Source organism: Petromyzon marinus, chromosome 8 (assembly GCF_048934315.1).
Source record: "Petromyzon marinus isolate PM22_M1 ecotype Great Lakes invasive population chromosome 8, UKy_Petmar_22M1.pri1.0, whole genome shotgun sequence".
NCBI lineage: Eukaryota > Metazoa > Chordata > Hyperoartia > Petromyzontiformes > Petromyzontidae > Petromyzon > Petromyzon marinus.
This window is the reverse complement of record NC_133674.1, coordinates 14,022,458-14,165,584: the sequence shown is the minus strand read 5'-3', so window position 1 is coordinate 14,165,584 and position 143,127 is coordinate 14,022,458. Positions and strand designations below refer to the sequence as shown.

The following is a 143,127-nucleotide window of genomic DNA, read 5'->3' as shown; positions in this document are numbered from 1 at the left end:
AGAATCAGTGTGATGTGTAGAATTAGTGTGGTGTGTAGAATCAGTGTGGAGTGTAGAATCAGTGTCGTGTGTAGAATCAGTGTGGTGTGTAGAATCAGTGTAGTGTGTAGAATCAGTGTGGTGTGTAGAATGAGTGCGGTGTGTAGAATCAGTTTGGTGTGTAGAATCACTGTGGTGTGTAGAATCAGTGTCATGTGTAGAATCAGTGTGGTGTGTAGAATCAGTGTCATGTATAGAAGCAGTGTGGTGTGTAGAATCAGTGTCCTGTGTAGAATCAGTGTGATGTGTATAATCAGTGTCGTGTGTAGAATCAGTGTGGTGTGTATAATCAGTGTAGTGTGTAGAATCAGTGTGATGTGTAGAATCAGTGTGGTGTGTAGAATCAGTGTGGTGTGTGAATCAGTGTGGTGTGTGAATCAGTGTGGTGTGTAGAATCAGTGTGGTGTGTAGAATCAGTGTGGTGTGTAGAATCAGTGTGATGTGTATAATCAGTGTCGTGTGTAGAATCAGTGTGGTGAGTAGAATCAGTGTGGTGTGTAGAATCAGTGTGGTGTGTAGAATCAGTGTCGTGTGTAGAATCAGTGTGGTGTGTAGAATCAGTGTGGGGTGTAGAATCAGTGTGATGTGTATAATCAGTGTAGGGTGTAGAATCAGTGTGGTGTGTATAATCAGTGTGGTGTGTAGAATCAGTGTGGTGTGTAGGATCAGTGTGGTGTGTAGAATCAATGTGGTGTGTAGAATCAGTGTGGTGTGTAGAATCAGTGTGGTGTGTAGAATCAGTGTGGTGTGTAGAATCAGTGTGGTGTGTAGAATCAGTGTGGTGTGTAGAATCAGTGTGGTGTGTAGAATCAGTGTGGTGTGTAGAATCAATGTCGTGTGTAGAATCAGTGTGGTGTGTAGAATCAGTGTCGTGTGTAGAATCAGTGTGATGTGTATAATCAGTGTCGTGTGTAGAATCAGTGTCGTGTGTAGAATCAGTGTCGTGTGTAGAATCATTGTAGTGTGTAGAATCAGTGTCGTGTGTAGAATCAGTGTAGTGTGTAGACTCAGTGTGGTGTGTAGAATCAGTGTCGTGTGTAGAATCAGTGTAGTGTGTAGAATCAGTGTGGTGTGTAGAATCAGTGTAGTGTGTAGAATCAGTGTGGTGTGTAGAATCAGTGTAGTGTGTAGAATCAGTGTGATGTGTAGAATTAGTGTGGTGTGTAGAATCAGTGTGGAGTGTAGAATCAGTGTCGTGTGTAGAATCAGTGTGGTGTGTAGAATCAGTGTAGTGTGTAGAATCAGTGTGGTGTGTAGAATGAGTGCGGTGTGTAGAATCAGTGTGGTGTGTAGAATCAGTGTGGTGTGTAGAATCAGTGTAGTGTGTAGAATCAGTGTAGTGTGTAGAATCAGTGTGGTGTGTAGAATCAGTGTGGTGTGTAGAATCAGTGTGATTTGTAGAATCAGTGCGATGTGTAGAATCAGTGTGGTGTGTACAATCAGTGTCGTGTGTAGAATCAGTGTGGTGTGTAGAATCAGTGTGATGTGTAGAATCAGTGTAGTGTGTAGAATCAGTGTCGTGTGTAGAATCAGTGTGGTGTGTAGACTCAGTGTCGTGTGTAGAATCAGTGTCGTGTGTAGAATCAGTGCGGTGTGTAGAATCAGTGTGGTGTGTAGAATCAGTGCGGTGTGTAGAATCAGTGTGGTGTGTAGAATCAGTGTGGTGTGTAGAATCAGTGTGGTGTGTAGAATTAGTGCGGTGTGTAGAATCAGTGTGGTGTGTAGAATCAGTGTCGTGTGTAGAATCAGTGTGATGTGTAGAATTAGTGTAGTGTGTAGAATCAGTGTGGTGTGTAGAATCAGTGTCGTGTGTAGAATCAGTGTGGTGTGTAGAATCAGTTTAGTGTGTAGAATCAGTGTGCTGTGTATAATCAGTGCGGTGTGTAGAATCAGTGTGGTGTGTAGAATCAGTGTGATTTGTAGAATCAGTCTGTAGTGTCTAGAATCAGTGTGGTGTGTAGAATCAGTGTAGTGTGTAGAATCAGTGTGGTGTGTAGAATCAGTGTGATGTGTAGAATCAGTGTGGTGTGTGGAATCAGTGTAGTGTATCGAATCAGACTCGTGTCTAGGATCAGTGTGGTGTATAGAATCAGGGTTGTGTGTAGAATCAGTGTGGATGTGTAGAATCAGCGTCGCCGTAGAGTCAGTGTCGTCTATAGAATCATGGTTGAGTATAAAATCATACTCGTGTGTAGAATCAGCGCCGCGTATCGAATCAGTGCGATGTATCGGACCACACCAGTGCGTTGAATCACCGCAGTGGCAATGTGCATTCCAACTTGGCTCGAGTCGCGGTGTCACCCCCGTGGACTCGCGAGCCAATTCATTATCGCAGTTAATTGAAGAGGCCGCTTGAGATGGCTCAGAACAAATGAGATTGCCATCGGGACCGAGCATTTTCGGTCCAGTTTCGCAGACTCGTCTTTTTGTTCCCTCCCTCGTGAATGATGGCCATTCATTCAAACGTTTGGCGACTCGTTAAAGTTTCCGTGTGTCTGTGAAACTCTATTTTACACATGTAATACACACCAAACTGCATGTGCGCTTTCAAGAAGTCACTCCAGTGTACTGCATTGGATTTTGTACCGACTATAAACGCACGTCAGCCGAGTGTACTTTTCCACCGGCCATTGGAATTTTGTACATCAACATTTAACATTTCTTTTGCACAGTCATCATTTTTTTTGCCCTTCCGTCAATCAATCCACTGCTGAGGGCCTTTTCACGCCCTGGCGGCCAATGGGGGTTATTTGACCATACTTCCCCCTTGTTCATGTACAGAACGGGCCTTTTGTCAGTCCACTGATGGATGAAGGCCTCCCTACGAAGTTAGTTTAAAAACAAAAATCATCCTTCACCACATTGGTCAGTGCCGGTTGGTGAAGACAGCGAGCATCGAATTATACAGCACTACAATTGTTTTTGTTGAACTGTCCTCTACTGAGGTGGCGAGATGTTAACTACCTCGCCAGGTGTGCAGGAGGCCGTGGGTTGGATCCCGACTCTGACGCCTGCTCTATATTTTGGAGTTTTCGTGTGTCTCTCTCCCCGTGGTCGTGTGGATTTTTCTCCGGGTCCTCCGGGGTTTTCACTCCAAATTTAGACATGCGTATAAGAGTAGTTGCCTCCTATAAATGTCCACACGGTAAGCCACTTCGTTGACCTATTATCTCTGATGGCCAGGTCGCTTCTGAAAACAGAGCTGTATAGCAGCTCAGTGGGGGCTTACCTGTTAAAATAAAATAGTAAATAGGGAGCCCGCAGCATGTACTGTAACACGTGTGTGTGTGTGCTGGTCACCCATTCAGGCACTATGCTGGTTCAAGCCTGCATATGTTATGAGATCTGATAAGATCAGCCGCATTCCTGATGATTTGGTCATCATTCTAAATCGTTTAATCTCACACGCTCTTTGGTGTTGCACATGGTATGTTGCCAATGGGCACGTATATCCGTTATTTGATGTATGCAAGCATTCGTACACGTTTACATTCTCTTCCGAGGTTGGCATTACGTAAAAGAGTGGGTGTGTGTGTGTGGGGGTGGGGGAAGAATTGTCAAGCAGTGTGTCACGGTCATTCTTCGATTGTAAACGCACGCCTCAAACAGATTGCGACCCATGCATGCCATTGAGCAATGTCGAACTGGTTTGGGACAAGAGCGTCACGACTCGACAAGAACGCCGAGTGCTTCTGTGACGACGAATTGTGTTTAATTGCAGCAATCACGCGACAATCATTCCTGAAGGTGGACCCCCCCCCCCATAGCCCCAGGAGCTATGAATGGAAAGTAGGAGGGGAAGAGGCGGGGTATATAGGAATGCTAAAGTGCAGAGTCTATAAAGATTTACCAACGCCACTTCCAAGTTTGGTCAACTTTTACACTTCCGATGTAGGGACACGATTATTTCAAAACTAATTTACTACTTTACAGCCCGTTGTCACTAAAAAATAATAATACAAAAATCTTCCCATGCCGTGTTGGTCATAGTGGAGTTTGTTTTGACCATATTCCTCACACTGGTTCATTGATTTTGGTGAGGGAGTTGGAGATCCATGGACCAGCGTACAAAATGAATTAGAAAATTTAATTTCGATTTAAAGCTTTCGTGACAGCAGGGATTCATCTTCTTGGTTCTTTCGGTAAAGTCACGTAGAATGGAAAAAAAATAATGAAAATTAAACATAATAAAATTATGTTTTATTTTTATTAGAAAATTAAAGTAATGTCATAAGTTCAGTATAAGACACAATCTCTAATACCGACGAATGAGCGTTCCTAATAATTCCGATAAATCTCACGAGTGGTCCAGACAACTCGTAAGCTCATAAAAAAACCCGATAACAATAAATCAAATAGCAATGTATAACAGACGTTCAAATAACACTTCCCACTGATTTTGGATAATCCACGAACCAACCCCCAATCAGATCAACCTTAAGCAACTCATACGCAGCGATCCACCAACGTGGTGTGCATGGTGTACCGGGCATCTGTTTAAGGCTGAGTCGTCCGATGCTAGTCTCATATCAGGTGCCACTACTATTTACCCTGGCTGGGAATTGAACTCGACGAAAGCTTGGGTTATGGCGCAGTGCACGACCTACCGTGCCACCCCATTAAGGTCAGTTACGCTTTTAAGATATCCGAATTTTTAAATGTTCCCAATACTAGAAGCCATATTCACAGGGTGAGCGGGAATTCAGTATAACCCTGTATCTCCACTGTCATCTGCTAACCCTGTAGCCCAACAGAAGCCTACAGCAACTGTTTGATGGGTGGTAGTAGCCCATCCAAGTACAATCCAGGCTCAACGCTGCTTAGCTTCTGAGCTCTGATAACATCAGCTACATTCCGGGTGATTTGGCTGAAGACATCTGAAGTTTATCCGCAACTAAATCTGCTTAACTTAAGGCGATCAAGTATTGTAATAGTAATAATGCACATTGGAAATGCATGATAAAATACTCTTAACAGGGGTGAAGTGGTAGTGCAGTGGATAGCTCACTGATTATGGGCCATGGCTAACATCAGTGGCAAGTAATATCTCAACCAGTCTTGGGCCTCTTCCTTTACCATCTCTGTGTGGTGAAGTATGGTGAAACAATTCCCATGACTGACACAGTGTGAGCAATTCTACATCCAACAGTAAATTGACAGAGAGTTATAAATTACGTGTTTTCCTTATTCTGTTATATACATTTCAGGGTAAAGTACTAGACCAAATAGATGCAGGTACTGTCTGTTTCGCCATGTTAGCCAGGTTCTCTTATTCGCAGTGAAATAAACAACAGGCATCTTGTCACATTGTACAGCCAACTGTGTCACGCCTGTTGTGGTTGGAGATGGCATACCAGTGCTCATTTGGATAGTGTTTATACGAAAATGTTTGCTGGAAATTACTTAGAATCTGCATAATACGGCACATTTGCTTAATGATGTTCAACTTCCTATAGTGAAGAAGTTCCCATAAACAAGATTCACATTTTTTTGTAATTAGGGAACATGGCTATTAAACAATGATCTCGCACGAGTATAAATACCAGCTCCGTGATGAACCCATTTTTTGTGACATCTCACCAAGTAGATAACGAAATTGCACGACCATTTTTATGACCTTGACTCATCACAAGGAGCCTAAGGCAATCTCATCACTGTGGAATGTGCACTTTCCATAAATTAAAATAAAACGTTGAAAAGAGAACACATTCTTTTCAAATAATTGGAGAGAGATTCAATGCAAATTAGCATGGGTTGTTTGCATGAGTATCGCCTTTCTTTTAAAAGCAATCAGCTGTCATTTTGGTGAGCTATACATATTCAGATTGGCGGTTATAATAGGCATTGCAATTCATTATGAGTATGCATACAAAGCAGTATGCTCATGAATAACATAAGCATTTTTATTATTTGTATTTCAGAACCATGTCATGTTCGCACTTTGTGGCAAACTTTGCAGATATTTAAATAACTATATTTGAACCAACTATCTCAAATGCCACTTAAAACCCTTTCTTTTATGAATACGGGTGGTGAAAATGTATGAACAGTAATTTAAGCCAAGTTACCTATCCAATGTGATTAATCCAGATGTTAACACAATGCACTGTCACCTAGCTAACCCTAACCTTTAAAACATGTAGATGCAATTCACGCAGTAGCAATAAAAGCCCATGCGAGTGCAACGTCACATGTTCCTCGCACAACATTTTCAAGTGCTCTGTACAAACATTCAAGTTTGAAATCACGAGTGTAACCACCATGAGCTGTGGGGTCAATCCACCGTTGAATGAAGGGCTCCCCAAGCAAATGACATCTCTGACGATATTCTTAGCTCTTTCGGTAAAGTCACGTTGAAGGGAAACAATAAAATAATAAAATATATGTAAAACAATAAAAATTCTCACCGAAAGAGCTAAGAATATAAATTACTGCAGTCACGAAAGCTTTAAAGCAAAATCTCTGACGATGTTGTGATGCAACAATCCACCTAACACCTTCAACAAAAAACTGACTTCATCGCTCAATCTCCCAGGGTGGACATCCTCTTGGGTACGTTTCGAGCCATACTCAACAAAAATTGTACGGCTCAAAAGTTCTGGGACTTCCAAGGCTACAGAAGATCATATGTCATGACCTTCCAAATGGACTATTGATAATTAGAACCGGTCCAGTAGTTTAAGAGGAGTGGAATACAGAGGTATATTAAAACCTGACGCAATACGTAAGTGAATTTTAGGTCAAAGGGCCTGTGAGCATGCATTGCTTGATCGAGATTACTGGCTCTCATGCGTGGGTGGGCGAGCAGGATTGTGGGGCCACCCATCAAGATGACTGGAGCACCACACTCCCCCACAGTAGGACCTCAAGTCTGACGTATTCAAGGTAGTATAAACACATTTTTGCGCGTATGCAGTGCACATTTTTTCAAAATGAAGTTGCCATTCTCTGTTTTTATATATATAAAATACTTACATATAGTCAAGTACAATGAAGAATTGCGGAGTATTTCTTAGCTATGAAGTGAACCTTTTTATTTTGTATCACTGTGCACTCGTCATCGTCAACAACGGCCATGATCTATCCACTGCTAGCTAAATATTTCTCCACATTGTTGTAATTCTTCATGGTCTTGTGATGCCACAATCCATCATGATGCTGTTCGTGAGCGAATCTCACGGCTTTATTTCCCTGGTGGTCCTCCTCACAGGTGCACACCTTCTTTGGCTGCCATTCCATCACCAGTCTTGTTCATGGGCCATCATCCTTTTCAAGAATGTGTGATGCCAACGTCCACTTACTTTTCTGAAGTAAAAATGATCTTATTCTTGGTTCTTTCGGCAAAGTCACGTAGAAGGGAAACAATAAAATAATAAAAATATAAAACAATACAATCCTCACGACGTTTCGGCTGCAACACAAGCAATCATCATCAGGTGTGAAAACCACAGCAAGAGATGCCACTGAATATGAATCCCTGCAGTCACGAAAGCTTTAAATAAAAAATGAACTTGTTCATTTGCATGAGTTACTTTATCCGCGAGTTCCTCTATTTTGACCCTGCACTTCCCAGCTTCCACCGCTCTGTGTCTCTCTGTGTACTCTTCAGCTTTGTTATATTTTATTTTATTGTTGTATGCGTTTCTGATCCGTGTCAAAGAAGCCAACATGCACTCATGGAAAACGATTCCTCTTTAGGCACATTGACATGTTGCTTTTTATTGTCATAAGGTACATTTATCTCAACCGCTTACATTCCAATCTTATCCTACTCGTATTTATATATATATTACATGACTTGATCATGTCAGATTCGCTGATGACAGTCATTATAACAAACAATGGAAATACGATTCTTGAACAACTTAAACACTACCTTAAAGTTTTGCTGAATATAAGTACGAGCAATACAAAAGTCACATACAACAAGTTTTCTAAACAACATAAAATAACTGTTATAGAGACACAACTAGGTCAATGTACATTCAGTATGTATATCTCTGGAATTTATTAAAAGTGACCAGTAATAAAATAAAGTGACTACCACGACACCGAAAAACAAGTTCTATAAGTTCTGTATATCTCAACAAATTAATTAACTAAGCTGCAATTTGTCTGCAAATGTCAGTAAATGTGTGCCAGAGATCGTTATGAACTCGGGTAAAAAATACCACTGTGTATACATATATCTGTATTCTTAGCTCTTTCGGTAAAGTCACGTTGAAGGGAAACAATAAAATAATAAAATATATATAAAACTATTATTACTGCAGCCACGAAAGCTTTAAATCAAAATACATATATCTAGTTTGCTTCGTAAAATCTCTTAAAAACTAGATGTAGGTACAACAACAACAACAGCCGCCATTCGCCAATGAGTGGCGGTGACGTCCCCACGGCGCGTGCGTGACAGGCCACGTGCACCTTGAGGCCACGTGAAGTGTCGAACACTCGCTGCTAACAGCAGGTCGCCAGGGGACAGACCCAGGTGCCCATGGGTCGACTGACTGAGATGATTGGCAGAGTTGACTAGCCGATGCACCACCTGTGCCCCCTTACTGTGCCGACTTGCTGTGTTTCATTCGCCCGGCTCGTTGTTGCTCGACACCATGCACTGACTCACCCACACATCATACACTGACTCACTCACACATCATACACTGACTCACTCACACATCATACACTGACTCACCCACACATCATACACTGACTCGCTCATCATGCGCTTATTCACTCACACACCATGCACTGACTCACTCACACATCATGCACTGACTCACTCACACATCATACACTGACTCACTCACACCATACACTGACTCACTCACACATCATACACCGACTCACTCACACATCATACAATGATTCACTCACACCATACAGTGACTCACTCACACATCATACACTGACTCACTCACACATCATACACTGACTCACTCACACCATGCACTGACTCACTCACACATCATGCACTGACTCACTCACACATCATACACTGACTCACTCACACCATACACTGACTCACTCACACATCATACACCGACTCACTCACACATCATACAATGATTCACTCACACCATACAGTGACTCACTCACACATCATACACTGACTCACTCACACATCATACACTGACTCACTCACACCATGCACTGACTCACTCACACATCATGCACTGACTCACTCACACATCATACACTGACTCACTCACATATCATACACTGACTCACTCAGACATCATACACTGACTCACTCACACATCATACACTGACTCACTCACACATCATACACTGACTCACTCACACATCATACACTGACTCACTCACACATCATACACTGACTCACTCACACATCATACACTGACTCACTCACACATCATGCACTGACTCACTCACACATCATACACTGACTCACTCACACATCATGCACTGACTCACTCACACATCATGCACTGACTCACTCACACATCATGCACTGACTCACTCACACATCATGCACTGACTCATTCACACATCATGCACTGACTCACTCACACATCATGCACTGACTCACTCACACATCATGCACTGACTCACTCACAGAGCATGCACTGACTCACTCACACCATGCACTGACTCACTCACACATCATACGCTGACTCACTCACACCATGCACTGACTCACTCACACATCATACACTGACTCACTCACACATCATGCACTGACTCACTCACACATTATGCACTGACTCACTGACACATCATGCACTGACTCACTCACACATCATACACTGACTCACTCACACATCATACACTGACTCACTCACACATCATACACTGGCTCACTCACACATCATGCACTGACTCACTCACACATCATACACTGACTCACTCACACATCATACACTGACTCACACACCATGGACTGACTCACTCACACATCATACACTGACTCACTCACACATCATGCACTGACTCACTCACACATCATGCACTGACTCACTCACACCTCATACACTGACTCACTCACACATCATGCACTGACTCACTCACACATCATACACTGACTCACTCACACATCATACACTGACTCACTCACACATTATGCACTGACTCACTCACACATCATGCACTGACTCACTCACACATCATACACTGACTCACTCACACATCATATACTGACTCACTCACACATCATACACTGACTCACTCACACATCATACACTGACTCACTCACACATCATACACTGACTCACTCACACATCATGCACTGACTCACTCACACATCATACACTGACTCAAACATCATGCACTGACTCTCTCACACATCATACACTGACTCAATCACACATCATACACTGACTCACTCACACATCATACACTGACTCACACACCATGCACTGACTCACTCACACATCATACACTGACTCACTCACACTTCATGCACTGACTCACTCACACATCATGCACTGACTCACTCACACCTCATACACTGACTCACTCACACATCATGCACTGACTCACTCACACATCATACACTGACTCACTCACACATCATACACTGACTCACTCACACCATACACTGACTCACTCACACATCATACACTGACTCACACACCATGCACTGACTCACTCACACATCATACACTGACTCACTCACACATCATGCACTGACTCACTCACACATCATGCACTGACTCACTCACACCTCATACACTGACTCACTCACACATCATGCACTGACTCACTCACACATCATACACTGACTCACTCACACATCATACACTGACTCACTCACACCATACACTGACTCACTCACACATCATACACTGACTCACACACCATGCACTGACTCACTCACACATCATACACTGACTCACTCATACATCATACACTGACTCACTCACACATCATACACTGACTCACTCACACCATGCACTGACTCACTCACACATCATGCACTGATTCACTCACACATCATACACTGACTCACTCACACATCATACACTGACTCACTCACACATCATACACTGACTCACTCACACACCATGCACTGACTCACTCACACATCATACACTGACTCACTCACATCATGCATTAACTCACTCACACATCATGCACTGACTCACTCACAAATCATACACTGACTCACTCACACATCATACACTGACTCACTCACACATCATACACTGACTCACTCACACATCATACACTGACTCACTCACACATCATACACTGACTCACTCACACATCATACACTGAATCACTCACACATCATACACTGACTCACTCACACATCATGCACTGACTCACTCACACATCATGCACTGACTCACTCACACATCATACACTGACTCACTCACACATCATCCACTGACTCACTCACACATCATGCACTGACTCACTCACACATCATACACTGACTCACTCACACATCATGCACTGACTCACTCACAAATCATATACTGACTCACTCACACATCATACACTGACTCACTCACACCATACACTGACTCACTCACACATCATACACTGACTCACACACCATGCACTGACTCACTCACACATCATACACTGACTCACTCACACATCATGCACTGACTCACTCACACATCATGCACTGACTCACTCACACCTCATACACTGACTCACTCACACATCATGCACTGACTTACTCACACATCATACACTGACTCACTCACACATCATACACTGACTCACTCACACCATACACTGACTCACTCACACATCATACACTGACTCACACACCATGCACTGACTCACTCACACATCATACACTGACTCACTCATACATCATACACTGACTCACTCACACATCATACACTGACTCACTCACACCACGCACTGACTCACTCACACATCATGCACTGATTCACTCACACATCATACACTGACTCACTCACACATCATACACTGACTCACTCACACATCATACACTGACTCACTCACACACCATGCACTGACTCACTCACACATCATACACTGACTCACTCACATCATGCATTAACTCACTCACACATCATGCACTGACTCACTCACACATCATACACTGACTCACTCACACATCATACACTGACTCACTCACACATCACACACTGACTCACTCACACATCATACACTGACTCACTCACACATCATACACTGACTCACTCACCCATCATACACTGTATCACTCACACATCATACACTGACTCACTCACACATCATGCACTGACTCACTCACACATCATGCACTGACTCACTCACACATCATACACTGACTCACTCACACATCATCCACTGACTCACTCACACATCATGCACTGACTCACTCACACATCATACACTGACTCACTCACACATAATGCACTGACTCACTCACACATCATGCACTGACTCACTCACACATCATACACTGACTCACTCACACATCATGCACTGACTCACTCACACATCATGCACTGACTTATTCACACATCATACACTGAATCACTCACACATCATACACTGACTCACTCACACATCATACACTGACTCACTCACACATCATACACTGACTCACTCACACATCATGCACTGACTCGCTCACACATCATACACTGACTCACTCACACCATGCACTGACTCACTCACACATCATGCACTGATTCACTCACACATCATACACTGACTCACTCACACATCATACACTGACTCACTCACACATCATACACTGACTCACTCACACACCATGCACTGACTCACTTACACATCATACACTGACTCACTCACATCATGCATTAACTCACTCACACATCATGCACTGACTCACTCACACATCATACACTGACTCACTCACACATCATACACTGACTCACTCACACATCATACACTGACTCACTCACACATCATACACTGACTCACTCACACATCATACACTGACTCACTCACACATCATACACTGAATCACTCACACATCATACACTGACTCACTCACACATCATGCACTGACTCACTCACACATCATGCACTGACTCACTCACACATCATACACTGACTCACTCACACATCATCCACTGACTCACTCACACATCATGCACTGACTCACTCACACATCATACACTGACTCACTCACACATCATGCACTGACTCACTCACACATCATACACTGACTCACTCACACATCATACACTGACTCACACACCATGCACTGACTCACTCACACATCATACACTGACTCACTCATACATCATACACTGACTCACTCACACATCATACACTGACTCACTCACACCATGCACTGACTCACTCACACATCATGCACTGATTCACTCACACATCATACACTGACTCACTCACACATCATACACAGACTCACTCACACATCATACACTGACTCACTCACACACCATGCACTTACTCACTCACACATCATACACTGACTCACTCACATCATGCATTAACTCACTCACACATCATGCACTGACTCACTCACACATCATACACTGACTTACTCACACATCATACACTGACTCACTCACACATCATACACTGACTCACTCACACATCATACACTGACTCACTCACACATCATACACTGACTCACTCACACATCATACACTGAATCACTCACACATCATACACTGACTCACTCACACATCATGCACTGACTCACTCACACATCATGCACTGACTCACTCACACATCATACACTGACTCACTCACACATCATCCACTGACTCACTCACACATCATGCACTGACTCACTCACACATCATACACTGACTCACTCACACATCATGCACTGACTCACTCACAAATCATACACTGACTCACTCACACATCATACACTCACTCACTCACACCATACACTGACTCACTCACACATCATACACTGACTCACACACCATGCACTGACTCACTCACACATCATACACTGACTCACTCACACATCATGCACTGACTCACTCACACATCATGCACTGACTCACTCACACCTCATACACTGACTCACTCACACATCATGCACTGACTTACTCACACATCATACACTGACTCACTCACACATCATACACTGACTCACTCACACCATACACTGACTCACTCACACATCATACCCTGACTCATACACCATGCACTGACTCACTCACACATCATACACTGACTCACTCACACCATACACTGACTCACTCACACATCATACACTGACTCACACACCATGCACTGACTCACTCACACATCATACACTGACTCACTCATACATCATACACTGACTCACTCACACATCATACAATGACTCACTCACACCACGCACTGACTCATTCACACATCATGCACTGATTCACTCACACATCATACACTGACTCACTCACACATCATACACTGACTCACTCACACATCATACACTGATTCACTCACACACCATGCACTGACTCACTCACACATCATACACTGACTCACTCACATCATGCATTAACTCACTCACACATCATGCACTGACTCACTCACACATCATACACTGACTCACTCACACATCATACACTGACTCACTCACACATCACACACTGACTCACTCACACATCATACACTGACTCACTCACACATCATACAATGACTCACTCACACATCATACACTGACTCACTCACACATCATACACTGAATCACTCACACATCATACACTGACTCACTCACACATCATGCACTGACTCACTCACACATCATGCACTGACTCACTCACACATCATACACTGACTCACTCACACATCATCCACTGACTCACTCACACATCATGCACTGACTCACTCACACATCATACACTGACTCACTCACACATCATGCACTGACTCACTCACAAATCATACACTGACTCACTCACACATCATACACTGACTCACTCACACCATACACTGACTCACTCACACATCATACACTGACTCACACACCATGCACTGACTCACTCACACATCATACACTGACTCACTCACACATCATGCACTGACTCACTCACACATCATGCACTGACTCACTCACACCTCATACACTGACTAACTCACACATCATGCACTGACTTACTCACACATCATACACTGACTCACTCACACATCATACACTGACTCACTCACACCATACACTGACTCACTCACACATCATACACTGACTCACACACCATGCACTGACTCACTCACACATCATACACTGACTCACTCATACATCATACACTGACTCACTCACACATCATACACTGACTCACTCACACCACGCACTGACTCACTCACACATCATGCACTGATTCACTCACACATCATACACTGACTCACTCACACATCATACACTGACTCACTCACACATCATACACTGACTCACTCACACACCATGCACTGACTCACTCACACATCATACACTGACTCACTCACATCATGCATTAACTCACTCACACATCATGCACTGACTCACTCACACATCATACACTGACTCACTCACACATCATACACTGACTCACTCACACATCACACACTGACTCACTCACACATCATACACTGACTCACTCACACATCATACACTGACTCACTCACCCATCATACACTGAATCACTCATACATCATACACTGACTCACTCACACATCATGCACTGACTCACTCACACATCATGCACTGACTCACTCACACATCATACACTGACTCACTCACACATCATCCAATGACTCACTCACACATCATGCACTGACTCACTCACACATCATACACTGACTCACTCACACATAATGCACTGACTCACTCACACATCATGCCCTGACTCACTCACACATCATACACTGACTCACTCACACATCATGCACTGACTCACTCACACATCATGCACTGACTCATTCACACATCATACACTCAATCACGCACACATCATACACTGACTCACTCACACATCATACACTGACTCACTCACACATCATACACTGACTCACTCACACATCATGCACTGACTCGCTCACACATCATACACTGACTCACTCACACCATGCACTGACTCACTCACACATCATGCACTGATTCACTCACACATCATACACTGACTCACTCACACATCATACACTGACTCACTCACACATCATACACTGACTCACTCACACACCATGCACTGACTCACTTACACATCATACACTGACTCACTCACATTATGCATTAACTCACTCACACATCATGCACTGACTCACTCACACATCATACACTGACTCACTCACACATCATACACTGACTCACTCACACCTCATACACTGACTCACTCACACATCATACACTGACTCACTCACACATCATACACTGACTCACTCACACATCATACACTGAATCACTAACACATCATACACTGACTCACTCACACATCATGCACTGACTCACACACACATCATGCACTGACTCACTCACACATCATACACTGACTCACTCACACATCATCCACTGACTCACTCACACATCATGCACTGACTCACTCACACATCATACACTGACTCACTCACACATCATGCACTGACTCACTCACACATCATACACTGACTCACTCACACATCATACACTGACTCACTCACACCATACACTGACTCACTCACACATCATACACTGACTCACACACCATGCACTGACTCACTCACACATCATACACTGACTCACTCACACATCATGCACTGACTCACTCACACATCATGCACTGACTCACTCACACCTCATACACTGACTCACTCACACATCATGCACTGACTTACTCACACATCATACACTGACTCACTCACACATCATACACTGACTCACTCACACATCATGCACTGATTCACTCACACATCATACACTGACTCACTCACACATCATACACTGACTCACTCACACATCATACACTGACTCACTCACACACCATGCACTGACTCACTCACACATCATACACTGACTAACTCACATCATGCATTAGCTCACTCACACATCATGCACTGACTCACTCACACATCATACACTGACTCACTCACACATCATACACTGACTCACTCACACATCATACACTGACTCACTCACACATCATACACTGACTCACTCACACATCATACACTGACTCACTCACACATCATACACTGAATCACTCACACATCATACACTGACTCACTCACACATCATGCACTGACTCACTCACACATCATGCACTGACTCACTCACACATCATACACTGACTCACTCACACATCATCCACTGACTCACTCACACATCATGCACTGACTCACTCACACATCCTACACTGACTCACTCACACATCATACACTGACTCACCCACACATCATACACTGACTCACTCACACATCATACACTGAATCACTCACACATCATACACTGACTCACTCACACATCATGCACTGACTCACTCACACATCATGCACTGACTCACTCACACATCATACACTGACTCACTCACACATCATGCCCTGACTCACTCACACATCATGCACTGACTCACTCACACCTCATACACTGACTCACTCACACATCATGCACTGACTTACTCACACATCATACACTGACTCACTCACATATCATACACTAACTCACTCACACCATACACTGACTCACTCACACATCATACACTGACTCACACACCATGCACTGACTCACTCACACATCATACACTGACTCACTCATACATCATACACTGACTCACTCACACATCATACACTGACTCACTCACACCACGCACTGATTCACTCACACATCATACACTGACTCACTCACACATCATGCACTGACTCACTCACACATCATGCACTGACTCACTCACACATCATACACTGACTCACTCACACATCATCCACTGACTCACTCACACATCATGCACTGACTCACTCACACATCCTACACTGACTCACTCACACATCATACACTGACTCACCCACACATCATGCACTGACTCACTCACACATCATACACTGACTCACTCACACATCATGCACTGACTCACTCACACATCATGCACTGACTCACTCACACATCATGCACTGACTCACTCACACCTCATACACTGACTCACTCACACATCATGCACTGACTTACTCACACATCATACACTGACTCACTCACATATCATACACTAACTCACTCACACCATACACTGACTCACTCACACATCATACACTGACTCACACACCATGCACTGACTCACTCACACATCATACACTGACTCACCCATACATCATACACTGACTCACTCACACATCATACACTGACTCACTCACACCACGCACTGACTCACTCACACATCATGCACTGATTCACTCACACATCATACACTGACTCACTCACACATCATACACTGACTCACTCACACATCATACACTGACTCACTCACACACCATGCACTGACTCACTCACACATCATACACTGACTCACTCACACCACGCACTGACTCACTCACACATCATGCACTGATTCACTCACACATCATACACTGACTCACTCACACATCATACACTGACTCACTCACACATCACACACTGACTCACTCACACATCATACACTGACTCACTCACACATCATACACTGACTCACCCACACATCATGCACTGACTCACTCACACATCATACACTGACTCACTCACACATCATGCACTGACTCACTCACACATCATGCACTGACTCACTCACACATCATGCACTGACTCACTCACACCTCATACACTGACTCACTCACACATCATGCACTGACTTACTCACACATCATACACTGACTCACTCACATATCATACACTAACTCACTCACACCATACACTGACTCACTCACACATCATACACTGACTCACACACCATGCACTGACTCACTCACACATCATACACTGACTCACTCATACATCATACACTGACTCACTCACACATCATACACTGACTCACTCACACAACGCACTGATTCACTCACACATCATACACTGACTCACTCACACATCATACACTGAATCACTCACACATCATACACTGACTCACTCACACATCATGCACTGACTCACTCACACATCATGCACTGACTCACTCACACATCATACACTGACTCACTCACACATCATCCACTGACTCACTCACACATCATGCACTGACTCACTCACACATCCTACACTGACTCACTCACACATCATACACTGACTCACCCACACATCATGCACTGACTCACTCACACATCATACACTGACTCACTCACACATCATGCACTGACTCACTCACACATCATACACTGACTCACTCACACATCATGCACTGATTCACTCACACATCATACACTGACTCACTCACACATCATACACTGACTCACTCACACATCATACACTGACTCACTCACACACCATGCACTGACTCACTCACACATCATACACTGACTAACTCACATCATGCATTAGCTCACTCACACATCATGCACTGACTCACTCACACATCATACACTGACTCACTCACACATCATACACTGACTCACTCACACATCATACACTGACTCACTCACACATCATACACTGACTCACTCACACATCCTACACTGACTCACTCACACATCATACACTGAATCACTCACACATCATACACTGACTCACTCACACATCATGCACTGACTCACTCACACATCATGCACTGACTCACTCACACATCATACACTGACTCACTCACACATCATCCACTGACTCACTCACACATCATGCACTGACTCACTCACACATCCTACACTGACTCACTCACACATCATACACTGACTCACCCACACATCATGCACTGACTCACTCACACATCATGCACTGACTCACTCACACATCATGCACTGACTCACTCACACCTCATACACTGACTCACTCACACATCATGCACTGACTTACTCACACATCATACACTGACTCACTCACATATCATACACTAACTCACTCACACCATACACTGACTCACTCACACATCATACACTGACTCACACACCATGCACTGACTCACTCACACATCATACACTGACTCACTCATACATCATACACTGACTCACTCACACATCATACACTGACTCACTCACACCACGCACTGATTCACTCACACATCATACACTGACTCAATCACACATCATGCACTGACTCACTCACACATCATGCACTGACTCACTCACACATCATACACTGACTCACTCACACATCATCCACTGACTCACTCACACATCATGCACTGACTCACTCACACATCCTACACTGACTCACTCACACATCATACACTGACTCACCCACACATCATGCACTGACTCACTCACACATCATACACTGACTCACTCACACATCATGCACTGACTCACTCACACATCATGCACTGACTCACTCACACATCATGCACTGACTCACTCACACCTCATACACTGACTCACTCACACATCATGCACTGACTTACTCACACATCATACACTGACTCACTCACATATCATACACTAACTCACTCACACCATACACTGACTCACTCACACATCATACACTGACTCACACACCATGCACTGACTCACTCACACATCATACACTGACTCACCCATACATCATACACTGACTCACTCACACATCATACACTGACTCACTCACACATCATGCACTGACTCACTCACACATCCTACACTGACTCACTCACACATCATACACTGACTCACCCACACATCATGCACTGACTCACTCACACATCATACACTGACTCACTCACACATCATGCACTGACTCACTCACACATCATGCACTGACTCACTCACACATCATGCACTGACTCACTCACACCTCATACACTGACTCACTCACACATCATGCACTGACTTACTCACACATCATACACTGACTCACTCACATATCATACACTAACTCACTCACACCATACACTGACTCACTCACACATCATACACTGACTCACACACCATGCACTGACTCACTCACACATCATACACTGACTCACCCATACATCATACACTGACTCACTCACACATCATACACTGACTCACTCACACCACGCACTGACTCACTCACACATCATGCACTGATTCACTCACACATCATACACTGACTCACTCACACATCATACACTGACTCACTCACACATCATGCACTGACTCACTCACACATCATGCACTGACTCACTCACACCTCATACACTGACTCACTCACACATCATGCACTGACTTACTCACACATGATACACTGACTCACTCACATATCATACACTAACTCACTCACACCATACACTGACTCACTCACACATCATACACTGACTCACACACCATGCACTGACTCACTCACACATCATACACTGACTCACTCATACATCATACACTGACTCACTCATACATCATACACTGACTCACTCACACCACGCACTGATTCACTCACACATCATACACTGACTCACTCACACATCATGCACTGACTCACTCACACATCATGCACTGACTCACTCACACATCATACACTGACTCACTCACACATCATCCACTGACTCACTCACACATCATGCACTGACTCACTCACACATCCTACACTGACTCACTCACACATCATACACTGACTCACCCACACATCATGCACTGACTCACTCACACATCATACACTGACTCACTCACACATCATGCACTGACTCACTCACACATCATGCACTGACTCACTCACACATCATGCACTGACTCACTCACACCTCATACACTGACTCACTCACACATCATGCACTGACTTACTCACACATCATACACTGACTCACTCACATATCATACACTAACTCACTCACACCATACACTGACTCACTCACACATCATACACTGACTCACACACCATGCACTGACTCACTCACACATCATACACTGACTCACCCATACATCATACACTGACTCACTCACACATCATACACTGACTCACTCACACCACGCACTGACTCACTCACACATCATGCACTGATTCACTCACACATCATACACTGACTCACTCACACATCATACACTGACTCACTCACACATCATACACTGACTCACTCACACACCATGCACTGACTCACTCACACATCATACACTGACTCACTCACACCACGCACTGACTCACTCACACATCATGCACTGATTCACTCACACATCATACACTGACTCACTCACACATCATACACTGACTCACTCACACATCACACACTGACTCACTCACACATCATACACTGACTCACTCACACATCATACACTGACTCACCCACACATCATGCACTGACTCACTCACACATCATACACTGACTCACTCACACATCATGCACTGACTCACTCACACATCATGCACTGACTCACTCACACATCATGCACTGACTCACTCACACCTCATACACTGACTCACTCACACATCATGCACTGACTTACTCACACATCATACACTGACTCACTCACATATCATACACTAACTCACTCACACCATACACTGACTCACTCACACATCATACACTGACTCACACACCATGCACTGACTCACTCACACATCATACACTGACTCACTCATACATCATACACTGACTCACTCACACATCATACACTGACTCACTCACACCACGCACTGATTCACTCACACATCATACACTGACTCACTCACACATCATACACTGAATCACTCACACATCATACACTGACTCACTCACACATCATGCACTGACTCACTCACACATCATGCACTGACTCACTCACACATCATACACTGACTCACTCACACATCATCCACTGACTCACTCACACATCATGCACTGACTCACTCACACATCCTACACTGACTCACTCACACATCATACACTGACTCACCCACACATCATGCACTGACTCACTCACACATCATACACTGACTCACTCACACATCATGCACTGACTCACTCACACATCATGCACTGACTCACTCACACATCATGCACTGACTCACTCACACCTCATACACTGACTCACTCACACATCATGCACTGACTTACTCACACATCATACACTGACTCACTCACATATCATACACTAACTCACTCACACCATACACTGACTCACTCACACATCATACACTGACTCACACACCATGCACTGACTCACTCACACATCATACACTGACTCACTCATACATCATACACTGACTCACTCACACATCATACACTGACTCACTCACACCACGCACTGACTCACTCACACATCATGCACTGATTCACTCACACATCATACACTGACTCACTCACACATCATACACTGACTCACTCACACATCATACACTGACTCACTCACACACCATGCACTGACTCACTCACACATCATACACTGACTCACTCACATCATGCATTAACTCACTCACACATCATGCACTGACTCACTCACACATCATACACTGACTCACTCACACATCATACACTGACTCACTCACACATCACACACTGACTCACTCACACATCATACACTGACTCACTCACACATCATACACTGACTCACTCACCTATCATACACTGAATCACTCACACATCATACACTGACTCACTCACACATCATGCACTGACTCACTCACACATCATGCACTGACTCACTCACACATCATACACTGACTCACTCACACATCATCCACTGACTCACTCACACATCATGCACTGACTCACTCACACATCATACACTGACTCACTCACACATAATGCACTGACTCACTCACACATCATGCACTGACTCACTCACACATCATACACTGACTCACTCACACATCATGCACTGACTCACTCACACATCATGCACTGACTCATTCACACATCATACACTGAATCACTCACACATCATACACTGACTCACTCACACATCATACACTGACTCACTCACACATCATACACTGACTCACTCACACACCATGCACTGACTCACTTACACATCATACACTGACTCACTCACATCATGCATTAACTCACTCACACATCATGCACTGACTCACTCACACATCATACATTGACTCACTCACACATCATACACTGACTCACTCACACATCATACACTGACTCACTCACACATCATACACTGACTCACTCACACATCATACACTGACTCACTCACACATCATACACTGAATCACTCACACATCATACACTGACTCACTCACACATCATGCACTGACTCACTCACACATCATGCACTGACTCACTCACACATCATACACTGACTAACTCACACATCATCCACTGACTCACTCACACATCATGCACTGACTCACTCACACATCATACACTGACTCACTCACACATCATGCACTGACTCACTCACACATCATACACTGACTCACTCACACATCATACACTGACTCACACACCATGCACTGTCTCACTCACACATCATACACTGACTCACTCATACATCATACACTGACTCACTCACACATCATACACTGACTCACTCACACCATGCACTGACTCACTCACACATCATGCACTGATTCACTCACACATCATACACTGACTCACTCACACATCATACACTGACTCACTCACACATCATACACTGACTCACTCACACACCATGCACTGACTCACTCACACATCATACACTGACTCACTCACATCATGCATTAACTCACTCACACATCATGCACTGACTCACTCACACATCATACACTGACTCACTCACACATCATACACTGACTCACTCACACATCATACACTGACTCACTCACACATCATACACTGACTCACTCACACATCATACACTGACTCACTCACACATCATACACTGAATCACTCACACATCATACACTGACTCACTCACACATCATGCACTGACTCACTCACACATCATGCACTGACTCACTCACACATCATACACTGACTCACTCACACATCATCCACTGACTCACTCACACATCATGCACTGACTCACTCACACATCATACACTGACTCACTCACACATCATGCACTGACTCACTCACAAATCATACACTGAATCACTCACACATCATACACTGACTCACTCACACCATACACTGACTCACTCACACATCATACACTGACTCACACACCATGCACTGACTCACTCACACATCATACACTGACTCACTCACACATCATGCACTGACTCACTCACACATCATGCACTGACTCACTCACACCTCATACACTGACTCACTCACACATCATGCACTGACTTACTCACACATCATACACTGACTCACTCACACATCATACACTGACTCACTCACACATCATCCACTGACTCACTCACACATCCTACACTGACTCACTCACACATCATACACTGACTCACCCACACATCATGCACTGACTCACTCACACATCATACACTGACTCACTCACACATCATGCACTGACTCACTCACACATCATGCACTGACTCACTCACACATCATGCACTGACTCACTCACACCTCATACACTGACTCACTCACACATCATGCACTGACTTACTCACACATCATACACTGACTCACTCACATATCATACACTAACTCACTCACACCATACACTGACTCACTCACACATCATACACTGACTCACACACCATGCACTGACTCACTCACACATCATACACTGACTCACTCATACATCATACACTGACTCACTCACACATCATACACTGACTCACTCACACCACGCACTGACTCACTCACACATCATGCACTGATTCACTCACACATCATACACTGACTCACTCACACATCATACACTGACTCACTCACACATCATACACTGACTCACTCACACACCATGCACTGACTCACTCACACATCATACACTGACTCACTCACATCATGCATTAACTCACTCACACATCATGCACTGACTCACTCACACATCATACACTGACTCACTCACACCATACACTGACTCACTCACACATCATACACTGACTCACACACCATGCACTGACTCACTCACACATCATACACTGACTCACTCACACATCATGCACTGACTCACTCACACATCATGCACTGACTCACTCACACCTCATACACTGACTCACTCACACATCATGCACTGACTTACTCACACATCATACACTGACTCACTCACACATCATACACTGACTCACTCACACATCATCCACTGACTCACTCACACATCATCCACTGACTCACTCACACATCCTACACTGACTCACTCACACATCATACACTGACTCACCCACACATCATGCACTGACTCACTCACACATCATACACTGACTCACTCACACATCATGCACTGACTCACTCACACATCATGCACTGACTCACTCACACATCATGCACTGACTCACTCACACCTCATACACTGACTCACTCACACATCATGCACTGACTTACTCACACATCATACACTGACTCACTCACATATCATACACTAACTCACTCACACCATACACTGACTCACTCACACATCATACACTGACTCACACACCATGCACTGACTCACTCACACATCATACACTGACTCACCCATACATCATACACTGACTCACTCACACATCATACACTGACTCACTCACACCACGCACTGACTCACTCACACATCATGCACTGATTCACTCACACATCATACACTGACTCACTCACACATCATACACTGACTCACTCACACATCATACACTGACTCACTCACACACCATGCACTGACTCACTCACACATCATACACTGACTCACTCACACCACGCACTGACTCACTCACACATCATGCACTGATTCACTCACACATCATACACTGACTCACTCACACATCATACACTGACTCACTCACACATCACACACTGACTCACTCACACATCATACACTGACTCACTCACACATCATACACTGACTCACCCACACATCATGCACTGACTCACTCACACATCATACACTGACTCACTCACACATCATGCACTGACTCACTCACACATCATGCACTGACTCACTCACACATCATGCACTGACTCACTCACACCTCATACACTGACTCACTCACACATCATGCACTGACTTACTCACACATCATACACTGACTCACTCACATATCATACACTAACTCACTCACACCATACACTGACTCACTCACACATCATACACTGACTCACACACCATGCACTGACTCACTCACACATCATACACTGACTCACTCATACATCATACACTGACTCACTCACACATCATACACTGACTCACTCACACCACGCACTGATTCACTCACACATCATACAATGACTCACTCACACATCATACACTGAATCACTCACACATCATACACTGACTCACTCACACATCATGCACTGACTCACTCACACATCATGCACTGACTCACTCACACATCATACACTGACTCACTCACACATCATCCACTGACTCACTCACACATCATGCACTGACTCACTCACACATCCTACACTGACTCACTCACACATCATACACTGACTCACCCACACATCATGCACTGACTCACTCACACATCATACACTGACTCACTCACACATCATGCACTGACTCACTCACACATCATGCACTGACTCACTCACACATCATGCACTGACTCACTCACACCTCATACACTGACTCACTCACACATCATGCACTGACTTACTCACACATCATACACTGACTCACTCACATATCATACACTAACTCACTCACACCATACACTGACTCACTCACACATCATACACTGACTCACACACCATGCACTGACTCACTCACACATCATACACTGACTCACTCATACATCATACACTGACTCACTCACACATCATACACTGACTCACTCACACCACGCACTGACTCACTCACACATCATGCACTGATTCACTCACACATCATACACTGACTCACTCACACATCATACACTGACTCACTCACACATCATACACTGACTCACTCACACACCATGCACTGACTCACTCACACATCATACACTGACTCACTCACATCATGCATTAACTCACTCACACATCATGCACTGACTCACTCACACATCATACACTGACTCACTCACACATCATACACTGACTCACTCACACATCACACACTGACTCACTCACACATCATACACTGACTCACTCACACATCATACACTGACTCACTCACCTATCATACACTGAATCACTCACACATCATACACTGACTCACTCACACATCATGCACTGACTCACTCACACATCATGCACTGACTCACTCACACATCATACACTGACTCACTCACACATCATCCACTGACTCACTCACACATCATGCACTGACTCACTCACACATCATACACTGACTCACTCACACATAATGCACTGACTCACTCACACATCATGCACTGACTCACTCACACATCATACACTGACTCACTCACACATCATGCACTGACTCACTCACACATCATGCACTGACTCATTCACACATCATACACTGAATCACTCACACATCATACACTGACTCACTCACACATCATACACTGACTCACTCACACATCATACACTGACTCACTCACACACCATGCACTGACTCACTTACACATCATACACTGACTCACTCACATCATGCATTAACTCACTCACACATCATGCACTGACTCACTCACACATCATACATTGACTCACTCACACATCATACACTGACTCACTCACACATCATACACTGACTCACTCACACATCATACACTGACTCACTCACACATCATACACTGACTCACTCACACATCATACACTGAATCACTCACACATCATACACTGACTCACTCACACATCATGCACTGACTCACTCACACATCATGCACTGACTCACTCACACATCATACACTGACTAACTCACACATCATCCACTGACTCACTCACACATCATGCACTGACTCACTCACACATCATACACTGACTCACTCACACATCATGCACTGACTCACTCACACATCATACACTGACTCACTCACACATCATACACTGACTCACACACCATGCACTGACTCACTCACACATCATACACTGACTCACTCATACATCATACACTGACTCACTCACACATCATACACTGACTCACTCACACCATGCACTGACTCACTCACACATCATGCACTGATTCACTCACACATCATACACTGACTCACTCACACATCATACACTGACTCACTCACACATCATACACTGACTCACTCACACACCATGCACTGACTCACTCACACATCATACACTGACTCACTCACATCATGCATTAACTCACTCACACATCATGCACTGACTCACTCACACATCATACACTGACTCACTCACACATCATACACTGACTCACTCACACATCATACACTGACTCACTCACACATCATACACTGACTCACTCACACATCATACACTGACTCACTCACACATCATACACTGAATCACTCACACATCATACACTGACTCACTCACACATCATGCACTGACTCACTCACACATCATGCACTGACTCACTCACACATCATACACTGACTCACTCACACATCATCCACTGACTCACTCACACATCATGCACTGACTCACTCACACATCATACACTGACTCACTCACACATCATGCACTGACTCACTCACAAATCATACACTGAATCACTCACACATCATACACTGACTCACTCACACCATACACTGACTCACTCACACATCATACACTGACTCACACACCATGCACTGACTCACTCACACATCATACACTGACTCACTCACACATCATGCACTGACTCACTCACACATCATGCACTGACTCACTCACACCTCATACACTGACTCACTCACACATCATGCACTGACTTACTCACACATCATACACTGACTCACTCACACATCATACACTGACTCACTCACACATCATCCACTGACTCACTCACACATCCTACACTGACTCACTCACACATCATACACTGACTCACCCACACATCATGCACTGACTCACTCACACATCATACACTGACTCACTCACACATCATGCACTGACTCACTCACACATCATGCACTGACTCACTCACACATCATGCACTGACTCACTCACACCTCATACACTGACTCACTCACACATCATGCACTGACTTACTCACACATCATACACTGACTCACTCACATATCATACACTAACTCACTCACACCATACACTGACTCACTCACACATCATACACTGACTCACACACCATGCACTGACTCACTCACACATCATACACTGACTCACTCATACATCATACACTGACTCACTCACACATCATACACTGACTCACTCACACCACGCACTGACTCACTCACACATCATGCACTGATTCACTCACACATCATACACTGACTCACTCACACATCATACACTGACTCACTCACACATCATACACTGACTCACTCACACACCATGCACTGACTCACTCACACATCATACACTGACTCACTCACATCATGCATTAACTCACTCACACATCATGCACTGACTCACTCACACATCATACACTGACTCACTCACACCATACACTGACTCACTCACACATCATACACTGACTCACACACCATGCACTGACTCACTCACACATCATACACTGACTCACTCACACATCATGCACTGACTCACTCACACATCATGCACTGACTCACTCACACCTCATACACTGACTCACTCACACATCATGCACTGACTTACTCACACATCATACTCTGACTCACTCACACATCATACACTGACTCACTCACACATCATCCACTGACTCACTCACACATCCTACACTGACTCACTCACACATCATACACTGACTCACCCACACATCATGCACTGACTCACTCACACATCATACACTGACTCACTCACACATCATGCACTGACTCACTCACACATCATGCACTGACTCACTCACACATCATGCACTGACTCACTCACACCTCATACACTGACTCACTCACACATCATGCACTGACTTACTCACACATCATACACTGACTCACTCACATATCATACACTAACTCACTCACACCATACACTGACTCACTCACACATCATACACTGACTCACACACCATGCACTGACTCACTCACACATCATACACTGACTCACTCATACATCATATACTGACTCACTCACACATCATACACTGACTCACTCACACCACGCACTGACTCACTCACACATCATGCACTGATTCACTCACACATCATACACTGACTCACTCACACATCATACACTGACTCACTCACACATCATACACTGACTCACTCACGCACCATGCACTGACTCACTCACACATCATACACTGACTCACTCACATCATGCATTAACTCACTCACACATCATGCACTGACTCACTCACACATCATACACTGACTCACTCACACATCATACACTGACTCACTCACACATCACACACTGACTCACTCACACATCATACACTGACTCACTCACACATCATACACTGACTCACTCACCTATCATACACTGAATCACTCACACATCATACACTGACTCACTCACACATCATGCACTGACTCACTCACACATCATGCACTGACTCACTCACACATCATACACTGACTCACTCATACATCATCCACTGACTCACTCACACATCATGCACTGACTCACTCACACATCATACACTGACTCACTCACACATAATGCACTGACTCACTCACACATCATGCACTGACTCACTCACACATCATACACTGACTCACTCACACATCATGCACTGACTCACTCACACATCATGCACTGACTCATTCACACATCATACACTGAATCACTCACACATCATACACTGACTCACTCACACATCATACACTGACTCACTCACACATCATACACTGACTCACTCACACACCATGCACTGACTCACTTACACATCATACACTGACTCACTCACATCATGCATTAACTCACTCACACATCATGCACTGACTCACTCACACATCATACACTGACTCACTCACACATCATACACTGACTCACTCACACATCATACACTGAATCACTCACACATCATACACTGACTCACTCACACATCATGCACTGACTCACTCACACATCATGCACTGACTCACTCACACATCATACACTGACTCACTCACACATCATCCACTGACTCACTCACACATCATGCACTGACTCACTCACACATCATACACTGACTCACTCACACATCATGCACTGACTCACTCACACATCATACACTGACTCACTCACACATCATGCACTGACTCACTCACAAATCATACACTGACTCACTCACACATCATACACTGACCCACTCACACCATACACTGACTCACTCACACATCATACACTGACTCACACACCATGCACTGACTCACTCACACATCATACACTGACTCATTCACACATCATGCACTGACTCACTCACACATCATGCACTGACTCACTCACACCTCATACACTGACTCACTCACACATCATGCACTGACTTACTCACACATCATACACTGACTCACTCACACATCATACACTGACTCACTCACACCATACACTGACTCACTCACACATCATACACTGACTCACACACCATGCACTGACTCACTCACACATCATACACTGACTCACTCATACATCATACACTGACTCACTCACACATCATACACTGACTCACTCACACCACGCACTGACTCACTCACACATCATGCACTGATTCACTCACACATCATACACTGACTCACTCACACATCATACACTGACTCACTCACACATCATACACTGACTCACTCACACACCATGCACTGACTCACTCACACATCATACACTGACTCACTCACATCATGCATTAACTCACTCACACATCATGCACTGACTCACTCACACATCATACACTGACTCACTCAGACATCATACACTGACTCACTCACACATCACACACTGACTCACTCACACATCATACACTGACTCACTCACACATCATACACTGACTCACTCACACATCATACACTGACTCACTCACACATCATACACTGAATCACTCACACATCATACACTGACTCACTCACACATCATGCACTGACTCACTCACACATCATGCACTGACTCACTCACACATCATAGACTGACTCACTCACACATCATCCACTGACTCACTCACACATCATGCACTGACTCACTCACACATCATACACTGACTCACTCACACATCATGCACTGACTCACTCACAAATCATACACTGACTCACTCACACATCATACACTGACTCACTCACACCATACACTGACTCACTCACACATCATACACTGACTCACACACCATGCACTGACTCACTCACACATCATACACTGACTCACTCACACATCATGCACTGACTCACTCACACATCATGCACTGACTCACTCACACCTCATACACTGACTCACTCACACATCATGCACTGACTTACTCACACATCATACACTGACTCACTCACACATCATACACTGACTCACTCACACCATACACTGACTCACTCACACATCATACACTGACTCACACATCATGCACTGACTCACTCACACATTATACACTGACTCACTCATACATCATACACTGACTCACTCACACATCATACACTGACTCACTCACACCACGCACTGACTCACTCACACATCATGCACTGATTCACTCACACATCATACACTGACTCACTCACACATCATACACTGACTCACTCACACATCATACACTGACTCACTCACACACCATGCACTGACTCACTCACACATCATACACTGACTCACTCACATCATGCATTAACTCACTCACACATCATGCACTGACTCACTCACACATCATACACTGACTCACTCACACATCATACACTGACTCACTCACACATCATACACTGACTCACTCACACATCATACACTGACTCACTCACCCATCATACACTGAATCACTCACACATCATACACTGACTCACTCACACATCATGCACTGACTCACTCACACATCATGCACTGACTCACTCACACATCATACACTGACTCACTCACACATCATCCACTGACTCACTCACACATCATGCACTGACTCACTCACATCATACACTGACTCACTCACACATAATGCACTGACTCACTCACACATCATGCACTGACTCACTCACACATCATACACTGACTCACTCACACATCATGCACTGACTCACTCACACATCATGCACTGACTCACTCACACATCATACACTGACTCACTCACACATCATCCACTGACTCACTCACACATCATGCACTGACTCACTCACACATCATACACTGACTCACTCACACATAATGCACTGACTCACTCACACATCATGCACTGACTCACTCACACATCATACACTGACTCACTCACACATCATGCACTGACTCACTCACACATCATGCACTGACTCATTCACACATCATACACTGAATCACTCACACATCATACACTGACTCACTCACACATCATACACTGACTCACTCACACATCATACACTGACTCACTCACACATCATGCACTGACTCGCTCACACATCATACACTGACTCACTCACACCATGCACTGACTCACTCACACATCATGCACTGATTCACTCACACATCATACACTGACTCACTCACACATCATACACTGACTCACTCACACATCATACACTGACTCACTCACACACCATGCACTGACTCACTTACACATCATACACTGACTCACTCACATCATGCATTAACTCACTCACACATCATGCACTGACTCACTCACACATCATACACTGACTCACTCACACATCATACACTGAGTCACTCACACATCATACACTGACTCACTCACACATCATACACTGACTCACTCACACATCATACACTGACTCACTCACACATCATACACTGAATCACTCACACATCATACACTGACTCACTCACACATCATGCACTGACTCACTCACACATCATGCACTGACTCACTCACACATCATACACTGAATCACTCACACATCATGCACTGACTCACTCTCACATCATACACTGACTCACTCACACATCATGCACTGACTCACTCACACATCATACACTGACTCACTCACACATCATACACTGACTCACTCACACCATACACTGACTCACTCACACATCATACACTGACTCACACACCATGCACTGACTCACTCACACATCATACACTGACTCACTCACACATCATGCACTGACTCACTCACACATCATGCACTGACTCACTCACACCTCATACACTGACTCACTCACACATCATGCACTGACTTACTCACACATCATACACTGACTCACTCACACATCATGCACTGATTCACTCACACATCATACACTGACTCACTCACACATCATACACTGACTCACTCACACATCATACACTGACTCACTCACACACCATGCACTGACTCACTCACACATCATACACTGACTCACTCACATCATGCATTAGCTCACTCACACATCATGCACTGACTCACTCACACATCATACACTGACTCACTCACACATCATACACTGACTCACTCACACATCATACACTGACTCACTCACACATCATACACTGACTCACTCACACATCATACACTGACTCACTCACACATCATACACTGAATCACTCACACATCATACACTGACTCACTCCCACATCATGCACTGACTCACTCACACATCATACACTGACTCACTCACACATCATGCACTGACTCACTCACAAATCATACACTGACTCACTCACACATCATACACTGACCCACTCACACCATACACTGACTCACTCACACATCATACACTGACTCACACACCATGCACTGACTCACTCACACATCATACACTGACTCACTCACACATCATGCACTGACTCACTCACACATCATGCACTGACTCACTCACACCTCATACACTGACTCACTCACACATCATGCGCTGACTTACTCACACATCATACACTGACTCACTCACACATCATACACTGACTCACTCACACCATACACTGACTCACTCACACATCATACACTGACTCACACACCATGCACTGACTCACTCACACATCATACACTGACTCACTCATACATCATACACTGACTCACTCACACATCATACACTGACTCACTCACACCACGCACTGACTCACTCACACATCATGCACTGATTCACTCACACATCATACACTGACTCACTCACACATCATACACTGACTCACTCACACATCATACACTGACTCACTCACACACCATGCACTGACTCACTCACACATCATACACTGACTCACTCACATCATGCATTAACTCACTCACACATCATGCACTGACTCACTCACACATCATACACTGACTCACTCACACATCATACACTGACTCACTCACACATCACACACTGACTCACTCACACATCATACACTGACTCACTCACACATCATACACTGACTCACTCACACATCATACACTGACTCACTCACACATCATACACTGAATCACTCACACATCATACACTGACTCACTCACACATCATGCACTGACTCACTCACACATCATGCACTGACTCACTCACACATCATACACTGACTCACTCACACATCATCCACTGACTCACTCACACATCATGCACTGACTCACTCACACATCATACACTGACTCACTCACACATCATGCACTGACTCACTCACAAATCATACACTGACTCACTCACACATCATACACTGACTCACTCACACCATACACTGACTCACTCACACATCATACACTGACTCACACACCATGCACTGACTCACTCACACATCATACACTGACTCACTCACACATCATGCACTGACTCACTCACACATCATGCACTGACTCACTCACACCTCATACACTGACTCACTCACACATCATGCACTGACTTACTCACACATCATACACTGACTCACTCACACATCATACACTGACTCACTCACACCATACACTGACTCACTCACACATCATACACTGACTCACACATCATGCACTGACTCACTCACACATTATACACTGACTCACTCATACATCATACACTGACTCACTCACACATCATACACTGACTCACTCACACCACGCACTGACTCACTCACACATCATGCACTGATTCACTCACACATCATACACTGACTCACTCACACATCATACACTGACTCACTCACACATCATACACTGACTCACTCACACACCATGCACTGACTCACTCACACATCATACACTGACTCACTCACATCATGCATTAACTCACTCACACATCATGTACTGACTCACTCACACATCATACACTGACTCACTCACACATCATACACTGACTCACTCACACATCATACACTGACTCACTCACACATCATACACTGACTCACTCACCCATCATACACTGAATCACTCACACATCATACACTGACTCACTCACACATCATGCACTGACTCACTCACACATCATGCACTGACTCACTCACACATCATACACTGACTCACTCACACATCATCCACTGACTCACTCACACATCATGCACTGACTCACTCACACATCATACACTGACTCACTCACACATAATGCACTGACTCACTCACACATCATGCACTGACTCACTCACACATCATACACTGACTCACTCACACATAATGCACTGACTCACTCACACATCATGCACTGACTCACTCACACATCATACACTGACTCACTCACACATCATCCACTGACTCACTCACACATCATGCACTGACTCACTCACACATCATACACTGACTCACTCACACATAATGCACTGACTCACTCACACATCATGCACTGACTCACTCACACATCATACACTGACTCACTCACACATCATGCACTGACTCACTCACACATCATGCACTGACTCATTCACACATCATACACTGAATCACTCACACATCATACACTGACTCACTCACACATCATACACTGACTCACTCACACATCATACACTGACTCACTCACACATCATGCACTGACTCGCTCACACATCATACACTGACTCACTCACACCATGCACTGACTCACTCACCCATCATACACTGAATCACTCACACATCATACACTGACTCACTCACACATCATGCACTGACTCACTCACACATCATGCACTGACTCACTCACACATCATACACTGACTCACTCACACATCATCCACTGACTCACTCACACATCATGCACTGACTCACTCACACATCATACACTGACTCACTCACACATAATGCACTGACTCACTCACACATCATGCACTGACTCACTCACACATCATACACTGACTCACTCACACATAATGCACTGACTCACTCACACATCATGCACTGACTCACTCACACATCATACACTGACTCACTCACACATCATCCACTGACTCACTCACACATCATGCACTGACTCACTCACACATCATACACTGACTCACTCACACATAATGCACTGACTCACTCACACATCATGCACTGACTCACTCACACATCATACACTGACTCACTCACACATCATGCACTGACTCACTCACACATCATGCACTGACTCATTCACACATCATACACTGAATCACTCACACATCATACACTGACTCACTCACACATCATACACTGACTCACTCACACATCATACACTGACTCACTCACACATCATGCACTGACTCGCTCACACATCATACACTGACTCACTCACACCATGCACTGACTCACTCACACATCATGCACTGATTCACTCACACATCATACACTGACTCACTCACACATCATACACTGACTCACTCACACACCATGCACTGACTCACTTACACATCATACACTGACTCACTCACATCATGCATTAACTCACTCACACATCATGCACTGACTCACTCACACATCATACACTGACTCACTCACACATCATACACTGAGTCACTCACACATCATACACTGACTCACTCACACATCATACACTGACTCACTCACACATCATACACTGACTCACTCACACATCATACACTGAATCACTCACACATCATACACTGACTCACTCACACATCATGCACTGACTCACTCACACATCATGCACTGACTCACTCACACATCATACACTGACTCACTCACACATCATCCACTGACTCACTCACACATCATGCACTGACTCACTCTCACATCATACACTGACTCACTCACACATCATGCACTGACTCACTCACACATCATACACTGACTCACTCACACATCATACACTGACTCACTCACACCATACACTGACTCACTCACACATCATACACTGACTCACACACCATGCACTGACTCACTCACACATCATACACTGACTCACTCACACATCATGCACTGACTCACTCACACATCATGCACTGACTCACTCACACCTCATACACTGACTCACTCACACATCATGCACTGACTTACTCACACATCATACACTGACTCACTCACACATCATACACTGACTCACTCACACATCATGCACTGATTCACTCAGACATCATACACTGACTCACTCACACATCATACACTGACTCACTCACACATCATACACTGACTCACTCACACACCATGCACTGACTCACTCACACATCATACACTGACTCACTCACATCATGCATTAGCTCACTCACACATCATGCACTGACTCACTCACACATCATACACTGACTCACTCACACATCATACACTGACTCACTCACACATCATACACTGACTCACTCACACATCATACACTGACTCACTCACACATCATACACTGACTCACTCACACATCATACACTGAATCACTCACACATCATACACTGACTCACTCACACATCATGCACTGACTCACTCACACATCATGCACTGACTCATTCACACATCATACACTGACTCACTCACACATCATCCACTGACTCACTCACACATCATGCACTGACTCACTCACACATCCTACACTGACTCACTCACACATCATACACTGACTCACCCACACATCATACACTGACTCACTCACACATCATACACTGACTCACTCACACATCATGCACTGACTCACTCACACATCATGCACTGACTCATTCACACATCATACACTGAATCACTCACACATCATACACTGACTCACTCACACATCATACACTGACTCACTCACACATCATACACTGACTCACTCACACATCATGCACTGACTCGCTCACACATCATACACTGACTCACTCACACCTTGCACTCCCTCACTCACACATCATACGCTGACTCACTCACACCATGCACTGACTCACTCACATATCATACACTGACTCACACCATGCACTGACTCACTCACACACCATGCACTGACTCACTCACACCATGCACTGACTCACTCACACACTATGCACTTACTCACTCACACATCATACACTGACTCACTCACACATCATACACTGACTCACTCACACATCATGCACTGACTCACTCACACATCCTACACAGACTCACTCACACATTATACACTGACTCACTCACACATCATGCACTGACTCACTCACACATCATACACTGACTCACTCACACATCATGCACTGACTCACTCACACATCATGCACTGACTCATTCACACATCATACACTGAATCACTCACACATCATACACTGACTCACTCACACATCATACACTGACTCACTCACACATCATACACTGACTCACTCACACACTATGCACTTACTCACTCACACATCATACACTGACTCACTCACACATCATACACTGACTCACTCACACATCATGCACTGACTCACTCACACATCATGCACTGACTCACTCACACATCCTACACTGACTCACTCACACATCATACACTGACTCACCCACACATCATGCACTGACTCACTCACACATCATACACTGACTCACTCACACATCATGCACTGACTCACTCACACATCATGCACTGACTCATTCACACATCATACACTGAATCACTCACACATCATACACTGACTCACTCACACATCATACACTGACTCACTCACACATCATACACTGACTCACTCACACATCATGCACTGACTCGCTCACACATCATACACTGACTCACTCACACCTTGCACTCCCTCACTCACACATCATACGCTGACTCACTCACACCATGCACTGACTCACTCACATATCATACACTGACTCACACCATGCACTGACTCACTCACACACCATGCACTGACTCACTCACACCATGCACTGACTCACTCACACACTATGCACTTACTCACTCACACATCATACACTGACTCACTCACACATCATACACTGACTCACTCACACATCATGCACTGACTCACTCACACATCCTACACAGACTCACTCACACATTATACACTGACTCACTCACACATCATGCACTGACTCACTCACACATCATACACTGACTCACTCACACATCATGCACTGACTCACTCACACATCATGCACTGACTCATTCACACATCATACACTGAATCACTCACACATCATACACTGACTCACTCACACATCATACACTGACTCACTCACACATCATACACTGACTCACTCACACATCATGCACTGACTCGCTCACACATCATACACTGACTCACTCACACCTTGCACTGACTCACTCACACATCATACGCTGACTCACTCACACCATGCACTGACTCACTCACATATCATACACTGACTCACACCATGCACTGACTCACTCACACACTATGCACTGACTCACTCACACATCATGCACTGACTCACTCACACATCATACACTGACTCACTCACACATCATGCACTGACTCACTCACACACCATGCACTGACTCACTCACACATCATACACTGACTCACTCACATCATGCATTAGCTCACTCACACATCATGCACTGACTCACTCACACATCATACACTGACTCACTCACACATCATACACTGACTCACTCACACATCATACACTGACTCACTCACACATCATACACTGACTCACTCACACATCATACACTGACTCACTCACACACCATGCACTGACTCACTCACACACCATGCATTGACTCACTCACACATCATACACTGACTCACTCACACATCATACACTGACTCACTCACACATCATACGCCGACTCACACATCATACACTCACTCACGCTGCTGCTGACTCACTCACACATCATACACTGGGAGTGTCGTGCTGCCAGCTATGGCTGCAGGTTTTTGTCATACGTGTTATGTATATCGTTTATTGTTACATTTAAAATCACAGTTCCTATGATTACTGTTGTTACTTTGTTTTTGTAGCTTTATTTTGGTGATTGGAAAACATATGGTTAATCTAAATTGTCTTATGGTTTCGATTTAAAGCTTTCGTGACTGCAATGATTCATCTTCTTTGGTTCTTTCGGTAAAGTCACGTAGAATGAGAATAAAATAATAAATTGGCCGAAACGTCGTGAGAATATTATTGTGTTATTTTATTTTATCAATTTATTATTTTATTCTCATTCTACGTGACTTTACCGAAAGAACCAAAGAAGATGTCTTATGGTTGTTGTTGTTGGCTTGTACCACATTGTGATTTTTGCACACAGCGTTTTAATAAGTTTTTTTTTTGCGTGGAATATTTGCTGATTGAATTCCAGGATGTTTCTGTTGCGCGTTGTCGCTTTGAGATGTTCTGTGTTCAAATTTTGTTTGTTGCGGTTGCACCCGACTTCAGAGCCGCATGGCTCACAGGGCTATACCTCATAAATGAAACTTGAAACAATCTAGATTTAAAGCTTTCGTGACTGCAAGGATCCATTCTCTTTGGTTCTATTCGGTAAAGTCACAATAGAACCAATAGAACCAAAGAGTATTGAAACAATCTCTTAAGTCTCAACTTATGAAGAAAGGCACGTGAAGTCTGGCAGTTTGTAAACAGACTTCGTGTAGGTATAACCCTACAACCATATCAAAGGTCACTCACGTGTGTGTGTGTAATTAGGTCCGGGTGTGTCGAATCTGGGAAGGCTAAATAAACAAAAATTATTGGTGGAACTGGTTGAAAGTTCCATTGAATTGGTCTCTTTTTAGTTTTATTGGCCACCATTCTGCCTAGACCTTGGAGCTAAAGATTTGAGAGAGTGAGATTTAAAGCTGTAATTGCAGGAAATAGACGTGTTGCCATAACAGTTTACATACAATAAACGTTGCAGTATCATTAGATGGATGTAAAATGAAATGTTCAAGGTAAAATATGTTGTCTGGCTTGGAAATATATACGCATTTAAATGAAAAAAAAATATATATACAGACATAAAACAACATACAGAAAGAGCAGTGAATGGTTTATGAATGCAGTAAAATGCACAAGGTGCAATGTGTGGCATCGATATAAAATATGAGTATGATTATATGAATATAATTATACGATATGAACATACCACCTTTTGTTGTTGCAAAAATGCATCGAATAACTTGTTTTTAAAGCAAACTACCTTTTTAAAATATAACACTCAAAGGATAGTTTAATAGAGTGGTGATCGTATTGATTTTAATTGCCGAATTAAAAAAATTCGACTTTATCTTAACTTAAATCAATACGTACAATCTCGAGACGTGCGCCTGGTAAAATACTGTACAGCCAATTATTATTTGTTTTTATGCTGCCTATTTGATTAAGGAAAGCGACCATTATTAATGTACACTTTCTAAACAGTGATATAAAAATGGTGTGCATTTTAAAGGTTGTTAACCAAAGGTGACACTTGTGAGTTATCATGCAATACCTGGAGATGGACAACACGTATTACCGGTACAGTGCCATTGCACTGTTTTTCATAATCAGTGTGTATTTAACTTTTCAAGAGAGGAACAAGTTATCACCGAAACGGAATCCGAGAAAATCATTAACATCGCTTTACACACAGGATAGGGCATTATTATAGTATGTTCACACTGCCCTATGATCCCGGCGACCTTAAATTAAATTTTTTTTTGCCATGGCTAACATCAGTGGCACGTGATAATTGAACCGGTCCTACACCCCGCTTTCTCCAACCCGCCACTGACTGACATGGTGAATTATGGTCAAACAATCCTCACGATCGAGATGGCATCGGGAGCCATCCATGCGTCAGTGGATTGATATAGGGATGTACAATAATAGGGGGTTACTCATTGGTAATGATATATAATGCGACCTTTGAAGAAGGCCCCCTTTTGTATATATGGGTCCACTTTGAATGTGAAAACCGATTGGGACACTGGTATGTCGTTGTAGATATTTGATCATGATTACATATATACATTGCACACGCGCAATTCGTTTCAGGCAACACACAAAAAACATGTAAAACAACCTTAATGCACTGTGCAAAAAAAAGCCACCGACAGTTCCTGAAGAAGTGCATTGCAGTCTTGTATTAAATCACCTTTAAAATAATGTTCAGTAAATGAGATCGACTGATAGCAGCAGCAGTGACACGGAGCTCGACAACTGTAAACCGGTTTCGTCCACTTCAGGGTGGCCCAGATGTCTTGTACCCCCCCCCCCCCCCCACATCTCATTTATTAAAACCCCATTTCATTCTCTAAAACGTAATGTGTTGTTTTCTTAAGTAAGGTTTATTTAAAACATAAATTAATATGCAGAGAAAAACATGTTAGGGGCTAATTAATTGGGATCACAAGACATCTGGAACACCCTGTACTATTAACAAAATCTGAATGCTTTGCACGCGTTTCTCTGTTGCTTAAAACGTTTGGTATTCTGGCCTGCACTTTTATTCCGTTATGATCATTTTTTTCTCGTCATTTCTAGATTTAATCGAACATATAACAATGTCCACATTTCATTTCAGTGTCATTTTATTTTGTGTTAGTTCTGACCTCGGAGATGGAATGAAACACAAATTACTTTACATAATTGCATTACAATTGCACACATTCCCCGACGACCATTAGCAAACACTGATCTTCAAGTATGGCAAGAATAAAAAGAATGTGACAGCTGGTTCTGTCCAGTTCTGTTGGATTAATCCAGGCCCATGCACGGTTGTCCTTAAAAAAAGCACACGCGCATACATGCCTGTCTGCCTGTTTCTGACCAATCATTTCACAACTTAAACTTGTTTGGCATACTTGTTCGAAGCATGAGGATGCATGCCCAGAATTATAGCTCAGCATTAAAGTAAATACCATGCGTCAGCAATGCAGTTACACGGCCAGTTTTTTTTTTACAAGGCATCATAACTAAAATAATGAGATGGAAATAAAGAAAAACATTCCACTTTATGCGGTTGTACCACAAAAATGTCGTACTTTTAAATATTTTTAACACAACTCATTGTAAATACAACACGCCGAATCACACAAATACAACACACATGCCCCAATCAATGTGTTTCCTTATTCGTGCACTGCACAGTTTGATACGAGTTCATATTACCCTTGAAGCCACGACTGCTCATCGCAATGTAAAAAATGATTCATGGAATTCTTTAATTGCATGGCAAAAAAATTATTGGAATCACTGAGAGATAGAATTGTTCCATCCCTACTCAGTTCCTGGCTTTCAGGTTTGCAGGACTGCACTAAGGGGGGCGTCCATAAATGACGTCACACACCTAGGGTGGGGGGTTAGACATTTGTGACGATGTGTGACGATGTGTGACGAGGGGGGGGTTGAGAAATGTGACGTCACATGAAAATGCGCAACTTTAAACAAATATAGACAACACGTTCTACTTAACTAAATAGACTTTTTTAATAAATGTTTTCTCCTACACCATCAGAGTGCAGCGCCGCATTAAATACGCACTACAATTACAATAGTTTAAAGCGATTTGAAGCATGTTTTTTTTGGGGGGGGGGAGGGGGGGGCAGAGCTTTGTGACGTCATATTTGAGGGGGGGGGGTCTGACTTTTTGTGACGCCGTGTGACGAAGGGGGGGCGTACTCTTTGGTTCTATTGGGTAACGTCACGTAGGTGAAAATAAAATAACAAAAAATCACGACGTTTCGGCCACAACACAAGCGGCCTTCATCAGGTGAAGGGACGAGTCTGTCTGGAGGACAGCGCTGGAGTGAGAAAAGCCACGCTCAGATCACGACCTTTAAGCTGTGTGAGAAGAAAACAAAGCGCCTTGACAAAGGAATTAGCATAACATTTAGCATTGAAATGGCTCATTGAAATAGCTAAGTTAAAGTAAACACATCCGCAGAGGCACCCCTTGACAAAGGAATTAGCCTAGAATTTAGCATTGAAATAGCTGAGTGATTAGCTTGTAACTGGTCACAGAAATAGCTATGTTAAAGTCAGAGCATATACATTCAAGGGGGGGGGGGGCGGTCAAAAATCGTCCAAAATGCGTGACGTCATATACGGACGGCCCCTAAGTCCATGCTGCATTACAAACTAAACTTGGGTTGCAGCCCCATCTATTGGCTGCTTTAATAAACAAGAGGGCTTCTCGACACTAACCGCATTCAGGGGCCGTGTGCCTGACATGTAAACTCACGCAGTTCACGGTAGCAAGGTTGCAATCTATTTCCTCGACTTAAACATTCAAGTGGTCGATTGTTCCTTGGCATTAGAACATTTATTGAAGCGTGAGCGGCATTGCCGTAGCAAGGGAGAACGTGTGTCAGCTACACATACATGAAAGTTGTATTCTTTTGAACACTCTACATGGTGGGCTGGAAAATCCTAAACACCCCTGTGTTGAAAGCTTTTATGACATAGACGTTAAGAACTATCGCAACTTCTCATCCACCTCGTAGAATACTTTTGGCTATTACGTAGGCATGCTATCATCCATTATTCCTCAATTGTAAATACTCTAATATATTGTAATCAACTCTGAAGACACTTATGCTAACATTAACAACAGTATAGGCCTGTTTCAGCAATATATATTATCATCATATTCAGATGCGTTTTATTCATTGCTGGATCTCACCATCACCATCCGTCAGTTTTGTGATTCACCTCACTCCTGCAGAGGAGTTTATCTCATCGCTCCATCTCTGCGCTGGTCTTTAAGAACTCGGGCATGATCCTTATTTTTGGATGTCATTCCTTTGCCAGTCTTGTCCGTTTGTTACAATCTCTTCGGCGACAGATTCCTGCTCAAGCCCACTTGTTTTTGTTTAATCAATGTAATGTCCCTAATCTCTGATCCATGAACTCCTCTTTCTATCTCTCAGTATATTTAAACACACACACACACACAAAGGTGTGCATTGCATTTACAAAAGCTCTCGGAAACATCCAGACCACCAGCTCAAAGGAACTGAATGTGTGGCCATGTTCTCATTTATACCCCCGACTCAAAGAGTTGAGAGATTAGGTCATTCCGACGGGTAGCAGTGAAATAAAGACACAGGTATAGACTGGTTTTGTCCTCATTAAGACTCATCAGTATAGTATATTCATCAGGGGCGGAGACACAGGGGGGGCTGGGGGACTCAGCCCCCCCTGCAATTTTTGGAAAGTCGGTAATCGGGATAACCGGATATCCGGCTGCTGCAAAATGCTGCAGGCTGCCACCTTGTGCTGCCCTGCAGGCTGCCACCTTGTGCTGCCCTGCAGGCTGCCACCTTGTGCTGCCCTGCAGGCTGCCACCTTGTGCTGCCCTGCAGGCTGCCACCTTGTGCTGCCCTGCAGGCTGCCACCTTGTGCTGCCCTGCAGGCTGCCACCTTGTGCTGCCCTGCAGGCTGCCACCTTGTGCTGCCCTGCAGGCTGCCACCTTGTGCTGCCCTGCAGGCTGCCACCTTGTGTGCTGCCCTGCAGGCTGCCACCTTGTGCTGCCCTGCAGGCTGCCACCTTGTGCTGCCCTGCAGGCTGCCACCTTGTGCTGCCCTGCAGGCTGCCGTGTGCTGCCCTGCAGGCTGCCACTTTGTGCTGCCCTGCAGGCTGCTTGAGCGGCAGCCTTTCGAACTTATCGAACTTATTAGCCACATCAGCGGCTCCGACCTATTAATAAACTCCGCGTTCAAATCCAATAATTTTTTTTATACATTTGTGGCGCCCATTGGAAAACATAAACACTGGATATCTCAGAATATTGAAGTCAGCCCCCCAAAGTCAAAATCTTGGCTCCGTCCCTGATATTCATCAATGTTTACTGCTGGCATATTCATCTGGGAGCCTATATATGGAGGGGACTAACCATATCGGTATGACGATTCTAAAAATACAATTCCAAAAGCACTCAGTTCTGCTTTTAAATTCAGAATTTTTTTTATCCTGGACCCAACTAATTAATGCTATTTACTCAGCATAGCTTCATTAAATTTAAAGACACTTTTTCATGAGGGTCCGGTATTGGAATACGTTAATTGGTCAATTCATTTTGACAGTGTGTTTTGAATGATCGAAAAGCACAATGCCTGGAGAACACTCACATACATGAAGGGATAACATTCGAAGGTTTGCAAGAGACACGTTCATAAACCCACTTGCTCTTCCTGCCTACCTTGCATCCCAGCTAGTTTAAGAGTTTAACACGTCTTCAACCCTTGCCTCCAAAGCACCTCGATCGACCGTTGTGCACCGTCAAACCCACACACACACACACATCTTGCACTTTTTTGTTTGTGTATTTTACCATTCTATCGAATTATCTCTGCTCTCTTTGCAGATGAAAGGTGACCCAATGGTCCTTATCTACTTTTAAAGTAAGTTCCGATCGTGAGCAAAGCAAAGCGACTTGGCGAGGACAGGGTTAACACGTTGATTAAACAACAATGACGTCAAGAAAATGACGCGAAAGGTCACACCGCACCAGACCACCCCGAGAAGTCTTAACAAATCAAGACGGCTTTTCTGTGAAAATATTAATACCAGCCAAAAGTGGGTGGCTCGAATACATTTTTTTATATATATATCTCGGGAATTACATTTCAACACAAATTCCTCACATTCTCATCGGTAGCATTCTCAGGATTACTCTGCTGAGATTTGTCGAGGCATGCAGCTGCAGGTTTTGGGTTTAACGAGTGGTCGCCAAAAGCCACCAGGCGAAGGGTTTTGAGGACTCGGGCTCACGGCGGGAGGGCGAGCGTCTTGGACCGTGCAATTCGTTGCCAGGGCCACACGTACACAATGCTGGGGGCGTCAGTGGTGAAAGCTTATTTGGGGTTGTCACTCTCGACCGCGCCACTTCGAATGCACCGGGCGTGCGTGCTCAAGTTCCCCACCCACCCCCTCCTCTCGCTCGCAACACCGTCGGAAGCTGTGGTTCACAAGGCAGGCGTGCGCATAAAGAGCGACACTTCTTCCAAACTCTTGGATATTAAGTCTCTCGAGGTAAGGGTCTTAATATCTGTGAGTATAGTTCTAATATTTACCCCCACCCCCCCACCCCCATCTATTTAACGTAGTTTCGTATTTTTTTGATGTGTGTGTTTTGTTTGATGGCTAAAGCTTACAACATTGCATGCAGCGCACAGGATGATTTTTTTATGTGCATGTGAAAGGGATTTAGTTTATCGTGTGAACGTAAGCATTGATGCTATTTGGCGAACTGCATGCACAAAGGTAAGACGTACGTGACTTTATTAAATTGTCAGTATTGTATAATGATAGGCTGAGGCTGACAAAGACCAGTAAATATGATCTACGCAACAGCTTACCACGGTGTGTACAATACTTGATGGTTATTCATACTATGCGAGGGAGCATTCTGACAACGGGTACAAATGTAAAAATAAGTGAGTTCAACTTGTAACTTGCACGTGGGTATAATGTAAATATTAATTGTGTTATGTCATGTGCAGCGCCTTTTGACAATTCACCGCTGGATGAGGGTCGACCCGCGCCATGCGGATCGTTGATGTTGATTGAACATACCTGACCGTCCTGGAAGTGTGGGATGGCAATTTACGTTGTATCATAAGGTAAACATTTACTTTCACACGTAATTTAATCTGGGAAGGCAAACTAGCATGTTTTCGTTTAGCGCTTTTTCTGACATTTAAATGTTAAAATGGTATATTTAACTTTGTTGATTGCAGCGGTATTCAGAGGATCGTATATCGCAATTCAGCACAAGATATTTTTTTCATTTTATTGGTGGTATGCATTCTATAGTAACCACAAGCAATGAAATTAAGCATTAATTATGTGTTACATGTTATGTATTACATCTACAGTAATAAAACTATAAACATGATATAATAATTCAATTATCACAAAAAAAACAAGTTAACCCATCTCTGTGTCTTCATCAGTATAATATTAATAATGTTGTACAGCTCTAGCACATATTATCCTTCTGTCAACAAACACAATACAATAGTATTAACAACAACAAAATCTATTCACAAATACGTTCACTCAGACAATGAGTGGTATTTACAATGCCCCCAAGGTTGCCTTGGCAAGATTTGTTGTCATTTTCCACAGCTGCGGGTGGTACTGCGTGCATTCCAAAAAACGGAGCACAGGGAAGGTGAACAGTTATAAAAATCCAAAGGTCCTCCATTCGCCCCCCTGGACTCTGGGGCTCACTGTAACCAACGGCTTGCGTTTCACACACTAGGAGACTTTCTTCTATTAAAGATCCAAAAGTAATTATCTTGACATGTTTGGCACGACATCTAACCAACTCAACTTGGCTCGTATTTTGGCAGTGAGCACAATGTCTGTTTGGGGAAAGTTTTTTTTGCGTGCAATGGATTTAATGTGTATATTGTTGAACATGTTACACATGCACACCTGGTGTTGCAGTGAAAGACACGGTAGTCAATCCAACAATAGATTAACTTTAACAATTGGGATTGTCAACCATGCCACGAGCTGCCTACACTGGACCAAAGGGATGTGGGACAGTGTCAAACATGGGTGGCTGCTCCCGTGTAGCTGTGTGTTTGCCTTACAAATAGATTCCTTTCTATTGCTGTTATTTATTTTGTTTGCACCATGCCTCTCACACCAACGAATAACTGTCAAATGCTCAGTCGGTTGACTCAGAGGATAAACACGCATTCAGGGATTATAATGGGGTCATTGATCTGACAAAGGGAGAGAAAAACCGACCAACTACAAGTGTGTACACATATGGGACACACATGGGTAAAATCTCACAATTGTTTTGCATTAATATGTTTCATTTCATGATGATCTTTCTTCTAGCCTAAGTTGTATTGCAGTTAAATGTGTGGCAATTGATCAGTTTAGTATCAGTAATAGATCATATAACATTCATCCAACCCTAAAAAAAATGTTTACGTCATTGGTGGAGATTATTTTTAACGCCATTTGTACCAATACATATTTTAATGTTTCCTTGCTGCTACTGAATGATAAACAAACTTAGCTGGAAAATATTTTAAATGGGAAGTGGACCAATATGTTTACTATGTTAATATACTTATGGGGATGGAGCAATGGCGAGAGTATTTAGGTGCAGCAGTTAGCAAACTGCATTATCAACCAGGCGACCTTGGTTAGGATTTTGCCCATGGTTGGCATCTGTAGCGAATAATATCGGAACAGACGTGGTGAAGCATGGTTAATAAACCACACCAATGAATAACAGACCTTGGGGAAGCGTTCATCTAGCGCCGGATTTAAAAGGAATGGGTGTGAAAATGAGTCCACGTACATTATAGCAAGCCCACACACGTGGTGCTCGCCATAAAATCACGAAGACAGCATTCGAAACAGCAAAAGAAACACATTGAGCAAGTGCCTCTGTCAACTGCGCCATTTGCCTTATAGATACCCCACTGCTAAGCCTACAGCACGAGTGCAGAAACTCAGGAAATTATTCATCAAAATGTGACAGTGTGTCCAGAGGCAGCTTTGCTTTTTTCTCTCTCATCAATTTGCATGCCTAGACTCTGAAGGTAGAACAATGACACAAAGGCAAGCGCCACGCATTGAGAGAGAGAGAGAAAAAAATGTTTTTATAGTTTGTGAGTGGTCACAGTTTGAGCGTGAGCAGTCTGGAGGGTTAGTAAACTTTCAAAGACTTTAAAAAAAAGAGTCGCAGCCAAGCGAAGAGCGTTGCCCGCTCTCATGCACGTGCCACTGATTTAATCGGTCTCGCAGGATTCAGCTGAAGGCTTGAGGAATGTTCACACGACCCAAAAACCTTGATTATGAGTTTCATTCTGTTAACACGCACAGCTTGTTTGTCAATCCAAGCTATTGGGGTGGGGTTATTTTAGCCTACTCGAGTTGGAGGTGGGATATTATCATCTACATTTAGATTCCGTTTTTTTAATGTGGATGAATTCTTTTTTTAAAACGACATGCTAAATTAATCCCAGAGAATATTTGCCGAAACGTGGCATTTGATGTCACGCTATTGATAGGACCTACATGGTATGGACAGACAGCCTCCACAAGAAGAATGTGTACATTTGACCACAAGTTCATGCCTGTCAAATAATCTGAATAATTTACTACATTCTGTAACGCGGGGGACTGATGCAATTACTGAAGTTCATAAAAGGGATTGAAAATGTGATAAGGTGCTTACTAAGCACTGTAAACTCTACTTAAATTAAAGTGTATCAATATTTCCGCAAGCACTTGTTTCTATTTAATCCTCGTGATGATGTTTAAAAGTACCAAGCAGATAAAAGCTGTTGGTGAACCGCTGGTCCGGCTCTGTCAGTGCTCCAAAGCCTTTGACCTGGAGGGGAAAGTTGGTTAAAGCAAATGTTGTCCGTCACTTGTGAGCCTTATCTGCTGCTTGATGTTGTTGTAGGCAGGAGGGCTGTGGTTCCCTTTGAATAACAGGGAGTGGTTTGAGGTGCTGGGCCCACTGCTGAGGAACGAGAAAAACGTGTGGTGCACAACAGCAGCGTGGCGTCAGATGCAGTGTTCGATGGCATTTAATCGTGTTGTGCATTTTACATCATTTGTTTGGACCTATTGTGCAGTCTCGGTGATGTGTAGGTCATTTCGTGCACGTTGCCATTAAATTCGGCATTACACCTTCTTCCGGAGCATTTGTATGTGGACTAAGTATATTGTTATTTTATTATTTTATTTGAAAATAAAGCAAAGATGTATGGCTGTACCCAACTAGAGGCAGCTGTTCTAGCATTGGGACATTTTTATTTCACATCAGTATGCTGGGAAAATATATTCCACACTCAAACAAGTAATACAATATTAATAATGTATTCGAGCCCATTGTCAATCAAATGTTGAAGGAATGCCTCCCTACACCCTATCAGTCATGGGGGTTTGTTTGACCATGTCTACACATGCTGGCAAGTGCGTGTTTGTATAATAGAGGCCAGAAAACATTAAAAATGACTCGCCACTGATGGCCAGTCATGGAATTCAAGTTTTGCCAAGTTCACCACGTAGTGTGTTAACCACTGTGCCACCGCTCCGTTCCGAGATATTGTAATGCAAATTAACTGTCGAAAATACAATGACATATTCTTTGGGTATTTCGTTAAAGTCACGTAGATAGGTACAAATTAATAAAAAATTATGAATATGAAATAAACACAATTTTTATTTATATATATTTTTAATAAGTACCTATCTACATGACTTTACCGAAAGACCAAAAGAATATGAATTCCTGCAGTCACGAAAGCATTAAGTCAATATACAAAGACACATGCATCCATTTGTTTTTCAGGCTGGTTCAAGAAGTATTGCCTTCCACTCGAGTTTAAAACTAAATCAATCAACAAAATAACATTCTTCCCAATCAAGTTTATTGACGCAGGAAAATTATTCTCCCAATCGCATGTTTGAACCGTCATATCTCACTGGCAATCGTGACCGATCCACGCATGGACAACAACAATGGTATGGTTTGCTTTCACCTTCCAACGTGCTGAATGTTGATCAAGATTCAGCTTTGAGAGAAAAGGTTTAAAAAAAGTGGTTGCGTTTTCCCCTACAACGCAAGTTACCTGTGTCACATCCGCCTTGGAGGAGATGTCCATATTAGAGAATGAACCAGAATTATTTGCTTATGCTGGAGGCGAGCTGCAACGCAGCCTGAGCGATAGAGTGAGAACTGGAGACCGTGTCAATGAATCGATGGGCAAATTGTACTTGCAAAAGGCGAGGCTTGCAGATGATCGACAGGGGTGCAAAATAGATACCAAGATTACGAATGAACGGTCTGGCCTCGAGAGAAAAGGTTTGGCAGGCAGACAAAACTGCCACAATCTTGAGCAGGCATCAACGGACAGAAGTTGTTCATATTTCGATGGCAATATCGAGGATATGGAACAAGGTGGGGAAATTAAATATTCACATGGAAGAAAAACACCAGACAATGTTTCAGAATTAAAAGCAACAGTGGAAGCCTTGCAAAATTCAATTTCATATTTGGAAGACGAAAACACAAGTCTCCATAGAGAACTCAGGGACAAAAGAGTAGCCACATGCATGAACGCCTCCGAGATGTGTCCCAACAAAACCGTAGTGGTATATGAAAGGCCATGGGAATATACAGTGACATCGAATCCGCATAGCCACATTCTTCCAGAAACGAATTGTGACTCCACAATGGCAAGACGGGGTTGTGAGATTAATTCACATTCGAAGATGGGGGAACTAAAGATGAACGACCAAACTGTTGATGTTGAATTGGAAAGTGATGCGTCCACAAGCGGAGCCACTAATGATTATAGCAATAGAGACAATCTACGTGTGGCTTCAGAAAATAACAAAGATATGCTCCTTTTGCAAGGTCAGAAAATGCACAGTGAAAACATGGCGAATCAAGATGGAGAGAGTAATGGAGATTCTGACAAAATGTCGCTGCTAAGAAAACTTTCTGAAGCTGAAAAGCAAAGGAAATCCTGCTTGAGGGACATGCGAAGGTTGGCGCAGAAATACGAAGAGTCGAGGGAGCAGCTCAATGTGCAGAACGCTGCACTCGAGCGAGCGCTGCAGGAAAAACACGCGTTGTTCCTGAGCCTACAAAAACGACGGGAGGAGAACGAGTCATTGTCATCGATGCTGAGAGAAACGAAGCAAGAAAAACAAAAACTGCAAGATGCTTTCCAGAGGGCTCGCGAGGAGAATGACGGGGGCAATCGAGCGGCACAGGCATCGCGGGAGGAGTGCCAGCACCTGACAGAGGCAGCGTACAGGTTGATCCGGGAGAAGCAACTTCTGGAGGAGATGGAGGCTCAGCTGAGGGAAGACCTGGAAGACTGCAGGCATCGGCTGCACCAGAGTGACGATGACATCCTTGACCTGCGTGAGAAGGAACAGCAACTCATAGCCGAAAAAAAGGAATTACTCGCAAAGGTAAGCCCGTCACTGAGCCGTACGTCCACTCACCACAAACATTGTTTTTAGTCTTACGTTGTACAAATATTATGTTTTCAACATGTAATTTGTCCATTTTATGAATGAAATGATTGCCGTATACGCATGTAGGTATAATATTCTACGACGAGGTTAATACTTTTGTAATATTTTCATCGGATCAGTTCAATGTAGGTTATGAATTAATTCAAATTTTCATAATTGGATCATTCATATGCAATATTATTAAGTAAAATAATAAACCAAATAAATATAAAACTACGATTCTAGATTTAAAGCTTTCGTGACTGCCATGATCCATACTCTTTGGTTCTATTGGGTAAAGTCACGTAGGTGAAAATAAATAGCTATTTCAATGAGCCATTTCAATGCTAAATTATATGCTAATTCCTTTGTCAAGGCGCGTGGTTTTTTTCTTCTCACACAGCTTAAAGGTCGTGATCTAAGCGTGGCTTCTTCCATTCCAGCGCTGTCCTCCAGACAGTCTCGTCCCTTCACCTGATGAAGGCCGCTTGTGTTGTGGCCGAAACGTCGTGATTTTTTGTTATTTTATTTTCACCTACGTGACTTTATCCAATAGAACCAAAGAGTATAAAACTACGGTTGTATATACATTACGAATATGACAACTTGTCAATTGATCTTTTAATGTAATAATATTGCATTTGAGTGCTGCACGTTTTGTTCAACTGTCGCATATAGATGGTGACTGAGAGAGAAGAGAATGAGCAGTTGGAAGCGGCAATGATGGAAAAAGAACGGGCCAACCATTGTGCACGGAAGGAGCTGGTGGAGTTACGACAGAGGTGCAATGCCACGGAGCAGAAACTCCAAGCCGAACTGGAAGAAGCCCGCCTAGGGCAGAGCATGGCGGAAAAGAGTGCCCAGGGTATGCGTGAGGAGCTCAGGGCCACAGGGTACCTCGTGCAGGCTCTCAAAGAAGAAAAGCAGCTTCTGCGGAGAGAGGTGGCTGAGACCAACAGAGCCAGGGTGCAGGCAGAAGCTGAAGCTAGACGAAGCAGGGAGGCTTTGCTTCAGGAGGAGGAGCTGGCTCGGGATGCACTCCGAGAGAAGGAAATGATGGAGTTGGAACTTCAGCAACTCCGTGCGGACTACCTGCACCTGAGCGACAGGATCGCTATACGCCTGGGAGAGATGCACATTGAGGGGCAGCTCGAAGGAAATGAGAATCCCCCTGCAGATGACGTCGGTGATGGGGATGGTGTAGGGAATGGGAAATGACTTTCCAGCATGGCCTGTTCTAAGAGAGTACATTTCCATGGCTGTATATAAATTACTCCTCAATTTAAATATCTTTATTCAAATCCGTGCATGGAGGTTAAACTAAAATAAAAGATTAAACAATCTATACTTAAAGCATAGGGTTTTCTCAGTAAATATTTCGATTGATTTTGACTTAAAACTTTCGTGACTGCAGAAATTCATATTCTATAGTTCTGTTGGTAAAGTCACGTAGATAGGAAAAAAAAATAACAATAAAATAATAAAAATGAAAATAAAGTGAATAAAAAATAATAAAAGTATGATTATTTTTTTTATTATATCTACGTGACTTTACCGAAAGAACCATAGAATATTACGATTGATCATTTATTTACTTGTGTAAGGCCACATAACGATGTTTACCACAATCAAGAAAGTCAAAATTATCTTGACTTTATGGATTGCTACTCTGAATATCTGGATGTTGTCCTGATGATGCGTTTAGAGTACTGTATTTAGCTGTTATAGATTTCCACGTGTAAGCCACTTCGTTGAGCTACTATTTGTGGCCACGTCGCTTCTGAAAAAGAGCTTATAGCTCAGTGAGCCTATCTGGTAATTTTTTTTAAGTTTTAAATAGTGATATAGTTTCAAACAAAACGTCATATCAAATTGCTAAAATTGGTTGTGAGTATTGTCCTTTGAACTTACCGGTGAGCCAAAACAATAATCATCTGCAAGTTAAATGCTTGGAGACAACGTGGCAATTTGTTTGGCTGTGTCAGGTGGTGGGAGCCACTTAACAGCATGGATTTGGTCATACAATTAAGTTGCCTAACCAGGGCACCAGGGACCGGTTTCGTTGAAGACTATTTTTTCACGGACCGGGGGGGGGGTCATCATTGGGTCTTTCCCCCTTTTCAAAGAAGCTCTCATTTGGGGTTAGCTTGTGGGCTTACCAAAACTGTGACTGAGACGAGTGCGCGGTGCGGGAAAGAGGCGTGGACGGAAGTGGTCAATAAAATAATGGACTTCTCATAAGGAGTGCGCAACCTAGATCCCTCGCATGCGCAGTTGACAGTAGGGTTCGCGCTCCTATTAGAATCTAATGCCGCCGCTGATCTGACAGGAGGCGGAGCTCAGACGGTAATGCGAGCGATGGGGAGCGGCTGTCAATAACAGATGATGAAGCTCCATCATCTGTCAATAACAGATGATGAAGCTTCGCTCGTTCGCCCACCGCTCACCTCCTGCTGTGCGGCCCGGTTCCTAGCGACACGGACCGGTTCCAGTCCGTGGCCCGGGGGTTGTGGACCCCTGTTCTAACCCAAGAAATCTGTCATAAATCAGACGAAATATAGTGCCATATTGAAAGATGTGCTGATATATAAAAAAGAATGTGCCAGAAACACAATCAAATTAATATAACTACAGTGTAGGAAACACATGTTGGTATGTAACCATTCAAGTCTGCTGGATAATTTTATGTTTATACATTTGCTTCAACAAAACAGAGCACTTAACCAAGGTCGTATTTAAAAATACACCGTGGCTCACTTGGTGTAACGTGCTTTCAATACCATCCTAAGTTGCAAAAGTTTATCACATTTAGGTATGTTTGATTACACTTTTCATACATTTAACACATTATTTAACTTACATTGTGACTTATAATAGTGTTGCTCTATTTAAAGTCAATTTTAAAATTTCTACAGTATTTAGTTTGAGTGTTAATACAATTATATTTATATTTTTGCAGCCTATATCAATTTCATTTACACGTTTTTCATTACAAAAATAGCTTAAAGCTTCTGTGTTTTTAATTGTGTTTTTGCCATTGCATTTCTAATCGGTATTCAAATGATATTTTAATGCATAAAACATAAATTTTTATTCTATAGGTGAAATTATATCAGTGTGAATAAAATGCTCGCAGCAATTAGCCGTGTCTGGTGGTTACATCATAGCAAGCCAGCAGTGGCGAGTGTGGGGCTGTGGCAAATGCCAGTCATCTCAGTGAACGCATGAAGCCCGCTTCTGTCTCACGGCCTCCTGCCAGTGAACCGATCATACTTTTCACATGGCCTCAAAGTGCATATCGCCTGGCACGAACACCATGGTAATGACAACGCCACTTAGTGGCAAATGGCAACTGTTGTTGTGGTGCTTACAGGAGGAGTTGGTGAATGCTTCACTTGGTGAATTTAAATATTTAACAACTATTTCACTTTTCCATTATTATTTTCCTCGTATTGCTCCATGCAAACGCGAAGACACACACCAATGCTTTGTATTGCTTTATTCTATATTCATAATACACTGATTTATTTAAAACTAATAAATATTATTTTTATCCCTGTCACCAATAATCATCGTAAAATCATAGTAAACATGTACGTTTCAGATTCATTGGATGCATTGAACGACAGAAAATATTCATTGTGAAATCACACAAGAGAACAAAATATACCATGCTTGACAGGATTTAAGATGCCTTAACTTCCTCACAAAAACGAATTGCATAAGGAAGTTAGTGAAATATGGTACTTCAAGATTACTTTGAGGTTTAAATTGGGTTAATTAGTAATACATGCTACATTTCCGTAAATCTAAGTAATAATTGCATATGGCAATGTTATATATTGCCTCAGAAAAAGATTAGAATGGAGTAGCAGTGAAGTGGATCATGTCCGATGTAAAATTATTTACTGTGATAATATGCCGCACTATGTGGAGACAATACATTATATGTAGACACTTTCGTAGTGCCCATCATATGCCGAGTGGTAATATAAACCAGATGGCTACTCACATGTATTCAAGGTTAATTGTATTATACAATGTAATACTGACTGAGTTATTGTGACTGAGTTATTTTAAATTGAATGGTAACATCTGCATTTGATTACATAATTTACATCCGTCACAGCACTGATGAGGAATTTGTAAATTGGTTAGTGGATAAATGGGTTTTGACAATGACAGATAATTCTTAGATAATTAAGCATATCGTGCGCAAACAAGGATGTCAATGTCGATTATGTGTCAAACATGTCTTAACAAATAACTGATCTATAAGCAGCATTATATAAACTAAATGCACACTTTGAAATTGCATATTTTTAGTAATTTGGTTGATCATGTATTCATGTATTGCTTTAAACCTTTGACCAGTTGATCAGTGTGTCAATCGTTAACATTTAGACGTGACGCCTTACTAAAACGAGTTTGAGGTGTGCAGTACAACACTGGCGTGATTACAATCAGCAGTGTTGAAGAGGGGTTCGTTGTAAGAGGGAGTGGTGAGTGCACATTATTTGCTATTCCGTTTGCTGTCCGAGCACTTGATCCACAGCCCCAAGCGAGGGAAAATTACTACAGGAACAACACAAAACAAAATTAGAGAAATGTCCTCATCAAGAAACAACAATATATGCAGGCTATGATCTCTGATCTTCTGCAATCAACCTTTTCTTAAAATGCACAAGTTAACACATACATAATCGACTTTTTGTTTACATTAGTAACGGCTTTTTCAGGGACAATACAGCATCAGGCAATTTACAGTCTACTTATTAAATCATTTCACGTATTGACTGGCAATGATTAGCAAAAATATCGTGATTTATCGCGTGATCTTTATAAACTATCTCAGACGTTAAACACTTACACCTACATAACATATCGTGGTGAACATAAAATATAAAACATTGCAAACTCTTCGTGTTCAAATTATGGCGTTTCCATGTCCATGACAGCACGCATTCACCATCACCAGCAACAATGGATAATGTCCACCACTATTCCACGCTGTGGGCTCGCATGATATTGTTTTTTTCCGAGACCAAGGCACTCTGCAAACCTTCGGGCTACTATCAAAGGTTTGTTCATGAAGCCATCCAGATATATGAACATAGACAAAACTTCAACCGAGAAGATGGATACAAATTGAACAATCATTGGAAGGATGTTATCAACCAGGCAATGCCTTAACTTGTTGTTTTTTCCATCATTACCTGCCGGTGTACTGCTAGCCCCGCCCACTTTCCTCCCCCCCAGCCTCACGTCCTCTATCTGTTCTTCCACCACCCTCCCACTTCTAGCCCCGCCCACTTCCCCCCCGCCCAGCCTTACGTCCTCTATCTGTTCTTCCACCACCTTCCCACTTCTAGCCCCGCCCACTTCCCCCCCCCGCCCAGCCTCACGTCATTTTCCCCGAGCGCTCACGTGGCCTCCCCCTACCCCACACCCCCCCCTCTCTCTCCCCCCTTGCTCCTCCCCCTTTCTCACCTATATAACCTCTTGCCACGGCAGCTCTCCCGCCGACTTCAGCATTTTCTTGCTGTGGTTGTCGCACCTGATGAAGATCGCTTGTGTGGCGATCGAAACGTCGTGATTTGTTTTATTCTATTTCTACCTACGTGACTTTACCGAAAGAACCAAAGGGTATAGTAATTAATTGGCAATACGTGATGCCAGCTACAATCCGTTTGGCCAGCTCTCACAGTGCAAAGTGCAATTGGCTGCAGTGATGGCTCTCATTCCCTGCGGTTGGTGATGGTGTATGTATGTCTGTATACCAGCGGTATGGAGGTGAGGATTGGTGGATCAGACAAATTGTGAAATTTCCTTCCCATATGCATCGAGGTGCCATAACCTGGCTTACAAGGACAAGGTCGGACAGCAAAGTTGGACTTCACTCGTTTCATGTGTTTGGAAAAGTGTGGGTTTTCTCAGGGCGCTCCAGTTTCCTCCTGCGTGTAAACCCTTACGAATTGACAATAACATCAGTTTAACACGTAGGCTTTCGTGACCAATATTATTCATAATAAAGGTTTTTGGGTTAGATCGCGTTTATTTATAAATGTGTCGTAACCCTTACTGGCAAAGACTAATTAGAGAATCCATTGAAATTGAGAGGAACAAGAATAACTTTAATCGCTCTGACAGCTACAGGCTTAGTGCGGCCTGGAAGCGTATTATTAAATAATACACATTACATTTTGATTTAAGAATTACTAATCTACAATTCATTACTAATCATAACCAATGACTGACTACTAATCGATTATATAATTACAATACCCCCCCCCCCCGCCTCTGATCACTGCACCTGATATGAGTTAAATGATGACGTCACCCTGCTGCTCTATATAAAACCGGGAGCAAGCGAGGGCTTTACCATTCTGGCGAATTGCCCGATGATGCTGGATGTATTTACCAGCGAAACGCCGTACTGAAACTGTAAATGTGGATTCACTCTTCAACACACCGGTGGGCTAAAGTAGTGAATTATTTGTCTTTTGTCAACGTGACACTTTTTTTGCTGATTGGCCGTGTCAGGTGGTGGAGGGTTACGACACATTTATAAATAAACGCGATCTAACCCAAACACCTTTATTATGAATGACAATAACATCTCAATACATAGAGGACCACAGAGCTTGGGGGGTAGGGGAGGGGGGGTAATTTGTCACCGGCTCACCGCCTGGATGCTTTACCGCTCGTCTCTCTTCAAGAGCGAGTGAATATTGTGCAGTGCATTACAAGTTTAAATTATGAATCGTTATTATTAGAGCACATACTTACGTGTGCAGTACCGCAGGTGGATGCCACCAATGTTTGTTCTACACCTGCTGCTGCTGCTGGCTAATCCAGGTGCTGTACTTGGAGATGAAGGTGAACACTCCTGGAGTGCCTGGCTGGGAGCACTGGCGGCCCCAGCTGGCGAGCCCCACCACGTACAACCGCCCATCAGTGTTCAAGCAGGAGACTGCCCCTCCTTTGTTGCCCTGCCATGACAAAAATATATATATACTGTGACACTCCTCTTATCCATGGCCCTATCACTCACAACTCCTATTACTGGCAGGAACCTCCTGGTTACACCACCAGCCCACAGGGGATTATTGTGTCCGTCCGTGCGTCGTGCATCCACACATGGGAGGGGTGGGGCTGGGTGGAGAGGGGAGGGTGGGGGTGGGGAGGGGAGGGGAGGGTGGGGAGGGGCTGGGTGGGGGGTGGGAGGGTGGGGCTGGGTGGGGAGGGGCTGGTCACCCCGTGGTGCCCTTATAAAACTCAACGTTTAACCTACTCACGCAGGCTTGTGCCCGCCCTCACAGTCGGACATATTTGCGGAATACACCACGTGGTGCCGCCGTTGACCCTGGCCATTGACCGAGCAACCCAACGTTCCTACCAGCTCCCTCCGCAGGAATGTGTTATCCGCGGACAAGCGCGATATGTGAGAAATTATATTTGCGAATCACATCCCCGATTAGCACGGTGTCAAATAAGTTCAACATACATACATCTGTGTAACTTTGCAGATGAGTCACCATGAGGTGGTGGGACATTCAATCTATAATGTTCATTTATCCATCGATAAGTCACGCAGAAGTGCTGTGTGCATCCTACTACGTGCGTATTTTTCTGCACAGACAAAATAAGTCATCCAGTAGTAGTGGGAAATTCTACGACATGAATGAGAGAAGTTTAACTCTATGCAGTATTACACTGCATGCAATATTACATAGCAGTTGGGCTCTTTGTGCCAAGAAGGGAAGTTATGGCAAGATATATTAATGAAGAGCATTATGGTGAATACATTTGCAATAATCCGACCAACCAAAGTAGATGCGTTTCCAAAATAATTGTTGAATGCGTTTATATCTATCACATTAGACCTTTATATATGTATGAATATTTTATCAAAAAAAGCATATTTTGCCTAGGAGCCATAATGAGATGCTGCTGCAAGTAGTGTAATATTGTAAAGGCGTGCACTGATTTAAATATGTGAATACTACATACAGAATGTTTTCAAACCGTAAAGTTAACTTTTTATTAACGAACCATCCTTTCAGCACTGCAAAAGGAATAACAATCGTTATAAAATGCTGATATGGAAATAATCGCAAAGCGTGTAGAATTACAAACACAATTACAACACAGTTTTCTGAGCAAACGGATTTTGTTTAAACAGCATCTGAGATGTGACTTACCCAACATGCAGATGGGTAACTAGAGACATCAGCACAGAGCATCCTCACATTCACCGATGATCCATAATTGCTCGACGAGGCACAGGTTATTTGTGGGACGATGCGAACTGTAACACCGCTTGCAAAGGCTGAAAAATATTAAAATATACACGAGCATTAATAACTGCACGCATAAACAGCACGAAGTTAATTAAACGTCTTTCAATTGCACATCTCAAGCCCTGCCAGCAAGTCAGGCGCTGCAGTTCTCGTGCTGTATGTGTTCAGTTGCAGGTGACATTGACTGAGCGAAGTCTCACCGGGGTAGGAGGTCAAGTAGCAAGTTGTTGATGTGCTGGGGAAACTAGGGCTGTCTGATGGGACGCAAGCCGGTGAGGCGATGTCTGAAATGGGTACACGGCGTGCCAACTCCACCAGGGCCAAGTCATAGTCCTGTGGGAGTGATGTGGAGAATTGCCCATGTGCGATGATTCTCCGCACCGCAAACTTGTGTAGGAAGCGAACGACACCATTGACTGGGTACTGGCCCAGCAGAGCCTGCCAACCTTGAACCTGCAGGCTACAACACAGCGCCGCATTAGAACACGTACTGTAAGCGTTTTCACCCACTCCTAATGCAAGTGTGGTCTTCCACGTCAGACAGCGCGTTGATCACATGTTCTCTAATGCTTGTGCCACGCACTACTGCGGACATCTTCACTTTACCTGCATTCAACTTCTGGCGATGCCCGAAGTAGTGCGTGGAAAAAGCTTGAGACAAGATATGCTCACCACACAGATTCACCAAAAAGACCACACCTGAAGAACCACATGTCTGTTTCTAGCTTTGCCAAGAAAAAAATAGAATACATTTGACACTGCATTTATCAGAGGCTTCTGCTAATTGCAAAGCACAGATTCCATAAATGTGTCTTAAATTGCAATTGTCTGCCACTTACCAATGACAAAGTGAGTTTTTGCACGTTTAAATACCAAATTGGATTATAACTGGCGAGTCACCTTGTGTCCAGTAACAGCTGCCACTGCAGAGGAGATGCCCTTTAAAATGTTTGATGTGAGGTAAAGTACACCCCCGATGGATAGGGCAGTAAATAATTACAGTGTACATGACATTTTAACTCTGCTATTTGAAACTAGGTGTTACACAGATATAAAATAAAAAGTACAGGAGAAATTTGTGCAATAATAATGGTCGTGTACCATACTCTGAGTTACAGAAAAGGGGCAAAATACCTGGCATTCTGGGTACAGTGAGCGGCTGTTATCAGCCATCTATCGCCGATGAGTGTTGCATCACATGTAACGTTTCCATTGACCAGACTGGCAAGCCAAGGAGTCTGAATGAGAGAGCCCTGGCCACATGCTGAAAAATAAAATAATAATAAAAAGATTGAGTGACGTCAGCAGCAAATACATTAACAATTCAAAAAATATTAAATGATTGATCTAAATCTCGGAAAAGGTTTCATATTTTACACATGAAAACGAATTAAATTGAAAAGTGAGACTTACGATACGAAGGCTTTGGTGTGAAGTGTAGCGGGATATGCAATAACACATCAACACGGAGCAAGTGTGACAAGACATCAGGTCACGTGTTTGAAATGTGGTGTTACATAACTCTTGAAAAAATTAGCTGCTATCATGAAATGCATGTTGAGATCAAAAGCATACAACCAGCAATAGCTGTGAAGGTCGGACGTTAAACAAATGGAAAAGTAGAACACATTATAAAAGTGTCTTAAAAATAATGAGTATGGTTCTACATAGATAAATTATCATCGAAAAGGGGAAGAAGAAGAAGATCAGTTCGTAGAACAATGTGTGTGGTGCTGGTGCTGAAGATCACAAATGGTTCAAAGTATCTGCCATAGGCATCAACGCTCAGTTATGAGGATGACACTAGAATCATTAAACTGACCATGCAGCTTCTGTACGTCGAAGACAAGAGCTGCATTGCCACCTGAATTACAACCACAGATTAATGGCACCTGTATATATTTTCTGTACAGACTGATATTATGTTACAATTATATGCAATAAAGTGCGTACCACGAATGGGATCCAAGGGTGTCACGGACGTATACGTCACTTGAAACCCTCTCCCTAGAATCAGACAACAAAATAAGAATAACAAATTTTAAAAACATGCAAACATATACACACCTGAAAATGAAAATAGTGAATATGTACAAACTGGATATGTAACAATGGATTGATTGAAATCGATAAATTATTTATGTACATTATATAAATTACACTCATGCTGCATTTATTCTACTTGAGCAAAACAATTATGCAAAAATAAGAAAAGTAAACAATACAAACAAGACTAAATATGGGATAAAACAAATTGGTTCTTAATTCCACTTTTGACCCCAGATCGTGACAAATCATTAATCTGCTGGGGGAGAGGGAGTCAATCATTAAGGCCTGGTGTACATCGACATATTTTATAAAGCAGTCGGTGTGGAGCTTTCACATGCAAAAAATTCCTTTGTGTCCTACCTATGGGGGGGTCATAATTTTCATTGTAATAATTTACACAGTCACTGAATAATATCAAGTACCAAAAATGTGGAAAATGTTACGGAACAAACCTGCCAATACTTGTTGCTTAGTCCAAACCAAGGTTATGTTTGAGTAGAGAGATCTGATTGCAGGTGGGACATCTGATCCACAGAATGTTGCCAATTTAGTGTCAGGGGTTGTGATGTTTCCATCGTAAATGTCCACACGTTCATTCAAGCAGTCACAGGATAGACTACAACACAAACAGACGTTAGCTCAGACAGAGATCCACCAAGTGACACTTCTTTCAAATGTTTCTTGCCATTGGTTTTTCACACCTGATGATGACTGTTTGCGTTACAGTCGAAACGTCGTGAGAATTTTATTGTTTTATATATATTATTATTTTATTGTTTCCCTTCAACGTGACTTTACCGAAAGAACCAAGAATATAGAGATCCACCATTTAGCCTAATAGGCTATAGAGGCAAATGCGAATAGCAAGCACCAACTAGTGCGGGCATTGCACAGAAACTGGAGACCACGACTCAGTGCTGATGTTTGCATGCCATGCCAGATGCTCATTTAAGGCCAAATTGATCTATGGGAGGTCTGAGACAAGTTCAGATATCGTGTGTAGCTGTTGGATATTTGACAAGGACTGAGGTTGTTGGGATTATAGTTGAAGTCTTTGCTTCATACTCTTTGGTTCTATTCGGTAAAGTCACGAAGGTAAAAAATAAAATAACAAAAATCACGACGTGAATGAATGAGTGGAGTGAGTGAGTGGAGTGAGTAGAGTGAGTGAGTGGAGTGAGTGAGTGGAGTGAGTGAGTGATTGGAGTGAGTGGAGTGAGTGGAGTGAATGAGTGGAGAGAAATAAGCAGCTGTGAAAGTTTGGGATACCACTAGGTGAAGGGACCGTGCTGTCATGAGGACAGCGTTGGAGTGAAAACAGCCAAGCCCAGGTCGCGTCCTTTAAGCTGTGTGCTTCATGTTGAATTCACTCCTAATTAAAACTTTCTCAAATGTCTATGAACATCTTAATACCTGTATTTTTTCAGACAAGGTAAAGCCCTCTTTTTTTTTTTACAAATTACTTGCTTCATTTATCTATTTTTCATATCACTATGTTACTTTTTGGAATTATGATGGCCAATTCTAAGAAAAAACCCAACCATTATGCCACTGCTTATGGCACAATTTTGGAGTGGCCCAAAGTGAGTGTGGTTTAGTGGATTACATTTTCTGGAATAATGGAGAATCTCATCAGCAATCTCCCAGATACTGATAGTTTCTGAAAAAAATGTAGAATGGGGCTCCACACATGGGGTTCCATCAATTTGGTACAATGTATGGTCGAAAATTGGAACGGTACATTAATTAGTTGGAATCCATTTTTCAGCAAATCCGTGTGACAGAATTATGGAAACGTACAGAAACAAACTCCGCATGCACCAGGCCTTTCATATATAATCTTTCTTCCAACTTCCTAGTGTTTTCAAGGCACAACTCAATCGATAAGCCAGTTAATATTCCTGCCCTATTTCTGCTCTGAAGCCCCAATGTGTGAAATGCAGAACCTATTTTTCTGTTAAAATGTCATTTTAACAATGGAAGTTGGAATTCATTATTTATTGTTAGAAAAGTTCCAGTGGAATAAAAAAATGATAACATATTGTAAAAATTTACAATAAACAAGTACATTCTTCTAAACTGTAAAACGGTGTGAATCCAAGTAATGTTATTTAATTAACAAGAAATTATCGCTGAGCCTGAGGATGCTGTTTTTCATTCAAGGGTTCAATTCAAAGCTCTGCACAGATAGATTTAACAATCCATTGCGCAAGTTAATTTTTTGGGAGATCGTACAGCTCCACACCTACAATATTTCGAATGCACTGGTGGCCTTCAATCCACATGCTAACCAGGCTCAACCCTGACTAGCGTCCAAGATGTGCAAGCGAACGGGCATGTACATCGTATTTTAGCCATAGGAAAACGTGACATTTGGGTGGTATCGTATACAAACCTCAACAAGGTAAACTGAAGAAGTAGAACTTTGCCAGGAGATGCTGTTATCATCCACGTGTAAGGCGTACTGCCACCACACTGGCTGCCAAAGTTACTTGAAAGAATCGTTCCATTTGCATTACTAAGCTCTGTAGAACACCGGCGATTGGCTGTTGACAAACGGGGAAAAGATTACCATCATTACTGAATGACACTGAAATAATACAACATGCAAATTAAGTTTTCTCACAGTACAAACATTTAGTTAAATTCTAGTGAAAGATTTTGCAACATACACACCACTGCAAATGACACTTGCATCTTCAATGTGGCTGCAGTCATGCTGCCCCCATGGGCGATGAGAACATGATCCCAGGATGGATTCAGAACCAGTGCAACTGACATCATCCAGCCATATGGGGCCATTGCCCTGACCAAAGTAGGCAACTTGTGGGGCAGAAATAGCAGCCCCACAGCCGACCATGCGACAGACGACCTGGGCATCGTTAATATCCCAGGAATCATCACAGACCGTGCCCCAGGAACCATCAAAGAGGACCTCCACTCTGCCTTGACATGGCCCTCCTCCTCCAACCAGGCGAATGGTTGGATCTGTGGAGTGAACAGAATGCAGAAAAGTAATTGTTTAGAAAACGATGTACGTTGGACTTCTTTGCGGAATGTACGTAGCCAACCATGGCACAATTTGATTCAATTTCAAACAAACATTTAAACCCCAAATATTTTGACACCATTTTATGGATGTTTAGATTACGTCATGATAACACATAAACTAGCCGTGCCGATGTGATGTTTTTAGGAGAAAATATTTGTTTGCATTTATTGGTCTTGGATAAGAAATCTAGAAAATGCGAAGAAATCTATAACATACAATCATGATAGAGTTGCACCAGTTGGGTCTTAGAAAAAGTTGCAACCCACAAATCAACTGAAGATTAATGGAGCTGCTAGCCATGCGCTGTGCTTGCACTGTAATCCATATTTTCTTTTGAGTTTAGTAGAATCACGTGGCTCTTTCATCACACAATCCACATCACACCGAATTGGTGCGAGAACATTTTCTTTAAATGTTGGTGGGGAACTAATGACAAGATCTGCAATTATTTCCCCCCAAACCAACGCGGATTATTGGATTCCTGCTGTATACTGCGTTGTATGTATAATTTTGCATCATAAACCATTAAAGATAATAACCAGAATCGTGATTCGTATCTCATCATCGTTACTTTTTTATATGGTCCTTTCACTGGATTTTACAATGAAAATGAAAAAGAAGGACTTTACATTGCATAAATTTCATAGTTATATTAAAGTAGCAATAACCATTATGAACACAGACACGATTGATAATTATAGGTGAATAAGAACTTCACCAAAATGAAAACATATGTTAATGGATTGTCAAATAACCCAATAAGTGACATGGCAAAGGAAAGCCGTTATCCAGTAGTGGATTGAGAATAGCCATAAATTATTAAATTATTATGGATAATGTTGACAATGATAAACAAAAATTCTGCTACGAATGATGTTACATGGGCGGTTTTTGTAACGAATATCACATATACTTCGAATTACAACCAAGTTTTGATTAAAAAATAATGAATGAATATGCACATCGATTTACTGACAAATGCCATCTCGCCAATAGGTTGAGTTTTCAGCTGCCTTGTAGTGGGTAATGTGCTTTTAGAACTGTCATCAATGAAGCAAATTTTAAAACGGGTTTCCCTTTAGCTGAGGTATAGACAGTGCAATTCATACATATGCAGTAATATTTATCATAAACTCTAGCACTAGAATATTGCCTTCTGTATATTAGATGCATATTAGCGCTTGAAGTTTTAACTAAACATATTTTGAGATGTACCCACCACTGCAAATGACACCAGCATCTTCAGCATGAACACAGTTGTGTTGCCCCCATGGCAGGTGAGGACAATTTCCTAAAGAGGATTCCGACCCATTGCATGTCACATCATCCAGCCAGATGGTGCCATTGCCCTGACCAAAGTAAGCATTTGATTGGGCAGAAAGAGCAGCTCCACAGCCGACGTTTCGGCAGACAACCTGGGCATCATTGATGTTCCAGTAATCATCACAGACCGTGCCCCAGGACCCAGAATAAAGGACTTCCACTCTGCCTTGACATGGGCCTACTCCTCCAACCAGGCGAATGGCTGTCTCTGTGGATTCAAGAAATGAACACTGAATAAATTGTCAAGCTTTAATATATACCATTGTGAGATCCTGATGTTTAATCTTTTCTAACGTTGATTATTTGAAAATACAACCTTTTAAATATGTGGTTGTGGTTTAGTTATTACATAGACCCCCATTTACAATCAACTTTTTACTTCAATAAGGTATGAATTTGTTGACAAATTTTTACTCACCAGGGGCTTGAGTTGTTGGCTGCGTCGTAGCGGTTGATGTACTTGTTTGAGCTGTAACCAATTAAGATTTCACATATTAAAAGGGGTATTGAATTGACCGACAAAAGTCAATATACTGAGTGAACATTTTGTCATTCATATAATATACAGCAAAGTATTACCATCTAATATTAGAAAAAGAACATTTGGAACTTTTATTAAAACATATTTTGAGATGTACACACCGCTGCAAATGACACTAGCATCTTCACTGTGGCTGCAGTCATGCTGGCCCCATGGGCGATGAGAACATGGCCCCAGAAAGGATTCAGAACCATTGCATCTGACATCATCCAGCCAGATGGTGCCAATGCCCTGACCAAAGTAGGCATTTGATGGGGCAGAAAGAGCAGCTCCACAGCCGACCTTTCGGCAGACAACCTGGGCATCATTGATGTCCCAGAAATCATCACAGACCGTGCCCCAGGAGTCAGAATAGAGGACCTCCACTCTGCCTTGACATGGGCCTCCTCCTCCAACCAGGCGAATGGCTGTCTCTGTGGATTCAAGAAATGTACACTGATAAAATTGTCAAGCTTAAATATATACCATTGTGAGATCCTGATGTTTAATCTTTCCTAACATTGTGAAAATACAAACTTTAAAAAATATGGTTGTGGATAATTTATTACATTGACCCCTATTTACAACCAACTTTTGATTTCAAGAAGGGATGAATATGCATCTACATTGATTGACAAAGTTATACTCACCAGGGTGTTGAGTTGTTGGCTGCGTCGTAGCGGTTGATGTACTTGTTTGAGCTGTAACCAATGAAGATGTCTCATGTTAAAAGTGGTATTGAATTGACCGACAAAAGTCAATATACTGAATGAACATTTTGTAATTTATATAATATACAGCAAAACATTACCATTTTATATGAGAAAAATAACATTTGGAACTTTTATTAAAACATATTTTGAGATGTACACACCGCTGCAAATGACACTTGCATCTTCAATGTGGCTGCAGTCATGCTGCCCCCATGGGCGATGAGAACATGATCCCAGGATGGATTCAGAACCAGTGCAACTGACATCATCCAGCCATATGGGGCCATTGCCCTGACCAAAGTAGGCAACTTGTGGGGCAGAAATAGCAGCCCCACAGCCGACCATGCGACAGACGACCTGGGCATCGTTAATATCCCAGGAATCATCACAGACCGTGCCCCAGGAACCATCAAAGAGGACCTCCACTCTGCCTTGACATGGCCCTCCTCCTCCAACCAGGCGAATGGTTGGATCTGTGGAGTGAACAGAATGCAGAAAAGTAATTGTTTAGAAATCGATGTACGTTGGACTTCTTTGCGGAATGTACGTAACCAACCATGGCACAATTTGATTCAATTTCAAACAAACATTTAAACCCCAAATATTTTGACACCATTTTATGGATGTTTAGATTACGTCATGATAACACATAAACTAGCCGTGCTGATGTGATTTTTTTTAGGAGAAAATATTTGTTTGCATTTATTGGTCTTGGATAAGAAATCTAGAAAATGCGAATAAATCTATAACATACACTCATGATAGAGTTGCACCAGTTGGGTCTTAGAAAAAGTTGCAACCCACAAATCAACTGAAGATTAATGGAGCTGCTAGCCATGCAATGTGCTTGCAATGTAATCCATATTTTCTTTTGAGTTTAGTGGAATCACGTGGCTCTTTCATCACACAATCCACATCACACCGCATTGGCGCGAAAACATTTTCTTTAAATGTTGGTGGGGAACTGATGACAAGATCTGCAATTATTTCCCCCCAAACCAACGCGGATTATTGGATTCCTGCTGTATTCTGCGTTGTATGTATAATATTGCATCATATACCATTAAAGATAATAACCAGAATGGTGATTCGTAACTCATCATCGTTACTTTTTTATATGGTCCTTTCACTGGATTTTGCAATGAAAATGAAAAAGAAGGACTTTACATTGCATAAATTTCATAGTTATATTAAAGTAGCAATAACCATTATGAACACAGACACTATTGATAATTATAGGTGAATAAGAACTTCACCAAAATGAAAAAAATATGTTAATGGATTGTCAAATAACCCAATAAGTGACATGGCAAAGGAAAGCCGTTATCCAATAGTGGATTGAGAATAGCCATAAATTATTAAATTATTTTGGATGATGTTGACAATGATAAACAAAAATTCTGCTACCAATGATGTTACATGGGTGGTTTTTGTTACGAATATTACATATACTTCGAATTACAACCAACTTTTGATTTAAAAAAATGATGAATATGCACATAGATTTACTGACAAATGCCATCTCGCCAATAGGTTGAGTTTTCAGCTGCCTTGTAGTGGGTGATCTGCTTTTAGAACTGTCATCAATGAAGCAAATTTTAAAACGGGTTTCCCATTAGCTGAGGTATAGACAGTGCAATTCGTACATATGCAGTAATATTTATCATAAACTCTAGCATTGTAATATTGCCTTCTGTATATTAGATGCATATTAGCGCTTGAAGTTTTAACTAAACATATTTTGAGATGTACCCACCACTGCAAATGACACCAGCATCTTCAGCATGAACGCAGTTGTGTTGCCCCCATGGCAGGTGAGGACAATTTCCTAAAGAGGATTCCGACCCATTGCATGTCACATCATCCAGCCAGATGGTGCCATTGCCCTGACCAAAGTAGGCATTTGATTGGGCAGAAAGAGCAGCTCCACAGCCGACGTTTCGGCAGACAACCCGGGCATCATTGATGTTCCAGTAATCATCACAGACCGTGCCCCAGGACCCAGAATAAAGGACTTCCACTCTGCCTTGACATGGGCCTACTCCTCCAACCAGGCGAATGGCTGTCTCTGTGGATTCAAGAAATGAACACTGAATAAATTGTCAAGCTTTAATATATACCATTGTGAGATCCTGATGTTTAATCTTTTCTAACGTTGATTATTTGAAAATACGACCTTTTAAATATGTGGTTGTGGTTTAGTTATTACATAGACCCCCATTTACAATCAACTTTTTATTTCAATAAGGTATGAATTTGTTGACAAATTTTTACTCACCAGGGGCTTGAGTTGTTGGCTGCGTCGTAGCGGTTGATGTACTTGTTTGAGCTGTATCCAATGAAGATGTCTCATGTTAAATTGGTATTGAATTGACCGACAAAAGTCAATATACTGAGTGAACATTTTGTCATTCATATAATATACAGCAAATTATTACCATCTAATATTAGAAAAAGAACATTTGGAACTTTTATTAAAACATATTTTGAGATGTACACACCGCTGCAAATGACACTAGCATCTTCACTGTGGCTGCAGTCATGCTGGCCCCATGGGCGATGAGAACATGGCCCCAGAAAGGATTCAGAACCATTGCATCTGACATCATCCAGCCAGATGGTGCCAATGCCCTGACCAAAGTAGGCATTTGATAGGGCAGAAAAAGCAGCTCCACAGCCGACCTTTCGGCAGACAACCTGAGCATCATTGATGTCCCAGAAATCATCACAGACCGTGCCCCAGGAGCCATTATAGAGGACCTCCACTCTGCCTTGACATGCGCCTCCTCCTCCCACCAGGCGAATGGCTGTCTCTGTGGATTCAAGAAATGTACACTGAAAAAAATGTCAAGCTTTAATATATACAATTGTGAGATTCTGATGTTGAATCTTTTCTAACGTTGATTATTTGAAAATACAACTTTTAAATATGTGGTTGTGGTTAAGTTTCGATTTAAAGCTTTCGTGACTGCATGGATTCATCTTCTTTGGTTCTTTCGGTAAAGTCACGTAGAATGAGAATAAAATAATGAATTGATAAAATAAAATAACACAATAATATTCTCACGACCTTTCGGCCACAACACAAGCGGCCTTCATCAGGTGAAGGGACGAGACTGTCTGGAGGACAGCGCTGGAGTGAAAAAGCCACGCTCAGATCGCGACCTTTAAGCTGTGTGAGAAGAAACAAAGCGCCTTGACAAAGGAATTAGCATAGAATTTAGCATTGAAATGGCTGAGTGATTAGCTTGTGACTGGTCACAGAAATGGCTATGTTAAAGTTAAAGCATACACATCTGCAGAGGCACCACTTGACAAAGGAATTAGCATAGAATTTAGCATTGAAATAGCTGAGTGATTAGCTTGTAACTGGTCACAGAAATAGCTATGTTAAAGTCAGAGCATACACATTCACAGAGGCACCTAGTACAATTACATTACCAGTGAACTCAAGCACGTACACCAGGCTCTCATGGCTAATGGTTACTCCGACTACACAATCCGCAAAGCCATCACTCCAGTCATGAAGAAGGATCCTCTTGTCGAGCCACTCAAAACCATCACCTTACCCTACATTGCAGGGGTCACTAAATAGATCTCCAAAATCCTGAATAAACACAAGATCCAGGTCCGATTCAACACAGTACATAAAATCCGTGATCTAGTTCCATCTGTAAAAGATGCTGTTCCAGACATACAGTACCCGGGCGTTTACAAACTAAAGTGCATCTGTGGTAGTATCTACATTGGAGAAACCAAACGATATATCTCGGACCGAATCCGCGAACATAAAGCAGACTTGAAATACGGTAGAACGAACTCCTCTGCCGTGGCAGATCACTGTTATAATTCAGTGGGCTCACATGACATTGACTTCTCCAAGACGGAGGTTCTTTGCAAACCAACCGGCTTCCATGAGAGATTCGTTCATGAGGCCATTCACATATACAAGCACAGAGACAATTTCAACCGAGTAGATGGATTCCGGCTTAGTAACCATTGGAAAGATGTTTTAAACCATTTCCGTTCTTAATTAATTGTATTTTACGATGACCTTCAGACCGCAGCTCTTTCGCTGGCATTGACTCTTAATACCTCTCACACCACGGTTAATGGTATGGTTTACAACATGGAGTATAACAGCGCCTCGCAGCTGTCTCTCTCCCCTCCTGTGTTCCGACCATGGATGAACTCGTCCGTCTGAACGGGGCCCGTAGCTATCCGTGTTGTTAAAGTTGAGGGTAAGAATCCACCCATTTTTTCACCATATAGCATTGTGATATATAACGACTTATTGTTGGTAGATTAGCTGATTGGAGAATATATAGAGTTTATTGATTACATTGAGGTAATTTAAATTTTAGTTTTTTTATTGGTTCACTATATAGTATTCATTATATATTGTAGTGTATACCCAGTTACTGTGAATAGCTCAGATGTGTAGGCCGTGACTTCAACATAGCCATTTCTGTGACCAGTCACAATGCTAAATTCGCCTAGTTATTTCAATGCTAAATTCTCCTGTTTGATTTGTACTAGGTGCCTCTGTGAATGTGTATGCTCTGAATTTAACATAGCTATTTCTGTGACCAGTTACAAGCTAATCACTCAGCTATTTCAATGCTAAATTCTATGCTAATTCCTTTGTCAAGGGGTGCCTCTGCGGATGTGTATGCTTTAACTTTAACATAGCCATTTCTGTGACCAGTCACAAGCTAATCACTCAGCCATTTCAATGCTAAATTCTATGCTAATTCCTTTGTCAAGGCGCTTTGTTTCTTCTCACACAGCTTAAGGTCGCAATCTGAGCATGGCTTTTTCACTCCAGCGCTGTCCTCCAGACAGTCTAGTCCCTTCACCTGATGAAGGCCGCTTGTGTTGTGGCCGAAACGTCGTGAGAATATTATTGTGTTATTTTATTTTATCAATGTATTATTTTATTCTCATTCTACGTGACTTTACCGAAAGAACCAAAGAAGATGTGTTTAAGTAATTAAATAGACCCCCATTTACAATCAACTTTTTATTTCAATAAGGTATGAATTTGCTGACAAATTTTTACTCACCAGGGGCTTGAGTTGTTGTCTGTGTCGTAGCGGTTGATGTACTTGTTTGAGCTGTAACCAATTAAGATTTAACATATTAAAAGTGGTATTGAATTGACCGACAAAAGTCAATATACTGAGTGAACATTTTGAAATTCATATAATATACGGCAAAGTATTACCATCTAATATTAGAAAAATAACATTTGGAACTTTTATTAAAACATATTTCGAGATGTACACACCGCTGCAAATGACACTAGCATCTTCACTGTGGCTGCAGTCATGCTGGCCCCATGGGCGATGAGAACATGGTCCCAGAAAGGATTCAGAACCATTGCATCTGACATCATCCAACCAGATGGTGCCAATGCCCTGACCAAAGTAGGCATTTGATGGGGCAGAAAGAGCAGCTCCACAGCCGACCTTTCGGCAGACAACCTGGGCATCATTGATGTCCCAGAAATCATCACAGACCGTGCCCCAGGAGTCAGAATAGAGGACCTCCACTCTGCCTTGACATGGGCCTCCTCCTCCAACCAGGCGAATGGCTGTCTCTGTGGATTCAAGAAATGTACACTGAAAAAATTGTCAAGCTTTAATATATACCATTGTGAGATCCTGATGTTTAATCTTTCCCAACTTTGATTAATTGAAAATACAAAATTTTAAAAAATATGGTTGTGGTTAATTTATTACATTGACCCCTATTTACAACCAACTTTTGATTTCATGAAGGGATGAATATGCATCTATATTTATTGACAAAGTTATACTCACCAGGGTGTTGAGTTGTTGGCTGCGTCGTAGCGGTTGATGTACTTGTTTGAGCTGTAACCAATGAAGATGTCTCATGTTAAAAGTGGTATTGAATTGACCGAAAAAAAGTCAATATACTGAATGAACATTTTGTAATTTATATAATATACAGCAAAACATGACCATTTAATATGAGAAAAATAACATTTGGAACTTTTATAAAAACATATTTTGAGATGTACTCACCGCTGCAAATGACGCTAGCATCTTCACTGTGGCTACAGTCATGCTGTCCCCATGGGCGATGAGAACATGTTCCCAGAAAGGATTCAGAACCATTGCATCTGACATCATCCAGCCAGATGGTGCCAATGCCTTGACCAAAGTAGGCATTTGATAGGGCAGAACGAGCAGCTCCACAGCCGACCTTTCGGCAGACAACCTGGGCATCATTGATGTCCCAGAAATCATCACAGACCGTGCCCCAGGACCCAGCATAGTAGACCTCCACTCTGCCTTGACATGGGCCTACTCCTCCAATCAGGCGAATGGCTGATTCTGGAAAGGGGGTGTTAAATGCATTAAAATAATTGCAACCTCAACACACCCATATGTAAATGTTAATATACTTGTTTTAAAAATGTTGTCGTTTGGTTCTCACATCATATGTATTTAATATACAAATACAGGAAACCCTACCCATCGCAGTTTTATCAATATGCGTGTTTCAGCTACACATAGTTTACCAAATTATATTTGTTTTTCGGACCACAATGGTGGTGTTTCATTTATTCTCATCTTCGTGTTGACAAGTAGTACTATGACAGTGCTGCATCTGTTTAAAGGTGTGAATGCGACTCAGAACGATTCATTTACAATGTATATCATGTATGTTTGAGTAAATGTTTCTATATTTGTGTCATTAAGGCATTGATTTGTGATAACTTGTTCTGTGAAATCGAATGTCATCATGAGTACCGTATAAAGAGTGAATTGCACATATATACCTTCAGAGTGGTGGGATTGTATCATCATACCTTGCTGAGCTGCCACAGCCTGGATCGTGAGGACGAGGACCACAATGACACCAGACCACATGATGTCCTGGTTTTACTCGCACCTTGGTTTAAACAACAAAGACAAAGAACCCTTGCCCCAACACACTGTTGGGGCAAGCACTGTTACATCACCACTTTTTTTTTCCCCAGTTCTGATCTTTATACACCCCACCAGGTCCTCATTTCAGGCCGAGTCGATCTAGGCAAGCCCAGAAGCGAATCAGATGTCAGTCACTGATATAAATTTGTTCATCATGTAGATAGAAAAGCACAATTATTTTTTTAGTTACTGAGAGAAGTACGTAAAAAAATCCACATTGGACAAAAGAATAGCATTCAATCGAGACAATGTTCATGGGATTCAAACTGCCATGTTTGGTTGTCATGAAGCCAGGAAACTGGAAACCACTTGGGCAATCTTGTGTTGATTTAATGGCAAGATATACGATTATTGAAATAAATGCACACTTTTTGGATATCGACATCTCAGAACATCAAACTCTATATTGATGCCAAATAATTTGTTCGTGGTTTAAGCTTTAGTCAGATATATTAACATAATCTGCATTGAAAAGCCTAAAGATACATTCACCGTCCTTGTTTAATTGAACACAGATGATTGCATTTATGATATACTTTAGTTTAAATTAGGAATTGTGCTTTGTGGACTGCAATAAATCCTATACTTTTTTTATTTAAAGCTTTCGTGACTGCAGTGATTCATATTCTTGGTGCTTTCGGCAAAGTCACGTAGAAGGGAAACAATAAAATAAATATATATAAAAAATTACATTCTCACGGCGTTTCGACTGCAACACAAGCAATCATCATCTGGTGTGAAAACCACAACAAGAAAATTTGAAAAAAGTGGCGTTTTTTTAAACGTTAGCACCACAGAGAGCGATTTGGCAGTTATTCAGATGGACGAGTCCATCTATGTTCGGAAAGAGGAGGGGGGAGACGAAAATAATGGACACACTTTTTGTATGCACCTATGTTACATAAATTACTTTACCTCCGATTATGTACTTTATTATCTCAATGAGCTTTCACCTTGTTTCACACTTTATGCGATATCTATGCAGCATGCTTATATAGTCTGTAAGAATGTATACATGGTGTCAACAAACAGCATGGCAAGCCAAGATACATCATGTGTTTTGTGTAATACACCCTTTAATTAGTAAAGAGAACCGACTGCTAAGTTAGTTATCTATAGTATACCAAATCAAATTCATTTAGAATTGTTACAACTATTACGTATACAATAGCAAAATAAATAACAAGAAAAAATAAATACAATAAGAATTGATGGAATGCAATCGAATCTGCCTCCTGATTGGCTTAAAGAACACACTGCATGCTAAGCTATAGTCAGCACCTACAGTGAAGCCTATGATGGCATTGAAACAGCGATATAAGTATGTAATAATCATTCAGAAAAACAAATGTTCGTCGAAATATTAATTATTATACCTCACCATGAGGGGTAAAAATCACGTACTACATGTTAGATATACACATAGTGCTGCGTGCCTGATTGTGGCTAGCTTGTGTGAAGATTATTCTATTTTATGTCCAAATGAAACGCTCACCTGACGACGCAGTGTCGAAAGAGCATCAGGTACGTCGGATGCTCTGGCTGCTCCTCTCACCTGCCGTGTTTATATAGACGAATCACAAAGCCAGACATGTTTGCTTGTACGTCACCTGACTTTGCATATCAGTTGCGATTGATATCTAAATCTGTTCTCGGTTTCCCACGCCCTCTTCTCCACGAATGTGCATTTACAAGAAAGGGGAAGTATGGTCAAACAACGACAGAAACAAAAACAGTTTCAGATGATAATTCACATCATGGCAGCAGCCAGGAATTTTGGTGCCCATGACAGTTTATTTTACAATTCCTTTGAAAAGTCTCCTTGAAGCAACCAGTCCATTTTTTTGCTGTTATTTTTTTGTTACGTATTTCAATACTTGCCTATTTGTATATTTATATACAGATATTGTACAGAAATTCATAAGCCACATATAAACGACATTTAACAGATATGAAATTGTTCATCATGTGGGTAGAACATCACAATCATTGTTGTAGTTACTGTGAGAAGTACGTTCAAACAGCCACATTGGACAAAAGAATAGCAATCAATTGAGAAAATTACTTTGGGATTTAAACTTCCGTGTTTGGTTGCCAGCAAGCTCAGAACTGGAAACCACTTGGCCAATCCATTGTTGATTCATGGGAATAGAAAAGATTACTGAAAAATGATTTTTTATTTGGGATATCGACATCTCAGAACATGAAACTATAAATGATTCACTATTGATGCCAAATGATTTGATATTTGTTCCAGCTTTATTCAGGTAGATAAACTTGAACTCCATTAAAAAAACATAAAGATATCCCATTTGCCACCCTTGCTTAATGTGTGCGTGCAATGAACTGAGCGAATGTCTTAAATAGTTTAATGTGGAATAGTGCTTTGTGAACTGCATTAAAATCTGCACTATTCACGTTTGCAATGTACTGCACACGTTGATTATTTGTGTTAACAATGCAGCTATTGAATTTCCTAAGAAGTCAATATTCAGGATTTTATGTCTATACTTGGACGAACATTGTAAGTTGATATCTGAGAGAGAAAAGTAGTAATAACTCAAGATAAAGTGATGGAAATACAAAAGGAGGTAACAACCCCATTAACATTCATCGTCAAATATTAATTTAATCTTGTACACAAATACTGTAATAAAAATTAAGTTTAGATTAAATATAACAACACACCAGCATTGTTGAACTTATTTGAGGATTGTATTTTTTTTATATATTCCAATAGCATGAAGAGTGTTTGGGTATTGCAAATTATCATATTTAAAAATTATATTTGTTTCATCTTGTGCTTATTGATTCTTTACATACAACTTTTGTTGATTAAGTACAAATGTAGGAAATCCCTTTCCACTGAAAGTCATAAAAAAAATCAGCTGGCTGATGTATTATTGTAGCTTACAAACAAGTGTAACATGTTCATAAATATCTGGAGTACATAAAGTACAAAAAGTCTCTCCTTGTACTCTATGAGCTCAATTAGCTCTCACCGTGTTTAATATTGTAAAACAGCATGGCAAGTCATGATTCATCACGTGTTTTGTGTGATGCACACTTTAATTAGTAAAAAACAAAACCTGACTGCTAAGGGGCCGTCCATAAATGACGTCACGCGATTTTGGATGACCCCCCCCCCTCGTCACACGGCGTCACAAAAAGTCAGACCCCCCCCCTCAAATATGACGTCACAAAGCTCTGCCACCCCCCCCCCCCAAAGAAAATTAAAACATGCTTCAAATCGCTCTAAACTATTGTCATTGTAGTGCGTATTTAATGTGGCGCTGCACTCTGATGTTGTAGGAGAAAACATTTATTAAAAAGTATATTTAATTAAGTAGAACGTGTTGTCTATATTTATTTAAAGTTGCGCATTTTGCTGTGACGTCACATTTCTCAACCCCCCCCCCCCCACTCGTCACACATCGTCACAAATATCTGACCCCCCCTCCGCCTAGGTGCTTGACGTCATTTATGGACGGCCCCTAAGTTAGTTATCTACAGTATATTAAATTAAATGCAGTTTGAATTGTTACAACTATTACGTGTACAAAAACGAAAGAAATAACAAAAAAAATACACTGTGACCTTTATAACAATGTGATCGCCCAACAAAATACAATCAGTATTGGAATACGTATGTGTGTTGGACATTGAACTTCTATCGCACTGCACGTAGCCATCCGCGCTTATCAGAGGTGCAATCAAACCTGGCTCCTGGACGGCTTGAAGAACACGGTCCGTGCTATGCTATATAGTCAGCACCCACAGTGAAACATATCATGGCATTGAAACAGTGGTATAGATTTGTAATGAACTTTTCTTGAAAACGGATGTTATTGAAATATGATCAATTCTCATACATCACCGTGAAGGGGGCACAAATCGTGTGCTTTGTGCTCAAAGTCACATATTGCAAGTGAACCCTCGTCAAGCGCGAGTTTTGCATATTCGCGAGTTACTTTAATGTATACTAAATTGCCTCTTCACGACCCGCCGGTCTCCAGCAATTGCGAGGGCATTCCGTCGTGCAAAAATCACCGCAGAACGTTTGCTACGTTTCATCCTCGTGGCGAAACCAATTAATACAAAATGGCCCGAGGCAATTAAATGTTGTATTTCTGGGACACTCTTTTGTTCCAGGGGTGTACTTAAACTCCGCAACTGGGGGTAACCAATCAAATCCGACATCGCTGCCACTCCGCGATGTCGAAACCCAGCGAGGACGATTGCGCTGAAACCCTGATCGCTCGCGGTACGCACCGTGGCGGTGGTGCATCATCGTGCGCGGCTCGTCGTGATGAGTCGATTGCCGCATCGCCGACCATCAACGGACTAAAAATGACTGCGTCACGGACATCGTGCGAGAGCCCGGGGGTATAACTATGGCATCGCCACAAGGTTCATTTGAAACTTGCGAAGATTGAGCGCGCCTCCCTCGGCTGCGAGACTCACGGCAACCCCGAGACTCTCGCATGTTCACTTAGCACGTGCGCTCGTGCTACGCGAACGCGATCGAGTGAAAGCAGTGCGGTCGGCGCTGCCCGAGGTTATAAAATGACAACAACAACAACTGACCGTGGGTTGTCATTCAGCACCCGCATCTCCCGAGGCGTCGTCCTCCTCAATTCCTCATCATCATCAACCGTAATTCAAAGCACATTGTTAGTTATTATTTCATTGTAGTCATCGTTATTAAACATTTACCATTTCCACCCCTATGTTCAGCGTACTAGGAACGTAACCACATTTTTCCCATTGGAACGAAGTTTCTGCATTCACGTGCACGTTCAAGAACGCAACCCTCGCGCATACAGAGGGTTCACTGTACTGCGTGCCTGACCGCAGCTCGCTTGTATGAAGAGTATTGTATTTTATGTCCATATAAAAATGCTCACCCGGACTACTTATTGTCTAAAGAGCATCAGGTACGCCGGATGCTCTGGATGATCCTTTCACATGCCTCGTTGGCATAGATGAATGGCAGAGCCAGATCTTGTATGGAATTGGGTCACCTGAATTTGCATATCAGTGACGATTGGTGTCTAAATCTGTTCTCGGTCCCCCCCGCCCTCTTCTCCACGAATGTACTTTGACAATAATGGGGAAGTATGGTCAAACAACTACAGAACAAAATAAGTAATTCGCCTGTGATATTTCACATCATGGCAGCAGCCAAGAATGTTGGGTCCCTTTACAGTTTATTTTACAATTCCTTTTGGAAGTCTCCTTGAAGCGAGCAGTCAATTTTTTTCAGTTTTTACATATGCCTATTTTTATATTTATAGATATGTATTGTAAATAAACTCATAAGCCACGTTAAAGAAAAAACACACACATTTAACAAATATGGCATTGTTCATCATGTGCAGGGGTCAGCAACCAAATTAAGAAACAGAGCCAAAGAAAAATCGAATTCGGTAAAAAACACAAAACACAATGTTTCAAGAGCCGCAATGCATGTGGTGAATACGAGACGGTCCTTTATAAATAACGAGTCACGAAGCAGTCTTGAACGAGCCACACGCGGCTCTGGAGCCGCAGGTTTCTGACACTCGATCACGTGGGTAGAAAATGCAAAATGAGTGTTGTAGTTGCTGCGATAAATACCTTCAAAAATCCACATTGGACAAAAGCATAGCATTCAATTGAGCGAATGATAATATAATGGGATTCCAACTGCCGTTTTTGGTTGTGAGGAAGCATGCAAAGTGGAAACCATTGGCTAGGAGACACCAATAGAGAAGGGTCACCCGAGTTGGGCAGGCAGCGAACCGATCAGAGCGATCCGTTGGCACTACTGAGAATCTGGGTATGAATCCTGGTTCAGTTATCCATCATGAAATTGGGGTTCTGAAGTGTGACGAGTTAATGGTCTCAGCTTCATAAAAAATGACTGCACACAATGAAACAATTCCGATTAGCACCTCCGATTAGCACGGTTGGCTGTGCATGGTGCAAAAGCGGTTCAAAGGCAAAAAAGTTTAACATACATCCAAACAAATGTCTTTACATTTAGATTTTCACTTTATTTGGATTCCTCGAGCAGACAAGCAGCTTCTGCGGAGAGAGGTGGCTCCCTGCTTCGTTTAGCTGAAGCTAGACGAAGCAGGGAGGCTTTGCTTCAGGAGGAGGAGCTGTCTCGGGATGCACTCCGAGAGAAGGAAATGATGGAGTTGGAGCTTCAGCAACTCCGTGCGGACTAACTGCACCTGAGCGACAGGATCGCTGTACGCCTGGGAGAGATGCACATTGGGGGTCAGCTCGAAGGAAATGAGAATCCCCCTGCAGATGACGTCCGTGATGGGGATCGAGTAGGGAATGGGAAATGACTTTCCAGCATGGCTTGTTCTAAGAGAGTACATTTCCATGGCTGTATATAAATTGCTCCTCAATTTAAACATGTTTATTCAAATCCGTTCATGGTGTTTAAACTAAAATTAAAGATTAAACAATCTATACTGAAAGCATAGGGTTTTCTCAGTAAATATTACTGATATGCACCTGACTTTGCATATCAGTGACGATTGATATCTAAATCTGTTCTCGGTTCCCCCCGCCCTCTTCTCCACGAATGTGCATTGACAATAATGGGGAAGTATGGTCAAACAACTACAGAACAAAATAAGTAATTCGCTTGTGATATTTCACATCATGGCAGCAGCCAGGAATGTTGGGTCCCTTTACAGTTTATTTTACATTTCCTTTTGGAAGTCTCCTTGAAGCGAGCAGTCATTTTTTTCAGTTTTTACATATGCCTATTTTTATATTTATAGATATGTATTGTAAAGAAACCCATAAGCCACGAAAAAAATACACACATTTAACAAATATGGCATTGTTCATCATGTGCAGGGGTCAGCAACCAAAATAACAAACAGAGCCAAAGAAAAAAGTTTAATTCGGTAAAAAACACAAAACACAATCTTTCAAGAGCCGCAATGCATGTGGTGAATACGAGACGGTCCTTTATAAATAACGAGTCACGAAGCAGTCTTGAACGAGCCACATGCGGCTCTGGAGCCGCAGGTTTCCGACACTCGATCACGTGGGTAGAAAAAGCATAATGAGTGTTGTAGTTGCTGCGATAAATACCTTCAAAAATCCACATTGGACAAAAGCATAGCATTCAATTGAGCGAATGATAATATAATGGGATTCCAACTGCCGTTTTTGGTTGTGAGGAAGCATGCAAAGTGGAAACCATTGGCTAGGAGACACCAATAGAGAAGGGTCACCCGAGGTGGGCAGGCAGCGAACCGATCAGAGCGATCCGTTGGCACTACTGGGAATCTGGGTATGAATCCTGGTTCAGTTATCGATCATGAAATTGGGGTTCTGAAGTGTGACGAGTTAATGGTCTCACCTTCATAAAAATGACTGCACACAATGAAACAATTCCGATTAGCACCTCCGATTAGCACGGTTGGCTGTGTATGGTGCAAAAGCGGTTCAACATACATCCAAACAAATATGTCTTTACATTTAGATTTTCACTTTATTTGGATTCCTCGAGCAGACAAGCAGCTTCTGCGGAGAGAGGTAGCTCCCTGCTTCGTTTAGCTGAAGCTAGACGAAGCAGGGAGGCTTTGCTTCAGGAGGAGGAGCTGTCTCGGGATGCACTCCGAGAGAAGGAAATGATGGAGTTGGAACTTCAGCAACTCCGTGCGGACTACCTGCACCTGAGCGACAGGATCGCTGTACGCCTGGGAGAGATGCACATTGGGGGTCAGCTCGAAGGAAATGAGAATCCCCCTGCAGATGACGTCCGTGATGGGGATCGAGTAGGGAATGGGAAATTACTTTCCAGCATGGCTTGTTCTAAGAGAGTACATTTCCATGGCTGTATATAAATTGCTCCTCAATTTAAACATGTTTATTCAAATCCGTTCATGGTGTTTAAACTAAAATTAAAGATTAAACAATCTATACTGAAAGCATAGGGTTTTCTCAGTAAATATTACTGATATGCACCTGACTTTGCATATCAGTGACGATTGATATCTAAATCTTGTCTCGTTTTCCCCCGCCCTCTTCTCCTCGAATGTGCATTGACAATAATGGGGAAGTATGGTCAAACAACTATAGAACAAAATAAGTTATTCGCCTGTGATATTTCACATCATGGCAGCAGCCAGGTATGTTGGGTCCCTTTACAGTTTATTTTACAATTCCTTTTGGAAGTCTCCTTGAAGCGAGCAGTCAATTTTTTTCAGTTTTTACATATGCCTATTTTTATATTTATAGATATGTATTGTAAAGAAACTCATAAGCCACGTAAAAAAACACACACATTTAACAAATATGGCATTGTTCATCATGTGCAGGGGTCAGCAACCAAAATAACAAACAGAGCCAAAGAAAAAATCGAATTCGGTAAAAAACACAAAACACAATGTTTAAGAGCCGCAATGCATGTGGTGAATACGAGACGGTCCTTTAAAAATAACGAGTCACGAAGCAGTCTTGAACGAGCCACACGCGGCTCTGGAGCCGCAGGTTTCCGACACTCGATCACGTGGGTAGAAAAAGCATAATGAGTGTTGTAGTTGCCGCAAAAAATACCTTCAAAAATCCACATTGGACAAAAGCATAGCATTCAATTGAGCGAATGATAATATAATGGGATTCCAACTGCCGTTTTTGGTTGTGAGGAAGCATGCAAAGTGGAAACCATTGGCTAGGAGACACCAATAGAGAAGGGTCACCCGAGTTGGGCAGGCAGCGAACCGATCAGAGCGATCCGTTGGCACTACTGAGAATCTGGGTATGAATCCAGGTTCAGTTATCCATCATGAAATTGGGGTTCTGAAGTGTGACGAGTTGATGGTCTCACCCTCATGAAAAATGACTGCACACAATGAAACAATTCCGATTAGCACCTCCGATTAGCACGGTTGGCTGTGCATGGTGCAAAAGCGGTTCAAAAACTAAGTTCAACATACATCCAAACAAATGTGTTTACATTTAGATTTTCACTTTATTTGGATTCCTCGAGCAGACAAGCAGCTTCTGCGGAGAGAGGTGGCTGAGACCAACAGAGCAAGGGTGCAGGCAGAAGCTGAAGCTAGACGAAGCAGGGAGGCTCTGCTTCAGGAGGAGGAGCTGGCTCGGGATGCGCTCCGAGAGAAGGAAATGATGGAGTTGGAACTTCAGCGAACTCCGTGCGGACTACCTGCACCTGAGCGACAGGATCGCTGTACGCCTGGGAGAGATGCGCATTGAGGGGCAGCTCGAAGGAAATGAGAATCCCCCTGCAGATGACGTCGGTGATGGGGATGGTGTAGGGAATGGGAAATGACTTTCCAGCATGGCTTGTTCTAAGGGAGTACATTTCCATGGCTGTATATAAATTACTCCTCAATTTAAATATCTTTATTCAAATCCGTGCATGGTGTTTAAACTAAAATTAAAGAACAGGTCCTTGCAGGGTGGGCTGGTAGGAACATTGGAATTTTTTTACACCCAACAGCACGAGATTTCACTTCGTTAAAGTATTGAAAGGGGACGGACGGACGGACGCATTAATCTATTGCAGGCTGGTACACTCAGTTTACAACTTCGTTCCTACTAGTATTAAACAATCTATACTTAAAGCATAGGGTTTGATCAGTAAATATTACGATTGATTTTGACTTAAAACATTCGTGACTGCAGAAATTCATATTCTATGGTTCTTTTGGTAAAGTCACGTAGATAGGAAAAATAACAATAAAATAAAAAAATGAAAATAAAGTGAATAAAAAATTATAAAAGTATGATTATTTTTTCTATCTACGTGACTTTACCGAAAGAACCATAGAATATTACGATTGATAATTTATTTATTTGTGTAAGGCCACATACTGATGTTTACCACAATCAAGAAAGTCAAAATTATCTTGACTTTATGGATTGCTACTCTGAATATCTGGATGTTTTCCTGATGATGCGTTTAGAGTACTGTATTTGGCTGTAATAACTTTCCACGTGTAAGCCACTTCGTTGAGCTACCGTTTGTGGCCACGTCGCTTCTGAAAAAGAGCTTATAGCTCAGTGAGCCTATCTGGTAATTAAAAAAAAAGTTTTAAATAGTGATATAGTTTCAAACAAAACGTCATATCAAATTAATCAAATTGGTTGTGAGTATTGTCCTTTGAACTTACCGGTGAGCCAAAACAATAATCATCTGCAAGTTAAATGCTTGTAGACAACGTGGCAATTTGTTTGTCTGTGTCAGATGGTGGGAGCCACTTAACAGCATGGATTTGGTCAGACAATTAAGTGGCCTAACCAGGGCACCAGGGACCGGTTTCGTGGAAGACTATTTTATCACGGACCGGGGGGGGGGGCGGTCATCATTGGGTCTTTCCCCCCTTTTCAAAGAAGCTCTCCAGCGACGTTTCTTTTTTACTCTTTTTGGCTACTAGGGATTAGCTTGTGGGCTTACCAAAACTGTGACTGAGACGAGTGCGCAGTGCGGGAAAGAGGCGTGGACGGAAGTGGTCAATAAAATAATGGACTTCTCATAAGGAGTGCGCAACCTAGATCCCTCGCATGCGCAGTTGACAGTAGGGTTCGCGCTCCTATTAGAATCTAATGCCGCCGCTGATCTGACAGGAGGCAGAGCTCAGACGGTAATGCGAGCGATGGGGAGCGGCTGTCAATAACAGATGATGAAGCTCCATCATCTGTCAATAACAGATGATGAAGCTTCGCTCGTTCGCCCACCGCTCACCTCCTGCTGTGCGGCCCGGTTCCGAACGGCACGGACCGGTACCAGTCCGTGGCCCGGGGGTTGGGGACCCCTGTTCTAACCCAAGAAATCTATCATAAATCAGACGAAATATAGTGCCATATTGAAAGATGTGCTGATATATATTAAAAAGAATGTGCCAGAAACACAATCAAATTCATGTAACTACAGTGTAGGAAACACATGTTGGTATGTGACCATTCCAGTCTGCTGGATAATTTTATGTTTATACATATATACAGTATTTAGTGTGAGTGTTAATACAATTATATTTATATTTTTGCAGCCTATATCAATTTCATTTACACGTTTTACATTTTAAAAAATAGCTTAAAGCTTCTGTGTTTTTAATTGTGTTTGTCGAAGCATTTCTAATCGGTATTCAAATGATATTTTAATGCATAAAACATACATTTTTATTCTATAGGTGAAATTATATCAGTGTGAATAAAATTCTCGCAGCAATTAGCCGTGTCTGGTGGTTACATCATAGCAAGCCAGCAGTGGTGAGTGTGGGAATGTGGCAAATGCCAGTCATCTCAGTGAACGCATGAAGCCCGCTTCTGTCTCACGGCCTCCTGCCAGTGAACCGTTCATACTTTTCACATGGCCTCAAAGTGCATATCGCCTGGCACGAACACCATGGTAATGACAACGCCACTTAGTGGCAAATGGCAACTGTTGTTGTGGTGCTTACAGGAGGAGTTGGTGAATGCTACACTTGGTGAATTTAAATATTTAACAACTATTTCACTTTTCCATTATTATTTTCCTCGTATTGCTCCATGGAGACGCGAAGACACACACCAATGCTTTGTATTGCTTTATTCTATATTCATAATACACTGAATTATTTAAAACTAATAAATATTATTTTTTATCCCTGTCACCAATAATAATCGTAAAATCATAGTAAACATGCACGTTTCAGATTCATTGGATGCATTGAACGACAGAAAATATTCATTGTGAAATCACACAAGAGAACAAAATATACCATGCTTGACAGGATTTAAGATGCCTTAACTTCCTCACAAAAAACGAATTGCATAAGGAAGTTAGCGAAATATGGTACTTCAAGATTATTTTGAGGTTTAAATTGGGTTAATTAGTAATACATGCTAAATTTCCGTAAATCTAAGTAATAATTGCATATGGCAATGTTATATATTGCCTCAGAAAAAGATTAGAATGGAGTAGCAGTGAAGTGGATCATGTCCGATGTAAAATTAGTTACTGTGAGAATATGCCGCACTATGTGGAGACAATACATTATATGTAGATACTTTCGTAGTGCCCATCATATGCCGAGTGGTAATATAAACCATATTGCTACTTACATGTATTCAAGGTTAATTGTATTATACAATGTAATACGACGCAATGTAAGGTGACATTCGAGTGACTGAGTTATTTTAAATTGGATGGCATCATCTGCATTTGGTTACATAATTTACATCCGTCACAGCACTGATGAGGAATTTGTAAGTTGGTTAGTGGATAAATGGCTTTTGGCAATGACAGATAATTCTTAGATAATTAAGCATATCGTGCGCAAACAAGGATGTCAATGTCGATTATGTGTCAAACATGTCTTAACAAATAACTGATCTATAAGCAGCATTATATAAACTAAATGCACACTTTGAAATTGCATGTTTTCAGAAATTTGGTTGATCATGCATTCATGTATTGTTTTAAACCTTTTACCAGTTGATCAGTGTGTCAATCGTTAACATTTAGACGTGACGCCTTACTAAAACGAGTTTGAGGTGTGCAGTACAACACTGGCGTGATTACGATAAGGAGTGTTGAAGAGGGGTACGTTGTAAGAGGGAGTGGTGAGTGCACATTATTTGCTATTCCGTTTGCTGTCCGAGTACTTGATCCACAGCCCCAAGCGAGGGGAAATTACTACAGGAACAACACAAAACAAAATTAGAGAAATGTCCTCATCAAGAAACAACAATATATGCAGGTTCTAGATTTAAAGCTTTCGTGACTGCTAGGATCCATACTCTTTGGTTCTATTGGGTAAAGTCACGTAGGAGAAAATAAAATAACAAAAAATCACGACGTTTCGGCCACAACACAAGCGGCCTTCATCAGGTGAAGGGACGAGCCTGTCTGGAGGACAGCGCTGGAGTGGAAGAAGCCACGCTTAGATCACGACATTTAAGCTGTGTGAGAAGAAGAAGAAGACCACGGGCTTTGACAAAGGAATTAGCATATAATTTAGCATTGAGATTGCTCATAGAAATAGCTAAGTTAAAGTATACACATCCGCAGAGGTGCCTCTTGACAAAGGAATTAGCATCGAATTTAGCATTTAAATAGCTGAGTGATTAGCTAGTAACTGGTCACAGAAATAGCTATGTTAAAGTCAGAGTATATACATTCACCGAGGCACCTAGTACTCATCAAACAGGAGAATTTAGCGAAACACAACCACGCTCAGACATCGGACCTGTGTGCGAGCAAAGAGGTGGTGTACGTGCCGGTGGACATGCAGTTTGGCGAGGGGGGTGGGGGAAAGGGGGGAGGGGGATTTTACCTATTGATGGTGTGAAAATGGGAATTTATAAGAGCTGCGAACGTTTGGGGTACTACTACTCGAAAAATATACTGTACCATTGAAATTAGTTTAATGTTTAGTTCGATTTAGAACATCTTTCCAATGGTTGCTTAATTTGAAACCATCCTCTCGGTTGAAATTGTGTCTGTGTTTGTAGAACTGAATTGCTTCATGAACAAATCTCTGATAAAAGCCCGTGGGTTTGCAAAGAACCTTGGTATCGGAAAAAATTATATCGTGATCCCTCACAGCGTTGTAACAGTGATCAGCTACGGCAGAAGAATACGTTTTGCCGTGTTTCAAATCTGATTTGTGCTCGCGAATTCGGTCAGACACATGTCGCTTTGTCTCACCGATGTAGCAATAACCGCAGGTACAACTCAATTTGTAAACCCGGGGGTACTGTAAATCAGGAATGACATCCTTCACGGATGGGATCAGATCACGAATTTTGTGTACTGTATTGAACCGGACCTGGATCTTGTGTTTGTTTAGAATTTTGGAAATCTTTTTAGTAACGCCTGCTATATATGGAAGTGTGATGGTTTCGACCGGAGTATCAAGTGGTTGTTTCTGTATGGAGGGAGAGACAGCTTGGCGGATGGTACGGTCAGAGTAACCATTCCTTTTGAGGGCCAGGTGCACATGTTTTAATTCACTGGTCAGGTGGTGTTGGTCCGAAATGCAATGAGCCCTATGGTATAAAGTTTTGATGAGAGAATTCTTTTGGGCTGGGTGGTGGTGGGAATCAGGTTTCAAGTAGGAATCTGTGTGGGTGGGTTTCCTGTAGACAGAATGCCCCAATGAGTCATCAGGTCTCCTCTCAAACAGAACGTCTAAGAATGGTAGCTTGCCATCTTTCTCCACTTCCATGGTGAATTTGATGGCAGGATGTCTGGAATTGATGTGGTGTAGGAAAAGGTTCAGAGCTGGGAGGCCATGTGGCCAAATGACGAAAGTGTCATCCACATATCTCTTCCACAGGGAAGGTCTGAGGGTGGAAGTCTGGATGGCGTCTGATTCAAATTTCTCCATGAAAATATTGGCTATCACTGGTGACAAGGCTTTGATCTCTGATCTTCTGCAATACACCTTTTCTTAACATGCACAAGTTAATACATACATAATCTACTTTTTGTTTACATTAGTAACGGCTTTTTCAGGGACAATACAGCATCAGGCAATTTACAGTCTACTTATTAAATCATTTCACGTATTGACTGGCAATGATTAGCAAAAATATCGTGATTTATCGCGTGATCTTTATAAACTATCTGAGACGTTAAACACTTACACCTACATAACATATCGTGGTGAACATAAAATATAAAACATTGCAAACTTTTCGTGTTCAAATTATGGCGTTTCCATGTCCATGACAGCACGCATTCACCATCACCAGCAACAATGGATAATGTCCACCACTATTCCACGCTGTGGGCTCGCATGATATTGTTTTTTTCCGAGACCAAGGCACTCTGCAAACCTTCGGGCTACTATCAAAGGTTTGTTCATGAAGCCATCCAGATATATGAACATAGACAAAACTTCAACCGAGAAGATGGATACAAATTGAACAATCATTGGAAGGATGTTATCAACCAGGCAATGCCTTAACTTGTTGTTGTTTCCATCATTACCTGCCGGTGTACTGCTAGCCCCGCCCACTTTCCTCCCCCCCAGCCTCACGTCCTCTATCTGTTCTTCCACCACCCTCCCACTTCTAGCCCCGCCCACTTCCCCCCCCCCCGCCCAGCCTCACGTCCTCTATCTGTTCTTCCACCACCTTCCCACTTCTAGCCCCCCCCCCCGCCCAGCCTCACGTCCTCTATCTGTTCTTGCACCACCCTCCCACTTCTAGCCCCGCCCACTTCCCCCCCCCCCCAGCCTCACGTCATTTTCCCCGAGCGCTCACGTGGCCTCCCCCTACCCCACACCCCCCCTCTCTCTCCCCCCTTGCTCCTCCCCCTTTCTCACCTATATAACCTCTTGCCACGGCAGCTCTCCCGCCGACTTCAGCATTTTCTTGCTGTGGTTGTCGCACCTGATGAAGATCGCTTGTGTTGCGATCGAAACGTCGTGATTTGTTTTCTACCTACGTGACTTTACCGAAAGAACCAAAGAGTATAGTAATTAATTGGCAATACGCGATGCCAGCTACAATCCGTTTGGCCAGCTCTCACAGTGCAAAGTGCAATTGGCTGCAGTGATGGCTCTCATTCCCTGCGGTTGGTGATGGTGTATGTATGTCTGTATACCAGCGGTATGGAGGTGAGGATTGGTGGATCAGACAAATTGTGAAATTTCCTTCCCATATGCATCGAGGTGCCATAACCTGGCTTACAAGGACAAGGTCGGACAGCAAAGTTGGACTTCACTCGTTTCATGTGTTTGGAAAAGTGTGGGTTTTCTCAGGGCGCTCCAGTTTCCTCCTGCGTGTAAACCCTTACGAACTGACAATAACATCTCAATACATAGAGGACCACAGAGCTTGGGGGGTATGGGGGAGGGGGGTAATTTGGCACCAGCTCACCGCCTGGATGCTTTACCGCTCGTCTCTCTTCAAGAGCGAGTGAATATTGTGCAGTGCATTACAAGTTTAAATTATGAATCGTTATTATTAGAGCACATACTTACGTGCGCAGTACCGCAGGTGGATGCCACCAATGTTTGTTCTACACCTGCTGCTGCTGCTGGCTAATCCAGGTGCTGTACTTGGAGATAAAGGTGAACACTCCTGGAGTGCCTGGCTGGGAGCACTGGCGGCCCCAGCTGGCGAGCCCCACCACGTACAACCGCCCATCAGTGTTCAAGCAGGAGACTGCCCCTCCTTTGTTGCCCTGCCATGACAAAAAATATATATACTGTGACACTCCTCTTATCCATGGCTCTATCACTCACATCTCCTATTACTGTTAGGAACCTCCTGGTTACACCACCAGCCCACAGGGGATTATTGTGTCCGTCCGTGCGTCGTGCATCCAAACATGGGAGGGGTGGAGCTGGGTGGAGAGGGGAGGGTGGGGGTGGGGAGGGGAGGGTGGGGAGGGGCTGGGTGGGGGGTGGGAGGGGTGGGGCTGGGTGGGGAGGGGCTGGTCACCCCGTGGTGCCCTTATAAAACTCAACGTTTAACCTACTCACGCCGGCTTGTGCCCGCCCACACAGTCGGGCATATTTGCGGAATACACCACGTGGTGCCGCCGTTGACCCTGGCCATTGACCGAGCAACCCAACGTTCCTACCAGCTCCCTCCGCAGGAATGTGTTATCCGCGGACAAGCGCGATATGTGAGAAATTATATTTGCGAATCACATCCCCGATTAGCACGGTGTCAAATAAGTTCAACATACATACATCTGTGTAACTTTGCAGATGAGTCACCATGAGGTGGTGGGAAATTCAATCTATAATGTTCATTTATCCATCGATAAGTCACGCAGAAGTGCTGTGTGCATCCTACTACGTGCGCATTTTTCTGCACAGACAAAAGAAGTCATCCAGTAGTAGTGGGAAATTCTACGACATGAATGAGAGAAGTTTAACTCTATACAGTATTACACTGCATGCAATATTACATAGCAGTTGGGCTCTTTGTGCCAAGAAGGGAAGTTATGGCAAGATACATTAATGAAGAGCATTATGGTGAATCCATTTGCAATAATCTGACCAACCAAAGTAGATGCGTTTCCAAAATAATTGTTGAATGCGTTTATATCTATCACATTAGACCTTTATATATGTATGAATATTTTATCAAAATAAAGCATATTTTGCCTAGGAGCCATAATGAGATGCTGCTGCAAGTAGTGTAATATTGTAAAGGCGTGCACTGATTTAAATATGTGAATACTACATACAGAATGTTTTCAAACCGTAAAGTTAACTTTTTATTAACGAACCATCCTTTCAGCACTGCAAAAGGAATAACAATCGTTATAAAATGCTGATATGGAAATAATCGCAAAGCGTGTAGAATTACAAACACAATTACAACACAGTTTTCTGAGCGAACGGATTTTGTTTAAACAGCATCTGAGATGTGACTTACCCAACATGCAGATGGGTAACTAGAGACATCAGCACAGAGCATCCTCACATTCACCGATGATCCATAATTGCTCGACGATGCACAGGTTATTTGTGGGACGATGCGAACTGTAACACCGCTTGCAAAGGCTGAAAAATATTAAAATATACACGAGCATTAATAACTGCATGCATAAACAGCACGAAATTAATTAAACGTCTTTCAATTGCACATCTCAAGCCCTGCCAGCAAGTCAGGCGCTGCAGTTCTCGTGCTGTATGTGTTCAGTTGCAGGTGACATTGACTGAGCGAAGTCTCACCGGGGTAGGAGGTCAAGTAGCAAGTTGTTGTTGTGCTGGGGAAACTAGGGCTGTCTGATGGGACGCAAGCCGGTGAGGCGATGTCTGAAATGGGTACACGGCGTGCCAACTCCACCAGGGCCAAGTCATAGTCCTGTGGGAGTGATGTGGAGAATTGCCCATGTGCGATGATTCTCCGCACCGCAAACTTGTGTAGGAAGCGAACGACACCATTGACTGGGTACTGGCCCAGCAGAGCCTGCCAACCTTGAACCTGCAGGCTACAACACAGCGCCGCATTAGAACACATACTGTAAGCGTTTTCACCCACTCCTAATGCAAGTGTAGTCTTCCATGTCAGACAGCGCGTTGATCACATGTTCTCTAATGCTTGTGCCACGCACTACTGCGGACATCTTCACTTTACCTGCATTCAACTTCTGGCGATGCCCGAAGTAGTGCGTGGAAAAAGCTTGAGACAAGATATGCTCACCACACAGATTCACCAAAAAGACCACACCTGAAGAACCACATGTCTGTTTCTAGCTTTGCCAAGAAAAAAATAGAATACATTTGACACTGCATTTATCAGAGGCTTCTGCTAATTGCAAAGCACAGATTCCATAAATGTGTCTTAAATTGCAATTGTCTGCCACTTACCAATGACAAAGTGAGTTTTTGCACGTTTAAATACCAAATTGGATTATAACTGGCGAGTCACCTTGTGTCCAGTAACAGCTGCCACTGCAGAGGAGATGCCCTTTAAAATGTTTGATGTGAGGTAAAGTACACCCCCGATGGATAGGGCAGTAAATAATTACAGTGTACATGACATTTTAACTCTGCTATTTGAAACTAGGTGTTACACAGATATAAAATAAAAAGTACAGGAGAAATTTGTGCAATAATAATGGTCGTGTACCATACTCTGAGTTACAGAAAAGGGGCAAAATACCTGGCATTCTGGGTACAGTGAGCGGCTGTTATCAGCCATCTATCGCCGATGAGTGTTGCATCACATGTAACGTTTCCATTGACCAGACTGGCAAGCCAAGGAGTCTGAATGAGAGAGCCCTGGCCACATGCTGAAAAATAAAATAATAATAAAAAGATTGAGTGACGTCAGCAGCAAATACATTAACAATTAACAATTCAAAAAATATTAAATGATTGATCTAAATCTCGGAAAAGGTTTCATATTTTACACATGAAAACGAATTAAATTGAAAAGTGAGACTTACGATACGAAGGCTTTGGTGTGAAGTGTAGCGGGATATGCAATAACACATCAACATGGAGCAAGTGTGACAAGACATCAGGTCATGTGTTTACATAACCCTTGAAAAAATTAGCTGCTATCATCAAATACATGTTGAGATCAAAAGCATACAACCAGCAATAGCTGTGAAGTGGGATGTTAAACAAATGGAAAAGTAGGACACATTATAAAAGTGTCTTAAAAAGAATGAGTATGGTTCTACATAGATAAATTATCATCGAAAAAGGGAAGAAGAAGAAGATCAGTTCGTGGAACAATGTGTGTGGTGCTGAAGATCACAAATGGTTCAAAGTATCTGCCATAGGCATCAACGCTCAGTTATGAGGATGACACTATAATAATGAAACTGACCATGCAGCTTCTATTCGTCGAAGACAAGAGCTGCATTGCCACCTGAATTACAACCACAGATTAATGGCACCTGTATATATTTTCTGTGCAGACTGATATTATGTTACAATTATATGCAATAAAGTGCGTACCACGAATGGGATCCAAGGGTGTCACGGACGTATACGTCACTTGAAACCCTCTCCCTAGAATCAGACAGCAAAATAAGAATAACAAATTTAAAAAAACATGCAAACATATACACACCTGAAAATGAAAATAGTGAATATGTACAAACTGGATATGTAACAATGGATTGATTGAAATCGATAAATTATTTATGTACATTATATAAATTACACTCATGCTGCATTTATTCTACTTGAGCAAAACAATTATGCAAAAATAAGAAAAATAAACAATACAAACAAGACTAAATATGGGATAAAACAAATTGGTTCTTAATTCCACTTTTGATCCCAGATCGTGACAAATCATTAATCTGCTGGGGGAGAGGGAGTCAATCATTAAGGCCTGGTGTACATTGATATATTTTAAAAAGCAGTCGGTGTGGAGCTTTCACATGCAAAAAATTCCATTGTGTCCTACCTATGGGGTCATAATTTTCATTGTAATAATTTACACAGTCACTGAATAATATCAAGTACCAAAAATGTGGAAAATGCTACGGAACAAACCTGCCAATACTTGTTGCTTAGTCCAAACCAAGGTTATGTTTGAGTAGAGAGATCTGATTGCAGGTGGGACATCTGATCCACAGAATGTTGCCAATTTAGTGTCAGAGGTTGTGATGTTTCCATCGTAAATGTCCACACGTTCATTCAAGCAGTCACAGGATAGACTACAACACAAACAGACGTTAACTCAGACAGAGATCCACCAAGTGACACTTCTTTCAAATGTTTCTTGCCGTTGGTTTTTCACACCTGATGATGACTGTTTGCGTTACAGTCGAAACATCGTGAGAATTTTATTGTTTTATATGTATTATTATTTTATTGTTTCCCTTCAACGTGATTTTACCGAAAGAACCAAGAATATAGAGATCCACCATTTAGCCTAATAGGCTATAGAGGCAAATGCGAATAGCAAGCACCAACTAGTGCGGGCATTGCACAGAAACTGGAGACCACGACTCAGTGCTGATGTTTGCATGCCATGCCAGATTCTCATTTAAGGCCAAATTGATCTATGGGAGGTCTGAGACAAGTTCAGATATCGTGTGTAGCTGTTGCATATTTGACAAGGACTGAGGTTGTTGGGATTATAGTTGAAATCTTTGCTTCATACTCTTTGGTTCTATTCGGTAAAGTCACGAAGGTAAAAAATAAAATAACAAAAATCACGACGTGAATGAATGAGTGGAGTGAGTGAGTGGAGTGAGTAGAGTGAGTGAGTGGAGTGAGTGAGTGGAGTGAGTGAGTGATTGGAGTGAGTGGAGTGAGTGGAGTGAATGAGTGGAGAGAAATAAGCAGCTGTGAAAGTTTGGGATATCACTAGGTGAAGGGACCGTGCTGTCATGAGGACAGCGTTGGAGTGAAAACAGCCAAGCCCAGGTCGCGTCCTTTAAGCTGTGTGCTTCATGTTGAATTCACTCCTAATTAAAACTTTCTCAAATGTCTATGAACATCTTAATACCTGTATTTTTTCAGACAAGGTAAAGCCCTCTTTTTTTTTTACAAATCACTTGATTCATTTATCTATTTTTCATATCACTATGTTACTTTTTGGAATTATGATGGCCAATTCTAAGAAAAAACCCAACCATTCTGCCACTGCTTATGGCACAATTTTGGAGTGGCCCAAAGTGAGTGTGGTTTAGTGGATTACATTTTCTGGAATAATGGAGAATCTCATCAGCAATCTCCCAGATACTGATAGTTTCTGAAAAAAATGTAGAATGGGGCTCCACACATAGGGTTCCATCAATTTGGTAGAATGTTTGGGCGAAAATTGGAACGGTACATTAATTAGTTGGAATCCATTTTTCAGCAAATCCGTGTGACAAAATTATGGAAACGTACAGAAACAAACTCCGCATGCATCAGGCCTTTCATATATAATCTTTCTTCCAACTTCTCAGTGTTTTCAAGGCACAACTCAATCGATAAGCCAGTTAATATTCCTGCCCTATTTCTGCTCTGAAGCCCCAATGTGTGAAATGCAGAACCTATTTTTCTGTTAAAATGTCATTTTAACAATGGAAGTTGGAATTCATTATTTATTGTTAGAAAAGTTCCAGTGGAATTAAAAAATGATAAAATATTGTAAAAATTCACAATAAACAAGTACATTCTTCTTAACTGTAAAACGGTGTGAATCCAAGTAATGTTATTTAATTAACAAGAAATTATCGCTGAGCATGAGGATGCTGTTTTTCATTCAAGGGTTCAATTCAAAGCTCTGCACAGATAGATTTAACAATCCATTGCGCAAGTTATTTTTTTGGGAGATCGTACAGCTCCACACCTACAATATTTCGAATGCACTGGTGGCCTTCAATCCACATGCTAACCAGGCTCAACCCTGACTAGCGTCCAAGATGTGCAAGCGAACGGGCATGTACATCGTATTTTAGCCATAGGAAAACGTGACATTTGGGTGGTATCGTATACAAACCTCAACAAGGTAAACTGAAGAAGTAGAACTTTGCCAGGAGATGCTGTTATCATCCACGTGTAAGGCGTACTCCCACCACACTGGCTGCCAAAGTTACTTGAAAGAATCGTTCCATTTGCATTACTAAGCTCTGTAGAGCACCGGCGATTGGCTGTTGACAAACGGGGAAAAGATTACCATCATTACTGAATGACACTGAAATAATACAACATGCAAATTAAGTTTTCTCACAGTACAAACATTTAGTTAAATTCTAGTGAAAGATTTTGCAACATACACACCACTGCAAATGACACTTGCATCTTCAATGTGGCTGCAGTCATGCTGCCCCCATGGGCGATGAGAACATGATCCCAGGATGGATTCAGAACCAGTGCAACTGACATCATCCAGCCATATGGGGCCATTGCCCTGACCAAAGTAGGCAACTTGTGGGGCAGAAATAGCAGCCCCACAGCCGACCATGCGACAGACGACCTGGGCATCGTTAATATCCCAGGAATCATCACAGACCGTGCCCCAGGAACCATCAAAGAGGACCTCCACTCTGCCTTGACATGGCCCTCCTCCTCCAACCAGGCGAATGGTTGGATCTGTGGAGTGAACAGAATGCAGAAAAGTAATTGTTTAGAAAACGATGTACGTTGGACTTCTTTGCGGAATGTACGTAGCCAACCAAATATTTTGACACCATTTTATGGATGTTTAGATTACGTCATGATAACACATAAACTAGCCGTGCTGATGTGATTTTTTTAGGAGAAAATATTTGTTTGCATTTATTGGTCTTGGATAAGAAATCTAGAAAATGCGAATAACACAGTTGTAATCCATATTTTCTTTTGAGTTTTAGTAGAATCACGTGGCTCTTTCATCACACAATCCACACCACACCGCATTGGTGCGAAAACATTTTCTTTAAATGTTGGTGGGGAACTGATGACAAGATCTGCAATTATTTCCCCCCAAACCAACGCGGATTATTGGATTCCTGCTGTATTCTGCGTTGTATGTATAATTTTGCATCATAAACCATTAAAGATAATAACCAGAATGGTGTTTCGTAACTCATCATCGTTACTTTTTTATATGGTCCTTTCACTGGATTTTACAATGAAAATGAAAAAGAAGGACTTTACATTGCATAAATTTCGTAGTTATATTAAAGTAGCAATAACCATTATGAACACAGACACTATATAATTATAGGTGAATAAGAACTCCACCAAAGTGAAAAAATATGTTCATGGATTGTCAAATAACACAATAAGTGACATGGCAAAGGAAAGCCGTTATCCAGTAGTGGATTGAGAATAGCCATAAATTATTTAATTAGTATGGATGATGTTGACAATGATACACAAAAATTCTGCTACCAATGATGTTACATGGGTGGTTTTTGTTACGAATATTCCATATACTTCGAATTACAACCAACTTTTGATTTTAAAAAAAATGAATGAATATGCACATCGATTTACTGACAAATGCCATCTCGCCAATAGGTTGAGTTTTCAGCTGCCTTGTAGTGGGTAATGTGCTTTTAGAACTGTCATCAATGAAGCAAATTTTAAAACGGGTTTCCCTTTAGCTGAGGTATAGACAGTGCAATTCATACATATGCAGTAATATTTATCATAAACTCTAGCATTGTAATATTGCCTTCTGTATATTAGATGCATGTTAGCGCTTGAAGTTTTAACTAAACATATTTTGAGATGTACCCACCACTGCAAATGACACCAGCATCTTCAGCATGAACACAGTTGTGTTGCCCCCATGGCAGGTGAGGACAATTTCCTAAAGAGGACTCCGACCCATTGCATGTCACATCATCCAGCCAGATGGTGCCATTGCCCTGACCAAAGTAGGCATTTGATTGGGCAGAAAGAGCAGCTCCACAGCCGACCTTTCGGCAGACAACCTGGGCATCATTGATGTCCCAGAAATCATCACAGACCGTGCCCCAGGACCCAGCATAGAGGACCTCCACTCTGCCTTGACATGGGCTTCCTCCAACCAGGCGAATGGCTGTCTCTGCGGATTCAAGAAATGAACACTGAATGAATTGTCAAGCTTTACTATACACTATTGTGAGATCCTTATGTTTATTTTTTCCTAACGTTGATTATTTGAAAAGTCAACCTTTTTTAAAAATGTGGTTGTTATGCATATTAGATAGACATCCATTTAAAACTAACTTTTGATTTTAAAAAGGTATGAATTTGCATCTCCATTTATTGACAAATTTATACTCACCAGGGGGTTGAGTTGTTGGCTGCCTTGTAGTGGTTGATGTACTTGTTTGAGCTGTAACCAATTAAGATTTCTCACTTTAAAAATGGTATTTAATTGACCAATAAAATTCAACATACTGTATGAACATTTTGTAATGTATACAATATACAGCAAAACATTACCATTTAATATAAAAAAAATACATTTGGAACTTTTATTAAAACATATTTTGAGATGTACACACCGCTGCAAACGACGCTAGCATCTTCACTGTGGCTACAGTCATGCTGTCCCCATGGGCGATGAGAACATGGTCCCAGAAAGGATTCAGAACCATTGCATCTGACATCATCCAGCCAGATGGTGCCAATGCCCTGACCAAAGTAGGCATTTGATGGGGCAGAAAGAGCAGCTCCACAGCCGACCATACGACAGACAACCTGGGCATCAATGATGTCCCAGAAATCATCACAGACCGTGCCCCAGGACCCATAATAGAGGACTTCCACTCTGCCTTGACATGGGCCTCCTCCTCCAACCAGGCGAATCGCTGATTCTGGAGAGAAAGTGATTGATGAACGTCAATATATCACACATGCTCCCATTTGGAACCAAACTTTCATTGGAGGACGTATCAATTTTAGATCAATTTAAAAGTCTTAACTCACCAATTGGTTGAGATGTCGGCTGCCTTGTAGTGGGTGATGAGCTTGTTTGAGCTGCAACCAAAAAATTGAATGTTAAAATGTGTTTTCCTTTATCTGAGGTATGGCCAGTGAAATTCATAAATATACAGTACTATATATAATATACTTTGTCATTGTAATATAACTTTTATATATTGGAAGCATATTAGCACTTAAAGTTTTAACAAAATATATTTTGAGATGTACACACCACTGCAAATGACACCAGCATCTTCAGCATGAACACAGTTGTGTTGCCCCCATAAAAGGTGAGGACAATTTCCTAGAGAGGCTTCGGATCCATTGCATGTCACATCATCCAGCCAGATGGTGCCATTGCCCTGACCAAAGTAGGCATTTGATGGGGCAGAAAGAGCAGCTCCACAGCCGACCTTTCGGCAGACAACCTGCGCATCATTGATGTCCCAGAAATCATCACAGACCGTGCCCCAGGACCCAGCATAGAGGACCTCCACTCTGCCTTGACATGGGCTTCCTCCTCCTCCAACCAGGCGAATGGCTGTCTCTGTGCATTAAAGAAATGTACACTGAATACATTGGCAAGCTTTACTATACACTATTGTGAGATCCTTATGTTTATTTTTTCCTAACGTTGATTATTTGAAAAGTCAACCTTTTTTAAAAATGTGGTTGTTATGCATATTAGATAGACATCCATTTAAAACGAACTTTTGATTTTAAAAAGGTTTGAATTTGCATCTCCATTTATTGACAAATTTATACTCACCAGGGGGTTGAGTTGTTGGCTGCCTTGTAGTGGTTGATGTACTTGTTTGAGCTGTAACCAATTAAGATTTCTCACTTTAAAAATGGTATTTAATTGACCAATAAAATTCAACATACTGTATGAACATTTTGTAATGTATACAATATACAGCAAAACATTACCATTTAATATAAAAAAATACATTTGGAACTTTTATTAAAACATATTTTGAGATGTACACACCGCTGCAAACGACGCTAGCATCTTCACTGTGGCTACAGTCATGCTGTCCCCATGGGCGATGAGAACATGGTCCCAGAAAGGATTCAGAACCATTGCATCTGACATCATCCAGCCAGATGGTGCCAATGCCCTGACCAAAGTAGGCATTTGATGGGGCAGAAAGAGCAGCTCCACAGCCGACCATACGACAGACAACCTGGGCATCAATGATGTCCCAGAAATCATCACAGACCGTGCCCCAGGACCCAGAATAGAGGACTTCCACTCTGCCTTGACATGGGCCTCCTCCTCCAACCAGGCGAATCGCTGATTCTGGAGAGAAAGTGATTGATGAACGTCAATATATCACACATGCTCCCATTTGGAACCACACTTTCATTGGAGGACGTATCAATTTTACATCAATTAAAAAGTCTAAACTCACCAATTGGTTGAGATGTCGGCTGCCTTGTAGTGGGTGATGAGCTTGTTTGAGCTGCAACCAAAAAAGTGAATGTTAAAATGTGTTTTCCTTTATCTGAGGTATAGCCAGTGACATTCATAAATATACAGTACTATATATAATATACTTTGTCATTGTAATATAACCTTTATATACTGGAAGCATATTAGCACTTAAAGTTTTAACAAAACATATTTTGAGATGTACACACCACTGCAAATGACACCAGCATCTTCAGCATGAACACAGTTGTGTTGCCCCCATGAAAGGTGAGGGCAATTTCCTAGAGAGGCTTCGGATCCATTGCATGTCACATCATCCAGCCAGATGGTGCCATTGCCCTGACCAAAGTAGGCATTTGATGGGGCAGAAAGAGCAGCTCCACAGCCGACCTTTCGGCAGACAACCTGGGCATCATTGATGTCCCAGAAATCATCGCAGACCGTGCCCCAGGACCCAGCATAGAGGACCTCCACTCTGCCTTGACATGGGCTTCCTCCTCCTCCAACCAGGCGAATGGCTGTCTCTGCGGATTAAAGAAATGTACACTGAATACATTGGCAAGCTTTACTATACACTATTGTGAGATCCTTATGTTTATTTTTTCCTAACGTTGATGATTTGAAAAGGCAACCTTTTAAAAAAATGTGGTTGTTATGCATATTAGATAGACATCCATTTAAAACGAACTTTTGATTTTAAAAAGGTATGAATTTGCATCTCCATTTATTGACAAATTTATACTCACCAGGGGGTTGAGTTGTTGGCTGCCTTGTAGTGGTTGATGTACTTGTTTGAGCTGTAACCAATTAAGATTTCTCACTTTAAAAATGGTATTTAATTGACCAATAAAATTCAACATACTGTATGAACATTTTGTAATGTATACAGTATACAGCAAAACATTACCATTTAATATTAAAAAATATACATTTGGAACTTTTATTAAAACATATTTTGAGATGTACACACCGCTGCAAACGACGCTAGCATCTTCACTGTGGCTACAGTCATGCTGTCCCCATGGGCGATGAGAACATGGTCCCAGAAAGGATTCAGAACCATTGCATCTGACATCATCCAGCCAGATGGTGCCAATGCCCTGACCAAAGTAGGCATTTGATGGGGAAGAAAGAGCAACTCCACAGCCGACCATACGACAGACAACCTGGGCATCAATGATGTCCCAGAAATCATCACAGACCGTGCCCCAGGACCCAGAATAGAAGACTTCCACTCTGCCTTGACATGGGCCTCCTCCTCCAACCAGGCGAATCGCTGATTCTGGAGAGAAAGTGATTGATGAACGTCAATATATCACACATGCTCCCATTTGGAACCACACTTTCATTGGAGGACGTATCAATTTTACATCAATTAAAAAGTCTAAACTCACCAATTGGTTGAGATGTCGGCTGCCTTGTAGTGGGTGATGAGCTTGTTTGAGCTGCAACCAAAAAAGTGAATGTTAAAATGTGTTTTCCTTTATCTGAGGTATGGCCAGTGAAATTCATAAATATACAGTACTATATATAATATACTTTGTCATTGTAATATAACTTATATATATTGGAAGCATATTAGCACTTAAAGTTTTAACAAAATATATTTTGAGATGTACACACCACTGCAAATGACACCAGCATCTTCAGCATGAACACAGTTGTGTTGCCCCCATAAAAGGTGAGGACAATTTCCTAGAGAGGCTTCGGATCCATTGCATGTCACATCATCCAGCCAGATGGTGCCATTGCCCTGACCAAAGTAGGCATTTGATGGGGCAGAAAGAGCAGCTCCACAGCCGACCTTTCGGCAGACAACCTGGGCATCATTGATGTCCCAGAAATCATCGCAGACCGTGCCCCAGGACCCAGCATAGAGGACCTCCACTCTGCCTTGACATGGGCTTCCTCCTCCTCCAACCAGGCGAATGGCTGTCTCTGCGGATTAAAGAAATGTACACTGAATACATTGGCAAGCTTTACTATACACTATTGTGAGATCCTTATGTTTATTTTTTCCTAACGTTGATGATTTGAAAAGGCAACCTTTTTAAAAAATGTGGTTGTTATGCATATTAGATAGACATCCATTTAAAACGAACTTTTGATTTTTAAAAGGTATGAATTTGCATCTCCATTTATTGACAAATTTATACTCACCAGGGGGTTGAGTTGTTGGCTGCCTTGTAGTGGTTGATGTACTTGTTTGAGCTGTAACCAATTAAGATTTCTCACTTTAAAAATGGTATTTAATTGACCAATAAAATTCAACATACTGTATGAACATTTTGTAATGTATACAATATACAGCAAAACATTACCATTTAATATTAAAAAATACATTTGGAACTTTTATTAAAACATATTTTGAGATGTACACACCGCTGCAAACGACGCTAGCATCTTCACTGTGGCTACAGTCATGCTGTCCCCATGGGCGATGAGAACATGGTCCCAGAAAGGATTCAGAACCATTGCATCTGACATCATCCAGCCAGATGGTGCCAATGCCCTGACCAAAGTAGGCATTTGATGGGGAAGAAAGAGCAACTCCACAGCCGACCATACGACAGACAACCTGGGCATCAATGATGTCCCAGAAATCATCACAGACCGTGCCCCAGGACCCAGAATAGAAGACTTCCACTCTGCCTTGACATGGGCCTCCTCCTCCAACCAGGCGAATCGCTGATTCTGGAGAGAAAGTGATTGATGAACGTCAATATATCACACATGCTCCCATTTGGAACCACACTTTCATTGGAGGACGTATCAATTTTAGATCAATTAAAAAGTCTAAACTCACCAATTGGTTGAGATGTCGGCTGCCTTGTAGTGGGTGATGAGCTTGTTTGAGCTGCAACCAAAAAAGTGAATGTTAAAATGTGTTTTCCTTTATCTGAGGTATGGCCAGTGAAATTCATAAATATACAGTACTATATATAATATACTTTGTCATTGTAATATAACTTATATATATTGGAAGCATATTAGCACTTAAAGTTTTAACAAAATATATTTTGAGATGTACACACCACTGCAAATGACACCAGCATCTTCAGCATGAACACAGTTGTGTTGCCCCCATAAAAGGTGAGGACAATTTCCTAGAGAGGCTTCGGATCCATTGCATGTCACATCATCCAGCCAGATGATGCCATTGCCCTGACCAAAGTAGGCATTTGATGGGGCAGAAAGAGCAGCTCCACAGCCGACCTTTCGGCAGACAACCTGGGCATCATTGATGTCCCAGAAATCATCGCAGACCGTGCCCCAGGACCCAGCATAGAGGACCTCCACTCTGCCTTGACATGGGCTTCCTCCTCCTCCAACCAGGCGAATGGCTGTCTCTGCGGATTAAAGAAATGTACACTGAATACATTGGCAAGCTTTACTATACACTATTGTGAGATCCTTATGTTTATTTTTTCCTAACGTTGATGATTTGAAAAGGCAACCTTTTTAAAAAATGTGGTTGTTATGCATATTAGATAGACATCCATTTAAAACGAACTTTTGATTTTTAAAAGGTATGAATTTGCATCTCCATTTATTGACAAATTTATACTCACCAGGGGGTTGAGTTGTTGGCTGCCTTGTAGTGGTTGATGTACTTGTTTGAGCTGTAACCAATTAAGATTTCTCACTTTAAAAATGGTATTTAATTGACCAATAAAATTCAACATACTGTATGAACATTTTGTAATGTATACAATATACAGCAAAACATTACCATTTAATATAAAAAAATACATTTGGAACTTTTATTAAAACATATTTTGAGATGTACACACCGCTGCAAACGACGCTAGCATCTTCACTGTGGCTACAGTCATGCTGTCCCCATGGGCGATGAGAACATGGTCCCAGAAAGGATTCAGAACCATTGCATCTGACATCATCCAGCCAGATGGTGCCAATGCCCTGACCAAAGTAGGCATTTGATGGGGCAGAAAGAGCAGCTCCACAGCCGACCATACGACAGACAACCTGGGCATCAATGATGTCCCAGAAATCATCACAGACCGTGCCCCAGGACCCAGAATAGAAGACTTCCACTCTGCCTTGACATGGGCCTCCTCCTCCAACCAGGCGAATCGCTGATTCTGGAGAGAAAGTGATTGATGAACGTCAATATATCACACATGCTCCCATTTGGAACCACACTTTCATTGGAGGACGTATCAATTTTACATCAATTAAAAAGTCTAAACTCACCAATTGGTTGAGATGTCGGCTGCCTTGTAGTGGGTGATGAGCTTGTTTGAGCTGCAACCAAAAAAGTGAATGTTAAAATGTGTTTTCCTTTATCTGAGGTATGGCCAGTGACATTCATAAATATACAGTACTATATATAATATACTTTGTCATTGTAATATAACCTTTATATACTGGAAGCATATTAGCACTTAAAGTTTTAACAAAACATATTTTGAGATGTACACACCACTGCAAATGACACCAGCATCTTCAGCATGAACACAGTTGTGTTGCCCCCATGAAAGGTGAGGACAATTTCCTAGAGAGGCTTCGGATCCATTGCATGTCACATCATCCAGCCAGATGATGCCATTGCCCTGACCAAAGTAGGCATTTGATGGGGCAGAAAGAGCAGCTCCACAGCCGACCTTTCGGCAGACAACCTGGGCATCATTGATGTCCCAGAAATCATCGCAGACCGTGCCCCAGGACCCAGCATAGAGGACCTCCACTCTGCCTTGACATGGGCTTCCTCCTCCTCCAACCAGGCGAATGGCTGTCTCTGCGGATTAAAGAAATGTACACTGAATACATTGGCAAGCTTTACTATACACTATTGTGAGATCCTTATGTTTATTTTTTCCTAACGTTGATTATTTGAAAAGTCAACCTTTTTTAAAATGTGGTTGTTATGCATATTAGATAGACATCCATTTAAAACGAACTTTTGATTTTAAAAAGGTATGAATTTGCATCTCCATTTATTGACAAATTTATACTCACCAGGGGGTTGAGTTGTTGGCTGCCTTGGAGTGGTTGATGTACTTGTTTGAGCTGTAACCAATTAAGATTTCTCACTTTAAAAATGGTATTTAATTGACCAATAAAATTCAACATACTGTATGAACATTTTGTAATGTATACAATATACAGCAAAACATTACCATTTAATATAAAAAAATACATTTGGAACTTTTATTAAAACATATTTTGAGATGTACACACCGCTGCAAACGACGCTAGCATCTTCACTGTGGCTACAGTCATGCTGTCCCCATGGGCGATGAGAACATGGTCCCAGAAAGGATTCAGAACCATTGCATCTGACATCATCCAGCCAGATGGTGCCAATGCCCTGACCAAAGTAGGCATTTGATGGGGCAGAAAGAGCAGCTCCACAGCCGACCATACGACAGACAACCTGGGCATCATTGATGTCCCAGAAATCATCACAGACCGTGCCCCAGGACCCAGAATAGAGGACTTCCACTCTGCCTTGACATGGGCCTCCTCCTCCAACCAGGCGAATCGCTGATTCTGGAGAGAAAGTGATTGATGAACGTCAATATATCACACATGCTCCCATTTGGAACCACACTTTCATTGGAGGACGTATCAATTTTACATCAATTAAAAAGTCTAAACTCACCAATTGGTTGAGATGTCGGCTGCCTTGTAGTGGGTGATGAGCTTGTTTGAGCTGCAACCAAAAAAGTGAATGTTAAAATGTGTTTTCCTTTATCTGAGGTATGGCCAGTGACATTCATAAATAAACAGTACTATATATAATATACTTTGTCATTGTAATATAACCTTTATATACTGGAAGCATATTAGCACTAAAAGTTTTAACAAAACATATTTTGAGATGTACACACCACTGCAAATGACACCAGCATCTTCAGCATGAACACAGTTGTGTTGCCCCCATGGCAGGTGAGGACAATTTCCTAGAGAGGACTCGGATCCATTGCATATCACATCATCCAGCCAGATGGTGCCATTGCCCTGACCAAAGTAGGCATTTGATGGGGCAGAAAGAGCAGCTCCACAGCCGATCTTTCGGCAGACAACCTGGGCATCATTCATGTCCCAGTAATCATCACAGACCGTGCCCCAGGAGCCATTAAAGAGGACCTCCACTCTGCCTTGACATGGGCTTCCTCCTCCGCCAACCAGGCGAATGGCTGTCTCTGCGGATTAAAGAAATGTACACTGAATACATTGGCAAGCTTCACTATATACCATTGTGCGATTATTATGTTTATTCTTTCCTAACTTTGATGATTTGAAAAGTCAATATTTTTAAAATGTGTTCTTTATTATGCATATTACATAGAGCTCCATTTACAACCATCTTTTGATTTTAAAAATGTATGAATTTGCATCGCCATTTATTGACAAATTTATACTCACCAGGGGCTTGGGTTGTTGGCTGCCTTGTAGTGGTTGATGCACTTGTTTGAGCTGTAACCAATTAAGATTGCTAATTTTAAAAGTTGTATTCAATTGACCGACAAAGTAAAAAAACTGAATGAACATTTTGTCATTCATATAATATACAGCAAAACATTACCATTTAATATTAGAAAAAGAACATTTGGAACTTTTATTAAAACATATTTTGAGATGTACACACCGCTGCAAATGACACTAGCATCTTCACTGTGGCTACAGTCATGCTGTCCCCATGGGCGATGAGAACATGGTCCCAGAAAGGATTCAGAACCATTGCATCTGACATCATCCAGCCAGATGGTGCCAATACCCTGGCCAAAGTAGGCATTTGATGGGGCAGAAAGAGCAACTCCACAGCCAACCATGCGACAGACAACCTGGGCATCATTGATGTCCCAGAAATCATCACAGACCGAGCCCCAGGACCCAGAATAGAGGACTTCCACTCTGCCTTGACATGAGCTTCCTCCTCCAATCAGCCGAATCGCTGATTCTGGAGAGATGGTGATTGTAAAAAGCCAATAGTTTATGTATATAAAAGGGAAATTTGTGAATGTGTGTCAGTTCAAAAGGCTTAGCGTACTTCCCGACATGCAACAAACTTGAAATTTGCCATGTGGGTACTTTCCAGACTGGACACCATGCAAACATTATAAAAATACACTTTTTTGGGGGGGGGGGAGCTCAATAATGCATTTTTATTTGCACGGCAAGTGAGCTGTGACGTCAAATCTGTCATGTGACCCACGCACGTGGAAGCGTAACGCATTGTAGTGTAGTGGTTAGCGCACTGTGTCTGTCTGTGTGTGTGGAAGCGTAACGCATTGTAGTGTAGTGGTTAGCAAGCTGTGTATGTGTGTGTCTGTGTGTCTGTCTGTGTGTGTGTGTCTGTGTGTGTGTGTCTGTGTGTGTGTCTGTGTGTGTGTGTCTGTGTGTGTGTCTGTGTGTGTCTGTGTGTGTGTCTGTCTGTGTGTGGAAGCGTAACGCATTGTAGTGTAGTGATTAGCGTGCCGCGCTACGAACCCGGCGACCCGAGTTCGATTCCCTCACGGCCTCCACCGGTGACAATTATGTTAACCGGTCCTGGGCCTCCCCTAGGTCGACTCAGCCTCAAACGAGTAACTCGTGTGGTGTGTGAACATCGCCACTGGGGAGACAAAGGCGGCCGGGCGTGGTGCTGGCCACCCACCCCCTTCGTGTGCCGTGCCGGCCTTCATAGGTGCTCGCTAACAGCACTTGCCCCCGACAGTCTCACAGGCTACATGGGGGATCTTTGTCTTTATCCTGAGTGTGTGGGGGGAGGGCAGCGACTGCGTAGCGATTTGTGCGCTGCGCTACGAACCCGGCGACCCAAGTTCGATTCCTGCTCACAGCCACCGCTGGTGACGATTATTTGAACCGGTCCTGGTAACTATATAAAATAAACTCATTATAATATTACCTTTATATATTTGACGCATTTTAGCACTTAAAGCGTTAAACAAACATATTTTGAGATGTACCCACCACTGCAAATGACACCAGCATCTTCAGCATGAACACAGTTGTGTTGCCCCCATGGCAGGTGAGGACAATTTCCTAAAGAGGACTCCGACCCATTGCATGTCACATCATCCAGCCAGATGGTGCCATTGCCCTGACCAAAGTAGGCATATGATTGGGCAGAAAGAGCAGCTCCACAGCCGACCTTTCGGCAGACAACCTGGGCATCATTGATGTTCCAGTAATCATCACAGACCGTGCCCCAGGAGCCATTATAGAGGACCTCCACTCTGCCTTGACATGGGCCTCCTCCTCCTCCAACCAGGCGAATGGCTGTCTCTGTGGATTAAAGATATGCACACTGAATAAATTGGCGAGCTTCACTATATACCATTGTGAGATTCTTATGTTTATTCTTTCCTAACTTTGATTATTTGAAAGTCAACTTTTTTTAAATGTGTTTTTTGTTATGCATGTTACATAGACCTTCATTTACAACCATCTTTTGATTTGAAAAATGTATGAATTTGCATCGCCATGTATTGACAAATTTATACTCACCAGGGGCTTGGGTTGTTGGCTGCCTTGTAGTGGTTGATGCACTTGTTTGAGCTGTAACCAATTAAGATTGCTAATTTTAAAAGTTGTATTTAATTGACCGACAAAAGTAAAAAAAAACTGAATGACCATTTTGTCATTCATATAATATACAGCAAAACATTACCATTTAATATTAGAAAAATAACATTTGGAACTTTTATTAAAACATATTTTGAGATGTACACACCGCTGCAAATGACACTAGCATCTTCACTGTGGCTACAGTCATGCTGTCCCCATGGGCGATGAGAATATGGTCCCAGAAAGGATTCAGAACCATTGCATCTGACATCATCCAACCAGATTGTGCCAATACCCTGGCCAAAGTAGGTATTTGATGGGGCAGAAAGAGCAACTCCACAGCCAACCATGCGACAGACAACCTGGGCATCATTGATGTCCCAGAAATCATCACAGACCGAGCCCCAGGACCCAGAATAGAGGACTTCCACTCTGCCTTGACATGAGCTTCCTCCTCCAATCAGCCGAATCGCTGATTCTGGAGAGATGGTGATTGTAAAAAGCCAATAGTTTATGTATATAAAAGGGAAATTTGTGAATGTGTGTCAGTTCAAAAGGCTTAGCGTACTTCCCGACATGCAACAAACTTGAAATTTGCCATGTGGGTACTTTCCAGACTGGACACCATGCAAACATTATAAAAATACACTTTTTTTGGGGGGGAGCTCAATAATGCATTTTTATTTGCACGGCAAGTGAGATGTGACGTCAAATCTGTCATGTGACCCACGCACGTGGAAGCGTAACGCATTGTAGTGTAGTGGTTAGCGCACTGTGTCTGTCTGTGTGTGTGGAAGCGTAACGCATTGTAGTGTAGTGGTTAGCAAGCTGTGTATGTGTGTGTCTGTGTGTCTGTCTGTGTGTGTGTGTCTGTGTGTGTGTGTCTGTGTGTGTGTCTGTGTGTGTGTGTCTGTGTGTGTGTGTCTGTGTGTGTCTGTGTGTGTGTCTGTCTGTGTGTGGAAGCGTAACGCATTGTAGTGTAGTGATTAGCGTGCCGCGCTACGAACCCGGCGACCCGAGTTCGATTCCCTCACGGCCTCCACCGGTGACAATTATGTTAACCGGTCCTGGGCCTCCCCTAGGTCGACTCAGCCTCAAACGAGTAACTCGTGTGGTGTGTGAACATCGCCACTGGGGAGACAAAGGCGGCCGGGCGTGGTGCTGGCCACCCACCCCCTTCGTGTGCCGTGCCGGCCTTCATAGGTGCTCGCTAACAGCACTTGCCCCCGACAGTCTCACAGGCTACATGGGGGATCTTTGTCTTTATCCTGAGTGTGTGGGGGGAGGGCAGCGACTGCGTAGCGATTTGTGCGCTGCGCTACGAACCCGGCGACCCAAGTTCGATTCCTGCTCACAGCCACCGCTGGTGACGATTATTTGAACCGGTCCTGGTAACTATATAAAATAAACTCATTATAATATTACCTTTATATATTTGACGCATTTTAGCACTTAAAGCGTTAAACAAACATATTTTGAGATGTACCCACCACTGCAAATGACACCAGCATCTTCAGCATGAACACAGTTGTGTTGCCCCCATGGCAGGTGAGGACAATTTCCTAAAGAGGACTCCGACCCATTGCATGTCACATCATCCAGCCAGATGGTGCCATTGCCCTGACCAAAGTAGGCATATGATTGGGCAGAAAGAGCAGCTCCACAGCCGACCTTTCGGCAGACAACCTGGGCATCATTGATGTTCCAGTAATCATCACAGACCGTGCCCCAGGAGCCATTATAGAGGACCTCCACTCTGCCTTGACATGGGCCTCCTCCTCCTCCAACCAGGCGAATGGCTGTCTCTGTGGATTAAAGATATGCACACTGAATAAATTGGCGAGCTTCACTATATACCATTGTGAGATTCTTATGTTTATTCTTTCCAAACTTTGATTATTTGAAAGTCAACTTTTTTTAAATGTGTTTTTTGTTATGCATGTTACATAGACCTTCATTTACAACCATCTTTTGATTTGAAAAATGTATGAATTTGCATCGCCATTTATTGACAAATTTATACTCACCAGGGGCTTGGGTTGTTGGCTGCCTTGTAGTGGTTGATGCACTTGTTTGAGCTGTAACCAATTAAGATTGCTAATTTTAAAAGTTGTATTTAATTGACCGACAAAAGTAAAAAAAACTGAATGACCATTTTGTCATTCATATAATATACAGCAAAACATTACCATTTAATATTAGAAAAAGAACATTTGGAACTTTTATTAAAACATATTTTGAGATGTACACACCGCTGCAAATGACACTAGCATCTTCACTGTGGCTACAGTCATGCTGTCCCCATGGGCGATGAGAATATGGTCCCAGAAAGGATTCAGAACCATTGCATCTGACATCATCCAACCAGATTGTGCCAATACCCTGGCCAAAGTAGGTATTTGATGGGGCAGAAAGAGCAACTCCACAGCCAACCATGCGACAGACAACCTGGGCATCATTGATGTCCCAGAAATCATCACAGACCGAGCCCCAGGACCCAGAATAGAGGACTTCCACTCTGCCTTGACATGAGCTTCCTCCTCCAATCAGCCGAATCGCTGATTCTGGAGAGATGGTGATTGTAAAAAGCCAATAGTTTATGTATATAAAAGGGAAATTTGTGAATGTGTGTCAGTTCAAAAGGCTTAGCGTACTTCCCGACATGCAACAAACTTGAAATTTGCCATGTGGGTACTTTCCAGACTGGACACCATGCAAACATTATAAAAATACACTTTTTTGGGGGGGGAGCTCAATAATGCATTTTTATTTGCACGGCAAGTGAGATGTGACGTCAAATCTGTCATGTGACCCACGCACGTGGAAGCGTAACGCATTGTAGTGTAGTGGTTAGCGCACTGTGTCTGTCTGTGTGTGTGGAAGCGTAACGCATTGTAGTGTAGTGGTTAGCAAGCTGTGTATGTGTGTGTCTGTGTGTCTGTCTGTGTGTGTGTGTCTGTGTGTGTGTGTCTGTGTGTGTGTCTGTGTGTGTGTGTCTGTGTGTGTGTGTCTGTGTGTGTCTGTGTGTGTGTCTGTCTGTGTGTGGAAGCGTAACGCATTGTAGTGTAGTGATTAGCGTGCCGCGCTACGAACCCGGCGACCCGAGTTCGATTCCCTCACGGCCTCCACCGGTGACAATTATGTTAACCGGTCCTGGGCCTCCCCTAGGTCGACTCAGCCTCAAACGAGTAACTCGTGTGGTGTGTGAACATCGCCACTGGGGAGACAAAGGCGGCCGGGCGTGGTGCTGGCCACCCACCCCCTTCGTGTGCCGTGCCGGCCTTCATAGGTGCTCGCTAACAGCACTTGCCCCCGACAGTCTCACAGGCTACATGGGGGATCTTTGTCTTTATCCTGAGTGTGTGGGGGGAGGGCAGCGACTGCGTAGCGATTTGTGCGCTGCGCTACGAACCCGGCGACCCAAGTTCGATTCCTGCTCACAGCCACCGCTGGTGACGATTATTTGAACCGGTCCTGGTAACTATATAAAATAAACTCATTATAATATTACCTTTATATATTTGACGCATTTTAGCACTTAAAGCGTTAAACAAACATATTTTGAGATGTACCCACCACTGCAAATGACACCAGCATCTTCAGCATGAACACAGTTGTGTTGCCCCCATGGCAGGTGAGGACAATTTCCTAAAGAGGACTCCGACCCATTGCATGTCACATCATCCAGCCAGATGGTGCCATTGCCCTGACCAAAGTAGGCATATGATTGGGCAGAAAGAGCAGCTCCACAGCCGACCTTTCGGCAGACAACCTGGGCATCATTGATGTTCCAGTAATCATCACAGACCGTGCCCCAGGAGCCATTATAGAGGACCTCCACTCTGCCTTGACATGGGCCTCCTCCTCCTCCAACCAGGCGAATGGCTGTCTCTGTGGATTAAAGATATGCACACTGAATAAATTGGCGAGCTTCACTATATACCATTGTGAGATTCTTATGTTTATTCTTTCCTAACTTTGATTATTTGAAAGTCAACTTTTTTTAAATGTGTTTTTTGTTATGCATGTTACATAGACCTTCATTTACAACCATCTTTTGATTTGAAAAATGTATGAATTTGCATCGCCATTTATTGACAAATTTATACTCACCAGGGGCTTGGGTTGTTGGCTGCCTTGTAGTGGTTGATGCACTTGTTTGAGCTGTAACCAATTAAGATTGCTAATTTTAAAAGTTGTATTTAATTGACCGACAAAAGTAAAAAAAAACTGAATGACCATTTTGTCATTCATATAATATACAGCAAAACATTACCATTTAATATTAGAAAAAGAACATTTGGAACTTTTATTAAAACATATTTTGAGATGTACACACCTCTGCAAATGACACTAGCATCTTCACTGTGGCTACAGTCATGCTGTCCCCATGGGCGATGAGAATATGGTCCCAGAAAGGATTCAGAACCATTGCATCTGACATCATCCAACCAGATTGTGCCAATACCCTGGCCAAAGTAGGTATTTGATGGGGCAGAAAGAGCAACTCCACAGCCAACCATGCGACAGACAACCTGGGCATCATTGATGTCCCAGAAATCATCACAGACCGAGCCCCAGGACCCAGAATAGAGGACTTCCACTCTGCCTTGACATGAGCTTCCTCCTCCAATCAGCCGAATCGCTGATTCTGGAGAGATGGTGATTGTAAAAAGCCAATAGTTTATGTATATAAAAGGGAAATTTATGAATGTGTGTCAGTTCAAAAGGCTTAGCGTACTTCCCGACATGCAACAAACTTGAAATTTGCCATGTGGGTACTTTCCAGACTGGACACCATGCAAACATTATAAAAATACACTTTTTTGGGGGGGGGGGGGAGCTCAATAATGCATTTTATTTGCACGGCAAGTGAGATGTGACGTCAAATCTGTCATGTGACCCACGCACGTGGAAGCGTAACGCATTGTAGTGTAGTGGTTAGCGCACTGTGTCTGTGTGTGTGTGGAAGCGTAACGCATTGTAGTGTAGTGGTTAGCAAGCTGTGTATGTGTGTGTCTGTGTGTCTGTCTGTGTGTGTGTGTCTGTGTGTGTGTGTCTGTGTAAGCCCCAGGCTACTTTGGGCTCGCCTTCCCATCAACCGGAGGCGAGGAATGGTGGTCGTGGTTACTTATGCCCCCACCGAAGATGAACATCCGTGGAGGGATGCAGGCAAAGCCGATGAGTCAGATGCCTTCTATGACCTCCTGTCACAGGTGCTGGCTAAAGTGGCCCCTCGGGATAGAGTCATCATGTTGGGTGACTTCAATGCCCGAGTTGGTCATGATACTGGCACCTGGCCTGGAGTGATTGGAGGGCATGGGCCAGATCAGCTCAATAACAACGGTAGGAGGCTGCTAGATTTTTGTGCAGCCCATGGGCTTGTAATTACCAACACGCTGTTCCGGCATCGGCGCATCCACACAACATCATGGATGCATGCCGGGTCCAAGCAAGAACATCTGCTGGACTACATAGTGACGGACCAGCGAATGCGAGCCCATGTCCTTGACACCAGGACCTACCGTGGAGCTGATCTGCCCTCTGACCATCGACTAGTCATCTGTAAGATGCGCCTGCCATTCTTCCACTCCGGTGGTGGGTGTACACCCAGGACCCCATTCCAACCTAAAGTGGCCTGGTCTCAGTTATCTGATGAAAGTTGCAAGCGAGAATTTCATCATCGCTTGCGGCTGGGATTGGCATCGACCCCGACTCCTCCTGATGTCGAGGGTAAATGGGCGAGGTTTAGGACTGTGACTCATGCTGCTGCAATGGCTGCTTTGGGTACGCGGTCCAGACCTCCCCAGACACCCTGGATGACAGAGGAGTTGTTCACGATGGTTGAGAAAAAGCGACAGGCCCACTGTCATCGGCTACAGAGTCCCACGTCAGAGAATGAGGAGGCTTACCGCAGCCTTCGCTCGGAGGTTCGGAGAGCCGTGAGGCGCTGCAAGGATGGGTGGTGGTCGCGGGTTGCTGAGGAGATGGAGTCTGCCTCAGTGGCCCGTGATCACAAATCTCTATTTAACTCCATCAAAAAAGTAACCTGCAGCGCCACACCTATTACCATCATTAGGGGAAAAAACGGCGATCCAATTTCCGACCCCCAGGAACAGGTTCGCAGATTTGCTGAGCATTTCTGTGAGGTCCTGGGGGAGGGAAAATCCCTCAGCCAGGAAAACATCGTGGCACAAAGTGAGGATGACCCTGCTGAGGCTGCGGTGCCTCAAATATTGGATGAAGTCACCCCCTGTGAGTGGCTGGCTGAGGTGCCATCTGCTGAGGAAGTATTGAAGGCGATCCGGAGTCTGAGACCAGGAAAGGCAGCGGGCAGAGATGATCTTCCAAGCGAAATGCTGAGGGAGGGTGGCGTTTGTGCACAGACTGCCCTATATGACATCATAACAACAGTCTGGACCACTGGACGGGTTCCGCAGGATTGGAAGGATGCCCTGGTGGTCCCCCTTTTTAAGAAGGGGGACCGCACAGACTGTAACAACTACAGGGGCATCTCACTCCTCAGTGTGCCGGGAAAGGTCCTGGCAAGGATTATTCAGCATCGCCTTGCCAGGCACGCTGAGGAGAGGCTTGCGGAGCCCCAATGCGGTTTCAGGAAAGGGCGGTCCTGCACAGATGCCATATTTTCTGTCCGTCTGCTACAGCAGAGGTGTAGGGAATTCCAACAAGACCTACATCTCTGCTTTATTGACCTGGTCAAGGCCTATGATACCATCAGTAGGCCGGGGCTCTGGGTCGTTCTTCGTGCTTTTGGAGTACCTGACCCTCTGCTCACGATCATTAAGGACCTTCATAATGGTGAGCGGGCCCGGGTAAAACTACGTGGCCGGGAGTCAGAGCCATTCCCTGTACACCTTGGGGTGCGACAGGGATGTCCTCTGGCTCCCACATTATTTAACATCTATTTTGACCACGTAGTTCGTGAAGCCTTCAATAGCTGTACCGGGGGAATCTCCATATGGTACAGATATAATGGGAGGCTAATCGATGCCCGGGTGCGGTCAAGGGATGGCTCCCTATTGCTCAACCACGTTATGTATGCTGATGACTTGGTAATAGCTGCTCAGTCAGAGGAGGAGTTGGAGACGCTGCTGCTGAGACTGGAGCGTGCCACTAAGAGGTGGGGCCTTACCATCAGCCCCACCAAAACCAAGCACCTGCCTGGGTATTTTGTACCATCGGACACTCCACCCCCACAACTCCCAATCGGTGATGGGGCAGTTGTGGAGAGAGTGGAGAGTTTCCCATACCTGGGCAGTGTGCTTATGACTGGCACCAGTTTAACAGCAGAGGTCTCACTCCGAATCAGTCGAGCGGCAATATCTTTTCATCGGTTGCGTAACGCTGTGTGGAAGCTACCTGGTCTGTCGCTCCGCACTAAGCTTCAGGTCTTCTCGGCCACGGTCATTCCCTCCCTTCTCTACGCTTGCGAAACGTGGACCCCCCTAATGGAACATCTTCGCCGGTTAGAAACATTTAGGCTGGCCTGCCTACGATCCATCCTGGGTTTAACCAGACTGGATTGTGTGAGGAGCTCACAAATCCTTGAAAGATCTGGGCAGGGTCCCATCGGTGAGCTCCTCCGGCAGGCAAGGCTGCGATGGCTGGGTCATGTAGCCCGCATGCCCAGCCACCGCATGCCGAAACAGCTTTTGTTTGGCCGGATTGAGGGGGCTAAGCGGGCGCGGCACGGGCTAGAGAAGAGATGGAGTGATGTGGTACAGGAGGACGTGGAGCTGAGTGGACTTGCCGATGACTGGTACCAGCGGTGTCAAGATCGGCCTCTGTGGAGGAGGCTCGTGAAGGATGCTACTGGGCAGTTGGAGGCAGTCGCCCTCCAACAACAACGGAGGGCGGAGGAGCGACGCTCACAACAGCGAGCGGAGCGCCGGGTGGCTAAAGCACAGCAGGTTGGCACAGTAGGGGGCACAGGTGGTGCATCAGCCAGTCATCTCAGTCAGTCGACCCGTGGCACCTGGGTCTGCCCCGTGACCTCCTGCCAGCGGGCGTTCGACACTTCACGTGGCCTCAGGGTGCACATAGCCTGGCACAAGCGTCGTGGTGACGTCACCGCCACTTAGTGGCGAATGGCGGTTGTTGTTGTGTGTCTGTGTGTGTGTCTGTGTGTGTGTGTCTGTGTGTGTGTGTCTGTGTGTGTCTGTGTGTGTGTCTGTCTGTGTGTGGAAGCGTAACGCATTGTAGTGTAGTGATTAGCGTGCCGCGCTACGAACCCGGCGACCCGAGTTCGATTCCCTCACGGCCTCCACCGGTGACAATTATGTTAACCGGTCCTGGGCCTCCCCTAGGTCGACTCAGCCTCAAACGAGTAACTCGTGTGGTGTGTGAACATCGCCACTGGGGAGACAAAGGCGGCCGGGCGTGGTGCTGGCCACCCACCCCCTTCGTGTGCCGTGCCGGCCTTCATAGGTGCTCGCTAACAGCACTTGCCCCCGACAGTCTCACAGGCTACATGGGGGATCTTTGTCTTTATCCTGAGTGTGTGGGGGGAGGGCAGCGACTGCGTAGCGATTTGTGCGCTGCGCTACGAACCCGGCGACCCAAGTTCGATTCCTGCTCACAGCCACCGCTGGTGACGATTATTTGAACCGGTCCTGGTAACTATATAAAATAAACTCATTATAATATTACCTTTATATATTTGACGCATTTTAGCACTTAAAGCGTTAAACAAACATATTTTGAGATGTACCCACCACTGCAAATGACACCAGCATCTTCAGCATGAACACAGTTGTGTTGCCCCCATGGCAGGTGAGGACAATTTCCTAAAGAGGACTCCGACCCATTGCATGTCACATCATCCAGCCAGATGGTGCCATTGCCCTGACCAAAGTAGGCATATGATTGGGCAGAAAGAGCAGCTCCACAGCCGACCTTTCGGCAGACAACCTGGGCATCATTGATGTTCCAGTAATCATCACAGACCGTGCCCCAGGAGCCATTATAGAGGACCTCCACTCTGCCTTGACATGGGCCTCCTCCTCCTCCAACCAGGCGAATGGCTGTCTCTGTGGATTAAAGATATGCACACTGAATAAATTGGCGAGCTTCACTATATACCATTGTGAGATTCTTATGTTTATTCTTTCCTAACTTTGATTATTTGAAAGTCAACTTTTTTTAAATGTGTTTTTTGTTATGCATGTTACATAGACCTTCATTTACAACCATCTTTTGATTTGAAAAATGTATGAATTTGCATCGCCATTTATTGACAAATTTATACTCACCAGGGGCTTGGGTTGTTGGCTGCCTTGTAGTGGTTGATGCACTTGTTTGAGCTGTAACCAATTAAGATTGCTAATTTTAAAAGTTGTATTTAATTGACCGACAAAAGTAAAAAAAAACTGAATGACCATTTTGTCATTCATATAATATACAGCAAAACATTACCATTTAATATTAGAAAAAGAACATTTGGAACTTTTATGAAAACATATTTTGAGATGTACACACCGCTGCAAATGACACTAGCATCTTCACTGTGGCTACAGTCATGCTGTCCCCATGGGCGATGAGAATATGGTCCCAGAAAGGATTCAGAACCATTGCATCTGACATCATCCAACCAGATTGTGCCAATACCCTGGCCAAAATAGGTATTTGATGGGGCAGAAAGAGCAACTCCACAGCCAACCATGCGACAGACAACCTGGGCATCATTGATGTCCCAGAAATCATCACAGACCGTGCCCCAGGACCCAGAATAGAGGACTTCCACTCTGCCTTGACATGAGCTTCCTCCTCCAATCAGCCGAATCGCTGATTCTGGAGAGATGGTGATTGTAAAAAGCCAATAGTTTATGTATATAAAAGGGAAATTTGTGAATGTGTGTCAGTTCAAAAGGCTTAGCGTACTTCCCGACATGCAACAAACTTGAAATTTGCCATGTGGGTACTTTCCAGACTGGACACCATGCAAACATTATAAAAATACACTTTTTTGGGGGGGGGGGAGCTCAATAATGCATATTCTTTGCACGGCAAGTGAGCTGTGACGTCAAATTTGTCATGTGACCCGCACGCGTGGAAGCGTAACGCATTGTAGTGTAGTGGTTAGCGCGCTGTGTGTATGTGTCTGTGTGTGTGTCTGTCTGTGTGTGGAATCGTAACGCATTGTAGTGTAGTGGTTAGCGCGCTGTGTGTGTGTCTGTGTGTGTCTGTGTGTCTGTGTGTGTGTGTGGAAGCGTAACGCATTGTAGTGTAGTGGTTAGCGCGCTGTGTGTATGTGTCTGTGTGTGTGTCTGTGTGTGTGTGTGTGGAAGCGTAACGCATTGTAGTGTAGTGGTTAGCGCGCCGCGCTACGAACCCGGCGACCCGAGTTCGATTCTCTCACGGCCACCACCGGTGACAATTATGTTAACCGGTCCTGGGCCTCCCCTAGGTCGACTCAGCTTCAAAGGAGTAACTCGTGTGGTGTGTAAACATCGCCACTGGGGAGACAAAGGCGGCCGGGCGTGGTGCTGGCCACCCACCCCCTTCGTGTGCCGTGCCGGCCTTAATAGGTGCTCGCTAACAGCACTTGCCCCCGACAGTCTCACAGGCTACATGGGGGATCTTTGTCTTTATCCTGAGTGTGTGGGGGGAGGGCAGCGACTGCGTAGCGATTTGTGCGCTGCGCTACGAACCCGGCGACCCAAGTTCGATTCCTGCTCAGGGCCACCGCCGGTGACGATTATTTGAACCGGTCCTGGTAACTATATAAAATAAACTCATTGTAATATTACCTTTATATATTTGACGCATTTTAGCACTTAAAGCGTTAAACAAACATATTTTGAGATGTACCCACCACTGCAAATGACACCAGCATCTTCAGCATGAACACAGTTGTGTTGCCCCCATGGCAGGTGAGGACAATTTCCTAGAGAGGACTCCGACCCATTGCATGTCACATCATCCAGCCAGATGGTGCCATTGCCCTGACCAAAGTAGGCATATGATTGGGCAGAAAGAGCAGCTCCACAGCCGACCTTTCGGCAGACAACCTGGGCATCATTGATGTTCCAGTAATCATCACAGACCGTGCCCCAGGAGCCATTATAGAGGACCTCCACTCTGCCTTGACATGGGCCTCCTCCTCCTCCAACCAGGCGAATGGATGTCTCTGCGGATTAAAGAAATGTACACTGAATACATTGGCAAGCTTCACTATATACCATTGTGCGATTATTATGTTTATTCTTTCCTAACTTTGATGATTTGAAAAGTCAATATTTTTAAAATGTGTTCTTTATTATGCATATTACATAGACCTCCATTTACAACCATCTTTTGATTTTGAAAATGTATGAATTTGCATCGCCATTTATTGACAAATTTATACTCACCAGGGGCTTGGGTTGTTGGCTGCCTTGTAGTGGTTGATGTACTTGTTTGAGCTGTAACCAATTAAGATTGCTAATTTTAAAAGTTGTATTAAATTGACCGACAAAAGTAAAAAAAAAACTGAATGAACATTTTGTCATTCATATAATATATAGCAAAACATTACCATTTAATATTAGAAAAATAACATTCGGAACTTTTATTAAAATATACAAGAGTATGCTTGTGCTGCATGGAGCCAAGGATGACTCGTCTGGACACCCTTACATTTGTAACTGAGTTGTACATTGATAAAATCTGAATAACCGTTAATATGTATGATGCATAGATTTACATTACATGCATATCCCTGCAAATAACAAGCATCTTGTATGCATGTATGTTGAACTTCTTTTCGCACGGTATGTTGCCAACCGTGCTAATCGGAGGCGCGGGGGAAGTAAAACAAACTAAACACAAACATCTGTTCTAAAGAAATACGTTTTCATTCTGTTGTCCAAGTGCATGTCAATATCTGATCCTAGCATGGATCTAAGGGTAAAAGGTTATATTGCTTTACTGTTAATTATAAATGTCTTGGATTTCTTGTAAAGGGTTTTATGATTTCTATATTTGTGTCATTAAGGCATTGATTTGTGATAACTTGTCCCGTGAAATCGAACGTCCTTATGAGTGCTGTATAGAGCGTGAATTGCACATTCTGACAGAGTGGTGGGATTGTATCATCATACCTTGCTGAGCTGCCACAGCCTGGATCGTGAGGACGAGGAGCAAAATGACACCAGACAACATCATGCCCTGGTTTTACTCGCACCTTGGATTAAACAAAGATAAAGACCCCCACTGTTGGGGCAAGCACTGTTAGAGAGCACCTATGAATGCTGACACAGCACAATAGAGGGTTGATGGTCAGCGCCACTGTTTTTTATCCCCAGTTCTGATCTTTATACACCCCACCATGTTCTCATTTGAGGCTGAGTCAATCGAGGTAAGCCCAGAACCGAATCAGATATCAGTCACTGATATTAATTTGTTCATCATGTAGATAGAAAAGCACAATTGTTATTTTAGTTACTGAGAGAAGTACGTAAAAAATCCACATTGGACGAAAGAATAGCATTCAATCGAGCCAATGTGCATGGGATTCAAACTGCCATGTTTGGTTGTCATGAAGCCAGGAAACTGGAAACCACTTGAGCAATCTAGTGTTGATTTAATGGCAAGATATACGATTATTGAAAAATGCACACTTTTTGGATATCGACATCTCAGAACATCAAACTCTATAAATTATTCAATAGTGATGCCAAATTATTTGTTCGTGGTTCGAGCTTTAGTCAGGTAGATTACTTAAACTGCATTGAAAAGCATAAATATATCCTATTCACCATCCTCGCTTAATTTGTATGTACAATGAACATCGATGATTGAATTTATGAAATGCTTTAATTTTAATTTGGAATAGTGACTTAAAGCTTTCGTGACTGCAGGGGTCTTTCGGTAAAGTTACGTAGATAGAAAAATAATAAAATAATTAGAAAATCCACGATGTTTTGATCGCAACACGAGCAATCGTGTTCAGGTGAAAAAACACAGCAGGCGGACTGCTGAGGCAGGAAGAAATATCGCGAGAGAGCTACTGCAGACAAAGGTTATAACGGTTTGAGGTGGGTACAACCCAAGGGTAAGTGGGCGGGGCTAGAGATGGAATTTGCAAGTAAATGTAAGATCGCAGCGCTAGGTATACCTCGGCCATTGTGTTGCTAGAGATTAGCATGTCAATCTGTTAATGTCATCCCACGGCTACGGTGCTGAAGAAGCCATTGCATTGCTCGAGATGAGAGATTAACATGTCAATGTGAGACGGCTCCCACTGCAGCGGCTGTGTTAATGAGAGAGACATTCAGCCTATTAAACAACGCGCGCCACCGTCGCATCGAGGAAAAGGGAGCAGCAGCTATGTTAGTGAGACATTTAACCTGTTAATGTAAAGACATTTAACAAGGTAATGTACATTTTGATTTTAAGCTTTCGTGACTGCAGGGATTCATATTCTTGGTTCTTTCGGTAAAGTCACGTAGAAGGGAAACAAAATAATAAAAATATAAAACAATACAATTCTCACGACGTTTCGACTGCAACACAAGCAATCATCATCAGGTGTGAAAACCACAGCAAGAAAATTTGAAAAAAGTGGCGGTTTTTTTAACGTTAGCACCACGGAGAGCGATTTGTCAGTTATTCAGATGGACGAGCCCATCTATGTTCGGAAAAGAGGAGGGGGGAGACGAAAATAATGGATGCGGTCTGAAAGCCACCGTAAGCGTGATCAATCAATTAAGATCCGAAATGGTTTATCAAATCCTTCCAAAGATTGCTAAGCCAGAATCCATCTTCTCGGTTGAAATTGTCTCTGTGTTTGTATATGTGGATAGCCTCATGAACGAATCTCTCATGGTAGCCAGATGGCTTACAAGACAGAGGTTCCTAAGAAGGAAAAATTCAGGCCTTTATGTCTCTACATCCACGGACATTGTAAGTTGATATCTGAGAGAGAAAAGGAGCAATCACTCAAGGTAAAGTGATATAAATGCAAAGGAGGTGACAATTACCTTCACATTTATGGTCAAATTATTATTTAATTTCGTACACAAATACTGTAACAAAAATTAAGTTTGGAATGAAGATACTAAATTTGTTACACCAGCTTTATGTTTCACTTATTTTATGCTTAAAAATGTTATCACATAAAGAGCAGATGAGTGTTGCAAATTATCACATTGAAAATGTATGTTTGTTTAACTATTGAATCTTGTGCTTAATGGAAATGCCTTTCCACTGAAAGCCATAAAAAAAATCAGCCGCTTGATGTGCAACTGTAACTTACAAACATAATAATAATATCTAGAGTACAAAAAATATATCCTTGGGACACACTTTTTTGCATGCATCTGTTACATTAATTACTTTACCTCCTATTATGTACTTTATTAAGCTCAATGAGATTTCACCTGGTTTCACACTGTATGCGATATCTATGCAGCATGCTTATATAGCCTGTAAGAATGTATACATGTCAACAAAACAGCATGGAAAGCCATGATACATCATGTGTTTTGTGATATGCACTTTAAATAGTAATGCAAATTGCTAAGTTATCTATAGTATAACGACTCAGCACTTAGAATTGTTATAACTACTACGTATACAATAATAAAATAAATAATAATAATAAAATAACATACACGATCTTTATAACTAGGTGATTGCCCGATAAAATAAAATAAGTATTCATGAAATGCAATCAAATCTCCCTCCTGAATGGCTTAAAGAACACTGCATGTTAAGCTATAGTCAGCACCTACAGTGAAGCCTATCATGGCATTGAAACAGCGATATAAGTATGTAATAATCATTCAGAAAAACAAATGTTCATCGAAATATTAATTATTATACCTCACCATGAGGGGTAAAAATCACGTACTACATGTTAGATACACACATAGTGCTGCGTGCCTGATTGTAGCTAGCTTGTGTGAAGATTATTCTATTTTATGTCCAAATGAAACGCTCACCTGACGACGCAGTGTCGAAAGAGCATCAGGTACGTCGGATGCTCTGGCTGCGCCTCTCACCTGCCGTGTTTATATAGACGAATCACAGAACCAGGCCTTTCTGCAGGTACGTCACCTGACTTTGCATATCAGTGGCGATTGAGATCTAAGCCGGTTCTTGGCTCCCCCGCCCCATTCTCCACCAATTCTATTCCAGATGTATATAGCGCCCAGTGCATTTCCAAGAATGGGGAAGTGTGGTCACACAACTATAGAACAAAATAAGTCTTAATCTCCTATAATATTTCACATAATGGCAGCAGCCAGGAATATTTGGGCCTATCACAGTTTCTTTGACAATTTCTTTGAGAAGTCTCCTAGAAGCAACCAGTCATTTTTTTAACTTATTTTTACGTTTGCCTATTTTTATATTTATAGATAAATATTGTGAGGAAACTCATAAGCCACATACAAATCATCATTTAACGAATATGAGATTCATCTTCTTTGGTTCTTTGGGTAAAGTCATGTAGAATGAGAATAAAATAATAAATTGATAAAATAAAACAACACAATAAATAAAATAACACAATAATATTATTGTTATTTTATTTTATCAATTTATTATTTTATTCTCATTCTACGTGACTTTACCCAAAGAACCAAAGAAGATGAATCCTTGCAGTCACGAAAGCTTTAAATCGAAAAGAATATGAGATTGTTCATCATGTGCAGGGTTCGAAGCCACAAGTTGCCGACACCTGCTAAACTATTGTTTAGAGCCAACATAACTTCTTCTAAGTCAACTGACAACTAATTGACTTGCAATGTGAGCCAAGTATGTGTAGCGATAAAAAAATAACCTTGCATTTTCAGCTCTTTGTCAGTTCACTCCTGATTGAGGATGTCTGTCATGGGGGTTATTTTGTTATACTTGACCATGGTGGTCAGTTCAAGTTAGTTCAGGTATTACTTTCCATTGCCAGGAATTGAACTCAAGGGGCCATGCTATAGTGTAGTGTATTTGAACTACTGCGCCACTTCTCCACTCTGCAAACTGATTGCTCAGAACAAATGAAGTGATATTTTTCATCTCAGCCCTCCGACAACATTGCTTTCTGGACTTCTCAAAATAGCCGTAACGCCAATCTTACAGGTTTGTCATTCCTCCTTCCAACAACTCAGCATTGTACTTACAGAAAATCATAAGGCATGTTGTCATTCTATAAAAGACAAAGGTGCAGCTCTGCAAATGCTTGTTCTTACTACTGCTGCCACAACATTCACTAGGAGGTGCTCTAGAGAGCCCCCCGAGAAGGTATTTGGCCTATTCTTCGACGCTGGCAAGAGGTGGGAACACAACACCTTTAAACCCACCGCACGTGACCTGCTGATTGACTAACTGTGGTGTGTACCCATTCATACTGCTGGGTGGACCGATTTGGGGGAATTTTAAGCATATGATTGTTTGAGCAATTGAGTTGAGATATCTAATCTAACCAGTCTTCTCTGGATTGCAAATCAAGCGTGCTATCCATCACACCATGGCAGCATCCAAATTATATAACAATAATTACCAAAGAACCTACAAAAACATGTACAGTAAAACCTTGGATTGCGAGCATAATTCGTTCCGGAAACGTGTTTGTAATCCAAAGCACTCGTATATCAAAGCACTCGTATATCAGTTGTGATCACGTGATGCTCGACAGTACAAAGCGTATACATACTACTCGTATTGCAAGACCTCGCTCGTTTATCAAATTATTATTTATTTAAAAATTTTGCTTATCTTGCAAAACACTCGCAGACCAAGTTACTCGCAATCCAAGGTTTTGCTGTACTTAGTTATATATGAACAATTTACCTTTTATTATGAGATATGAATGAGCAAAAGACTACAAACATGAAAGCCATACAGGTACTTTGTATGTGTCAACAAAAGTGGGTATCAACTGAAATAGAAGTAATAATTAAAGTCCTAACAATTAAATTCTGATGCAATGAAACTAATACACCACCAATTAAACAATAGTGATATCGCATAGCATTTTCACTTCTCCTGCCAGGCTTTATTAGCTTTGGTAAAGTCCTTAATCACTCAAGGCAACATTACATTTGTACTGAAATACGCGGTGCACAGTTAACCGAGGGCAACTGAGGGCAAGCAGGCGCGCGTGAGGTTTGCACGAACAAACCGCCAGTTGTAAGGGGCGAAGCAGGTGCAAACGGAGTCGACTGGTTCTCCACGCTGAGACCGGAGGTGTTGCCAGGGAGACAGGAGGTAAGAGTTGATTGATGGGCCGACAGGCACAAGCCTGGCGAGAGCTTAAAGAGACGCACGAGAGGTCTCGGATAATTAGCAGAGGAATATAAGGGCGTGTGCGTGAGCTGAGCGGGGAGTTGTTGCCGGGGATCAAGTGTGAAGGCATCTCGCCGCTGCCGCTCCAACCGTCAACGGGACCTCAACCCTCACGTCATTGCCGGGCGGGTGTTGGCTGATCCCCCGTCCGGGACAGACGGGTGAGCGGGTCTGAGGGAGCATAGGTGAAGGCAGCGGTGGAGGTGTAGAGTTGCTGTGTGCAGAGACGCTGTGTCTGGAGACGCTGAGTGTGAAGACGTTGTGTGTGAAGACGCTGAGTATGAAGACGCTGTGTGTGAAGACGCTGAGTGTGAAGACACTGAGTATGAAGACGCTGTGTGTGAAGACGCTGTGTGTGAAGACACTGAGTATGAAGACGCTGTGTGTGAAGACGCTGTGTGTGGAGACGCTGTGTGCGAAGACGTTGTGTGCGGAGACGTTGTGTGCGAAGACGCTGAGTGTGAAGACGCTGTGTGCAGAGACGCTGTGTGTGAAGACGCTGTGTGTGAAGATGCTGTGTGTGGAGACGCTGTGTGTGAAGACACTGAGTATGAAGACGCTGTGTGTGAAGACGCTGTGTGTGAAGACTCTGAGTGTGAAGACGCTGTGTATGAAGACGCTGTGTGTGAAGACACTGAGTATGAAGACGCTGTGTGTGAAGACGCTGTGTGTGAAGACTCTGTGTGTGTAGACGCTGTGTGAAGACGCTGTGTGTGAAGACTCTGTGTGTGAAGACGCTGTGTGAAGACGCTGTGTGAAGACGCTGTGTGTGAAGACGCTGTGTGAAGACGCTGAGTGTGAAGACGCTGTGTGTGAAGACGCTGTGTGTGAAGACGCTGTGTGCGAAGACGCTGTGTGAAGACGCTGTGTGTGAAGACGCTGTGTGTGAAGACGCTGTGTGTGAAGACGCTGAGTGTGAAGACGCTGTGTGTGAAGATGCTGTGTGTGAAGACGCTGTGTGTGAAGACGCTGTGTGTGAAGACGCTGTGTGTGAAGACGCTGTGTGTGAAGACGCTGTGTGAAGACGCTGTGTGAAGACGCTGTGTGTGAAGACGCTGTGTGTGAAGACGCTGAGTGTGAAGACGCTGTGTGTGAAGACGCTGTGTGTGAAGACGCTGTGTGTGGAGACGCTGTGTGTGAAGACGCTGTGTGAAGACGCTGTGTGTGAAGACGCTGAGTGTGAAGACGCTGTGTGTGAAGACGCTGTGTGAAGACTCTGTGTGTGAAGACTCTGTGTGTGAAGACGCTGTGTGAAGACACTGTGTGTGAAGACGCTGTGTGTGAAGACGCTGTGTGTGAAGACTCTGTGTGTGTAGACGCTGTGTGAAGACGCTGTGTGTGAAGACTCTGTGTGTGAAGACGCTGTGTGAAGACGCTGTGTGAAGACGCTGTGTGTGAAGACGCTGTGTGAAGACGCTGAGTGTGAAGACGCTGTGTGTGAAGACGCTGTGTGTGAAGACGCTGTGTGAAGACGCTGTGTGTGTAGACGCTGAGTGTGAAGACGCTGTGTGTGAAGACGCTGTGTGCGAAGACGCTGTGTGAAGACGCTGTGTGTGAAGACGCTGTGTGTGAAGACGCTGAGTGTGAAGACGCTGTGTGTGAAGATGCTGTGTGTGAAGACGCTGTGTGTGAAGACGCTGTGTGTGAAGACGCTGTGTGTGAAGACGCTGTGTGTGAAGACGCTGTGTGAAGACGCTGTGTGAAGACGCTGTGTGTGAAGACGCTGTGTGTGAAGACGCTGAGTGTGAAGACGCTGTGTGTGAAGACGCTGTGTGTGAAGACGCTGTGTGTGGAGACGCTGTGTGTGAAGACGCTGTGTGAAGACGCTGTGTGTGAAGACGCTGAGTGTGAAGACGCTGTGTGTGAAGACGCTGTGTGAAGACTCTGTGTGTGAAGACTCTGTGTGTGAAGACGCTGTGTGAAGACACTGTGTGTGAAGACGCTGTGTGTGAAGACGCTGTGTGTGAAGACGCTGTGTGTGTAGACACTGTGTGAAGACGCTGTGTGTGAAGACGCTGTGTGTGTAGACGCTGTGTGTGAAGACGCTGAGTGTGAAGACGCTGTGTGCGAAGACGCTGTGTGAAGACACTGTGTGTGGAGACGCTGTGTGTGAAGACGCTGTGTGCGAAGACGCTGTGTGAAGACACTGTGTGTGAAGACGCTGTGTGTGAAGACGCTGTGTGTGTAGACGCTGTGTGTGAAGACGCTGAGTGTGAAGACGCTGTGTGCGAAGACGCTGTGTGAAGACACTGTGTGTGAAGACGCTGTGTGTGAAGACGCTGTGTGCGAAGACGCTGTGTGAAGACACTGTGTGTGAAGACGCTGTGTGTGAAGACGCTGTGTGCGAAGACACTGTGTGTGAAGACGCTGTGTGTGAAGACGCTGTGTGCGAAGACGCTGTGTGAAGACACTGTGTGTGAAGACGCTGTGTGTGAAGACGCTGTGTGTGAAGACGCTGAGTGTGAAGACGCTGTGTGTGAAGACGCTGTGTGTGAAGACGCTGAGTGTGAAGACGCTGTGTGTGTAGACGCTGTGTGTGTAGACGCTGTGTGTGTAGACGCTGTGTGTGGTGACGCTGTGTGTGAAGACGCTGAGTGTGAAGACGCTGTGTGTGAAGACACTGTGTGTGGAGACGCTGTGTGTGAAGACGCTGTGTGTGAAGACGCTGAGTGTGAAGACGCTGAGTGTGAAGACGCTGTGTGTGAAGACGCTGTGTGCGAAGACACTGTGTGTGAAGACGCTGTGTGTGAAGACGCTGTGTGCGAAGACGCTGTGTGAAGACACTGTGTGTGAAGACGCTGTGTGTGAAGACGCTGTGTGTGAAGACGCTGAGTGTGAAGACGCTGTGTGTGAAGACGCTGTGTGTGAAGACGCTGAGTGTGAAGACGCTGTGTGTGTAGACGCTGTGTGTGTAGACGCTGTGTGTGTAGACGCTGTGTGTGGTGACGCTGTGTGTGAAGACGCTGAGTGTGAAGACACTGTGTGTGAAGACGCTGTGTATGAAGACGCTGTGTGTGAAGACACTGAGTATGAAGACGCTGTGTGTGAAGACGCTGTGTGTGAAGACTCTGTGTGTGTAGACGCTGTGTGAAGACGCTGTGTGTGAAGACTCTGTGTGTGAAGACGCTGTGTGAAGACGCTGTGTGAAGACGCTGTGTGTGAAGACGCTGTGTGAAGACGCTGAGTGTGAAGACGCTGTGTGTGAAGACGCTGTGTGTGAAGACGCTGTGTGAAGACGCTGTGTGTGTAGACGCTGAGTGTGAAGACGCTGTGTGTGAAGACGCTGTGTGCGAAGACGCTGTGTGAAGACGCTGTGTGTGAAGACGCTGTGTGTGAAGACGCTGTGTGTGAAGACGCTGAGTGTGAAGACGCTGTGTGTGAAGATGCTGTGTGTGAAGACGCTGTGTGTGAAGACGCTGTGTGTGAAGACGCTGTGTGTGAAGACGCTGTGTGTGAAGACGCTGTGTGAAGACGCTGTGTGAAGACGCTGTGTGTGAAGACGCTGTGTGTGAAGACGCTGAGTGTGAAGACGCTGTGTGTGAAGACGCTGTGTGTGAAGACGCTGTGTGTGGAGACGCTGTGTGTGAAGACGCTGTGTGAAGACGCTGTGTGTGAAGACGCTGAGTGTGAAGACGCTGTGTGTGAAGACGCTGTGTGAAGACTCTGTGTGTGAAGACTCTGTGTGTGAAGACGCTGTGTGAAGACACTGTGTGTGAAGACGCTGTGTGTGAAGACGCTGTGTGTGAAGACGCTGTGTGTGTAGACACTGTGTGAAGACGCTGTGTGTGAAGACGCTGTGTGTGTAGACGCTGTGTGTGAAGACGCTGAGTGTGAAGACGCTGTGTGCGAAGACGCTGTGTGAAGACACTGTGTGTGAAGACGCTGTGTGTGAAGACGCTGTGTGCGAAGACGCTGTGTGAAGACACTGTGTGTGAAGACGCTGTGTGTGAAGACGCTGTGTGTGTAGACGCTGTGTGTGAAGACGCTGAGTGTGAAGACGCTGTGTGCGAAGACGCTGTGTGAAGACACTGTGTGTGAAGACGCTGTGTGTGAAGACGCTGTGTGCGAAGACGCTGTGTGAAGACACTGTGTGTGAAGACGCTGTGTGTGAAGACGCTGTGTGCGAAGACACTGTGTGTGAAGACGCTGTGTGTGAAGACGCTGTGTGCGAAGACGCTGTGTGAAGACACTGTGTGTGAAGACGCTGTGTGTGAAGACGCTGTGTGTGAAGACGCTGAGTGTGAAGACGCTGTGTGTGAAGACGCTGTGTGTGAAGACGCTGAGTGTGAAGACGCTGTGTGTGTAGACGCTGTGTGTGTAGACGCTGTGTGTGGTGACGCTGTGTGTGAAGACGCTGAGTGTGAAGACACTGTGTGTGAAGACACTGTGTGTGGAGACGCTGTGTGTGAAGACGCTGTGTGTGAAGACGCTGAGTGTGAAGACGCTGAGTGTGAAGACGCTGTGTGTGAAGACGCTGTGTGCGAAGACACTGTGTGTGAAGACGCTGTGTGTGAAGACGCTGTGTGCGAAGACGCTGTGTGAAGACACTGTGTGTGAAGACGCTGTGTGTGAAGACGCTGTGTGTGAAGACGCTGAGTGTGAAGACGCTGTGTGTGAAGACGCTGTGTGTGAAGACGCTGAGTGTGAAGACGCTGTGTGTGTAGACGCTGTGTGTGTAGACGCTGTGTGTGTAGACGCTGTGTGTGGTGACGCTGTGTGTGAAGACGCTGAGTGTGAAGACACTGTGTGTGAAGACGCTGTGTGTGGAGACGCTGTGTGTGAAGACGCTGTGTGTGAAGACGCTGAGTGTGAAGACGCTGTGTGTGAAGACGCTGTGTGTGAAGACGCTGTGTGTGAAGACGCTGAGCGTGAAGACGCTGTGTGCGAAGACGCTGTGTGCGAAGACGCTGTGTGTGAAGACGCTGTGTGTGAAGACGTTGTGTGTGGAGACGCTGTGTGTGAAGACGCTGTGTGTGGAGACGCTGTGTGTGAAGACGCTGTGTGCAGAGACGCTGTGTGCGAAGACGCTGTGTGTGAAGACGCTGTGTGCAGAGACGCTGTGTGCGAAGACGCTGTGTGTGAAGACGCTGTGTGTGTAGACGCTGTGTGAAGACGCTGTGTGTGAAGACGCTGTGTGTGGAGACGCTGTGTGTGAAGACGCTGTGTGCAGAGACGCTGTGTGCGAAGACGCTGTGTGTGAAGACGCTGTGTGCAGAGACGCTGTGTGTGAAGACGCTGTGTGCGAAGACGCTGTGTGTGGAGACGCTGTGTGTGAAGACGCTGTGTGCGAAGACGCTGTGTGTGAAGACGCTGTGTGTGAAGACGCTGTGTGTGGAGACGCTGAGTGTGGAGTCGCTGAGTGTGAAGACGCTGTGTGTGAAGACGCTGTGTGTGGAGTTGCTGTGTGCGAGGTCGCTGTGTGCGGAGACACTGAGGGTAGAGATGCTGTGTGCGGTGACACTGTGTGCGAAGTTTCCGAGTGCAGAGCTGCTGAGCGCAGGATAAGGGAGGCGAAAGATAGATAAGAGTAGGGAGAAGTTAAACACAAGTGACCATTATTTGCAGGAGTGCCTACAACTGGTGCAAGAATAGGTGACTAAAGTGTAAGCAGGTGACTTGTTGCTGTGGTTTTCACACCTGATGATGATTGCTTGTGTTGCAGTTGAAACGTCGTGAGAATTTGATTGTTTTATATTTTTATTATTTTATTATTTCCCTTCTACGTGACTTTACCGAAAGAACCAAGAATATTGTTACGTGTCGGTGTGAGTAATTTTTGAAGACACTACACATTGACTCTATTTATATAATTTCCTTTTTGTGGATTCTGACCCTCTTTTAATATTCAAGCATACTCACCACCAGCCACGGTCTATCAACTGTTCTACGAAGACCTTTCAAAACCATAACCATCTCTCATAGTTTTTTGATGCAACAATCCATCTAGCACCTGCAATGCAAGCGAATTTAATGACTCCATCTCCGCGTTGAATGTTGTCTTGGGTGTGATTCACCTCAGCCATAATCCCTTTTAGCGATGTGTCCTTCCAAAGCTGACTTACCTGCATTAAGTGAATACGATGTAGTGTATCTAAGGTATTACTAACCATGTATTACTATGTCTCTCAGTACAATAACTAAATTGCATCTCTCCACTCTACTTGGCACATGTTTCAGATTTTGTAAAGTTTTCCCTTTCAATGTTCAAGTTTGTGATCCATATGTCATAGCAGATGATATATACTGATTAAACAAATTCTTCATTAGGCACATTGCGAAATTGCTTTTGACTATCAAGTAAAATTTTCCATCTCTTCATTGTATCATGTTGATTGTGGTCTGCCTTCAATATACATACTCTGAATAGTTTCCATTTGTGCTTCTGACAAATATCTTCAGTTGTTTAGCAAACGTGTTGCACATGGCTTTCGTTTTGCTTTTACTTAGCTCGAGTTCCACTCTGTAGCATTTTTTTCTATTTTTCTGTATACCTATATTTCTCCAACGGATTTTTCTGAAAACACTGTCACAATGAATAATGTTGGCCATGTCCAAAGCATGTTTCCTCATTTAAATTACTTTCTAATTTGTGTTTTACTTCCTTCATATAAACAGTGTATCAATCATGTATAAAACACATTTACATTTTAACACTTTATATTTCTCATTGGAAATGTGTTGCCTAGTAATATTCAGCATTCAGTGGAACACTATGCTTTAGGAAGTAAAAAACTGTATTGTGCAAACAAAACCTGCAATTAAATAAAACACCTTCTAGAATTACGAAAGCATTAACTTCCTTTGCGAACAGAACCTTTCACAACCAGTATTGTTGTGTTTAGTTTTGTATACTTTGAAAAGAGTTGACTGGCCATGCAAATTGACCCTTTAGGTTTCTGGTTACCTAAAGAAATTTGGGGTGGGGGAGGCGGTGCAGTAATTTCCATACGCTATGAACACTGGGACATAAGTAAAATTCCCAGCCATTGTTAACATAAGCGGAAAGTGATATCTGAACAGATCTTGGGCCTCCCCTTCCTTTCACCAACCTGTAAACAACCCTCATGATGGATATGGATGGGAGGCTGTCATCCAGCTGTGGATATACAGGACTGAAAATATTAATTATAATATGTAAAGATATCTTACAGCATTTTCTGAACACACTTGCTGAGCGTAAATTGAGGTGACATTAGCCATAAGTACTAAAAACATTACTATTCAGCCTACCTACTGTATTACCTATACAGACATTTCACAGCATGGGGAGGCCTTTATTGAGCAGTGGATTGATCAGGGGCTGCTAATTACTACAATGTTGATAATGTTATTTTTTTATGTAAAGCTTTCGTGACTGCAGGTATTCAAAATATAAAACAATAAAATTATCATGACGTCGTGAGAATTTTATTGTTTTATATTTTTATTATTTTATTGTTTCCCTTCTACGTGACTTTACCGAAAGAACCAAGAATAATGTTATTATTAAGGCATAGTTTTATATTTTCATTTAAATAGCTTTCAATTTCATAGCAATACCCATGTTGTTTCAAGTACATCTCCCAGTAGATTAAGTTTCCTAAGTTGAGAAATAAGGTAGTGTCTAATTTCTTACTTGATTCAATTACATTTAAACATGTAAGTCTAGTAGTAAACAGTATCCTGAAACTGGAAGATTCTATATCAGGCAAGCCACCTACAAGCTGTACAACATTGATGTATTGGTCGACATAAGTACATGACAAATCATGAAGGATTCTATTTAACAGTGCAAGCTTTGTATTTGGTTTATTGGTAAACATTATTATCCGACCACTATTGCAAGAATACACTTCTGTTCTATTCTTGTGTATGGCAATATGTTCAGCTGGAGCGCCACGGTGGCGAGATGTTAACTGTCTCGCCTGGTATACAGGAGGTCGTAGATTCAATCCCGACTGACGCCTGGAGTTTTCTAGTTCTCCCCGTGGTCGCGTGGATTTTTCTCCAGGGCCCTCTGGTTTTTCCCTCCACATTTAGACACACGTGTTTAGAGTATATGACTGCTTTAAGTTTCCACATGATAAGCCACTACGTTGAGCTCTCATTTGCGGCGCTTCTGAAAAAAGAGATATATCTCAGTGGGCCGTAACTGGTAAAAAAAAAAGTTCAAGAGCAAATTTCAAGGCCAGCTGGCCACGAGAGGACTTCAGAATAGAGTTCGCGTAGTTTTCCTATTCCTCCTCCGTTGAAGGAACGCCGACTGCACTACTATATGGCGCATGGCGTTTGCTACATGGCCACAATCGCACTGTGCTTTGTCTTACATTTTCCATTCGGGAAGCAGATGTACGCATCGGGCCTGTTGATGTTCTGACGTGGTTGCTAGTTTACACCAAGTGTCTGAGGAATGTCAGCGGGCTGCTTTTGAATTGTTTTTTTTTATTGAGCCTGTCTAAAAAAAACAGCCGCTTGTAAAGTCCTCGGGAATCTGCAGTACAACAGAGCCGTGACTCTGTGATGCCGCACCAGGGCCAGATTAATGTTCATGTAGGTCCTGGGCACCTCTGTTTCGTAGGCCTTGAGTGATAATTATCTACAGATTATACTACCCGTGTGACTGTCTCCGATCAACCAGAGGACAACAACGCTTGTCTTCCCTCGCACTACTCTCAAATGAGAATGCGATTGCACGAAAGACATCATTTTAAGATGTTAAAGGGCTTTCGCGACCAATATCCACAATAGAGGTTTTTGGTCAAATAACAAGAGCATTGAAACTGCCCAAGTAATTAAAACGATCAAAATATCGTACATTGCGGGAGTAACTGATAAACTAGCCAGATGTTTGGAAAAACAAAACATCCTTGTCAGATTTAGCACGGTACATAAAATCCAGAATTTAATATTTTGTACAAAAGATGTATTACCGAAGCTATCAACAGAATGTGTGTACAGGATTAACTGTACGTGTGGTAAATGTTATGTTGGGCAAACAGGACGAATGATCAGCACGAGACTAAAAAAACATCAGAGAAATATAAAATTCTCCCAAATGCAACTGTCAGCAGTAGCAGAACACGCGTGCCAACAAGGACACTCAATTGATTTTGATAATGTTGAAGTTGTGTGCAAAACTACTGGCCAAGACTAATTAGAGAATCTAATGGAATTGAAATAAATCAAAATAACTGTAACCGTCCGGATAGCTACCGTCTTTGTGCTGCGTGGAAGCGAATAATCAAATAATACATTATTTTAATGCATGCCTACAAAGGGCAGCGTACTTCAACAGGGATTACCGTTGGTAGGGCTATTTTAATAAACACAATAGACAGGAAGGACAAGTTCAAAGGGCTCGCATAATGCACATGCATAATGTACGCTGCCTCAGTAATCCCGCCACCCCCACATTGTGCAAGAGCACAGAAGGGTGGTCAACACATCTACGCCTGATGAAGCTAGTTGTAATCCTAGATTTGAAGCTTTCGTGACTGCAAGGGTTCATACTCTTTGTTTTTTTTCCGGTAAAGTCACGTAGGTAATAAATAAATAAAATTTAATAAATGAAAACTAAATTAAATCACGACGTTTCGGGAGCAACACAAGCGTCCTTCTTCAGGTGGGGGCAACGTAGCGAAAGCACAAACGCTTAAGTGTGTCTCAGAGATGGCTGTGACGAGGGCTTATAGAGTCGCGGGGCATGCAGAGGGGGGGGGGGGGCATGGTGAGTGTGGGGGTGGGGTGTGGGCTGGGAGGTGAAGTTGGGAAGCCAAGGTAGCGCTTGGCAGGCAACGACTTGGGCCGAAACTGTGGGGATTGTTTCAGGTAATTTATATTTTATGCTAAAAGGCGCCGGTGCTGATATCGAACCTTGATGGAGCGTCACGTCGATTAGGTGTACAAGTTGAACGGTGTCTGATGATTTTGGCCAACTTCAACAGCAGGCCATGACGGTAAACAGTGTCATGGGCAGCAGAGAGGTCAATCGTTGCTCTTCCAGTTTTCTGCTCATGCTATGTGGATGGTAAGAGCAACAGCCTGTTCGTAGCAGCTACGGCCAGCTCAAAATCCGAATTGTTCAGGAGCCAGTTGGGAGTTATGATGGATGAAAGTCTGGCAAGCAGAGCAAGAAGACATTGCGACTCAGAATGGAGTTGCAATGATTCTGTAAGTTATTATTCACATTTAAGTTCTACAAAGTGCCTTTTGTTTGGTGACTACGTTGTCAATTGTATTCGGGACTGTTACCCCTTTGAATGGCCTAGCAGTGTTCAGGGTTTCACCATCTATGCCATCCAAGCACAATTATTTTTTGTACTTAGAAGTTTATATGGACACACGCCTTTTGTACAATAATGGGAGGTCTCATTCGTTCAAAAATATTATTCCCTTACATCACATACATTCATACTCTTTGGTTGCATGTAATTTTAAGGCATAGGCTTTACGTTTTCGTGATGTTGAATGGCAGTCATCAACAAGCAAAATTAACCAAAATCTTAAATAGCAAAAATAGACGGTTTCGTAATATTAAATTGAATAAATATGTCGGCATTGGGTGGAGCGGTGGCACAGAAGCTAGCATGCTGTATAGCATCATATGAATGATAGTCTATGTTATGCAGTGTTTTGAGGGGTCTAATGAAATTGCCGTGATAGATTAGATTCATGGAGTTTTGTTGCAGATTTGGGCATAACATGCCCTCGGACTGTGACAGTTGGCTAATCATCAACCAATTACTTTCACAGCCAGCTAGAATTATGAATCAGGGGTATTAGAGTTGATTAAGAATACAGGACTACTATAAATTAATAGGACAATGAAATAATGTGACACTTGCACTCGGAGTCTGGCGACAAAAGTTCGATTCCCAACCATGGCTATCTTCATTGATCAGTGACATTTAGACCGGGGCTTCCGTTGAACCAACTTGCATTCACCAGCACGGTGAAGCATGGTCAAACAACCCGTATGACTGACGCGGCTTGCAGGATTTCATGATCCATAGAAGTGTATAATGGGCAGTCGTCAGTTACGTGATGAACGAGATTGCACTTCACCCCATTCACACTGGGGGTGACTGTCATTTTAGGTATGTTGAGGAAATAGCCGCACCTACCATGGTGTTGTTCAAACTCAATAATTGCAGCCCATTCCCTTCTGCGCAGGCTGAAACCGGGCAATTCCTATGAGCTACTTGTCTGTCTGCCATTGCAGGCCAACCAGCATTTGCTCACAGATTTATAGACGTCCTTCTTGGCTCACAAGAGTGTCCCTGCATAAGTCCAGAAAGGTTTGCATAAATTCAGCTGTACGTATGTTGAACTTCTTTCACACCATATATGTAACCAACCGTGTGAATCTGAGCTGGCTCGGTAGTCACATGGTTGATGTCCTAGTATATTTATAATTGTGTAATGTAGCACTCAGAGCTGCTTTGTTTCCTCCAATTGACACACCCGACGAGATTTCCCTCAACCTCCTCTTGTGATGTATTATTCCCTCTTATGAAGGTCAGCTCCGGTCTGACTAGGGCCTCTTCCGTATGGCCTGCGCTGCCTTGAGTTTTCTGATGTGGGACACATGTGCTGGGTGCCAGGCTGTACTTTGTTTCCTCCTTCAATGTCCATATCTCTGTGTTATTTCTCCTCATTTGTAAATCATCATTGTTCTTGCATATTGTAAACAAATATATATTTCATGTTCTTCCGTGGTTTGTAACCTTAAATACATATTTCACTCTCTGTTTTTTTTTTATATTTCACGTTTGGTCGTGGAAAATTGGTACAGAAAAAAACAAAAATGCTTCATTGGGCACTGATCCTCATGTTCAGCATTTCACATGAAGCTGCCCTAATCCATCATCAAATCCTGCATGATGACTCAGGTCTACGGTAATTGCAATTGGTAATACAGGCATTCCTCGGTTAACGAAGTAGATGCATTCCACGGTGTCATTTCGTCATTAGAAACGTCATGACCAGAGATAGATATGACATGGGAAGCATAGGGATGCGTTCCAGGACTTCAGCGAAGGAGGTACAATAGGAAAACATTGCTGCATGGTCGCCTTCACTGTCTGTTTGGTTTAAAATGGCTTTTACGGTGGACTGTGCTAATCCTAACGAAGGCGCCGCTTACATTTTAATCTCTCCCGCCTCTATGCTCCTGATGATCTGATTCTCGTTTCCAGAGAGATGGATTTATGGCGCACTACTTGCCCAATAAGGCCACTAGCACTCGATGCTTGGTTGGATGACATAATGAGGAGAGTAAAATAACTTTATCACTGCAAAAAAACGCAATGAGATTTTATCAACGCGAGGATCTCAAGCAATGGCGGGCGGGCGGTCGAGTGGGAAGTCCTGGTGAAACTCTTCGCTGATTGCCTGCTGATAATGTAGGGTCAACACACTCCACTCAGGTGCGTTTACGGGGCACGCACAGCATTTAAAACTTTACTCTTTTGAATTTGTTTTGCATCATTTCTGAAGCTATAATTACATATATTTAAACAGGGGGACGTTTGGGCCCTCTGCGGGCGACTTCATATTAAGGAGATTGGGTCCCAGAGGATTAGTTAACTTGTTACGATGGGGATGGTTTAGTTTTATTTGTATGTGTTTGGGTGATTAGTTGACCTTTCTTGTACTTTGCACTACTTTGATGTTTTTGTACTGTTTGGTGTTGTAACGTTCTTACCCGCCCCTACTGGACATCTGTGAAAAATAGCTTCGTATCTCATCGGTTTATATTTAGATTTATCAAAGTTATAATGTGATAACATGAGTTCAATAATACGAATGTATGGTGGTTGTCATTTTGATTGTTCTCATTCTCAAAACCCCAAGATCTTGCTCATTAATTTAGACAACTCGGTTGTGGAGCCAGGTTTTTTTTCTCATCGTCTCCTTGTCACGGGACACTTCCCAGGCAACAGGGTGCCATCTATTTAATGCCTCCGGAAAATAATTGCCTCTGTACACTGGGAGGCAATAAAAAGCTTTCAGGCTGGGATGGCTGGCCTCCACCTCGTAAAAAATCATCGAGCGAC

General features: G+C 43.1%; 3 protein-coding genes across 5 annotated transcripts; 1 reads left to right on the top strand and 2 right to left on the bottom strand.

The window, feature by feature from the left end:
- Nucleotides 1-48,789: 48,789 nt before the first annotated feature.
- On the top strand, nucleotides 48,790-58,669 carry LOC116940254 (uncharacterized). Of its 3 annotated transcripts, none has more exons than XM_032949768.2 (4): nucleotides 48,790-49,124; nucleotides 49,595-49,714; nucleotides 53,431-55,064; nucleotides 55,788-58,669. In XM_032949768.2, the coding sequence occupies exons 3-4, from the start codon at nucleotides 53,736-53,738 to the stop codon at nucleotides 56,325-56,327; spliced, it is 1,869 nt and encodes a 622-aa protein (XP_032805659.2). In that variant the 5' UTR covers nucleotides 48,790-49,124; nucleotides 49,595-49,714; nucleotides 53,431-53,735; the 3' UTR covers nucleotides 56,328-58,669. The 3 variants fall into 3 exon arrangements, with proteins under 3 accessions (XP_032805659.2, XP_032805662.2, XP_032805661.2); XM_032949770.2 differs by lacking the exon at nucleotides 48,790-49,124 and adding an exon at nucleotides 49,213-49,355; XM_032949771.2 differs by lacking the exon at nucleotides 49,595-49,714.
- Nucleotides 58,670-59,356: 687 nt separating this feature from the next.
- LOC116940388 (chymotrypsin-like elastase family member 2A) lies at nucleotides 59,357-69,960 on the bottom strand. Its single transcript, XM_076065672.1, has 10 exons — nucleotides 69,733-69,960; nucleotides 68,138-68,449; nucleotides 67,857-68,007; nucleotides 65,914-66,077; nucleotides 65,366-65,419; nucleotides 64,547-64,676; nucleotides 63,613-63,872; nucleotides 63,314-63,441; nucleotides 61,899-62,101; nucleotides 59,357-59,684 (listed from the first exon to the last, which is right to left on the bottom strand). The coding sequence occupies exons 2-9, from the start codon at nucleotides 68,319-68,321 to the stop codon at nucleotides 61,937-61,939; spliced, it is 1,236 nt and encodes a 411-aa protein (XP_075921787.1). The 5' UTR covers nucleotides 68,322-68,449; nucleotides 69,733-69,960; the 3' UTR covers nucleotides 59,357-59,684; nucleotides 61,899-61,936.
- Nucleotides 69,961-89,585: 19,625 nt separating this feature from the next.
- LOC116940253 (scavenger receptor cysteine-rich domain-containing protein DMBT1-like) lies at nucleotides 89,586-127,799 on the bottom strand. The gene is made up of 47 exons (XM_076065668.1): nucleotides 127,750-127,799; nucleotides 124,906-125,017; nucleotides 124,177-124,227; nucleotides 123,639-123,953; nucleotides 122,077-122,127; nucleotides 121,540-121,854; nucleotides 116,918-116,968; nucleotides 116,381-116,695; nucleotides 114,832-114,882; nucleotides 114,295-114,609; nucleotides 112,745-112,795; nucleotides 112,208-112,522; nucleotides 110,660-110,710; nucleotides 110,122-110,436; nucleotides 109,893-109,943; nucleotides 109,469-109,780; nucleotides 109,247-109,297; nucleotides 108,711-109,025; nucleotides 108,482-108,532; nucleotides 108,058-108,369; nucleotides 107,836-107,886; nucleotides 107,299-107,613; nucleotides 107,070-107,120; nucleotides 106,646-106,957; nucleotides 106,424-106,474; nucleotides 105,887-106,201; nucleotides 105,658-105,708; nucleotides 105,234-105,545; nucleotides 105,010-105,060; nucleotides 104,473-104,787; nucleotides 104,244-104,294; nucleotides 103,820-104,131; nucleotides 103,598-103,648; nucleotides 103,061-103,375; nucleotides 102,832-102,882; nucleotides 102,408-102,719; nucleotides 102,185-102,235; nucleotides 101,654-101,962; nucleotides 100,207-100,518; nucleotides 99,926-100,076; nucleotides 97,984-98,147; nucleotides 97,438-97,491; nucleotides 96,632-96,761; nucleotides 95,698-95,957; nucleotides 95,399-95,526; nucleotides 93,988-94,190; nucleotides 89,586-90,689 (listed from the first exon to the last, which is right to left on the bottom strand). The coding sequence occupies exons 2-46, from the start codon at nucleotides 124,967-124,969 to the stop codon at nucleotides 94,026-94,028; spliced, it is 7,992 nt and encodes a 2,663-aa protein (XP_075921783.1). The 5' UTR covers nucleotides 124,970-125,017; nucleotides 127,750-127,799; the 3' UTR covers nucleotides 89,586-90,689; nucleotides 93,988-94,025.
- Nucleotides 127,800-143,127: the final 15,328 nt, after the last annotated feature.

Coding starts and splice junctions, on each gene's coding strand:
- LOC116940254 (XM_032949771.2), top strand. CDS start 53,736: ATGTCCATATTAGAGAATGAACCAGAATTATTTGCTTATGCTGGAGGC. Junction 55,065..55,787: donor AAAAGGAATTACTCGCAAAG/GTAAGCCCGTCA, acceptor TGTCGCATATAG/ATGGTGACTGAGAGAGAAGA.
- LOC116940388 (XM_076065672.1), bottom strand. CDS start 68,321: ATGGTCGGCTGTGGGGCTGCTATTTCTGCCCCACAAGTTGCCTACTTT. Junction 63,442..63,612: donor CTACTTGACCTCCTACCCCG/GTGAGACTTCGC, acceptor AATATTTTTCAG/CCTTTGCAAGCGGTGTTACA. Junction 62,102..63,313: donor GTTACCCATCTGCATGTTGG/GTAAGTCACATC, acceptor TTGTCATGGCAG/GGCAACAAAGGAGGGGCAGT.
- LOC116940253 (XM_076065668.1), bottom strand. CDS start 124,969: ATGATGTTGTCTGGTGTCATTTTGCTCCTCGTCCTCACGATCCAGGCT. Junction 110,711..112,207: donor TGCTGGTGTCATTTGCAGTG/GTGGGTACATCT, acceptor AATTGGTTACAG/CTCAAACAAGTGCATCAACC. Junction 104,295..104,472: donor TGCTGGTGTCATTTGCAGTG/GTGTGTACATCT, acceptor TTTTGGTTGCAG/CTCAAACAAGCTCATCACCC.